Source organism: Ranitomeya variabilis, chromosome 5 (genome assembly GCF_051348905.1).
Source record: "Ranitomeya variabilis isolate aRanVar5 chromosome 5, aRanVar5.hap1, whole genome shotgun sequence".
In the NCBI taxonomy this organism is placed as follows: domain Eukaryota; kingdom Metazoa; phylum Chordata; class Amphibia; order Anura; family Dendrobatidae; genus Ranitomeya; species Ranitomeya variabilis.
In genome coordinates, this window is record NC_135236.1 from 286,068,288 (window position 1) to 286,212,466 (window position 144,179).

Here is a 144,179-nt window from a genome sequence, read left to right on the forward strand (position 1 = left end):
TGTCATCTCCTCCTGTATATAGTATATACCTGTGTGTCATCTCCTCCTGTATATATGTAGCGCCCCCACTACCGCAGGGCCGAGGGGTACCCGGTACCGGGCCTCTGAGTCTCTGCTCTGAGGTTGTCACGGTGGCTAGACCTGGTCCGTGACCCTGCTGAGGGGCATACAGCGGTAGATATGATGGATGATGGTGGTGGTGAGGCTGTAGTAGTGCGGTGCAGTAAATAACGAGGACACCAGGTTGCAGTCTCTTTACCTCTTTACTGAAGATCTCTGGGTGCTCAGTCCGGAATCCAGATAACCAGGCTGCGCAAGTCCGACTGGTCCAATGGCACCTCCAGAGTTCTCTTTACAGGTGGAAATCTGTGCCTTCCCCCTAGCGCTAGGTGTTGCGGTCCTTCCCTGCTGTGCTTACTGAAAGTCCCCACAACTGTTGTGTCCGTTTCTTAAGTTCCCTCACAACTCGATTAGATGATGTTCTGCTAATCCTCCGTCCCTCCCTGATGTTACGGTTAGGACGGCACCCGTTTGACGGGTAGGCTCGGAGCTCTTCCGGGACCCTAGAGTCGCCCCTCTCCACAAGTTGCCCCCCAAGACTGCATAGGTGATTTAGGTGAGACAGCCCGCCTTAGACTGACTGTCCTGCCGCTGTTTAGAGTATTGCTTGAAGCTGAATATTGTAATACTCCCTCGGCGTTCCGGCCGCCGGTTGTGCGCCTCAGTAGGATGTTGCCTCGGTCTTACAGCACGACCCCTACTGGTATTCTCCTTGTTGCTTTGATCTCGTTTCTCACTCAGCACAATCTATCTCGCTTCCAATCCCTTCTTGGGCACCGCCGCTATACTGAGCAGGCACGGTCCCGTTATGTTCGCTCAAGTTGCCAAGCCTCTGTCAGGATCCCACCCCTGACAGAGACCCTACTGAATCTTCTCCCACAACACCCTCTGCCACAAGGTGTTGCCTGGCTCCAACCCAGTCAGCTTTCTCTCTAACTTCCTGCCTGACCAGGACTCTGGGGCGCTGCACTCCCCCCTGGTTAAATCCAGTACTCCGGGACTGGGAAGAAAACAACAATACAAGTTAGCAAAAAGACATACAATTTTGTTGAGTGCAATAACAGTAAGTATACTTGAACAGAGCTTCCCTTTATGGGAGGTGAGGACACTTGAACGTTACAAACATGGTTAAATATCATAGCAACATGCTATAAATAACTTTTCTTACCCAACCGGGTATTCTACTTAGTACAAATTCTTGAACAATAATTTAACATTGCCTTTAAGGACGTACACTCTGAATCCGCTAAAGACCTTCTTATAATCACATTATAAGGCAATTTAACTTTTACATTCTCCTTCTTTAAATCTGCAGGATTGCCTGTCCTAACGGCACCAGACCTACTGCCTCTCCTTTCTTACAGGACCGCTCCTTTCAGCCCGAGCCTTCTGTCTTTTCAACTACTATACCTAGTATAGAACATAACATTACTTTCAGTTTAAGATCAATGAGCCATTTCTTCAAGGCTCCTAAGAGGACTCACTAACTAACCCCATACGGGTTCACTCTCTGTCCTCATTTTTCTATCAACATTATCAAACATTTTTCACAATTAACTTGTTAAATACACATAACTTTCTCATGCAAACATTATCATCACTTTCTTTCCGTCAAGACATTATTGCTATCTTTCAGTCTTAAAGCAATACTATCCTTTAAGTGCAACAAGTGAACATCCCCTTTAAGAGGGGACCAAGTCTCTATGAGGTAGCATATCTTCTCAAGCTACCAGTCCATACTCAGCAAAGGCTCCGGTGCGGTAACTTCACAAAGAGTCCTTCTTTAAGTAAAACCAGTAGGGAGCACCTTTAATAAGGTGCAAACTATTTACAAAAAGTTCGTATCATGCACTGTTCATGATTGCGGCAGTTCTGGAAACTTGTGCAAAACTTAGAAAAAAAAACAAACAAAACAATAGGGACCCCGGGTCAACAAAGGGGTCCCTTTAAGGATTAACCCAGGACGGGTTTGGCAAAACAGCAGAGAAACAGTTAACTATTTACATTCTCGTGGTATCGAGGTTTATCCTCATAGTAAATCACAAGACATCAGCCGAAAGTGGGCACCTTCCGACTGTGCAGGCTTTGATCCTAGGTCAGCAGCTGATACCGCACCAGCATCACTGGTGGATTTCCCTGGTGCAGTCAGGCCACCTGATGTCTGGACCCGAAGGCGGACTCTAGCCGCCAGCTCAGTCGCTGCAATGAGACGTACGGCGGCAATATTGGTAAGATCTGTCACATCTGGTTCCATCATGGTTGAAGTAGCAGATGACGCTCTCCCAAGCTCACAGCGGCGTACGTTCCGGGCATACCACCCGTATGCATTCCGATGACGGGTGTAAGTCACCTGATCCCCCCTTTGCAATGGATCACCACTTCGGCCACAGCAGGGAGTCTTCACGTTGCAACTGGCAACGAAGACGTCAGTTAGTAGCCCCGGTTCCTGTATGGAGCCCCATCCCCTCTTCGGGTGGAAGGCCAATACAGTGCCCTGCTTTACCATGTCCCTGTCATCACATGCAAGAGGCGGTTGTTGCACCCTCGGTGGGTCAGTCAGCTCTGCCTCTTTTTGCCTTTTCCAATGTAGGATCAAACATTGTTTGTATTGTTCCCAGGTAAGCACAGCAAGGGTGAATCCTTCCTCCCGAACTCCATCTGGCCCAACCCGGGGGGTGTCCCACTGGAGGATCACCCCATCTGGGCCCACGTCTATGGGTTCTCCCATCCTAGTCGGCAGCGGTGGTACCAGCTTCCCCATTGCATCGGGGGGTAACACCACTAGCTCTGCCGAGAGGAGACGGCTTTTACTGGGGTGAGGGCCGGTCGCGGGATCGAGCGGGGGAGCAGGGGCGTCTTCCGTACCTGCGCCTGATGTGATTCCACCGATGTCGATCCGGTCCATTAACGAGGGCGCTGGAGTCGGCTGCAGCCCGGACCGCGGCTCCTCCAATGTGGTCCCCTGATGCAGCTCCACCCACCATGGTTCCTCCTCCGCTGGCTCCGAGGACGGGATGGGTAGGCTCAGTTCCGCGGCCGGTTCCAAGGAATTCAGATCCTTCCGCTGCGGTAGACGTAGGTCCGCCTCTGGTGGATGAGGGCAAGCCGGGGTCGCTCCTTCCTTGTTCAGGCACTTGCTGTTCATCATCGCTGCCTGATAGTCGGTGGCAGTGCATGCACCTGGCTCCGCCATTCCTCCGAGGTCGAGCTTCTCCGTCACCCGCTTCCCACCGTTGCAAATCAAGGGGTCGTCCTCTGCTTTGAGGCAGGTCTTCGCTTTGCAGCAGGAGGTGCAGGGGGCGGTCGCCGCTTCTGGCGCCACTTTGGTAGTCTCCTCCCATGGCACGCCCCCCTTCTTCGGTGTAGCAATGGCGGCGGTTTTTGGCGGGAACTTTTGGCGGCAAACGGCACAGCACAGTCCTTGCAATAAAGTACAGTCCAAGCACAACAAATCACAGTTCCAAGGCACACATGACCTGATTCTTCAGGCTTAAGTAGATCCTGTTCGTGACGCCAAGTTGTAGCGCCCCCACTACCGCAGGGCCGAGGGGTACCCGGTACCGGGCCTCTGAGTCTCTGCTCTGAGGTTGTCACGGTGGCTAGACCCGGTCCGTGACCCTGCTGAGGGGCGTACAGCGGTAGATATGATGGATGATGGTGGTGGTGAGGCTGTAGTAGTGCGGTGCAGTAAATAACGAGGACACCAGGTTGCAGTCTCTTTACCTCTTTACTGAAGATCTCTGGGTCCTCAGTCCGGAATCCAGATAACCAGGCTGCGCAAGTCCGACCGGTCCAATGGCACCTCCAGAGTTCTCTTTACAGGTGGAAATCTGTGCCTTCCCCCTAACGCTAGGTGTTGCGGTCCTTCCCTGCTGTGCTTACGGAAAGTCCCCACAACTGTTGTGTCCGTTTCTTAAGTTCCCTCACAACTCAATTAGATGATGTTCTGCTAATCCTCCGTCCCTCCCTGATGTTACGGTTAGGACGGCACCCGTATGACGGGTAGGCTCGGAGCTCTTCCGGGACCCTAGAGTCGCCCCTCTCCACAAGTTGCCCCCCAAGACTGCATAGGTGATTTAGGTGAGACAGCCCGCCTTAGACTGACTGTCCTGCCGCTGTTTAGAGTATTGCTTGAAGCTGAATATTGTAATACTCCCTCGGCGTTCCGGCCGCCGGTTGTGCGCCTCAGTAGGATGTTGCCTCGGTCTTACAGCACGACCCCTACTGGTATTCTCCTTGTTGCTTTGATCTTGTTTCTCACTCAGCACAATCTATCTCTCTTCCAATCCCTTCTTGGGCACCGCCGCTATACTGAGCAGGCACGGTCCCGTTACGTTCGCTCAAGTTGCCAAGCCTCTGTCAGGATCCCACCCCTGACAGAGACCCTACTGAATCTTCTCCCACAACACCCTCTGCCACAAGGTGTTGCCTGGCTTCAACCCAGTCAGCTTTCTCTCTAACTTCCTGCCTGACCCCCAGTTTTACCAGTGTGTGAGGAGTGGCCTAATGAATAGAACCCTTAGCTCCCCCTGGAGGCCCGGCGGTGAAATGTATTGGTGTCTGTGATACCTGATCAGATGAACTCCTTCAGTGCCATCAGACGTACCATAGCTCCCCTTAGTGGCGGAGCCACAGTACTGCAACGACCAGGACTCTGGGGCACTGCATATAGTATATACCTGTGTGTCATCTCCTCCTGTATATAGGATATACCTGTGTGTCATCTCCTCCTGTATATAGGATATACCTGTGTGTCATCTCCCCTGTATATAGTATATACCTGTGTGTCATCTTCTCCTGTATATAGTATATACCTGTGTGTCATCTCCTCTTGTATATAGTATATATCTGTATGTCATCTCCTCCTGTATTAGACTGCGTTCACACGTTATTTGCTCAGTATTTTTACCTCAGTATTTGTAAGCTAAATTGGCAGCCGGATAAATCCCCAGCCAACAGGAAGCCCTCCCCCTGGCAGTATATATTAGCTCACACATACACATAATAGACAGGTCATGTGACTGACAGCTGCCGTATTTCCTATATGGTACAGTTGTTGCTCTTGTAGTTTGTCTGCTTATTAATCAGATTTTTATTTTTCAAGGATAATACCAGACTTGTGTGTGTTTTAGGGCGAGTTTCATGTGTCAAGTTGTGTGTGTTGAGTTGCGTGTGGCGACATGCATGTAGCGACTTTTGTGAGATGAGTTTTGTGTGGCGACATGCGTGTAGCAACTTTTTGTGTGTCGAGTTGCATGTGACAGGTTAGTGTAGCAAGTTTTGCGCATGGCGAGTTATGCACATGGCGAGTTTTATGTGTGGTGCGTATTGAGTATGTGCAAGTTTTGTGTGAGGCAACTTTTGCATGTGTTGCAACTTTTGTGCATGTGGCAATTTTTCCGCGTGTGCAAGTTTTGCATGTGGCAAGTTTTCCATGAGGTGAGTTTTGCACATGTGGCGAGTTTTGCGTGAGCCTAGTTTTGCATGTGGCGAGTTTTGCGCGTGGCGAGTTTTGAGAGGTGACTTTTGTGTTTCGACTTTTATGTGGCGAGGTTGGTGTATGTGTGGTGAAATGTGTGCTGAGGGTGGTATATGTGTTCAAGCACGTGGTAGTGTGTGGCGCATTTTGTGTGTGTGTTCATATCCCCGTGTGTGGCGAGTATCCCATATCGGGGCCCCACCTTAGCAACTGTACGGTATATAGTCTTTGGCGCCATCGCTCTCACTCTTTAAGTCCCCCTTGTTCACATCTGGTAACTGTCAATTCGCCTCCAACACTTTTCCTTTCACTTTTTCCCCCATTATGTATATAGGGGCAAAATTGTTTGGTGAATTGGAACGCGCGGGGTTAAAATTTCACCTCACAACATAGCCTATGACGCTCTCGGGGTCCAAACGTGTGACTGTGCAAAATGTTGTTGCTGTAGCTGCGACGGTGCAGATGCCAATCCCAGACATACACACACACATTCAGCTTTATATATTAGATTGGCAAATAATTACAAGTTTTGAATTTTTGTAATTTGGCTTTCAGTAAAAAGAGAGCATCAGTACTCCAGCATCCGAGAGAAGAAAAAAAACAAAAAACTATAAGCCTCATTCAAAAGTATCCCTAGAAAAATGCTACTGCTGCGACTGTTACAGTCTAAAGTTACAGCTATTTTTTTTACTTTTATGACATATCTTTTCAGAATTCCACATTTTAGCCGGTCACTTTTGGTCCAGTGGGTCAACTGCCATTGGCAGATCCTCTCTTCTTTTGGTGTCAAAGACCTTGCCCTATCTTGGATCTCCTCATACCTTACCAACCACACATTTAGCGTTATCTACTCCCACACTACCTCTTCACCTCGCCCCCTCTCTGTCCTAGCACCCATACTCTTCTCAATCTATACACGAGGCCTGGGACAACTCAAATGCAAGAAGAGGAGCTGCGGAGACACCATCACGTGTTTCTCAACGCAAGCAGTGAATAGCCAGGCCTTTCCCCGGGAAGGAACAACCAAGGGAAGGGCAGCATCCAATAAAGGAAAACATCTAATAAAGGAAACCACCTATGCCAAGCATGGTATGCATCCACAGACAGCTGTTTCGGGGTTTTTGCCCCTCATCAGTGTGGAGTAGGAAACTGGCTATCAGGAGCAACTCAAAGTCCTATGGCTTCCACTACCATCTATATGCTCATGACACTTAGATCTACCTCTCTGGCCCAGATGTCACCTCTCTGCTCTCCAGAATCCCAGAGTGTCTATCAGCCATATCCTCCTTCTCCTCTCGCTTCCTCAATCTCAATGTGGACAAATCTGAACTAATTATCTTTCCTCCATGTCGCATATCTTCCCTACCTGATCTATCAAAATAAATGAAATCACACTTTCCCTGTCCCTGAAATCCGCTGCCTCGGAGTAACCCTTTACTCTGCCCTGTCCTTTAAACCACACATCCAAGCTCTCGCCACCTCCTGTCACCTCCAGCTCAAAAATATTTCCAGAATCGGTCCTTTCCTCAAACCTCAATCTAACAAATTGCTTGTGTATGCCCTAATCATCTCACGCCTCGACTACTGCAACATCCTCCTCTGTGGCCTACCTTCTAACACTCTCGCACCCTTCCAGTCCGTCCTTAACTCTGCTGCCCGACTAAATAATCTCTCTCCTCGCTACACTCCTGCTTCCCTCTTTTGCAAATCCCTTCACTGGTTCCCAATTTCCCAGCATATCCAGTTTAAACTACTAACACTAACCTACAAAGCCATCCATAACCTTTCTCCACCGTATATTTCCAAACTAATCTCTATCTTCTCTCACGTAATCTCCGGTCCTCCCAAGACTTCCTTCTCTCCTCCACGCTTATTCGCTCCTCACCCAATCGCCTCGAAGACTTCTCCCGAATATCCCCCATCCTCTGGAATTCTGTGCCCCAACACGTCCAGTTATCCACCACATTTGGATCCTTCAAAAGAAACCTGAAAACCCACCTCTTCAAGAAAGCTTACAACCTGTAATGACCACACGACCACCTCAACACCATCGGAGCTACTGAAACCCCCGACCTACTGTCTCCTTCCTCATAATCCTGTAGACTGTAAGCCCGCAAGGGCAGGGTCCTCTTCCTTCTGTATCAGTCTGTCATTGTTAGTTTGTTTACTGTAAGTGATATTTGTATTTTGATATAACCCCTTCTTATGTACAGCACCATGGAATTAATGGTGCTATATAAATAAATAATACAATAATAATAATTGGCCCCTGAAAAATTGAACAATTATATGATACATGACTAGAACATCTTAAGTGAAAAATAAAAACCTGAATTTTTGAAAGAAAACCAGTATGTAGTTAAACAACATGCAAACACACTCCTCTGACATAACATGACTGAAAAAAGGAAACTTATGGTTCCTTCTATTGGGCTCCTAGTCAAACATATTTCAATTTAATACCTTTAATTTCTTCTGTCCACACAGTCCATTTTGGAAGCCAATCATAGTGAAATAGCCTCCCTTCTCACATGTAGAGACCTCTCCCAAAGAGTTATTCCCAATATAGCTTTGTAAATTGCATGGGTTCTGATCGCTAGGACCACTATTAATTCAGGGAATAGGGCTCCGAAATACCCTGTTACCTTTGGATAGGCGATAAAGATTAATTTGTTATTTCCTACATTAAAATTAATCTCATGGCAATTGCTGGGATAGGAACACTAAACAATTTACTTATATTCTACACTAGTGCTTCTCAAGCTGTGAGATGCCCCTCGCCTCCTGGTGAGGAGCCGCAGGGAAGGCAGTTTTGACCATGATTACAAGGTACCAAAGGCTTTTTCTTGGCTGCACCCATCTCTATCTTACATAACTGACCTTTTCTATGGCTATATTAATGTAATAACATTAGAGCTGACACCTTGCTTTCTCAGATAAAGCATTTTGCTAGAGTTTGTTACATTGAGGCTGTGTACACACGTTCCGGATTTTTCGCGTTTTTTCGCTATAAAAACGCGATAAAACCGCGAAAAAAAATGCTCACATTAAGCATCCTATTAAAAGAATGCAATTCTTATTTTGTATGCACATGCTGCGTGTTTTTCCTGAGCGGAAACGCATTCCGGAAAAAAATGCAGCACGTTCATTAATTTGCGGAATTGCGGGGATTCCGCACACATAGGAATACATTGATCCGCTTATTTCCCGCATGTGGCTATGCCCACCATGCGGGAAGTAAGCGGATCATGTGCGGATGGTACCCAGGGTGGAGAAGAGGAGACTCTCCTCCAGGCCCTGGGAACCATATAATTGTTAAAAAAAAGAGATTTAAAATAAAAAATCATGATATACTCACCTTCTGATGGCCTCCGGAGTCCTGCCTCTCAGCGGTGCATGCGGCGGCTTCCGTTCCCAGGGATGCTGTGTGCGAAGGACCTGGGATGACGTCGCGGTCACGTGATTGACGTCATCCCAGGTCCTTCGCACACAGCATCCCTGGGAACGGAAGCCGCCGCGTGCACCGCTGAGGAGATTGGGGGCCGTCGGAAGGTGAGAATAACTATTTTTTGTCTTTTTTCAACTATATTAACTAAGTAATTCAGCCAATGTCTGGTAATCTCAGCTGTTCAGCCACGATAACCAGACACGCTACAAACTTTTAGATGGAAAGACCACTTTGATGCATCTGCCATAACAAATATATTTTTTTAAGTTTCTCATACTTTTAGACATAAAGTTGTGTTCAAATCAACATAAAATTTATCAAACAGGAGAAAAAAAAATAGACAGACTATATATTTCTGTCATGTTAAAGAACAAGACTACTACTGCAATCACAGGAACTTGATATCAGAAGAAGTGGGTCACTAAGCTTGTTTACATACAGTGGGGAAAATAAGTATTTGATATACCGCCAATTTTACACGTTTCTCACCTACAAAGAATGGAGAGGTCTGTAGATTTTATCGTAGGTGCACTTCAACTGTAAGAGACAGAATCTAAGAATAAAACACAGAAAATCACCTTGTATGATTTTTAAATATTTCATGCAATGCAATTTAATTATTTTATCACCTACCATCCAGCAGGAATTCTGGCTCTCATGGACCTGTTAGTTTTCCTTTAAGAAGCCCTCCTAATCTGCACCCATTACCTGTATTAATTGCACCTGTCTGAACTTGTTAACTGTATAAGGGTATGTGCACACGATGCAGATTTGCTGCGGATCCGCAGCGGATTTTTCCGCACAGAAACACTGAAGAGCCGCACTGTGATGTACAGTACAGTGTTATTCAATGTTGGAAAAAAAAAGCTGTGCAGATGGTGGGGAAAAATCAGTGCGGAATTGCTGCGGATTTCAATGAAGTGCATGTCACTTTTGTGCGAATCTGAAGCGTTTCTGCACCCCTCCATGTTAAAATTCCGCAGTGGCAAAAACTGCAGAAAATCCGCACAAAATCCGCAGCAATTCCGCATAAAAACCGCGGCAAATCCGCGGCTGCGGATTCTGCCAGGAGATGCGGATTTTGTGCAGAAAATTCTGCACCTCTTTTCTTACGTGTGTGCACATAGCCTAAAAGACACCTGTCCACACACTTTATCACGCTCCAACCTCTCCACCATGACCAAAACCAAAAAGCTAAGGACACCAGGGACAAAATTGTAGACCTGCACAAGGCTGGGATGGGCTACGGGACAATAGGCAAGCAGCTTGGTGAGAAGACAACTGTTGGCACAATTATTAGAAAATGGAAGAAATACAAGATGGCTGTCAATCTTCCTCGGTCATCCTGCAAGGCACGCAAGGTTCGCCTGCTCACGCCAGCACATGTCCAAGCCAGTTTGAAGATTGCCAATGACCATCTAGATCAGCGTTTCCCAAACTCCAGTCCTCATGGACCCCACGGGTCATGTTTTCAGGATTTCCATAGTGTTGCACAGGTGAGACAATTCCTGATGCCTTGATGATACTTCCACTACTTGCACAATACTAAGGAAATCCTGAAAACATGACCTGTGGGGTCCGTGAGGACTGGAGTTTGGGAAACACTTATCTAGATGATCCACAGGAGGCATGGGAGAAGGTCATGTGCTCAGATGAGACCAAAATAGAACTACTTTGGCATCATCTACACTCGCCGTATTTGGTGGAAGAAGAAAGAGGAGTACAACCCCCAAAACACTGTCCCAACCATGAAGTATGGTGAGGGAAACACCATACTTTGGGGGGTGCTTTTTAGTAGAAGGGACAGGATGACTGCACCTCATTGAAGGGAGGATGGATGGTGTCATATTTTACAAGATTTTGGCCAACAACCTCCTTCGCTAAGAGCATTGAAGATGGGTCGTGACAGGGTCTTCGAGCATGACAATGACCAAAAATACACAACCAAGGCAACTAAGGAGTTTCTCCATAAGAAGCATTTCAAGGTCCTGGAGTGGCTTAGCCAGTCTCCAGACCTGAACCAAACAGAAAATCTTTGGAGGAAGCTGAAACTCCATGTTGCCCAGCGACAGCCCCGAAACCTGAATGATCTGGAGAAGATCTGTATAGAGGATTGGGCCAAAATCCCTGCTGCAGTGTGTGCAAACTTAGTTAAGAACTACAAGAAACGTCTGACCTCTGTAATTGCAAACAAATATTTATCTACCAAACATTAAGTTCTGTTTTCTATTGTATAAAATACTTATTTTAATGCAATAAAATGCAAATTAGTTATATAAAAATTATACAATGTTATTTTCTGGATTATTATTATTTTTTTTAAGATTCTGTCTCTCACAGTTGGTGTCCCAAATATAGAAATTTACATACCTCTCCATTCTTTGTTGGTGGGAAATCTTGTAAAATTGACAGTGTATCAAATATTTATTTTCCCCACTGTATGTAAACATGCTTGACCACCCAGTCCTTCTGATATCAAGTTCCGTGTTTGCAGTAGTTGTCAAGTGGGCCCATGTCTGGTTCATTATTTTGATGCAGCAGAATGTCTTTCCTGTTGACTTTGACAATTGTTTTTTTAATATAAAAAAAGTTTTGTCTTGTTCTTTAACAGGACAGAAATATATAGTCTGCCTAATTTTTTTCTGTTGATCTCGTTTGATAAATCTTCTGACATATCGAGATGTCTAGGACAGCAAAACAAAAATTCGACCAGAAACATTTTCGTCTTTGTTAGACACTTTACAGGATTATTTCTCCCTTACACTCACACAACTAGAGAGAATATGGTTTTGAAATAAAATGTAATCCAATATGCTGCAAGCAGCATAGGAGCTAATCAGATAGTGAATGAAACAGTTTATAATTATTTTGTTTCACTTTAGCCAGAATCGACCGCTAGCTTGTTCCACATGCAGGTCAGCAAAATATCATTAACAACCCCAAGAACAAGATAAAAAGCCATAAAAAATGCCTGGTAATTTGCACTATTCTTTGGTCTTCCTTCTTGTTTTTTCACTACAGTGATATAGGATATCCAATTAATTTCAGAGTAAAGTATGTCTAATGAAATACTTGTTATGCAATTTTAGTCCACACATGCACACTTCCATCACTTCAACTTTCCATTATGTGCAAACTACATGCTAAAACACTTCAGTTCAACACTGGATATCATAAAAATTATTTTGTCTTTGCACATCCATGGCACGGTAGTGAACTCCTCATCTCAATTCAGACTCCAGAACAGATAACTTGACACTTTGTGCCTCTTCTTCATAGCCCTTCTGTTGCCATTGGTGCCTTACTCTACTATAACCAGTGTGCGATAATCCTCCAGCCTTCATCTTGCAATGGCTGCAGCAAACTGACATTTTCGGGTTCATTAGCCACATTTCACACCATCTGTCACAGCCTTAAGCTAATTGTATCTTCAGAGAGGAAGAGGACTAGCACTCTAGTGGTAGTAACAATCCTAAAAGTCAATATCAACCCTCGAACGAGACTTGTCACATGACTTTGCATTAATGCCCAAACCAAAATCTCAATTTGTAGACACTGTATTTCGGGGTACTGCCCCTCATCAGTGCAAAGTGTGAAATCTGGTTTGGCTGGGTGAAAAGTGTCTAACCAAGATCCAAAGGGTAAGGTTCCTCCTTGCAGAGACCAACATGTCAAGCCCGATATGCCAAAGTGAGGAGACTTAAGCCTTAGGCTAGGCATACGCTAAATCATTGTACATATATCCTGTAGACCATCAGTATATTTTCCCAACATATGCTATAATGGTGTCATAGATAACACAATTTTGGCCTCAATCTGGCAGGCATACATCTGCATATCATTTAACTGTATAAGGAAGTGCAGCAGACAAAAAATAGTTACATTGTCTTATTCAAGTGTTCCCTTTAAGTCAATCACATTTCTGTGAACTCAACCTGTCCCGTTATAAAGCAACACAGATTGTTAATTTCTCCTGTTGTTGTGCAAATAGAACAGACGACAGGTAGAAATGATAGGCAATTAGCAAGACAACCCCTGTAAAGGAGTGGTTCTGCAGGTGGTGACCACAGACCATTTCTCTGTACTCATCCTTTTTGGTCACTTTTGCATTTTGTCATTGCTCTCACCCCTAGAGTTACAGTTTCATGAGGCAGAAGTTGCTCAGGTAGTGCATCTCATCCAGGATGGCACATCAATATAAGCTGTGGCAAGAAAGGTAGTGGTGTCTGTGAGCACCGTGACCAGAACATGGGACAGATACCAGTAAACAGGCCAGTACACCAAGAGACATGGAAGAAGCACAGGAGGGCGACAACCCAGCAGGACCACTACCTCCTTCTTTGTGTAAGGAGGAACAGGAGGAGCAGTGCCCAACATCCACAAGAGGGATTTTTGTTTACAGTCAAACACCATGCAGCGCAATTGGCATCAGCCAGAGAACACCAAGATGGACAGATTCGACATTGGCAGCCTGTGCTCTTCATGGACAAGAGTAGGTTCACACTGAGCACATGTGACAGGCATGACAGAGTCTGGAGGCGTTGTGGAGAACATTCTGTTGCCTCCAACATTCTCCAGCATGACCCGTTTGGCAGTGGGTCAGTGATGGTGTGGGGAGGTATTTCTTTGGGCCGCACAGCCCTCCATGTGATCGCCAGAGGTACCCTTACTGCCATTAAGTACCGAGAGGAGTTCCTCAGACTCACTGTGAGACCATATGCAGGTGCACTGGGCTCCTTCTGATGCATGACAATGCTAGGCTTTATGTGGCTTAAGTGTGGCAGCAGTTCCTGCATGATGAAGGAATTGATGCTATGGACTGGCCCGCCCGTTCCCCAGACCCAAATCCAATCGAGCACATCTGGGACATCATATCTTGTTCCATCCACCAATGCCACATTGCACCACAGACTGTCCAGGAGTTGACAGATTCTTTAATCCAGGTCTGGGAGGAGATCACTCAGGAGAACATCCACCGCCTTATCAGCACCTTGTCCACGTACTGTAGGGAGGTCATACAGACAACGTGAAGACCACACACACTACTAAGCATTATTTCCTTGTCTTGAGGCATTTCCACTGAAGTTGGATAAACCTGTAAGGTGATTTAGCACTTTGATTTTAAGTATCATTTCAAATCCAGACCTTCATGAGATATTAATTTTGATTTTCATTGATTATTTTTGTTTTATTGTTCTCAACGCATTCCACCATATAATGAATAAAGATTTGGAATGCCACTATTGGACACAAATGTAATGTGTACCTCTGCTAAGTTATATAATGAATTGTACCTCTGATATAGATTAATGTACCTTCATAGACTAAAACGGGTAAGTTAATGGTCTATTTAGGACTATACTTTAATGCCAAAAGGAAAAAAAGTAGTAATTGCTGGGTCCTCGAAATAAAAATATCCTTGTTTTTATTTGAAAATCTTTTATATAAAAAAATATATAAAAAAAATCACATCAGGGTAGTCAGTAACTGGTTAACACATTTCAGCAAGAGCCTTAGCCATAAGGCTCTTGCTGAAACACGTCAACCAGTTACTGACTACCCTGATGTGATTTTTTTTTTAAATGATTTTCAAATAAAAACATGGATATTTGTCATCTCAAGGATACAGCATTACCTGTTTTTTTTTTTTTCTTTTTGGACTTATCCATACACCCAGCCAACGGGTGGCTGTGTTCCTCATCCACATGGATCTGTCAGGGCAAAGGATTTTCTGGTGACCAACATACCCTCTACTAACTTATACTTTAATGCCTCTTCACCTTCCCAGACGTAGCTTGACAATAATTTTTCGATTATTCCAATATACGCAGGTGTATTATAAGGTATACTGTCACACGTACTCTGCAGGGATTTAGCTAGTTCCATTATCCCTCTAATCTGCATTTACATATGGTTATGCTGTGCTCTGCCATGTATTTTTTTTTTTTTTTTAAACATGCTATTTATTTACTATCCTTTTCAAATCCTGTCTGCATTATTGGCTGTGTGCATGTAGTTCCATTATATGCAGATGCACTCTATTAGGGTGCCTTCACATTGCCACCCATTAGTTGGTCCCGTTGGGGCTTATGTCTGAACCTCACCCCCAGACGCTAGCCTTGATGGGACCAAGGAACGGGTGGGAAAACACAATGTAAAACCACCCGTAGTCTTATACCAAATTTTCACAAAGCCATGTCCAAAACACTGGTGTTTATCATTTTGGTGAACGTTGATCTCTACATCACACCCATGCTATTTTCAGAGAAATCATGTGCTGTCCCCTCTGACAAGGGTCACAGCATACTGAGCGCCCGACTCAAAAATGCTGCTATTGGATTGAAGCATCTAAAGTAATCTCCATCACAGACAACAAGACTCCGTCTCTTCCCAATAGTGGGGTCTTTCGTGTTGTTCATTGTATGATATTTGAACAATAAATGTAGGCCCTCTGCTCAGTGCATTTGCGCATGTTCCTTGTTTTTTTTAATTGTATGCCCAACTCTTGCCTTACATTTTTTTAAGCCTATGTATGGGTGTCTGCCTTTTTTTGTTCACCATTGTGGGCTGTGTTTTCACTCAATTCATTAATTGTGACTTTTTGATAAGACAAGTTTTGCCGCAAATGTACTTTCTTACCCTCCTCCTCAGCAGTGATTTTATGTACACCAACTCTGTGCAAATTTCAAGCCATTTAGTGACGTGTACAATTTTTGTGCATTTCTATATTACATGCTACTATTAATTATATAGTAAGGAAATATACAAATGTTATGATGGAACAGACCCATTCTTCTGTAGTTAATGGTGGAGCGCGATATGGCATTGTGACCCACCTCCACGGAAGCTGTGCACAAAATAGTACTCAAATACTGCTATATACACCAACGAGCCATTAAAATGAAACCAGCTAACTTTGTGTACTAGATGGCTATACAAGCAAGAATTTACTTTTCTAGAAATGTGTTACAGTAGTTTTTATTGAACCAGAACAGTGTCTCATGTGCATCAGTGAGTCTTGGGTGCCCATGACCTTGTCATCAATTACCTGTTTCCTCCATATATCTCTGAACTAATCTCCTGATATCTTCCCTCACAATCTCCTGTCCTCCCAAGACCTCCTTCTCTCAACACCAAGCCTTCTCCCGAATATCCCCCAACACATCCGACTATCAACCACATTCAAATCCTTCAGACGAAGCCTGAAAACCCACCATTTCAAGAAAGCCTAAAGCCTGTAATGACCCCACTGCCTCCTCACCACTACCAGAGCTACCGCCTCACCAACACCGGAGCTGCCGCAACCCCTCAACCTATTGTCTCCTTCCCCACCATTCTGTAGAATATGAGCCTGCAAGGGCAGGGTCCTCTCCCCTATCACTCTGTTATTGTTAGTCAGTTTACTATAAATTGTATGTAACCCCCTTCTCATGTACAGTACCATGGAATCAATGGTGCTATATAAATAATAATAATCCTTCCATGATCTGTTTTTGGTAGGATTAAACCACCACACACCAGGAACACCGCATGAGACCTGCCACTTGGGAAATGCAAATGCTCAGAGCCACTTTAGCCATCACAATTTAGACTTTGTCAATGTCACTCAGATCCTTACACTTTCCCATTTCTCTTACTTTCAAGACAACAATTTCACAAACTGACTAATCACTTGCCATCTAATATCTCCTATTCCTTCACAGATGCCATTATCACAAGATAATTAATACTATTCACTTCACCTGTCAGCGATGTCAAATGCCAATTGGTGAAGAATACAAAGAACTTTGAATTAAAGATCAAAGTCAATGTGTTAAGAGGGACGGTTATTTTTAGCAGAAATTTTGCACCAAAATCTTCACAGCATTCTGGTTACAACTGATATGAATGAAGGTATTTCATACCCAATCTAATTCCCATGAGAAGTTCCCATGCTACAGCTTCAAATGCACTGTTTCTTACACCACTAATCGTGTGTTATAGATTTATTCCACAGCAATGAGCTGATTTTTGTAAAGTAGTAAATACTACACAAAAAGACTCCACAACCAATTTGCACACTATATGGTATCTCCAAGTGGCGAAGACAATTCGTGTGGCCTAGAATAACCCCTTAACGAGCAGGGGCATTTCAGTTTTTCGTTTGTTTTTTTTTTTCTCCCCAGAGTCAACTTTTTTTTTGCCCGGCCATATGGTCATGTGAGGACTTTTTTTTTTTTTTTTGCAACACAGGTTTTACTTTTGAACGATACCATTGCTTTTTACCATGTGTACTGAAAAACAAAATTGCAAGTGCAGAGAAATTATAATAAAGTGTTTGTAAAAAAATAAATATAAAATAAACAAAAAAAACCAAAACAAAACGGCATTTTCCAAGCTCTCTATTTTTTGCAATGTTGGACTGGATGAGGGCTTGTTTGCACGCAGAGCTGTTTTTAGGCCGGGATCACACATACGCGAGATACGGCCGAGTCTCGCAGGTGAAATCCCTCCTCTGGCGCCGGCATTTGGGAGCGGAGCGTGCAGCTCCATGTAATTCTGTGCGGCTGCACGCTCCGTTCCGCAGTGCCGGCGCCAGAGGAGGGATTTCACCTGCGAGACTCGGCCATATCTCGCGTATGTGTGATCCCGGCCTTATGGATACCATTCCGAGATAGATGTGATGTTTTCATTGCCCATTACTGCACTATATTGCAATGTTGCAGCAACAAAAAAAACAACAAAAACAGAATTCTGGAATCTTGATTTTTCTTGTTACGCTGTTTACCGAGCGGATTCTTTTTATATCTTGATAGGTCAGGCGTTTCTGAACAAATTTATCATACCAAATGTGTATTTTTTTTGTTTGTTTGTCCGTTTTATTTTGAATGGAGCAAACAGGGGGTGATTTGCGCCATTTAATTTTTTTTTTTTTTACTTTTCACTTTAATACTCTCCATGTTAGGGCAGAGACAGACCGCCGAATTTCTCGTGCGAGAAATGCATTGTAATCCTCGTACTGGCTGTCGGCTCTCCTGACTTAAGCTTGACAGCTGCATAGAAATACATCATACTGTCTTGCTCAGGTCAGGAGAGGAGCCAGTCCAGTCCACGCAGTGCGATGCGATTCTCGCACGAGGAGAGCGGCAGTCCGTCTTTGCCTTTAGCCTAGAAGCTGTAAGCATCTGATCGCTTGGGACACACATCCTGCTATGTGTAACAAAAATACTCCTCTGCCATGAGCACCGACCACAGGGCGGTTTTCATAGCAGTTCGGCAATGACAACCACAGCGGTCTCCCGTAGACCATGGATTGTTATGCCAACCCATCAGCGCCCCGCGATAATGTAACAGAGGTGTTGATGGGCAGAGCTAATATGAGTATCCAATTTGCACAAGTTAAATGCCGCTGGAGCCACATCTGCAGGTATGGGTCAATAAGCAGGTTGATAGCACTCCAAAGCCATGCAGCGGCAACACAAAAGACCAGGTGCCGGGCTCCCGGCAGCCTCCAAGTTTAATTTGTAGAGGAATGGCTTCAGTCACTGCCCTCTACATATTAAGCGGCAGCTTTAACCCTTTCACAACATATGACAAGGTAAACTTGTGCCATATCCCTGCCTTTGATGCGGACTTGCAGGTTAAGCCTGCATCTTTCCCGGCACATGATGGTCGATTTAATCAGACATCACATGCCTTTTACAGCCGCAGGTGGAGTAGAGCAGAGCCTGCAATTTGACAGCAGCATTTAACAGGCGACAGCAGGGAAGCATGTCATTCCCCACTCCCATCAGCGTGCCCATGTGATCACAGGGCACCAGTAGGTTATCTTGACAGGCAGACCTCCAGCTGTCATTACAGTCCTCCTGTGAAAGACAGTATACCACAAGCGATCAGACGAAGTACTATTAAATACAGTAAAAAGTGACAAAAAAAAGTGAAAAAATATGAAAAAAGCTCAAGTCATCCCTTTTGCTTCATTAAAATCACCACAATTTATTAAAAAGAAAAAAAAACAAACACACATTTGGTATCACCTAATCGTTCTTAAAAAAAAATTATACAAGATAAATTATTCTGATCGGTAAACCGCGTATCAAGGCAAAATTTTTCCAGTACAATATGTGGTAGAATAAATGGTGTCATTTAAAAAAAAAACTCCTGCAAAAAAACCCCCCCCCCCAAAAAAACCAAGCCATCCTACAGCTATATTGATGGGAAAAAAAGTTATGAATCTTGGAAGGGGAGGAAAAAACAAACACAATGGAAAATTGCCATGTGATGAAGGGGTTAACCACGCCCTGCCACTGGCTGACAAGAAGACAATGTAGCCTGTATATCTGCAGTCATCAGCACATACAGTTGCCAGAGGGGACAAATCTGGCAAGTTGCAACTCCCTGTTAACAGTCAAAGGTAGAAATATATATAAAAAAGGGGGTTATTTTTTGCATTATGAAAAGGAATTGAAAGATTTTTCCATATAACTTCTACTTCAGTTTTTCAACGTCTCCATTTGTTGTCATTCAATAAGAATCTTCATTGTTTACTTCCAGGTGATGTAAATTGGACCATGGTTATCGGATATCTATACAGATTTGATACATATACTGTGACTAAATCTTTCACAATGTTTAGAAGACATTACAAGGAGGTGCTCGGAGAAGTAATCCAAGCTGGTCATCATCTTTATGACGGGTTGAAGCCTGAAGAAAAAAAAAAAAAAATCAAGACATCTTAGCTACTGTATAGTAAAAGCAAGTATGTCAGACCGAGGAGCAACATCGTGAATGAGCTTAAGTTATCTGCTCACTCACTGGGACACAGACCATAAGGGAAAAACAGCTCAGCCGGCAGAGCAAAGTCTCTGCTGAAAACGGCCAACATGACAGTACACTGCAGAGCGACTGTTTACCTCCAGGCACTGTAGTAAACAGGTCAGTGAGTAGATAAGTAAAGTTCGTTCATGCCGACAAAGTGACAGGGCATGGTCTGCATCTTCAGTGCATGTGGGACAACAATGGCAACTTTCCTTCAGAGCTTTCTATTTTAAAGGGAGGACTCAACCACAATACTGTACATAAGGGTCCAAGAGTGCTGTGACGCTTCCATTTCTCACAACAGGCCCAACTTTGTTTAATATTCCCAGTGAGAGCAAAAAGATCAGACAACTCTAATGTTGCCAGTGTCTGTCTAGTATGAGGAGGGGAGGAAAATGCAAAATTGCAAGGAGAAATTTTACTGTAATTAGAAAAAAAAAATGTCATGTATTTAGAAACCTTGGCATATATGTCTTTATTGTGGGCTTAACTGAACGGTAAACCTTGAAAGAATACTAAACTGCAGAGGAATTCCTACTTAACAAGTCGATTTTGATTGGTTGGTAGTGTAAAGATGCTGTGGCCACACCAGTACAAACGAGAGCTGAAAAACCGTGAATATGACACATATTTGAAGTTGTCTCTATATTTGAAAGTAAATTAAGTCATACAATTCACCACCCTCTTTCTCTAAAAGGGAAACAATAGCAATGGGTCACACCACCACTGGTTTTGCACACCCCCAAACCCATCTCCAAATGAATCAAATCCTTCAAGATGGAGCAAGTCACCATATTAACAAATTAAACCTTGTCGCATTCTCAGCCCTCCTGGCTTTAAAAGAAGGGTGGTAAATAAACTTTAAAAAAGGAAAAAAAAAAAAATACGAATTAAAAACGGACAGGCATGTATGAAACCCATTCAAGGGGGGGGGGGGGGGGGGTCATTTTAAGTTTTTTTGCTTTCTTTGAAACTAAATCTTAATCAAGAAAAAAAAAATGGGGAAGGACAAGGGCAACACCAACCGGTGCCCCCCAAAAGCACACATTCCATGGAAGTTTGTATTCCCAAGGTTTTTTTTTTTCTTTGTGCACAAATTGCCTCAATGTACACCGTATGGTTTTACAGAATGTACTATTCCAGCAGAGTCCGAGGCATGATCCACTTGGCAGGGCGTTGATTAAAAGGACAAAACTACTTGAAAACTACGTATCACAGCAGTCAGAATTGTTATTTGCTTGCTATATTTGTGGTCTTTTTCCTCAGTTCAAGTAGCATACAACGTTGGACTGCTGAACTCATGCACACAGCTACCAAAATGGAATGTGGGGAAAGGGGCACACGCTATGCACATTGGGTTGCAAAATGATCAGGAAAATCAAGACCTAAAGGGTGATGATATATCAATGCTATTATTCATAAAAACCTTGTTTAGTAATAAAAAAAATTGCTTTGTTTAAATATGAATATTATAGTCTGCTTCTCAGGGTTAGGAAATAAGTCTTTGTATTTGTTTTTCGCTTCCGAAAAGCAGATTGTATCTACTACAACTCCATGTCCTGGGCTTCATCTTCCGAGAAGTCAGACATTGAGCTTTCAGATGAGCTATCGCCTGTGCGCTCTTCTTGTTCTTTAAGCGCCTCCTCTGTTGCATATTTCTGGATGTACTCTAGACATTAAGAGAAGAAACGCAAAGCATTAACTCTGGAGCACGCTTTCATGGTCAGTACATTAAAGAGAAAACTTACTTTAATAACTTGTGATTTCAATAAAAAAACAGGAACAGTCCTCAAAAACTTTGTTTTCATCCCCAAGTTTTCTAATACAGGTTCTTCTCAAAAAGTGAAATGCATATTGAGTAATTACAATGTGATCTATTTCAAGTGTTTATTTCTGTTAATGTTGATTATGGCTTTATTCTTTATAACATCGGCTTGAAAAAGGATTATAAAATCCTAAATACTTGGCCAGCGCTCCATTTGCATCAATTACTGCATCAATGCAGAGTGGCATGAAGGCAATCAGTCTGTGGCAATGCTGAGGTGTTATGGAAGCCCAGGTTGCTTTGATAGCAGCCTTCAGCTTGTCTGCATTGTTGGGTCTGGTGTCTCATCTTCCTCTTGACAAACACCACATAGATTCTCTGTGGGGTTAATATCAGGTGAGTTTGCTGACCAATCAAGCACAGTGATACTGTGGTTTTTAAACCAGGTATTGGTACTTTTGGCAGTGTGAACAGGTGCCAAGTCCTTCTAGAGAATAACATTTCCATCTCCAAAAAGCTGGTCGGCAGAGGGAAGCATGAAGTGCTCTAAAATTTCCTGGTAGACAGCTGCTCTGACTTTGGTCTTGATAAAACACAGTGGACCTACACCAGCAGATGACATGGCTCCCCAAACCATCACTGATTGTGGAAATTTCACACTAGACCTCCAGCAGCTTGGATTGTGTGCCTCTCCATTCCTGCCTCAGATTCTGGGACCTTTATTTCCAAATGAAATGCAAAACTTACTTTGATCTGAAAACAACACCTTGGACCACTGAGCAACAGTCCAGTTCTTTTTCTCCTTGGCCCAGGTAAGACGCTTCTGGTGTTGTCTATTGGTCATGAGTGGCTTGACACAAGGAATCCAACACTTTTATTCCATGTCCTGGATATGTCTGTGTGTGGTGGCTCTGGAAGCAATTACTCCAGCAGCAGTCCACACCTTGTGATCCTCCCCAAATATTTGAATGGCCTTTTCTTAATCCTTTCAAGGCTCTGGTTATCCCGGTTGCTTGTGCACCTTTTCTACCACCCTTTTTCCTTCCACTCAATTTTCCATTAATATGTTTGGATACAGCACTCTGTGAACAGACAGCTTCTTTAGCAATGACCTTTTGTGGCTTACCCTCCTTGTGGAGTGTGTCAATGGCTGCCTTCTGGAAATTTGTCAAGTCAGCCGTCTTCCCCATGATTGTGGACCCTGCTGAAACAGACTAAGGGCCCTTTTTACATGCTTAGGAAGTCTTTGCAGGTGTTTATTGATTATTCTAATATACTGAGATAATGACTTTTGGGTTTTCATTGGCTGTAAGCCATAATCATCAACATTAACAGAATTAAAAACTTGAAATAGATCACTTTGTTTGTACTGACTAAACAGGGGAGGGGGGGGAGGGAGGCAAAACCAAAACAAACGACCATAAAGTCCATGGGTATAAAAATATGAAAAATCTTTATTAAACAGTACATAGAGCAGGTGAGGAAAGTGCACCAAAAAAGTAAAAACCACTATACAGATGCACGACTACTACGAGAGCACACGGAGCCAGGGAACCGCAGTGCATACTGTGACAACCTTGCCTCTGTCTACAGCTACATTATGATAATTTGCAGATATGTTCGCATGCTATAACTGGTTTCTACCTTGATTAGTCCCTACTATGGGAGTGGAAATCCTTGCTATAATTTTAATTTTAATGTGATAAGCATGGTTCCCTGGCTCCGTGTACTCTTGTAGTTGTGCATCTGTATAGTGGTTTGTACTTTTTTGGTGCACTTTTTCTCACCTGCTCTAAGTACTCTGTTTAATAAAGATTTTTCAGATTTTTATACCCATGGACTTTATGGTCGTTTGTTTTAGTTTTGCCCTCCCCCCTGTTCCTTGACTAGTTAGTTACTAGTTATTCTTTGTCCACCATTTTGATCAGCAGATAGGTATCTCTATTCAGTAAATCTCTTGGGCACTTGTCATGCTGATATATTTTATGAGCTTATTTATTGTAATGACTATATAATATACGGGTTTCACAAGAGTGCTTTATAAACACAAGAGGTTTTCCCATTATAAACTGGTTAAGAACCTTAAAAGGGGCCATTCAGTGACCAAGTTTTGCCCAAAATAGTTGATAATGTGCTGATCAGTGGGTGTCCCACCACTGAGATCCACATCAAATGGCAGAATGTGGAATTTCTGTCCCTGACCAGGTTAAAAGTACTATAAATCATCAAGTATCCTGTTTATAGGCGATAAAGGCTTTTTCTGGCTAAAAAGAGTTTAGCACATTAAATGCAGTGTGTAGATCCATGCACATGATTTTTTTTTTGTGTGTTTTGTGTTTGCAACACATTTGTTAATACATCATACGAGTAAGTACTCATTAATACAGACTTACTTACAGCTCTGCATGAGTTCAAGTTGTGCGAGGCTAATTCCATCCGAGTCAGTCAGTAAAAACCAGTTGTGGCTCCTCCTTGGCAGGTTGTGTTAAGGAGATCTTCCAGGCCAGATGTCAAAATCAATTCATAAGCCACATCAAGTCTCCTACAGTTACCAATGCTCCATGGTGCTGCACCGAGTCCTGATGCCACCCAGTGGTAAAGTTACTGTAGTAACTAGGGGCCATGCAGTCTTCCCTACTGGAAACTACTGTCTTCAAAGGGAGATTTGTAGTTAAAATTCTGCACTGCCGCCAAGATGAATTTCAGGAGAGTATAGTTGATTCACGGTGGTTTTATTCAATGCGTTTCAGGGGTCTCATGCCCCCCTTCATCAGGAAATACCACACATGTGAAGGGGGCATGAGACCCCTGAAACGCGTTGAATAAAACCACTGTGAATCAACTATACTCTCCTGAAATTCATCTTGGCGGCAGCGCAGAATTTTAACTACAAATCTCCCTTTGAAGACATTAATTTCTCTGGTCGGTGAAGACCTGTGGATCTGCAGCAGCCGCTATCTACATGCTCTAATCTCATCCTAACCAGGTGAGCAAATTTGGTGTATATTCTCCTCTGTGTAACGTGGATAAGACCCTATTGCGCTCTTTGTCTCCCCATTGTTTTGCAATAGTTACCTACTGGAAACTACGGTATACAGTCATTAAGGTAACTTGCCTGACTGACCTGGTGCAGGTGGTAACTGCGTCAGTGTTTACCCTTTTGCATTATAAGGTTTTGTTTTTTTTTAGGAAGGGAGTTGTGCCAATTGCTGTTGAAACTGTGGGCTTTTTTAGGTTAAGTTTACACACATTTTATAAAAGTTACACTATCCTTCTATTTCTTAGAATTACACATTTACCTTTAATTTTCTGTTTGTACTCCTCTGGTCGATGCAGATACATTGCTGCAGCATCTCCATTAAGTGGATCTATTGGATTGGGGTAGGCCAGCAGCTGGGGCAAAAAGGACTCAAATATATTGGTAAGATCTGCAATATTTATATTTAAAAAAAAAAAAAGTTAGACATCCTGATTACACTTTTCCAGAGTTCAATTTAGTTAAAAGATTATCGGCCTGTCTCAAAAATATCAAAATTGCTTTGCCTGAATCACCAAGTGGCACACTGAGTTTGGGCACACTTCAAAGACGGGTCAGAAGGGATTCAACTGTTGGAGGAATAGTACATTATAAATACATAGTGGTGTATATTTACACTATACTACAGGGCCTGCATGAGACTATTCAGTGCTTTGGCATCACACATTTTGTGACCTTGTACTCCATTTGTATGGGGGTAGGTGCTCATTCCAATGCTATTTTACAATATGTGACCAATTTACCAAGTAAATGTATTTCTAATGGTGCTACTGATATGAAATCATCAACAGACGTCGGTAACAACCAACCCATCCAATCTACACAGGGAAAAGTCAAACCATAGAGGTACATAAAGTTGTGTGTAATTATGAGAATTGACATGGAAAAAGTATTCAACGCATTTACTGAAATTTATTTAGCACTTTGTACAAAAGCCTTGGTTGGTGATGACAGATTCAAGATGCCTCCTGCATGGAAAAACTAGTCACATGCATGCATTGCAGGTGTAATTTTGGCCCATTGTTCCACACAAACACCTTTCAAATCCTGATGGTGCAGTTGGCTCCTTCTATGAAAGCTTGAATTTGAGTGTTTTCCATAAGTTTTCTATTGGATTCAGGTCAGGTGATTTGCTGGGCCAATCAAGCAGCTTTATTTTCTCTGAAACCAATTGAGAGTTTCCTTGGCTGTGTGTTTGGGATCATTTGTTTTGCTGAAACGTCCACCCTAGTTTCATCTTCATCATCCTGGTAGATGGTTGCAGATTTTTATCAAGAAAGTCTAGGTACATCTGTCTATTCATCCTTCCTTTAATTATATAAAGTTTGCCAGTTACTTATGCTGAAAAAACAGCCCCACACCATCATGTTCCTACCTCCAAACTTCTCTGTTGGTATGGTGTTTTCGAGATAATGAGCAGTACCTTTCGGGCTCAATACATGGTGTGTATTATGGCATCCAAAGAGTTCAATTTTGATCTCATCTGACCAGTCTATATTTCACAGGCTTGTCTAAATGTTAAGCAAACTTTAAACGTGCTTCAACATGCTTTTTGTTCAGCAATAGATTCCTGCATGCCGAGTGTGCATACAGGCCATGGAGGTTGAGTGCATTACTTCTATTTTTCTTGGAAAAAGTTGTACCTACCGATTCCAAGTCTTTCTGTAGCTTTCCCAAGGTGGTTCTTTGTTATTGGATAACTCTTCTGAAAATTCTTTTCACTCCTGTCTGAAATCTTACGGGGAGCACCTGGTTGTGGACGGTTTATAGTTAAATGATGTTTTTTCCACTCAGGATTATGATCCCAACATTTCTCACTGGAATCTTCAGTAGTTTAGAAATTCTTCTGTAACCAATGCCATCAGTAAGTTTTGGAACAATAAGGTTGAAAAGGTCTTGAGACAGCTCACTGCTTTTACCCATCATGAGATGTTTCTTGTGTAGCACCACAAGAAGAGGCCACCAGTTGAACCACCTAATATTTTTCACTAAATGGCAGGATTGCTTTCCATTTACTGATGGCTTTCAGCTGGTGTCATGTTTTACCATGGATTTCTGCACTTCTCTTTCTTCAAGTGTTCAATACTTTTTCCCAGTGTCCTTTCTCATTATTACAAAACTTAATTTATGGACATCTATGGTTTGATTTCTTTGCTTGTGTGGATTGGCTGTACAGACATCTGGTGGTGAGAATTTCATATCAATATCACCTTCACAAGTATATTTGAAAATTGGTAATGTGTTCAATACTTATTTCACCCCCTGTATTTAGTAATAAATGGTTCACAATTGGGTCAGTGTAATAAGTCTACTTCAACACAGTCAAGAGGCAGAAAGAACGTGTAAAGCAGATGACAAACCCTACAGCAGTTGCAAGACTATCTATAAAAGAAAAAGCCATTCAGACACTGGAAACAAGGCTAGAAGTGAAAGATGCTCATTAGCCATCTAAAAATGCAGTTACAAGAACTGGATGGAAGCTTTGGACATTTTCAATGTATAAATTAATGTAGCTCAATTAATCTGTTGGTGAAATTCACCCACCACATGAAAATCTGTACAAACACAGAGCTAGGGTGGGATAGACAACTTAAAGAAAAGGTTTTGATTTTAGCTGCATCTGACACAGTGGAGCAATAGCATCAGTTGGCTAAATTATGCTTTTTTTGCCTGTTTCTTTTTAACACTTCTCAACCTACCCCATCAAACTATACGAAATCAAGAAAGAAGCAAAATCAGGCTGCTCTTAATAAAACTGTAATTAAAAGAATTTGAGAATATTGCAAACATAAGACAATAAAAACTGAGAATAGTCAGTGTATGATTAACTGACATGAGTAGTGGTCTTAAAGAATCCCTTTCCCATCACTACTCCAGTGTTAAGAGCTATTGCTTTTTTGCTCATATGCCTAGAAGTTTTTGCAGTAGGGACAACCAACTATTTTACAACAGATAAGTCTTTGCTTTACAAATCAGATTTTTCAGAGCTGCCCCTACCCCAAATTACCTTTTTTATAAACACCATCACGTATATCAAACTACCTATCACTCATTCAGCAACCTATCAAAAAGTTGCACTCTATTGCTGAATCAAAAAGAAAAGGGGCATTTATAATGCAAGAGTATTGTGAACACACAGTGTTAAAAACGTTTGTTTCACAATTATCTTGTTGTGTAAACAGGTTGCCAACCTGATGAATAAGCAGAATGCTTGCTTGTTAGCTGGGCGAACTTATCTATTGAGCAGAGTTAGGGTATGTGCACACGTTCAGGTTTTTTCGCGATAAAAACGCTATAAAAACTCATCAAAAACGCATGCATTATGCATTCTATCATTTAGAATGCATTCTGCATGTTTTGTGCACATTTTAAAATGCGCGCGTCTCCTGCCTCCCGTGACGTCACGGCTTGTGATTGGTCGCGTCGCCCATGTGACCGCGACGCGACCAATCACAACGCCGGAACGTAATTTTAAAATACTGAAGGACCTAAAATTAAGTCACGGCTTGCTGTGATTGGTTGCGTCGCGGCCACATGGGCGGCACGCGACCAATCAGAAGCCGTGACGTCACGGAAGGAAGGAAAAGCGCGAATTTTAAGCAAACAACGCTGCCGGTTCCCTCGGTAAGGTCCAGGCTGCGTCGGAGAGGTGAGTATAGCAATATTTTTTATTTTAATTCTTTATTTTACACAGTAATATGGATCCCAGGGCCTGAAGGGCAGTTTCCTCTCCTTCAGACCCTGGGAACCATCAGGGATACCGTCCGATACATGAGTCCCATTGACTTGTATTGGTATCGGGTATCGGTATCGGATTAGATCCGATACTTTGCCGGTATCGGCCGATACTTTCAAGTATCGGACGGTATCGCTCAACACTATTGACGACTCATCCTTAGCAAAGGTTATTAAGGTCGGCGGCTGGAAGTACTCTATTGCGGAGCTGCTCAGTCTTCTGATAATGGCCGTGGCAGAATACTACACATCCGCCTCCTATTCAAATCAATAGGGGGCGGCTGTGTAGTACCCTGTCGCAGCCACTATCAGAAGACGGAGCAGCTCCAAAATCGAGTAGTCCTGGCCAGTGGCCGCTGCCAAGAACAGCTGATCGGTGGGGGTGCCAGATGTCGGACAGGTCATCAATGAAAAAAAAGTAGTGGGCAACTTCTTTAAAAGCAGTTTGTCACGTCAGAGACTGCCATTAACCTGCAGATATAGGATTAATCTGTAGGTGGTCACTACTGAAAGTACAGCACCCAGGAGAAAATGAACTTTATTTCTCCAGGGAGCCTCCAGCTTTCATTCATGGAGGTGTGCCAGCGTGGCTACAATAATCGCTAACTATACTGGGAGCGGCAGCACTTTGACTGACAGCCTTGGGTCTGCAGTGCATCAGTGGAGAGCCAGCTGTCAGTTAAAGTGGCGGGGCGTGCTCACAGTATAGTGAGAAATGACTGTAGCCAGGCTAGCACGCCTGCATAACAAAGCCGGAGGGTTGCGCGAGAAATAAAGTTAATTTTCTCCCAGGAGCCACACCTTCAGTACAGTCGCACCTCCACAGTGCTAATAGCCTGCAGATTAGTGTTATTTAACCCAAAAGGTTTACTTTAAAGAGGTTTTCCTCTACATTGCAGAATGCGCTCATCGATTTAGACCTTTTAAATAAGTCTTTTTGTAAATACATACTGCTGCCATATGTGCATCACGTGACCCTGGCTGCAGCCACCGCTGACATCCGCTGAGGTCATGTCAACTTTTGGACATCTCTCGATTCACCCAGGCGTGAGCCAGGAGCACGCACCCCCCACCCCCGATTGACTGGGCTGAGTGGCGTTTCACAGCCCAGTAACCAGTGGGCGCTTGCGGCCAGTGAACGCATAGGAGAGGGGAAAAGAATGAGCTGGATACTGGACTGTGACGTGTAAAGTGGTAGGTGCATTGTACAATGTAGTGGACCACCTCTTTAAATGTTGATTTGTTTCAAACAATTTTTTTTTTTTTTTTTTAAACACCTCACCGTACAGAGCTGTCCAGGTTTGATTGATGACATCTAGACACACTGTACCTGATCTGTGGAGAGGCAAAGCATCAGGACAACAATTATTGCACCAAATAGTCATCAAGAGCTCAGGGAACATTGCTAATAAAAGTACAGTTAGACATTACCAACCTGTTAGCACAGTATTGCCTAATACCAGAGAACACAATAAGCGAACTAGATAATGCTACGCATGTGATCATAAATATTAATGGCTGAGCTACTCTTTAACCAGTGTTCCTCAACTCAAGTTCTCACGACCCCGCCAACAAATTATGTTTTCAGGATTTCTTTAGTAGTGCATGATCTGTTGGTGGTTCTTGAGGCATGTATTCGTTGCGGTGAGTGAAGCTTGCATGGCCCTACTGCTGTGGCAAAAAGCAGCACAACTATAGTCGATTGTATCCTCATGCTTGACATTGTAAAGGCTAAGGGCCAAAATCAAAGCAATTTCACCATACTTCTGGTGTAAATTGCTCGGAGTTTCCACACAAGTTTCTCCCAGTTCTGCCAAAATGGATAGCTCCGTGTTGGGACAAAAGCGCATACACGGGGATGCGTGGTCTGACAAAATGAACAGAGCTAGGTCGGGATAGAAGCAAGGCGAGGGAGTGACACCTCAGCTCATCTAATTCAAGATGAGCTGTGGTGTTCCTTATGGAAGAAATCTTACTACAGCCATTGACTGCAGTAAGATGTAGTGTGGTGCTTGATACTGGTCAGATGCTCCTGAATCATTAAGAGGCGTGACTCCACCAATCTCCCTCAAGACCGGTGTGAATATCGTCAGTCCTTGACGAATTGAGGCCTATATGTTTTTTAGCATCAGATTGCTACATAGTGCCTGGAACGTACACTGTGCCAGCAAAGAATGCTTTAAACTCAGACTTCAGAGCTCTGTCAGGGGCAACTGATCTGACAGGCGCAGCTCACTTAGTTTCATTTCTCTATTTTCAGTGGTTTGTCTGGGAAACCCCCTCCTCCCAGTACCTTCCTAACTTTAAAGGCCGTGTGAAACCTGAGAAGCCTCTTGTGCTGCAGAGCTGCAGGAGATCAGATATCAGTGTTTTGGCTTCTCCGGCTCATTGCTCCTGAATGCGTCACACCTTTGATGGTTAGAATTTGCTGTTTTTATTCATCCCAATTGTTTTTTAGCTTGTTTTATGAATAGCTAGTGCTAAATTTGTGGATTTGTCATAGAAGGTTTTGTTAGAAATAAGAGTGTGCTTCTCAGGCACATTGCGCCCTAACACATTATCTCTCTTGCTTCACCTTTTCTTCTGAAATGGCGAGGAGAATATTTGACTTGTCAAATGCCCTTCATGTTGAGCAAGTGCAAAATATACTGCTTGATGATGAGACAGACCACTTACAGCTAGAAGATTTAGGGGAAGAAAGTGACATTGATTCAGAAGATGATGTGGGAGAATGTCCAGATGTGTCTGATACAGATCAAGACGGAGAGAGTGAGGAGGATGCTCAAGACGTAGAAACATATTACTTTTCTGGTTATTAAACATTTTTTTTTCCCCACCTGATTATGTGTATTCTCATTTATTACATTCCTATTAAGGTAACTGATCACTTTTAGAGCATTGAAATTTTAAAAAAAGGAAAATATAGCCAATTTTCTAGCCTGTGCCGGACAGGCGCAATGCCCCTAAACTCGTTATGAAACATATTGCCCCTGACGGAGGGTTAAAGAAACTCAAGAAATATCTTATTTTTCTTTTAACAATGTATAAATCTGTGTATATGCAATTAAAGTGCAATAAAATACATACCGATTGGCTTCCTCTGCTCACTCAGGTGACGGCTGTTCCAAATCATCGCCTCACACTAGGGTTTAGGTGTGAACCAGTAGTGGCCTTCACAATATAAGTCTGTGGAATTTCTGAATGAGGCTTTACAAGCTTTCATTGTAAAAATGACTTCCATCTCACACCTCAACCCTAGCGTGATCCAACAAGATGGAATGTCATTCAGGTGAGTGAGAAGAGGACCAAAGCTGGAAACTGTGGGAAGGCTTTTGAGGAGTATTTTATTGCCAATATTCCATTTCTTGGGAGTGCTCCTTTAATGTGAATGTAGCTCATGGCTGCACTAAAGGGTGTAAATAACTGGCATGTTCCACAAATAATACATATATTGAAGTCAAATAGGATATGCAGAGAAAGACAGTATGATGTGCTAATACAAAGAATTGAAAAAGAAAAAAAAAGGAAAAGTTTAATTACAAAATAAAGCTCTCCATATACTGCAATAATAATTTTTCTTTAAAAGTTTTGTCATAACATTTAGACTATGGAACTTTCAAGGGCAACTTACGCTTCATCGATGTTGGGGTGAAATATTTTGTTCATAAATCCTAAAAAAAAAAAAGAAAGAAAGGCAAAATATTTAAGAACCCTGGATTTGGCAAAATAAATACCGTACCTCCTTCATATTAAAAATGGCATGCAATATATCAGGACATTGAGCACTTGCTGCAGCTAGAGCAGAGTTTTGTGCATATTCTTCACACAGCTTTAGTTTTTAGTTGTGGTTGAACTTTTAGAATAATATATATAAATGTTTTTATTATCCATCAACAAAATGCTACGCTTTGAAGCAAATCTGCATGAATTTGCCCATGACTTGTTCACAATATGACAAGTATCTTTTAGATAAAAAAAAAAAACTATAGTATTTCCCTGTATGTTATTTTAAAGTTCATTTGTTTAATTATGTCAAAAATGTGAAAATGGTCTTAAGGGTGAGATATATAGAATTCCCATTCTATGCCAGCGCTCACTCTCCCTGGGGCTCTTGTGTGGTTGTTGCGACATGTGACCTTGGCTCCCAATCAGCATTGGTGTCATTGCCCTCGCCATTTGTCGAACTGAAGATGAAGTCAGATCAGCTGCAGCCCAGAATTCCTAGTCATGTTCAAAATGTCCGAAGTGAAGCGAGCACTGATTGGGCGCTGGCGTCATGTGTAACAACAACCGCACTAAAGCAGAACAAGAGGGGAGTATAAGCTTTTATTTTATTGGGGCCAAGCATGGAGTATGAGAAGGAGCTGTTTAACTTCTTCAACCTTAGGATTGGTCATTACCATTTTTATTAATGGGAATATGGTCATGACGTTTCTGCAAGCAATGCAGTCCTGTCATCACTTACGCGCCAACAACTGAGACGCAAGATGATCATCATAAAACAGAGGTCAAGATACAGAACCAGGCACAGTGGTTCATGCAGAAGAACCGGGACCACTGCAGTATGATGATCAATTTAAGTCTCAGATTTTACTCCACGTAAAAAAAGCATTAAAGGCCGATCCTGTGGATAAGACGTAAATGTCACTGCTTTGAGCAAAATCCTTAAATACATTCATGCAGACAGATGAAGCGGTAAAGGAGGCTAGAAAATATGGGACAAATGTAAAAAATATCACAAACACACACACACACAACCCCCCACCTCCAACTTGTCTTTTTGTTGATGACTTTATTTTTTCTTCATCATGCTTCTTCCACTTTCTATGATCCTGTTCTAACTGGGCTTCTGCAGTGCTTCAAAATCCCCTAAAAACAGGATTCAACCAAACCGCAGACAAGGCCATAGAATACAATGAGATGAACTCAGATGAAACAAACAGGCTTTTAGAGAAGAAAAGAAAAAAAAACAAACAAAAAAAAAAATACACAAACTGATTAAACTTGTATTCATTGTATTATATGGCCCCATTGGAGAATCGCACTAAAAAATGGGATTCAGACGGAACACCCGAATGAACTGCAGAAAGCCAGTGTGAACGAGGCTTTAAGACACATTCACACCGGAAATACTTTTATGGAAAGATCTGCAGCTTTTAAATTTTGAGACCACTTCTAGCTCCGACTAAAAATATTGATGCAAAATACAACCGTGCGAACGAAGCCTTATTTTTTTCTTTTCAGAGTGAAGGTAGGTCCTGAAAGCCCAGACCCAAGAGTGGCAAATTATTGTAGTTCTGGTAGAATGTTTCCTGCAGGTACAGAAAACCTTTTAAGGGTATGTGCACACGTTGCGGATTTCTTGCAGAAATTTCCTGAAGAAAACCGGAAATTTTCTGCAAGAAATCCGCATTTTTTTTTTTGCGTTTTTTTTCCGTTTTTGTAGCATTCTGCAAGCGTAATTAGCTTGCAGAATGCTAAAGTTTTCCAAGCGATCTGTAGCATCGCTTGGAAAACTTACTGACAGGTTGGTCACACTTGTCAAACATACTGTTTGACAAGTGTGACCAACTTTTTACTATAGATGCAGCTTATGCAGCATCTATAGTAAAAGATAGAATGTTTAAAAATAATAAAAAAAAGCTTATACTCACCCAGACATCTCATCAGCGGCGCCCGTTCGTCTTCCTATAGCTGGTCTGTGCGCAGAGGACCTTCCGTGACGTCACGGTCACGTGAGCGGTCACATGACCGCTCACGACCAATCACAGGACAGTGACGTCATCGGCAAAGTCCTCCACCGCACATCAGCTACAGGAACCGAACGGCAGCGTGCAGTGGAGGCGGGAACACTGCGCGGGACATCGAGGGTGAGTATATGACTATTTTTTATTTTAATTCTTTTTTTTTTACCAATTATATGGTGCCCAGTCCGTGGAGGAGAGTCTCCTCTCCTCCACACTGGGTACCAACCGCACATTATCTGCTTACTTCCCCCGCATGGTGTGCACAGCCCCGTGCGGGAAGTAAGCAGATCAATGGACCCCTAGGTGTGCGGAATCCCCTGCAATTCCGCATTTTAATGAACATGTTGCTTTTTTTTCCGCGATGCGATTTTTTCGCGGAAAAAAAGGCTACATTTGCACAAAAAATGCGGAATACAGTGAAAATAATGGGAGGCATATGTAAGCGTTTTTTTCGCGTTTTTATCACGTTTTTATAGCGAAAAAACGCGAAAAAAACGCGAAAAATCCTGAACGTGTGCACATGGCCTAAGAAGAGGTTGCTTTGATGAGGCATTTGGAAATAATCCAAATACCTAAACCGTGTATTTAGTAAGATTAGCCCCTTCTTCAACTCATCAGCCAATGGCACCATGCCAAAAGCCTGTTAATTTACATGCTGCCTTTGATGGCATTGACCGTTCCTGCACATAGCAGCATCAATAGGATCAGACTCACAATGGCAGCCCAACAATGTTATGCTAGGAATCTGATACAATCATATTAAGTGCAGTGAATGCAGAAGGGCTGATCCCACATATCTCTGGTTGCTAAGGAATCCATTACGTCAGCAATTATGTCACAGGTATTCCCTGTGTAGAGGGGGTTCAGAGACATGCAGGGGACAATCTGACTGTACAAATAACTGTTACCTAATGACCAAGTGCCATTAGATCAGTGGACCTGTATATGGGCACAACAGAAAAGATGGCACAGATCTAACCTAACCCAGTAAAGTAAATTAAAAAAACAAAAAAACATCCTTTCGTCACACAAAAACCGAACATAAGACTGTGATGAACACATTTTGCTCAGGTGCACAAAATGTCAAAGGGGTTGTCTACTACTAGGACAAACCATTCTTGATCAAAAAATTTGGCCCCGATAAAATAAAGCCTATACACTCCTTCCGTTGCCAGTGCCATTACCGTGGTGTCAGCACTCGCGAGGTGTTTGACACGACGCCGAGGCCAATCAGGCACCGGCATCGCTGTCTCCGTCTTCAGACAAATCAAAGATAAAGAGGAAGTCCGGGCTACAGCTGATCTCTGACTTCCTCTTCCTGCTCAATTCACCAGGAGGTGGAGACAGTGACGGCAGTGCAGATTGCGTCACAACACCACACGGTAGCCCCAGGGAGAGCCAGTGCCGACACCGAGGGAAAGACGCCAGCACAGGAGGCAAGTATTTTTATTTTATTTTATTATGAACAAGCATGGGGTATGATAAGATGTTGTCCAAGTAGTGGACAACTTTAAAGAATAATCAGTTTTTATTTCATAAATGCATAGTACATGTGAAGATTGTAATATATCCTAAGTTGTCTATCCAAGAAAATCAGCTTCTTTCTCTTTTTGGGTCACTCTATTCTTGGGTAAAAATCTATTCAGTGAACACAATTTCCCATGACAAAAGAGCACAGTATGTGCTTGCAAGATTCTATGGAGGGAGAAGCTAGACGCAGACATTCTGCTGCAAATTGTTTGTCGATTACAGTTTTCCATAGAACTTTGAGCACCGTCATCTCTCTGTAATGGGAAAGTCTGTATTCACTGAAGACCAATTTTACCCATGAACTGAGATTGGTAGCCCAGGTTGGGAAAAAAGCAATTTCTCTAATATTACAAACTTTGTGGGGGAAAAAAAAAAAATAAAGGCGACGGATACTTTTCAAACATTATCCCAACAGCAGGGAAAACCAACTACTGGTCTTAGTGGTCTTCCACTTTACAGTCAGACAACACCGCTAAGGCCAGTCCTTATGATCACTGTACAGATTGATGGTGAGCACATAAATGGTGGAGATACATTTTACCGTTTAGGTGTTTTGCATTTTTTTTTTTTTTTTTGGGGGGGGGGGGGGGGGGGGAGAGGGATTTTTAACCCCTTAGTGACAGAGCCAATTTGGTACTTAATGACCAGGCCAATTTTTACAATTTTGACCACTGTCACTTTATGAGGTTATAACTCTGGAACGCTTTGGAGTACTGTGTCCAGTTTTGGGCACCGGTGCTCAGGAAGGATATAATGGAACTAGAGAGAGTACAAAGGAGGGCAACAAAGTTAATAAAGGGGATGGGAGAACTACAATACCCAGATAGATTAGCGAAATTAGGATTATTTAGTCTAGAAAAAAGACGACTGAGGGGCGATCTAATAACCATGTATAAGTATATAAGGGGACAATACAAATATCTCGCTGAGGATCTGTTTATACCAAGGAAGGTGACGGGCACAAGGGGGCATTCTTTGCGTCTGGAGGAGAGAAGGTTTTTCCACCAACATAGAAGAGGATTCTTCACTGTTAGGGCAGTGAGAATCTGGAATTGCTTGCCTGAGGAGGTGGTGATGGCGAACTCAGTCGAGGGGTTCAAGAGAGGCCTGGATGTCTTCCTGGAGCAGAACAATATTGTATCATACAATTATTAGGTTCTGTAGAAGGATGTAGATCTGGGGATTTATTATGATGGAATATAGGAATATAGGCTGAACTGGATGGACAAATGTCTTTTTTCGGCCTTACTAACTATGTTACTATGTTACTATGTTCAATGGATCCTGCTGATTCTGAGACTGTTTTTTCGTGACATATTGTACTTCATGTTAGTGGTAACATTTCTTCGATATTACTTGCGATTATTTATGAAAAAAACAGAAATATGGCAAAAAAATTTAAAATTTTGCAATTTTCAAACTTTGTATTTTTATGCCCTTAAATCAGAGAGATATGCCACAAAAAATAGTTAAGAAATAACATTTCCCACATGTCTACTTTACATCAGCACAATTTTGGAGTCAAAATTTTTTTTTTGTTAGGGAGTTATAAGGGTTAAAAGTTGACCAGCAATTTCTCATTTTTACAACACCATTTTGTTTTAGGGACCACATCTCATTTGAAGTCATTTTGAGGGGTCTATATGATAGAAAATAACCAAGTGTGACACCATTCTAAAAACTGCACCCCTCAAGGTGCTCTAAACCACATTCAAGAAGTTTATTAACCCTTTACTTGCTTCACAGGAACTGAAACAATGTGGAAGGCAAAAATGAACATTTAACTTTTTTTTGCAAACATTTTACTTCAGAATTATTTTTTTTTTTATTTTCACAAGTGTAAAAACAGAAATTTAACCATAAATAATGTTGTGCAATTTCTCCTGAATACGCCGATACCCCATATGTGGGGGTAAACCACTGTTTGGGCGCACCGCAATGCTTGGAAGAGAAGGAGTGCCGTTTGACTTTTTCAATGCAGAATTGGCTGGAATTGAGATCGGATGCCATGTCACGTTTAGAGAGCCCCTGATGTGCCTAAACGGTGGAAACCCCCCACAAGTGACCCCATTTTGAAAACTAGACCCCTTAAGGAACTTAACTAGATGTGTGATGAGCACTTTAGACCCCCAGGTGCTTCTCAGAAGTTTATAACGTAGAGCCGTGAAAATAAATTTAAAAAAAAAAAAAAAAAATATCGCATTTTTTCTACAAAAATGATCTTTTTGCCCCCAAATTTTTATTTTGACAAGGGTAACAGGAGAAATTAGAACACAAAAGTTGTTGTGCAATTTCTCCTGAGTACCCTCATACCCCATATGTGGGGGTAAACCACTGTTTGGGCGCACTGCAGAGCTTGGAAGAGAAGGAGTGCCGTTTTACTTTTTCAATGTAGAATTGGCTGGAATTGAGATCGGACACCATGTCGCGTTTGGAGAGCCCCTGATGTGCCTAAACAGTATAAACCCCCCACAAGTGACCCCATTTTGGAAACTAGACCCCCCAAAGAGCTTATCTAGATGTGTGATGAGCACTATGAACCCCCAACTGCTTCACAGAAGTTTATAATGTACAGCCATGAAAATAAAAAAAATATTTTTTCCACAAAAATGATTTTTCACACCCAAATTTTTGCTTTCACAAGGGTAACAGGAGAAATTGGACCACAAAATTTATTGTGCAATTTATGCTGAGTAGGCTGATACCCCATATGTTGGGGTAAACCACTGTTTGGGCGCATGGCAGAGCTCGGAAGGGAAGGAGCGCCGTTTAGGAATGCAGACTTTGATAGAATGGTCTGCGGGCGTTATGTTGCGTTTGCAGAGCCCCCGATGTACCTAAACAGTAGAAACCCCCCACAAGTGACCCCATTTTGGAAACTAGACCCCCCAAGGAACTTATCTAGATGTGTGGTGAGAACTTTGAATGCCCAAGTGCTTCACAGAAGTTTATAATGCAGAGTTGTAAAAAAAAAAAAAAAAAAATTTTCCCACAAAAGATTTTTTTAGCCCCCAAGTTTTTATTTTGACAAGGGTAACGAGAAATTGGACCCCAAAAGTTGTTGTCCAATTTATCCCGAGTACGCTGATGCCCCATATGTGGGGGTAAACCACTGTTTGGGTGCACGGCAGAGCTCGGGAGGGAGCACCATTTGACTTTTTGAGCGCAAAATTGACTGTGGCGTTTAGAGACCCCCTGATGTACCTAAACAGTGGAAACCCCCCAAATCTAACTGCAACCCTAACCCCAACACACCCCTAACCCTAATGCCAACCCGATCCATAATCCTAATCACAACCCTAAGGATAATCGCAACCCTAACCCCAAAACAACCATAACCCTAATCAGAACCCTAAATCCAACACACCCCTAATCCTAATTTCAACCCTAACCTCAAACCTAACCCTAATCCCAATACACCCCTAATCCCAACCCTAACCTTAACTCTAATCCCAAACGTAACCCTAATGCCAACCCTAATCCAAACCCTAATCCCAACTCTAACCCTAACTTTAGCCGCAACCCTAGCCCTAACTTTAGCCCCAACCCTAGCCCTAACTTTAGCCCCAACCCTAACCCTAACTTTAGCCAACCCTAACTTTAGCCCCAACCCTAACCCTAGCCCTAAATTTAGCCCCAACTCCTCTAGCTGCTGGCCGGCAGATCATGCGCAGTGCGCCCGCCATTTTCTTACAGAAGGAAGAAGCCGGCGGCCAGAAGAGGACACAGGAGGACACAGGGACACCGGTAAGTATGATAGGGTCCCTGTTATGACCTGGTGGTTACGGAGCGGTACTGAGATGACCTGGTGGGTAAAACCAATCATGGACAAGCTCAGAGGAGGTGGCAGCTCCACAGACAGAAATCACTAATATGACCTAGTGATTACGAAGCAGCACTGAAATGACCTGGTGGGTAAAACAAAAAATGTACAAGCTCTGAGGAGGTGGTAGCTTTACTGACCGCAATCCCTACTCCTAACACCAACACTAGAAATAGCCGTGGAGCGTTCCTATCTCTGCCTAGACGCCTCTTCACAGCCTAAGAACTAGCTACCCCTGAAGATGGAAACAGAAAACTATCTCGCCTCAGAGAAAACCCCCAAAGGAAGATAGCCCCCCACAAATATTGACGGTGAGTGGAGAGGGAAATGACAAACTCAGAAATGAAACTAGATTTTAGCAAAGGAGGCCAATACTATCTAAATAGACAGAGATAGAAAAGGCTACTGTGCGGTCAGTATAAAAACTAAATGTCCACGCAGAGTTTACAAAAATAACCTCCACACCGACTCACGGTGTGGAGGGGCAAATCTGCGACCCCAGAGCTTCCAACTAGCCAGAATATTTCATAATGACAAGCTGGACAAAAGAGACATAACTTAAACTGAACAGAAGGTCATAAGCAGGGAAACACCCAAAAACTAGCAGAACTTATCTTAAGCTGAAATGAACTGGCCAACAGAGAACTTTCAGGAAAGAACTGAATCCACAGGAAAAACATTGACAGCTGGCATCAACTACAGCCAAAAGCCCAGTTAAATAACAAGGCCAGGGAACCGATTAGTGAAAGCAGCTGCTAAGTTCCACTCAAAACCACCAGAGGGAGCCCAAGAGCAGAACTCCCAAAAATACCATTCGTAACCACAGGATGGAGCCCAAGAACGGAATTCACAACAGGTCCCCGAATCCCCCTATTTCTCTGTCCTCTGATCACATCAGAGGACAGAGAATTGCACATCGCTTTTTTTTTTTTTGCGGTCGCCGGTAAACAGTTAATTACCGGCGATTGCAAAACAGGGGTCGGTAAAAACCGACCCCGATCATGTTCTTTGGGGTCTCGGCTACCCCCGGCAGCCGAGACCCCAAAGATCTCCCGGGTGCCGGCCGGCGGGCGCACTGCGCATGCCATTTTTTTGCCGGAAGATGGCAGCGCCCATCAGGAGCCACGAGGAGCACCGGGGGAGACAGGTGAGTATCGGGGGGCTATCGGGGGCGATCGGGGATCCCATTTCTCTGTCCTCTGATGTGCGATCACATCGGAGGACAGAGAAATTAAATGGGAAATCGCATTTTTTTTTTTTTGCGACCGCCGGTAAAACGGTTAATTACCGGCGATCGCAACTCGGGGGCGGTAAAAAAACCCCGAATCATGTTCTCTGGGGTCTCGGCTAACCCCGGTAATCAAGACCCCAGAGAAAATCCGACTCTGGGGGGCGCTATTCACTTTTTGTGGTTTAAGTACCCTTAGCGGCCGCCGTTAAAAGGCGTATCGGCGGTCGTTAAGGGGTTAAAGCATTTCCTGATTTTAGAATAGTTTTAATCCTGGCACACCCTTTCAATACTTTCTCATCAGTTAGAATGGAGGTGCATACTACACAGGCAATTACACCAAGCTGTCCTGTTATACCTGTACAGAGGCAACTTTAAAAAAAAAAAAAAAAAAAAAATTAAAAAAAAGGAGGAATGTAAAACCAAGGAGTAGTCATTCATGGCACAACAAAAAAAACATGTTACAATGTACACATTAGGCACGGATAGCATGGGGGGGAATCAGAAATCATTTCAGTTCATTAAACCTTAAAGCAAAATGGGGGGAAAAAAATCCTCTTTCCTTCAAATAAGAGCTTGTAAATAATATCAGATTGTAAATGAGAAAAACTCATGTATGCCACAAACAGAAGAAAAAAAAATGCGTAAAACTAAGAAGTTAGAATAATTTGACATTCAAGAGCAGCTTTCCATGTTCTGGACAAAACATAATGAAACAGTTAAAAAATTTAAGCAATACCTACCTATAGAAGGAGACTTGAAAGGATATTTATCAGGGAGATCAACCCTAACTTTCCACACTCCACCTTCATATGGTGCTGCCATAAAGAAGAAAAGACCAAGTATGACTAAAGCTTTCCAAACACAAGGAAATGATGTGGGGCATAAACAATCTGTTCATGATGTCAAACAAAGAACATTTCTGAATTCATACACTGAGGATGCTGGAGAATCTCAGTTTTTGAGAAGAAAAGTGTACATATCTGACCACCAGCCATTAAAGGCTTGCTCTAATCCATCTTCCAGCATGCACCAGTTTCCTGCCTCCTCAGAGGCGGTACTCTCCTTGAGTTTGGAATTTCGATCCAGTGTCATGAGCTCTCCAATGCTGCTAGTAGGGGCAGCAATTTAATTAGTAATATCAGAAGATACTTCATGCCTCAAGCAATAGCATGCCTCATGTGTTCTAGTTTATATGTAAAAAGCATTTTTCTATTTGATCTGTTACAATTTTACCATTTTCAGTTCCTAATGGAGAGAGACAACCCATATTAGATAAAAGCAGTTTGCTAGCTCATGGAAAGGGTCCCAAGCTAGCCATGAAGTCTATGGTCTATAAACATCCGAACAATATTTGTCAGTACGGGAAAGTATTCTTTTCATATGGTGATCCCAGATGGACGCCAGTGATGGGCTCACACCATTTGGTGAAACACTGCCAAGTATAATCTATATTTGTGCTCAAAAGTTTACACACCCCAGCAGAATTGTTGCTTTCTTGGCATTTTTTCAGAGAATATGAATGATAACACCACAACTTTTTCTCCACTCATGGTTAGTGGTTGGGTGAAGCCATTTATTGTCAAACTAATGTGTTTTCTCTTTTTAAATCATAATGACAACTAAAACATCCAACTCTGTTTACCAGGGCCACTGTGGCATACAGCACCAAGCTTGTATTCAGATTCTAACACCATCGTTCCTCTTCTCCAAAATGTTTACTGTACTAGTGATCATTTTGGAAACCACAGACGTACCCGGTCTATTTGAAACATACTGTAACTGATGAAGGTCTGAAGCAAGACCGGAACGTTTTACTACAGTGAATCACATTAAAATCACTTAAGATGAGTGCTGGGTTTACTTAATATATGCTAATTGTGTGGGAACCTACCCAGGCATCCTTATATAGTTGTGCGCACGGTACTTTTTACTAATTCCTGATTGTCAGCACACACCCTCAGAGGATCTGTCACCAAATGGCACAATACAAACTGCATATATTAAACAAATCTCATAAGCCTAAAATTTGTCAGAAATTAGGGCTGTATAATACGGATTTTAAAGGGGTTTACTAGGAACACAGCTTATTAAAGCCCATCAGAAATGTAGAGCTATTCTTTGGTCTTCAGCGTGTGGCGATGGGACCTGCAGCGGCACACTTCCTGTTATCTGTTCAAAGCCAAAGAGATTTCCTGTCTGTGCTTTGAACTGCTCAGCCAACAAGTATGCTCTGAATGGTGATGTCAAGGGGGCTTGCCCAGTGAGCTAAGGCAGTGTTGAGTGACTGGATAGAGAGATTGAAAAAATAATTTATATATATATATATATATATATATATATATATATATATATATACACACACACGTACACATACATGCATACATACACACTTCAGGTGAGTAGTAATACAGCATAGTGAGCTGTAATGTATTCTCGCACTCTGAATTGCCCTGCACCGTCTCTGTGTCCAGCAGATAGGATTGCTGCTCTCCATGAAGCCTGCAGTGCCTCTGCTCTCTCTATATTAAGTGTTTGATACACTGCCGATTTTACAAGTTTTCCCACCTACAAAGAATGGAGAGGTCTGTAATTTTTATCATAGGTACACTTCAACTTTGAGAAACAATCTTAAAAAAAAACAAAACAAAAAAAAACAACAACTAGATTTTTACATAATTAAATAAGTATTTGATCGCCTACCAGCCAAAAAGAATTCTGGCTACCACAGACCTGTTAGTTTTTCTTCAAGAAGCCCTTCTACTCTGCACTCATTACCTGTATTAATTGCACCTGGTTGAACTTGTTATCTGTATAAAAGACACCTGTCCACACAACCACTCCATCATGACCAAAGCCAAAGAGCTGTCTAAGGACACCAGGGACAAAGTTGTAGACCTGCACAAAGCTGGGATGGGCTACAGGACAATAGGCAAGTAGCTTGGTAAGACGACAACTGTTTTCACAATTAATAGAAAATGGAAGAAACACATGATGGCTGTTAATCATCCTTGGTCTGGGGCTCCATGCAAGATCTTGCCTCCTGGGGTAAGGATAATTCTGAGAAAGGTCAGAAATCAGCTCAGAACTACACAGGGGGACCTGGTCAATGACCTGAAGAGAGCTGGGACCAAGTCTCAAACAATACCTTTAGTAACACACTACATCGTCATGGATTAAAATCCTGCAGGGTATGCAAGGTCTCCCTGCTCACGGCAGCACATGTCCAGGACCATTTGAAGTTCACATGACCTTCTCCCATGCCTGCTCTGGATCAGCCAGATGGTCATGTGCAGTCAGGGGAGACCAAAATAGAACTTCGGTATCAACTACACTCTCTGTATTTGGAGAAAGATGGATGAGTACAATCCCATGAAAACCGTCCAAACCGTGAAGAATGGTGGGGAAACCTTATACTTTGGGTCCGCTTTTCTGCAAAAGACAGGACGACTGCACCGTATTGAAGGGTGGATGGATGGGGTCATTCTAGCCACAAACCCCCTTCCCTCAGTAAGAGTATTGAAGATGGGTCGTGGCTGAGTCTTCCAGTATTATAAAGACCCGAAACACAGCTAGGGCAAGTAGTGGCTCTGTAAGAGGCATTTCAAGGTCCTGGAGTGGCCTATCCAGTCTCCAGACCTGAACCCAATAGAAAAATCTATGAAGGGAGCTGAAACTCCATGATGCCCAGCAACAGCCCAAAACCTGAAAGTGCTGCAGAAGTGGGCCAAAATCCCTGTTGCAGAGTATGCAAACTTGGTCAAGAACTACAGGAAACATCTGACTTCTGTAATTACAAACAAAAGGCTTTTGTTCAAATTATTAAAAGTTCTGTTTTTCTATTGTATCAAATACTTCATTTCATGCAATAAAATGCAAATCAATTATTTAAAAATCAATGTGATTTCCTGGATTTTTTTTTTTCTTTTAAACATTCTGTTTCTCACAGTTGAAGTGTACCTACGATAAAAATTACAGACCTCTCCATTCTTTGTAGGTGGGAAAACTTGCAAAATCGGCACAGTATCAAATACTTATTTTCCCCACTGTATATGTATGTAGGGAAGGAGGACAGAAGCCACAGAGGCACTGCAGGCTTCATGGAGAGCAGCAATCTTAACTGCTGGACACAGGGTGGAGCAGGGCAATTTAGCGTGCGAGATTACACTATAGCTCACTATGCTACAGGTCTGCCACTTGGGAAATGTGTAGAGGCAAACAGTTGGTGAGCTGGCAGAAAGTTCAGGAAGGGAACACTACACCCACAAGGATGGCTGTAAAAGTTAAAAAATAAAAGTGCAAGTGTGCGTGTCCTTCAAGAGGAGCATTTTATGAACTGTTCACAGACAAACAGCCCTTGAGTTCAAGTGTATTCAGCCTTCATCCATGCACCCAGATTGACAGCTGCAGCTTGTAAAGAGCAGCACCAGATCTTGGTAACCGGAGGGGCACTGAGGAGCTGTCAGTCAGGCTAGTTGGATGGGGTACAAAATAAAGAGAATCTGTCAGCAGGTCTTTACTATGGAATGTGAGCATCATGAAGAAGGGGCAGAGTGCCTGATTTCGGCGGTGTCACTTACTGAACTCCTTGGCCCAGTTTTGATAGGATCCCTGTTTATTCTGCTGCTGGTGTAGCAGTGGTATGCTGTAGCATAGCTGCAGGTACCGTATGCTGAGCTGTATATAACCCTACCATCACCGATTGGCAGCTTCCTGACAATGCACAGTATACACAAGAAGCTGCCAATCAGTGACTGGCCTGCACATGACACATAGTCCAACTGTGAATCTCCTGCTGATAACATACTAATTGTATTGGAACTATGCCAGACAGCCTAGTAAGTGACATCACTGGAATGGGGCTCTCTTGCTCTATATTATGCGGCTCTCAGATTAAATAAAAACCTGTTGACAGATTCCCTTTAAAAGGATTATTCTCAACATCGATCTTCAGGAGGGCATGTCTACGCCTCCCTTATGTAATTTTTCTTGTTAGTGGCAATTTGCGTTTGACTGTTTGCCAGTTTGGACGAATTGATTTATCGCATTGCTGGCCCAAATGGTGCGTTCTCTGATGCTGCAGGTAGAAACCGCTTTGCCTCTGCAGAATTGGAGGAGCGAGGTGGCACTCAAGATAGTTTCAGAGCAGTGATTAAAAGCCTTATAGGAAAAAACATTTGTAAGTACTTTGATCCTTGCCTAGTAGGGTAATCTCAGTTGATAAGCGTTCACAAGTGGCCGATAAGTGCAATGTACAGCTTTACCCATTTATGGTGGAGACAAACCCTTAAGGCTATGTGCACACGTTCAGGGAAGTTTGCAAAATTTTCCTGAGCAAATCCGGACTACTTTTGCAGGAAATCCACTCGCTTTTTTTCCGCTTTTTTTGCAGATTTTTCCGGAGGTTCCCAACGCAATAATATAGCGGCAAATTCGCAAAAAATCTGCAATATTAATGAACATGCTGTGCTTTTTTCTGCAATGCGTTTTATTTGCGGAAAAAAAATGCAACACGGGCACAAAAATTGTGCAATTCATTAAAATTGATGGGATGCTTAATGTAAGCGTTTTCTAAGTGTATTTGCAGCGGAAAACCGCCGAAAAAACGCTATCAATCCAGAACGTGTGCACATATCCTTACACCTTCATAAATTCAGCCATTCTGACAAGAATTTACAAGAGAATTACATCAGTCTCATCAGGTCTCATACCTATTTAAATTAGGGCTGTGGAGTCTGTAAGCCAAACCTCTGACTCAATTTCCATGACACAGACTCCACCATAATGGGCTCCGACTACTCCACAGCCCTGATTTAATGGAAATCTGAATTGAAGCTCAAAGCCCCAAAAACTGCTTAGCTTGTTGAAAGAGCAGCCAATTTGCACATTTATAAAATTGGTCACTCCATAACCCAAAAATTCCACATTATTGGTATGCAAATTAAGCTTTGGGCATGATCAGACATTTCCAGAGCCACTGCCTCCCTGACTATTCCCTGCCCAGCGCCACCTCCTTATGCTCAATTCACCGCTCATAGGCTGTGTAGTCCAGCAAGTGAGCCATCAATTTAAATTAAAAAGTTTGCACTAAGCGGCGAATAGAGCAGTGGAAACAAAAGGTTCGTGAAGCACCCTGATCACACCCAGAGCACTAAAGTTTAATTGCATATGGATTAAAGCGTGGATTTTGTTGGTCATGCAGCAGTGGATTTTTATAAATGTACGAATTGGCTTATCTGTCAATGACTAACGTGACAACATAAGTATTTGGGGGGGGGGGGGGGGATTATAATGCCCAACTTCTTTTAGTAACATATGCAATTTGTATTGTGAAATATGAGGACCAATTAATTTTAAACATGGGCAAAAATACTGACCTTGGTAACGCTGTCTAAGACAATAGAACATATCCTGAGTAGAACAATTTTCATGTTTATTGGCAGATGAAAACAGAAATATTTGGAGCAATGGCATTTATGACACTTTCACATTACAAGCAGTTAAAAGCCAACAAATCTTCAAAAGTCTTAACTCCCCAATGATTAAGGCTGGAATCAGATTTTGTATTTTTCTTGATGCAGTTTTCTGAGGCAAAAACCAAAATATGAAGCTGACAACAAGACTAACGGAAAGGGGGATATATCTCTGTTGCATTCGATTGGCTTTAAGAAACTGCATTCATAACTCCTATAAGCTATAAAAAAATAATAGGATTTACATTCAGTGTACTAGAATAATATGACAACACTAGCCTAAATCAAAAGCCCATTTCATTTTTTGTGATTGTCATCTCAAATAGTCTCTATATTATGGATTCAAGTGCGACAAATTACAATTCAGAAGTGACAAACAATACGGCTGAAGTTGCTTTAGTAACATTTAACTAATGATTAGTGTTACACCATTTTGTTTGGAATCACACTTTAAATCCTAGGTGCAGTGCTGGCATGACAAACGCAGACCTTAGGGTACCGTCACACAGTCACACTTTGATCGCTACGACGGTACGATTCGTGACGTTCCAGCGATATCCATACGATATCGCAGTGTCTGACACGCAGCAGCGATCAGGGATCCTGCTGAGAATCGTACGTCGTAGCAGATCGTATGGAACTTTCTTTCGTCGCTTGATCACCCGCTGACATCGCTGGATCGTTGTGTGTGACAGCGATCCAGCGATGTGTTCGCTTGTAACCAGGGTAAACATCGGGTAACTAAGCGCAGGGCCGCGCTTAGTAACCCGATGTTTACCGTGGTTACCAGCGTAAACGTAAAAAAAAAACAAACAGTACATACTCACATTCCGGTGTCTGTCCCCGGCGTCTCAGCTTCTCTGCACTGTGAGCGCCGGCCAGCCAGAAAGCGAGCACAGCGGTGACGTCACCGCTGTGCTTTCCGGCTATGGTGCTTACACAGTGCAGAGAAGCTGAGACGCCGGGGGACAGACACCGGAATGTAAGTATGTACTGTTTGTTTTTTTTACGTTTACGCTGGTAACCAGGGTAAACATCGGGTTACTAAGCGCGGCCCTGCGCTTAGTAACCCGATGTTTACCCTGGTTACCCGGGGACTTCGGCATCGCTCCAGCGCCGTGATTGCAACGTGTGACCGCAGTCTACGACGCTGGAGCGATAATCATACGATCGCTGCGACGTCACGGATCGTGCCGTCGTAGCGATCAAAATGGCACTGTGTGAAGGTACCCTTAGGTGCTCTGCTAATAAAGGTGTAAAACAAAAAGGAATACGCACTGAACACAAACTTGATAAACGTTCAGGAAAAGCCAAAGTGTCAATTTTTTTTTTTTTTTTTTAAACCATCAACAAAAACTTGTAGTTATTTCCAAGTTTAGGTTGCAGTGACCCTGTCCTATTGACACTGCAGAAATTAGGAAACTGACCAGTATAGACTATTGTATGTTTTGACCCTAGAAAACTTTTTAGACTTTGGAATCCAGATTACACAAAGTTTCTGTTTTCTACTTTTAACAGATAGTAAATGTTTTCATTCATATAACTGCAAAGTCGCTATTCAAGAGGACCGGTCACTTGTGAATAGATAAAAAAAAAATAATCCATAATATCCTATATTGAAAGAAAAAAAGGGCACACCTTATTACCGACCAGCACTCTTTCCCTAGATCATTTTACAGTCTGGACAGGCAAAAGAAAGGTATCTAAACATAACATTAGTACGCATCATTGACTTCATTTTTGGCCAGCACTTAAAAGCCTTTCTAAAGAGTCAATTTTATTTTTCCAATAGATTTTTTTTAATGGCAGTGTCCCATGATGTGGCACTCTTGTGCATGTACTATCGATCCTCAACACTTCCAATTACATCACATTAAGATGCCCATGATTCTTAGCAGCTTCCGAATATGTCAGCAATGACGTCTGATGCAAGGCCTAGGCTCCCCTTTCCCCAAACGAGCATGCATAAAGAGCCCTGCTCATACTGCAGACGTCACTGCCGACATTGCATTCCTAGATGCCAGAAGTGGGTTCACAGAAAAATTGAAAAGCAAGACTTAGAGCGCTAGTAATACTCTGTATTGAATAGTATCTGTGTCATTGGAATTGGCATACACTGAGAGAACCAAAGAAGCCATGTTTTTCTCCCTGCCCTGCCACTTATCTTCTTTGAGATGCATGCAGAGCAATGTCATCAGGCTCCCTGAGTAGTTGTGTAGGAGACAAGTCTGGTCTGCACAGTGAAGACTTAATACTAATGTATAGAGATCATTAACATTTCAGAGGATTTACATAGAAGAAATTTGTTTAAAGGTTTAAAAACCATCTGGCTGACAGGTTCCTTTTAATTGAGGAATAATTTTCTGTGGCAACCAGCACATATAGCTTTAACAGCAAAAAGGGAACCTGGTGGCATAATTTCTTGACAGATTCAGGAGTGGGATTCAGATTATCCAAGTCACTGAACAGCATTACCTCGACGGCAGAGCCAAGTTTATACCTGGAAGAAGGGTTTGATGAACGTGATCGTAATACTTACTTCCTTGTGGTCCATAAAACTTCACTATAAATTCATTTAGACCTCCTAGGATTGTGACTTCATGTTTGCTTTCAATACTAAAAGCAGTATGTTAAGGAGAACAACACAAAGATGGATTATACATAAAATACCAAGACGAGCACTGTTGATGTGTGCTTTTCAATACAGTACTTTAAGAGGAATACATCACCTATTTTTTTTTTTTTTTTTAAAGTGACTATCAGCACAGAATGACTGTTCAAAACCAGTACAGGCGCTCGGTGCTCTATGGCAGGGTCAATCACATATTCCTTCAATCTGCTTGGTTTCCAGCCATCGCCACCCTTTATGGCCTTATGAAGCCTGAGCTGTCAAAGAGCAGCGGGGATGGAGAAAGAGGGAAAACAAGCAGATGGGAAGGTGTATATAAATGATTGGCTCCGCCAAGAAGCACCGAGCGGCAGTACTTAGTTTGAACAGTCATTCTGTACTGAGTCTCTTATCCAATTAAATCCAGATATTTTATTTAGTTTTCATTTCCAAATTGTATGCATCTTTGTATTCTATTTGCTGTACATGATTATGGGGCAGCCATCTTGTCATAGCTAGATGAGAACTTTGAGATGCTTTATGGTAACCACATAGCCAACAGGAAACAGCAGATTGGAGATGTTCATTGACTTCTATGAGAGTCTCCTAGGCATACTCTGGTCCTATTTGCCCAAGTAAAGGGTAAAAAAAATAAGAAAAAAAGAAAGAGGCAAGGGTCTTCCAGATGTAGGTACTAATGCTAGAGATCTGAGTGAGCAACTAAGCTGAAAATTGTTTTAAGACCTCAATGAGCAGGGATAAAAATACTTAGGAGTACAGGAACAATTATACATTGCACTGCGTAACTAAAGCATGCGCCCTGGCTGTTACCCAGGCTGATGTACAGTGGTGGGGACAGAACGGTCAATAATAGGATTGTTCTGTACCCATACAGCATCCTGTTATTTCCAGCGTATGTCCTGTTTCTCAGCAGCGCAACAAGTCCGTATAATTTTTTTTTGCCAGCATAACTGATACAAGCGTTTTGACCTTTTATCAGGTGATTGCTGGTAGGTTTAGATGGGGAGAGGGCAGACACTTGGGAATGAGATTTCTTACAATGGCTCATTCACACAATCTACTCAGATGTCACCCAAGCTATGTACCACTGAAAACTCCTTAGTAACTACCAATGAGCCATGTCTATAATAGCGAATTTTAAAGAATTATGGCAACTGAAAATAAGTTGCTAAAAAGCGTATGCCTTTAAGTTTCAGTAAAGACCATTTATAAATAGTTGTCGTAATTACTTTGAAGACGTATGTGGGATGTCCTGTAGAATATTCTGTGTAGAGATTGCTTCTTCTAATATTACAAATAGGCACACTTTGTTTGAGATGCTCACAGTGACAAGTCTCAACATTCAACCTTCCGTAGCTTGTATTTCTAATCCTAGCGATAAGACTAAATTGTTCCTACCATGCAGGACTCGAGGCAAGCACCCAACCGGTCTTCTCACACATCAAGGCCACCATACAGGAATCACAGAGCCAGGCACATTATGTCCTCTTACAGATATCCACCATGCAGAAATCAAAGCCAGGCACACAATGTTCACTTACACACATAGAAGTCTTGTCACAAGTGAAAAATCTATTCCAGGAATCTGCACTGCCGTCATTACATGACAGATTGTGTTTTCTGCTAGAGACATACAACATCAGCTAAAAATACAAAAGTAAACATGACGGAGTACTAGCCTCTAACACTACAGCCAAATGCCCTGGTGTCCACACTAGAGCATGAAAGACCATATCACATACAGGTGTGTCTCACAAAATTAGAATATCATCAAAAAGTTACATTTCAGTTCCTCAATACAAAAAGTGAAACTCATCACAGTCATTACAAGCAGAGTGATCTATTTCAAGCATTTATTTCTGTTTAAGTTGATTATTATGGCTTACAGCCAATGAAAACCCAAAAGTCATTAACTCCGTAAATTAGAATTAAAAATAAAAAAAACCTGGAAAGGCTTCCTAAGCGTTTAAAAGGGTCCCTTAGTCTGTTTCAGTAGGCTCCACAATCATGGAGAAGACTGCTGACTTAGATGCCCAGAAGGCAGTCAGTGACATACTCCACAGGAGGGAAGCCACAAAAGGTCATTGCTAAAGAAGCTGGCTGTTCACAGAGTGCTGTATCCAAGCATACAAATGGAAAGTTGAATGGAAGGAAAAAGTGTGGGAGAAAAAGGTGCACAAGAAACTGTGATAACTGCAACCTTGAAAGGATTGTTAAGAAAAGGCAGAAAATGGAAGTGTGCAGGCACCGAGTGGTATAGGTATGTAGGGGACTTGGCTCCGACTAAAGTCATACCTATAGTATAGCTTTTAGTTGACTATAATTTATAACACAGTCAAGGCCGAAAGTGTTGGCACCCTTGAAGTTGTTCCAGAAAATTATTGCAATTACACATGTTTCCTATACATGCTTATTTCCTTTGTGTGTACTGCAAAAAAAAAAAAAACAATAAAGCCAAATTGGACAATTTCATGCAAAACCCGACAAAATGGCCCAAAGTTGTTGGCACCTTCAACTTAATATTTGCTTGCACACCTCTTGTAATAAATAACCGCAATCTCTTCCTATAACCACCAACACCTCTCAACTGGACTTTTGGACCACTTTTGCAAACTGCTCCAGGTCCCTCATATTCAAAGTGTGCCTTCTTCCATCGGCAATTTTAAGAGCTCCCCAGTGTTCAATAGGCTGTAGATCCAATCTCACTACTGGCTACTTCTGAACTCTCCAGAGCTTAGTTTACATTCTTTTATGGGTGCTTCTTGAAGTATATTTGGGGTTATTTGTGCTGCTGGAAGATCCACCTAGGACACAAACCCAGCTTTCAGACATTGAGCACTACATCGAAACCAAAAATCCTTTGGTAATATTTAAGGTTTCATGATGCTTGCACTCACTCAAGGCGCCCAGTACCAGAGGCAGCAAAACATCTTTGAAACTCCACCATATTTTACTGTAGGTACTGTGTTCTTTTCTTTGTAGGCCTCATTAAGTTTTCAGTAAACTTTAAATTATGTACTTTACCAAAAAGCTCTATATTGGTCTCATAGGTCCACAAGACTCTTTCAGAAGCATTCTGGCTTACTCAGATACATTTTGTCAAACTGTAATCTAGCTTTTTATGTCTGTTAGCAGTGGGGTCCTCCTGGGTCTCCCTGCCAGAGAGTTTAATTTCATTCAAATGCCAAAGGATAGTTTGTGCTGACACTGATGCACCCAAAGCCTGCAGGACACCAGGTCATGTAGGAAGAGGTGCGCAGCTCGACACAGGTTAGGCACATCCCTGCTGTGTGCTTAGAGGTCAAATAGAGTCCCTCCACCTCCATACTAAGGAGCCACAGGGATTATGGACATTAGTGCCATAAAACAGCATTCAATAGTGCAAGCACGTACTTTTCCTCATATAGAAAATATATGAAATCTGAGGTACACTATGGCAGAATGCACCTGCAGTAATCACAGATCAACCAAACCACTGCACGACCAGCTCTACCCTCACCTACTGTATCCTCACCCATCCCTTGTAGATTGTGAGCCCTCACGGGCAGGGTCCTCTCTCCTCCTGTACCAGTTGTGACTTGTATTGTTCAAGATTATTGTACCTGTTTTTATTATGTATACCCCTCCTCACATGTAAAGCGCCATGAAATAAATGGCGCTATAATAATAAATAATAATAATAGTAGTAATAATAATAATAAATAATAATGCGAAAGGCTCCAAGAGTGAGTTAAGATGCTTTTCCCGGGGGAATCTGCAACAATATTGAGCCAATTGAGGCTGTTAATGTATGTGATTGCGTGACTAGGACAGTCGTTATCCCTTTAAGAGTTTTAAAAAAAACAAAAAAAAAAAAAAAACTTTCCAGCTGCTGTTTGCAGACATTGACAAATTTTACGGTAAGGCCAAATGTATTGAAAAATAAGAATTGTTAGAGAAGATATATTGAATAATATGATTAGCGCTTTATATGAGTGTTTCCTATAAATGCCTGACAGGTGCACGTGTTACCTCTGGGACTAATCAGAAAAGAAATCTGGTGACCCTATTGGCCCACTCCCAGCTGCCACAATTGCCAGGCAGTGCAATGTCCACAGTCGCATGTTTAGTGTCCTAGTAATCACTGTTCTTGATGTTATTGGTGTGTATAGAGATCTGACAGCTGCCATTGCGCAGGCGGTGCCATCTTGGGGGAAACTTAACTTCTCCAGCAAGATGGCGCCGCTGGCACAATGGCAGTTGTCTGATTTATATATATATATATATATATATATATACACATACATACATACATATATATACATATATATATATATATATATATATATATATATATATATATATATATATATATATATATATATATATATATATATATATATATATATATACATATACATATACACACACTCACCGGCCACTTTATTAGGTACACCATGCTAGTAACGGGTTGGACCCCCTTTTGCCTTCAGAACTGCCTCAATTCTTCGTGGCATAGATTCAACAAGGTGCTGGAAGCATTCCTCAGAGATTTTGGTCCATATTGACATGATGGCATCACACAGTTGCCGCAGATTTGTCGGCTGCACATCCCAAAGATGCTCCATACAAGGCAGGATGGATCCATGCTTTCATGTTGTTTACGCCAAATTCTGACCCTACCATCCGAATGTCGCAGCAGAAATCGAGACTCATCAGACCAAGCAACGTTTTTCCAATCTTCTACTGTCCAATTTCCATGAGCTTGTACAAATTGTAGCCTCAGTTTCCTGTTCTTAGCTGAAAGGAGTGGTACCCGGTGTGGTCTTCTGCTGCTGTAGCCCATCTGCCTCAAAGTTCGACGCACTGTGCGTTCAGAAATGCTCTTAAGCCTACCTTGGTTGTAACGGGTGGCGATTTGAGTCACTGTTGCCTTTCTATCAGCTCGAACCAGTCTGCCCATTCTCCTCTGACCTCTGGCATCAACAAGGCATTTCCGCCCACAGAACTGCCGCTCACTGGATTTTTTTTCTTTTTCGGACCATTCTCTGTAAACCCTAGAGATGGTTGTGCGTGAAAATCCCAGTAGATCAGCAGTTTCTGAAATACTCAGACCAGCCCTTCTGGCACAAACAACCATGCCACGTTCAAAGGCACTCAAATCACCTTTCTTCCCCATACTGATGCTCGGTTTGAACTGCAGGAGATTGTCTTGACCATGTCTACATGCCTAAATGCACTGAGTTGCCGCCATGTGATTGGCTGATTAGAAATTAAGTGTTAACAAGAAGTTGGACAGGTGTACCTAATAAAGTGGCCGGTGAGTGTGTATATACATACACACACACACACACACACACACACACACACACACACACCACAACACATGCAACCGGGTATACACTTCCAGGCTTCAAATGTGCAGTGTCAACATGTTAGGGCATGTTAGGTTAGGCTATGGGTTGGGCTATGGGTTGAACTAGATGGACTTAAAGTCTTCCTTCAACCTTAATAAGAACTATGTTACTATGTATATGACGAACTTCAGAAGTACGGCAGTCTTTTGAACTTCCGGTTATGTGCACTACGCTTCTGTGTGTACATTGTCTATAGACAGTGAGCTGTTTATCACAGGAGGGGATGGAGTCTGGCAAGAGCCACTCCCCCCAACCCGCAGTCACAGCGATGATAATCACCATGTGATAAAGTGTTCAGTGTAAGTAAACCACACAGCTTGACATGTGACACAATGGAAGTCTGTTTTAACCCCTACCTCATGCAGTCCTCAGATTACATAGCAAAAACCAGATGCCAGATTACCTTTAAGCTTTTTTTTTTAAATCTGTTCTGAGAGGTAGGTGTGTGTGTAGGTAGGTGTGTGTGTAGGTAGGTGTGTGTAGGTAGGTGTGTGTGTGTAGGTAGGTGTGTGTGTGTAGGTAGGTGTGTGTGTGTAGGTAGGTGTGTGTGTGTGTAGGTAGGTGTGTGTGTGTGTAGGTAGGTGTGTGTGTGTAGGTAGGTGTGTGTGTGTAGGTAGGTGTGTGTGTGTGTGTGTAGGTAGGTGTGTGTGTGTAGGTAGGTGTGTGTGTGTAGGTAGGTGTGTGTGTGTAGGTAGGTGTGTGTGTGTAGGTAGGTGTGTGTGTGTAGGTAGGTGTGTGTGTGTAGAGGTGTGTGTGTGTGTAGGTAGGTGTGTGTGTGTGTAGGTAGGTGTGTGTGTGTGTAGGTAGGTGTGTGTGTAGGTAGGTGTGTGTGTGTAGGTAGGTGTGTGTGTGTAGGTAGGTGTGTGTGTGTAGGTAGGTGTGTGTGTGTAGGTAGGTGTGTGTGTGTGTGTGTGTGTAGGTAGGTGTGTGTGTGTGTGTGTGTGTGTGTGTAGGTAGGTGTGTGTGTGTGTAGGTAGGTGTGTGTGTGTGTAGGTAGGTGTGTGTGTGTAGGTAGGTGTGTGTGTGTAGGTAGGTGTGTGTGTGTAGGTGTGTGTGTGTAGGTGTGTGTGTGTAGGTGTGTGTGTGTAGGTGTGTGTGTGTAGGTGTGTGTGTGTAGGTGTGTGTGTAGGTGTGTGTGTGTAAGTGTGTGTGTGTAGGTGTGTGTGTGTTTTTGCTCCCATCTTTTATAGGCTGAACTAAGATCTAAGACTTTTTCCTATGTACACAAAGCCTTTTTCTCTCAACTATTCACAAATTTGTCTAAATATGTGTTAGTGAAATGTTTGTCCACTCCTCAATGGCTGTGCGAAGTTCTTGCATGGCCAGCATACTCACCAGACGTCACCCATTGAGCATGTTTGAGATGCTCTGGGTCGGCGTATTCGACAGCGTGTTCAAGCTCCTGCAAATGTTCAGAAACTTTGCACAGCCATTGAAGAGGAGTGGATCAACATTGCACAGGCCACAATCAAAAATCTGATCGACTATGTGAAGGAGATGTGTTGCACTGCGTGAGGCAAAATGATGGCATTTTGAGTTGCATTTTATTGTGGCCAGTTTAAAAATCATGCTGCCTAATTAGGCCTTGTGTACATTGAAGAAAGTGTTAGATCTTTGAGTTCAGTTCATGGAAAATGGGAGCAAAAGCAAGTGTTTCGTTTATACTTTTGTTATTTTACACACACATGGGAAAATAATTATTTGATACACTGAAGATTTTGCAAGTTTGTCCACCTACAAAGAATGGAGAGGTCTGTAATGGTTATCGTAGGCACACTTCAACTGAGACAGAATATAAAAAAAAAAAAAAAAAAAAATCCAGAAAATATTGCATGATATTTAAATAACCAATTTGTATTTTACTGCATGAAATAAGTATTTGATACAATGGAAAAATAGAACTATTACAGAGGTCAGACTTTCCTGTAGTTCTTGACTAACTTTGCACACACACTGCAGCAGGAATTTTGGCCCACTCCTCCATACACATCTTCTCCCGATCTTTCAGGTTTTGGGCCTGTCGCTGAGCAACATGGAGTTTCAGCTCCATCCAAAGATTTTCTGTTGTGTTCAGGTCTGGAGACTGGCTAGGCCACTCGGGGATCCCAAAATGCTTCTTACGGAGCAACTCCTTACTTGCCTTGGCTGTGTGTTTCAAGTCATTGTCATGCTGGTAGACCCTGTCATGGCCCATCTTCAATGCTCTTACTGAGAGAAGATTGTTGACCAAAATCTCACAACACATGACCCCATCCATCCTCCCTTTAATAAGGTGCAATCATCCTGTCCCCTTTACAGAAAAGCACCCTTCAAAGTATGAGGTTTCCCCAACCATGCTTCATGTTTGGGACTGTGCTCTTGGGGTTGTACTCCTCTCCTTCCTTCAAACACAGAGAGTGGAGTGGATACCAAAAAGTTCTATTTTAGCCTCATCTGACTACATGGCCTTCTCCAATGCCTCCTCTGAATCATCCAGATGGTCATTGGTAAACTTCAAATGGGCCTGGACATGTGCTGGCAGGAGGACATTGCATGCCCTACTGGATTTTAATCCATGACTGTGTAGTGTGTTACTATGTGTTTACTAACGGTACTGTTTGAAACGGTGGTCCCAGCTCTCTTTAGGTCATTGACCAGGTCCTCCCGTGTAGTCCTCAGCAGATTCCTGACCTTTCTCAAAATCATCATTATCCCACAAGGTGAGATCTTGCATGGTGCCCCAGACCAAGGAAGATTAAGTCATCTTAAGTTTCTTCCATTTTCTAATAATTGTGCCAACAGTTCTTGCCTTCTCGTCAAGCTGCTTGCCTATTGTCCTGTAGACCATCCCAGCCTTGTGCATGTCTACAATTTTGTTGCTGGTGTCCTTAGACAGCTCTTTGGTCTTGGCCATAGTGGAGAGGTTGGAGGAGTGTGATAAAGTTTGTGGACAGGTGTCTTTGATACAGGTAAAAAGTTTAAATAGGTGCAATTGATACAGGTTATGAGTGCAGAGTATGAGGGCGTCTTAAAGAAAAACTAACAGGTCTGTGAGAGCCAGAATTCTTCCTGGTTGGTAGGTGATCAAAAACTTATTACATGCAATAAAATGCAATTTAGTTATGTGAAAATCATACAATGTAATTTTCTGTTCTTTATTTTTACTTGCAAAAATGGCAGTGTATCAAATACTTAATTTTCCCCACTGCATACATACCTACGAGTATTAAAGGGGGAAAAAAAAAAAATAGCCTTACCACCTTTTAACCCCTTCCCGACATGTGACGGTATAGTACGTCACATGTCGGGACCCCCGCTTTGATGTGCGCTCCGGCGGTGAGCGCACATCAAAGTCGCGACATGTCAGCTGTTTTTTACAGCTGACATGTGCGCGCAATAGCGGCGGGTGAAATCGCGATCACCCGCCGCTATTAACTAGTTAAATGCCGCTGTCAAGCGCAGACAGCGGCATTTAACTACCGCATCCGGCCGTGCGGCCGGATATGAGCGCATCGCCGACCCCCGTCACATGATCGGGGGTCGGCGATGCTCCTCCATTGTAACCATAGAGGTCCTTGAGACCTCTATGGTTACTGATTGCCGGTGGCTGTGAGCGCCCCCCTGTGGTCGGCGCTCACAGCACACCTGCATTTTAGCTACATAACAGCGATCTGATGATCGCTGTTATGTAGCAGAGCCGATCGGGCTGTGCCTGCTTCTAGCCTCCCATGGAGGCTATAGAAGCATGGCAAAAGTAAAAAAAAAAAGTTTTTAAAAATGTGAAAAAAATAAAAAAAACATAAAAGTTTAAATCACCCCCCTTTCGCCCCAATCAAAATAAATCAATAAAAAAAACCAAAAACCTACACATATTTGGTATCGCCGCGTTCAGAATCGCCCGATCTATCAATTAAAAAAAAGCATTAACCTGATCGCTAAATGGCGTAATGAGAAAAAAATTCGAAACGCCAGATTTACGTTTTTTTGGTCGCCACGACATTGCATTAAAATGCAATAACGGGCGATCAAAAGAACGTATCTACACCAAAATGCTATCATTAAAAATGCCAGCTCGGCACGCAAAAAATAAGCCCTCACCTGACCCCAGATCACGAAAAATGGAGACGCTACGAGTATCGGAAAATGGCGCAATTTTGTTTTGTTTTGTTTTTTGCAAAGTTTGGAATTTTTTTTCACCACTTAGGTGAAAAATAACCTAGTCATGTTAGGTGTCTATGAACTCGTAGTGACCTGGAGAATCATAATGGCAGGTCAGTTTTAGCATTTAGTGAACCTAGCAAAATAGGCAAGCAAAAAACAAGTGTGGGATTGCACTTTTTTTGCAATTTCACTGCACTTGGAATTTTTTTCCCGTTTTCTAGTACACGACATGCTAAAACCAATGATGTCGTTCAAAAGTACAACTCGTCCCGCAAAAAATAAGCCCTCACATGGCCAAATTGACGGAAAAATAAAAAAGTTATGGCTCTGGGAAGGAGGGGAGCGAAAAACGAAAACGGAAAAAGCTCCGGGGGTGAAGGGGTTAAAAAAACAAGTTAAAGATCCTCCCTATGCTTGTACGGAGATCCATGCACTTGCCACATTAATCTACTGCAGCAGTATACAGCTCATTTCCAGGCATGGCTATCTTAAAGGGATGCATTCCTGTCATGACATTTTATAGGATGACTGAACCCTGCCAGCTATAAATATAGCTATCTGTATACAAATGAGAGGTTGCAGGTAATGTGATCCTGGGAGACTGGAAAAGTAGAACTAGGAGCACAGGCAGTTACTATTTCAATGCACAATGCTAAACGGATCCAAGCTCCAGAAATTACTGGCATACATACAAAACATTTTCCATGCCAAATTTTGCAGAATTAGAAAACAAAAAAAGAAAATAAAAATACTAAAATGTTATTAAGTCAAGGACTGGGCCTTTAGCCAAGAGGATGTTAGATAAAATTGCATTATATAGAATGCTACCTATATATAGAAATTAAAGGCGTCAGGGACAATGGTAAAATGCCACTTAAACACATCTCACATACCTACTGCACAAAACATGAAAAATGAAAGCAGTTACAGGACAATTTTACAACAGAAGTGAGTTGGCCACATGTATGCAATGTATAATGGTCAGCAAAACCAACAATGAACTGCTACATTAAGCATAAGGGTCTTTTGTAGGCCAGTGCTGACAAACAAATCCAAGAGCCTGAAAGCTTAAAACACATCAGTAGGGAAGTTGTACTTTTAATTTATTCTTTGAGTTTTTTAAAACTACAGAACAGCAATGGAAACAATAAACCGGTATCTGCCTACGGTAAATAGACACTAATCAGGATCTAAAATAAGCAGATTTGTATTCAATTTGCCAAGATTCAAAATACAGTGGCCAGATGGAGACATTGAGCAAATAGGAAAATTACATCCTATCCACATCATGGGTCATAGTGATCGAGCTAAGTGGGCCACAATTCTGGCACAATTTAAGGAAAAAGAAAAAATGCCAAAAAAAAAAAAAAAAAAACACAAAAACAAAACAAACACCGATTTGCACCATATTAATGTGTTTTAGACAATTGTAAGACCCGCCTGATTAGGGGGCGTGGCTTTGTGAAAAGGGTGTGGCTTAATTTGCAATTCAAGGTGCACATTTAGGGTATGTGCACACAATGCGGATTTTGCTGCGGATCCCCAGCGTTTCCGCAGCAGCAGGTCCGCAGCAGTTTCCCATGCGTTTACAGTTCCCACGGGGGGTGGTTGTGACATCACGCATGGAATGCTCCCGAGGGGGGGGGATTTGTGACATCACACATAGAATGCTCCCACGGGGGGTGGTTGTGACTTCACGCATAGAATGCTCCCACGGGGGGGTTTTGTGACATCACGCATAGAATATTCCCATGGGGGGGATTTGTGACATCACGCATAGAATATTCCCATGGGGGGGGGGGGGTTTGTGACATCACGCATAGAATATTCCCATGGGGGGGGATTTGTGACATCACGGATAGAATATTCCCATGGGGGGGATATGTGACATCACGCATAGAATATTTCCATGGGGGGGGATTTGTGACATCACGCATAGAATATTCCTATGGGGGGGGATTTGTGACATCACACAGAATATAATAGATGCCTGAAAAAGACCTTTGATGGTTGAAACGTCGCATTTGGCACAAAAAAGGAAGTTTTCTCACCTGGATTGGATGCGGTCCTTAACTTTGCTTTGGAATGTACACCTCCACTTTGGTCCAGTGGAATTAAGACGGGCATCCCTTTGCCAGTTGTGCTGTCAGCTACCTTCTATTATATCACGCATAGAATTTTCTCACCAGGGGGGGGGGGGGGCTTGGGGGTTGTGACATCACGCATAGAATGTTCCCACGGGGAAGGGGGGGGGGGGGATTTGTGACATCACGCATAGAATATTCCCATGGGGGGGGGGTTGTGACATCACGCATAGAATGTTCCCATGGGGGGGGGTTGTGACATCACGCATAGAATGCTCCCACGGGGGGTGGTTGTGACATCACGCATGGAATGCTCCCACGGGGGGTGGTTGCGACATCACGCATAGAATGCTCCCACGGGGAAGGGGGGGGGGGGATTTGTGACATCACGCATAGAATGCTCCCACGGGGGGTGATTGTGACATCACGCATAGAATGTTCCCACCGGGGGGTGGTTGTGACATCACGCATAGAATGTTCCCACCGGGGGGATTTATGACAACACGCACAGAATGTTCCCACGGGGGGGATGTTTGTGACATCACACATAGAATGCTCCCACGGGGGGGGGGGGGAGATTTGTGACATCACGCATAGAATGCTCCCATGGGGGGGGGATTTATGACATCACGCATTGAGAATGTTCCCACGGGGGGGATGTTTGTGACATCACGCATAGAATGCTCCCACGGGGGGGGGGGATTTATGACATCACGCATTGAGAATGTTCCCACGGGGGGGATGTTTGTGACATCACACATAGAATGCTCCCACGGGGGGGGGGGGGCTTGTGACATCACGCGCAGAATGTTCCCACGGGGGGGATTTGTGACATCAAGGAGGACTTGTGACCGAGCATAGAATGTTCCCACGGGGGGGGGGGGGGGATTTATGACATCACGCATAGAATGTCCCCGTGGGGGGATTTATGACAACACACAGAGAATGTTCCCATTGTGACATCACGCATAGAAAGTTTCCACAGGGGGGGAGATTTATAACATCACGCACAGAATGCTCCCACGGGGGGGGGGGGGATTTGTGACATCAAGTAGGATTTGTGACATCAAGCATAGAATGTTCCCACGGGGGGGGGGGATTTTTTACATCACTCGTAGAATGTTCCCACAGGCGGTATTTGTGACATCACGCATAGAATGTTCTCACGGGGGGGGGGGGATTTGTGACATCAAGCATAGAATATTCCCACGGGGGGGGGGGGGATTTTTTACATCACTCGTAGAATGTTTCCAGAGGCGGTATTTGTGACATCACGCATAGAATGTTCCCATGGGGGGGATTTTTGACATCACACATAGAATGCTCCCACGGGGGGGGGGGGTTTACTTCAGGCATAGATGTTCCCACGAGGGGATTTGTGACATCACGCATAGAATGCTCCCACTGGGGGGGGGGGGGATTTGTGACATCACGCATAGAATGTTCCCATGGGGGGGATGTTGTGACATCACACAGAATGCTCCCACGGCCACAGGGGGGATTTGTGACATCACGCATAGAATGCTCCCAAGGGGGGGGGGGGGGAGATTTTTGACATCACGCATAGAATGTTCCCACGGGGGGGATGTTTGTGACATCACACAGAATGCTCCCACGGGGGGGGTTGGGACATCACGCATAGAATGTTCCCACGGGGGGGGGGGGGGGATTTGTGACATCACACAGAACGCTCCCACGGGGGGGGGGGGGGGATTTATGACATCACGCATAGATGTTCCCACGAGGGGATTTGTGACATCACGCATAAAAAGCTCCCACGGGGGTGGGGGATTTATGACATCACGCATAGAATGTTCCCACGGGGGAGATTTGTGACATCACGCATAGAATGTTCCCACGGGGGGATTTGTGACATCACGTCAGGTACGGACTGGGGCTAAGGGTATGTGCACACGTTGCGGATTTGCTGCGGATCCGCAGCGTTTTTTGAGGTGCAGAAACGCTGCAGATCCGCAATTGATTTACAGTACAATGTAAATCAATGAGAAAAAAAAAATGCTGTGCACACTTTGCGGAAAATCTGCTGCGGAAACGCTGCAGTTTAAAAGAAGTAGCATGTCACTTCTTTTTTGTGAATCTGCAGCGTTTTTGTACCCACTCCATTATAGAAAGCCGCAGGGGTAAAAACCGCAGCAAATACGCACAAAAAACGCTGCGGAACTGCACAAAAAAGGTGCAGGAGAGGCAGAATCCGCACCAGAAACTCCTAAGCCTAATCCGCAACGTGTGCACATAGCCTAAAATTTAGACCTGGCATTTGAGATGACGTAGGCCCATGCTATCCCCATCCCCAAGCACCAGATGGGATATATTACTTACTAATATACTGCATGGAAGAATTCAAGATTTACTACAAGATCAATATTTTTAATGATATCTCCGTCACAACTCTTAACAGTATGGGTGTCTTGAGAACACAGATTCTGTTAACGTAGCAGACAAGGTGGCCCACGACCAGACAGGCCCTTCGGGCATTTGCCAGAATTGCCAGATGGTCAGTCCAGCTCTGCACTTGATGTATACGCTATTGAAATAGCCTCTGGATCCAGTTAGCTAAAGTACTTCTTAACACCCTTCTGGCCCCCTGGAAGGACACGAATAAGGAATTATCCTTCTACCATGGATCAGTAGCAGATAACTACTCTAACAGGCACCTCCTAACATCTAGAGTACAGCTTCATCTTTTTCTGGTTTGAAGGAAGGGAGAACTAGTTCCTGTGACCTACGGAATTTTGAGGCTACTTTGGGTAAGTAAGAAGGATCCGGCCTAAGTACCACCCTATCCTCCAAAAACTGGGTATATGGAGGGAGTCTAGAACAAGGCCCCAAGGTTTGAAACTTGGACCTAAAAGGTACTTGTGGAAAGACCCATCTCCAGTCCTTTTTGAAGGAACTCCAGAACCTGAAGTATTGGGACCCCCTCCCTGACTAAAATCTGAGATAGCTAGAAACTTCTTCCAGGTTCTGGCATAGATCTTGGTCGTGACTACCTTCCTACTCTTTAGGAGAGTGGCTATCAGATTGTGGGAAAATCCTTTATCCCTCGCTAACAGCCTCAAATTCCACGCTGTCAGGTGAAGCCCTGCCACTCGTGGATGGAAGACCGGTCCCTGGGAAAGGAGGTCCGGGAGTTCCAGTAGCACCCACCGTTTGTAAACTGACATGGTCCTTAGCCACGAAAACCACACCCTTCTGGGCAAAAAAAATGGAACAATCACGATAATTCTTGACCTGTCCTCCCTGATCTTCCTCACCACTAGAGGTAAAAGAGCTAAGGGGGGGGGGGAAGAGACATGACTCAGGTTGAAGTCCCACCTGATCAAGAAGGCATCTACCACTAGCAGTTTTTCTCTGGGATTGAGAGAACAGAACTGCCTTACTTTTCGGTTCTTCCTGGTGGCGAAGAGGTCTATGTCTGGATGACCCCACACCCGCACAATCTGGTCGAAGATGAAACTTTTCAGTGACTATTCTCCCTTCCCGAGTAGGTTGCGGCTTAAAAAGTCTGCCCTGATGTTGTCCTTTGCTCTTATGTGCAGAGCCGTCAGACACAGAAAATGTTCCTCTGCTACTTGGAATAGCCGCTCTGCCACTTCCACATTCCATGTCGGTCTGCTGTTTCACTTTAGAGCAGTGTTTCTCAACTCCAGTCCTCAAAACCCACCAACAGGTCATGTTTTCAGGATTTCCTTAGTATTGCGCAGGTGATAATTTCATTACCTGCTCAAGCATTAATTCCATCACCTGGGCAATACTAAGGAAATCCTGAAAATATGACCTGTTGGTGGGTCTTGAGGACTGGAGTTGAGAAACACTGCTTTAGAGTGTGTCTCTTGCAAAGAAGTTATTGTAGTTGCACGTTTTTTGAGGTATTTATTATCACTTCCATTAGGTGTCTGGACAAAGTTCCCACTTGATGGTTGATGTAGGCCACTGCAACCCGATTGTCGGATAGGATCCTGACAGGATGACCCTGGAGGGATATAAGGAGCCTTTTCACAGCCAGCTCCACTGCCATCAGCTCCTTCAGGTTAGAAGAGCTGTTCTTCCCATAATCCCTGGACTACGACCTCCCCCTTATGCGCCGCCCCATCCTGTAGGGCTAGCGTTCATGGTGACCACCAGAGTTAAACGATTTTCCCAAGAAACCCCACCTGGACAGATTAGACCGGTCCAACCGCCACCTCAGAGACTGTATAGAAGAAGGGGACAAGGTCACCAGTCTCTGCATGTTCCCCCCCCCCCCCCAAGTTCTGTGTCATTAAACAAAATGTCCCACTTCAAGGCTCTTATATGAAACTGCACCCACCAGACCGCTGGGATGCAGTAGCTTAGTGACACCAACAGGGACATAGCCTTCCTAAGGAACATAGTGGAATTGTTTGATGCTCTCATTACTTGGTGCCAAAGGTTAATCAATTCATCATGTGGCAGACGACACTCCTGCCTCTATAAGTCCAGAATGAGCCCCAGGAACTGCTGCACCCTTAAGGGCTGTAGCCGAAATATTTTAATGTTCAGTAGCCACCCCAAGTGCTCGAGAGTGGCTATTATCCCCTCTACTTGAGCTGGGCAATGATTCGCTGACCTGCATACAATAAGAAAATCGTCCAGGTAGAGAATCAAGACATTGGTTTCATGCAGGTGGGCCAGGACCACTGCTACCACCTTAGTAAAAACTCAAGGGGCCACAGCAAGACCAAAGGGGAGACTTCTACATTGGAAATGCCTAACCGAGCCCCCTATGACTACCGCCACCCTGAGGAATCGCTGATTATCAGCGTGAATAGGCATGTGACAGTATGCATCTTTTAGATCATAAAACTGTCATTAAAGGGAACCTGTCACCCCCAAAATCGATGGTGAGGTAAGCTCACCATCATCAGGGGCTTATCTACAGCATTCTGTAATGCTGTAGATAAGCCCCCGATGTTACCTGAAAGGAGAAAAAGACGTTAGATTATACACACCCAGGGGCGGTCCGATCCGATGGGTGTCTCAGGTCCGGTACAGCGCCTCCCATCTTCATTCCATGAGGTCCTCTTCTGGTCTTCACGCTGTGGCGCAGGCGTACTTTGTCTGCCCTGTTGAGGGCAGAGCAAAGTACTGCAGTGCACAGGCGCCGGAAAGGTCAGAGAGGTCCGGCGCCTGCGCACTGCAGTACTTTGCTCTGCCCTCAACAGGGCAGACAAAGTACTCCTGCGCCGGAGCGTGAAGACCAGAAGAGGACGTCACGGAATGAAGATAGGAGGCGCCGGAGCGGACCTGAGACACCCATCGGACTGGACCGCAGCGGGACCGCCCCTGGGTGAGTATAACCTAACCTCTTTTTCTCCTCTTTCAGGTAACATCGGGGGCTTATCTACAGCATTACAGAATGCTGTAGATAAGCCCCTGATGACGGTGAGCTTACCTCATCATCGATTTTGGGGGTGACAGGTTCCCTTTAAAGATTATTGGATCAGCAATAAAACTAGATTCCATCTTGAAGGGGCGTACTACCAAGAACCCATTTAGTGCTCTAAGGTTAATGATAGTCCTGAATGAGCCATCTGGCTTCCGAATCAGAAAGAGGGGGTAGTAAAACACCCTTCCCCTTTCTGGCCCAGGAACCTCCACCAGAACTGCTTTACTCCATAGTTCCAGGACCACAGCCTCCAGGGCTCCCTGTTCTGAAGGGAGTGACTGGGAAGGAGTTATCATGAACCTGTCCGGTGGGATACAAGAAAACTAATTTCAGCCCTGATGATATCCGGCTACGAACCCAGTCACTATTAGTAATGTTTGACCAGGCCAGGTAGAAGGCAGATAGCCTACCACCCCCTACCGGGGCCAGCAGTCATTGGGATGGTTTCTTACGCTCTTGAGAGGAGCCCCAAACATGAACCAAGTACCTTTCCTTTTCCGCTCATCTCACTTGGCTCGGTCCCTGGAAGGCTTCTTACGACTGAACCTCCTCCTACTGAAGGGACACATGTAGGAAGGAGCTGACAGACTGGGAAACTTTTTATCATCCCCTGCCTGCTCGAGAAGCTCATCCAGGATTGGTCCAAAGAGGTATTCCCACTCACATAGAACAGAACATAGTCTGGCCTGAATATCCCCGGGCCAGCACTTCAGCCATAATACTCTCCGAGCCATGTTTTAGAGGCCCGCTGCTTTAGCCGCCATCCTGACCAAGTCTGCATAGGCATCTGACAGAACGCCACAGCACCCTGAATCACTGTTAAGGTCTTTCTTTAGAATAGATTCCCACGAGGCTTCCTCTTAATTGAGTCTCTAGCTGATCTAGCCAAATCATAATTGACCTGGCCGTACATGTAGATGCCACTGATGGTCTTGGGGCTCCTGCTGACATTTACCATGTCCCCTTAAGAAATGTGCCGGCCTTTTTATCCAGAGGGTCCCCAGGTCCCCAAAGGGCAAAGAGGATTTTTTTTACGCTTTCGCCACAGACGCAAGTTTTGGGGCCTTATGCCAAGTGCTTGCTACAGAGTCCTAAAAGGGGGTATCTCCTCTTAAACGCTGGGGGAGGGGTGCCCCTCTTCTCCGGCCTCTTCCATTCCCTGCGCACCAGAGAGTGGATCTTTTCGTTTAAGGGGAAGGACCTGCGCTTCCTTTGGTCTAGCCCCCCCAAACAGGACGTCCTGAACGGAACACTCAGGATTAGACTCTACTATCCCCATAATGCTTCTGACCACCTTTCACAAACTTGTCCACTCGGTCTATGGGGAAATAGAAGCAGCCAGAGTCATCTTCCGAATAAGAGGATGATGAAGGAGATTAACTGAAGAGTCCTCATCCCCAATAAAGTTAATAGAGGAGTCTGAGTCCGGGAGCTGAGTCCTCCATCCCTTCCCCTTCAAACATTCTCCCTGGGATAGGCACATCATGGACTCCCTCAATTCCGCCCTAATTTCTTTTAGGCTTGTGTCGAAGTTAGGCGTCTCCTCAGCTACTGTCTGCTGGACACAGGACTGGCACAATCTTTCCAGACAGAAGTCCGGCAAGAGGGACCTGCAAAGGGCACATTCCCTGTGCACTTCTTTCCCTGCCAGGATTAGAAGAAATAAGGGGAAGACTACATCACAGAGTGAACTTTAACGAAGATCACTTACCAGTGTGGCATACGAATAGGTACCGGATTACAGGGGGGCGCGCGCATCTTGGCCGACGCGGCTGAATCGACCACTCCTACAGCTGGACCTTTCTGCCATCCGACTTTCGCTTGCCTGGCAACCTCTTGTATCCTCACAGGTCTTTCACCAGGCTGCATGGGGCTTCTAAATGAGCTGCTGATGTTGCTGCTGTGCAGGGTGTACCTGCTCCTGCTGCTTGCCTGACTCCATTCCTCTTTAAATCAGGATTGGGCCCAGAAGCACTGAATTGTTCATGTGCTTTTTTAAACCTCTGGGCACACTCCCCCCCCCGGATATCCAGGTCAGCAGGTACTGGTCCCGGCGCCTTTTCCTCCCCCAGATCACCGCCATGCCCCCGGACATGATGCGACTGCCCAAGCTCACAGGCCCATGAAAACACACCTGCCACCAGCCCCGGGTGCCCCAACCCCGCGATCGCGGCGCACCCGAGGCATCATCTGACCGTGGCAAGTTCCTGGGACGTGCCCCCAGGGCACCAGCCACGTCATCGGGCCCGCCCAGGACGTTTCACCAGCCGAGCCACCGGCCCACCCCGGTCGCGTCAAGTGGCACACCCCCAGACGCGTCACCGTAGCCCCAGGAGACACCCCCACCCCGAATGCTTCCGGCAGCACCTCTCCGGGGACCACACAGCTACTGCAGGGGAATATTCTCCTTTCGGTGCGGACCTTCCGGAACTAGTAAATCTCCCCAGACACCACTCCACCTGTTCCGCTCACTGTTGTGCAGTCCACCCTGGACCCACCGTGGTACTTTCAGGGACTACGCACCGGCTGAGGCAGGGGACCCCACTGCCTGAACCAAACAGCCGGGCCTGGGATCTGTTGATTTGCACAGGTATGTCTAAAGGACCAAGGTTCCCTGTCAGGGATAGGAAACCAACTGATGCGCGAGAGGTGCCGCCCTTTTATGTCCATAGGTTTCCTGCCCTTGAAGGGCAGATCCCTTCTCTCGTGGTTCTGTCATGGTTGACCGAATAAATATCAACAATTTCAAGGTTACAAAGTCCACCTCCAGTTACCTTGATGTTCCTTTGTCCATGATGCGCAACATAATCAAGAAGTTTACAACCCATTGCACTGTAGCTAATCTCACTATACAGCAAAGAAAAATTGATTTAAAGATGCATGCAACACAGGATAGTCCAGATGATAAATAAGCAGACCTAATCAAGTTCCAAAGAAATTTAGGATGACCTGCAGGTTCAAGGTGCATCGGTGTCAACGTGAACTGTTAGTCGAGATTTGAATGAAACAAAATGGCAGGAGACCCAGGAGGACCACACTGCGGACACAGGCATAAAAAGCTAGACTGCAGTTTGCCAATATGTTTGCAAGTCAAAAGCCCTCTGGAAAAGCATCTTGTGGACAGATGAGACCAAGATAGAGCTTTTTGGTAAAGCACATCATTTACAGTTTACTGAAAACGGAATGAGGCCTGCTAAGAAAATAACACTACACACAGTCAAATATGGTGGAGGTTCAAATATGTTTTGCGGTAGTTTTGTAGCCTCTGCCACTGGGTACAAGGCATCAAGAAATATGAAGAATACCAAAGGATTTTTTGTCGCAATCAGTGCCCAGCTGGGTTTACATAGTCTTTCAAAAAGCATCCAGAAAGGACAAAGCGCTGGAGAGTTAGTAAGTGGACAACAATGAGTCCAGATTTAAATCCCATTGAACACCTGTGGAGCGATCTTAATATTGCTGTTGGCACAAGGCACCCTTCAAATATGAGAGAACTAGACCAGTTTGCAAGAGAATAGTGGTACAAAATTCCAGTTGAGAAGTGTAAGAATCTTGTTGATAGTTATAGGAAGTGATTGATTGCAGTTACTTATTCCAAAGGGTGTGAAACCAAATATTAAAATGAGGGTGCCAACAATTTTGTCTGGCCCATTTTTGGTTTGTCTGAATTTGTCCAATTTTTCTTTTCTATATTTTTGTGTTGTTCCAATACACACAAAGGAAATAAACATTTGTATAACAAAACATGCGTAATTGCAATAATTTTCTGGGAGAAATACTTCATTTTCTAGAACTATTTTAAGCCATTTTCATCCACGACTGTTTATTATCAGTTCACTCCTGTAACAATATAGAACTACTGTGGCAGGGCCTTACTATAGGAGCATTACTCCTGGGACCGCTATCCTTACAATGGTGATGGTACAGAGAAAAAGCAGCAAGGAATAGAGTTTCTACCGACAAACTAGTGCTTGTGGTATATCTGTAAGGCCCACTGAAAAGCGAGATTCAGGTTGCAGACATTGACCATCAGATTCTTATTCAGAAGCCCTTAAAAAGTGATAAAAGGGGTAAACATCCATAGAAGATACAGTGCCCTCTACTAGAATTCGGATTCCGTGTAGCACTGGAGTTTTGAGAAAATAATTTTGACAGCACACTTCATTTTAGCTCATCCAGGGAATACATATGCCCGTTTCAATACACTGGTACAGTAGCACAAACCAAAGCCCCTTCCATCCCAACATTTTAAACACATGCATTACCAAGATTACTCCAAGCAGACTACGTATCAAGTTTATTCAATTTCAATGTCCCTTTAAATTTACAATTCGAAGACTGCATTCAGATTTATGCAGTAAGCTTATTGAAAAGGTTTTTCTCATCCATCAATACATTGCATGATATAAAGTATTTGATATCACTGCAACACTGTCTGCTACAAACTTCTCAAAAGACTAAATTCAAGCAGCCAAGGAATCCTCCAAATAAAGCTAGATTTTAAAATATAACATTTTGGATTTACACAATGGAGACAATAGATGATTTGGGAATGTTTAGCTTGCAAAAGAGAAGACAGAGGAGACTCAATAGCTGTCTACAAATATCTCAAGGGCTGTCACATTGTAGAAGGATCAGCTTTCTCATTTGCACAAGGAAAGACTAGAAGCAATGGGATGAAACTAAATAGGAGAGACAGATTAGAAAAAAAAAAAATTGACAGTGAGGGTGTTCAATGAGTGGAACAGGCTGCCACCAGAGGTGGTGAGTTCTCCTTCAATGGAAGTCTTCAGACAGAGGCTGGACAGACATCTGTCCGAGAGGATTTGGTGAATTCTGCATTTAGCAGGGGGTTGGACACGATGACCCACGAGGTCCTTTCCAACTCTACCATTCTATGATTCTATGACTTCCCTTTCCAATAACTAATAACTGGTAATTTGGTAATATTCACCTTTTGTGTTATCCTTCAAACATTAAATGGATTGTCTCAGGAAGACAACCTTAGCCTGTTAGACCTAGCAGGAAAATACATACACAACAGAGGGGATCCCCCACTTATGATCCCTTCTACTGAGGGATTCCCTCCAGAACAGAGAGCAGCACTGTAAGGCCTCATTCAGACATCTCTCATTCATGTACATGTTTGGGGTAAAACACAATTTTTTTTTCACTTTTTTTTAGCAGGGTCACGGAACACAATTATTCGTACAAGTCTATGGGTCAGTGAAAATCATGTAAATCCATTTTGCTGACTGGATCCAGTAAGCTAAAAAAAACAAATCTGTTTCAATTGAAAGAAACCGATGACTAATTATAACGATTACATTTTCCATAGACTTCAATGTAAAAAAAAAAACAAAAAAAAAAAAAACACAACAGTCAGTCAGTTACTTAAAAACAGACTAAAAAGATGTGTCTCCACAACTTTTTTGTGCGTGTAGAGTAGATGTATTAATACATTCACCAACTGCAGTCTTCTCCGGTGTCCAGCGCTGCTCCAGTCCTTGAGTGGCGTTACCAACGTTTCAACCTTCTGGCTCACACAGGGATCTTTGTAGAAGTGACTTGTGACACACAATGCAGGCCTACACAGCCTCGGCCTCAGAAGAGGACCAGAGCTGTACACCAGAGAAAATGGTGATCAGCAAGTATGTTAATTCACCTACACTACATATACCTTCACATAGGTTTTGCCCATATAAACTAAACTAAATGCTTCTTTAAATAAGGTAAAAATATTTAGTAGTTAACTTCTTTTCTACCACAAAACTAATGAAAATCAAGAGTTGTAAGCACTACAAAATGGTACTACTAAAGCCTATAACTTATGCAAAAAGGTGGCCCACATACAGCTTCAGTCCAAGAATTGTATAGCTTATGGCTCTCTGAATATGGCGACAAATTCAAATTAGAATAAGCCAGAAAAGTCAAAGCACAAATTAAACCAGAGGTGTCAAACTGCATTCCTCGAGGGCCGCAAATAGGTCATGTTTTCAGGATTTCCTTGCATTGCACAGGTGATCATTTAATCACCTGCACAGAATGATTCCAGCACCTTGTGCAATGAGAAGGAAATCTTGAAAACACGCATGGTTTGAGGCCCTCGAGGAATGCAGTTTGACACCCCTGAATTAAACCATTTATTATCGCTATACCTATAACCCTGCTGATGCACAGAATAGTTATCACCTTTGTGCAGCACGTGAGTAGCATAAACTTTAAAATGTCAAAATGACAACTGGAAAACTTTTTAAAGGCACTTCAGGGCTAGCACTAATATAGATGGCACACGCCACCGAGCTTGGGAATTGGCTGCAGTGGTGACGCGAGTTGCCAACATGACGTTGCCACTGCAGCCAAAACACCCAAACCAAAGCAGTGACTTAGAACCTGGTGAGGGCCAGTGCCTATTTGTTAGGGTATGTATAGAAAAGCATACAAAGTCCACTTTTCTTAGATTTAATCCATCTATGTATTACAAGGTGGGAAATTCAGCTTACAGAAACACTCCCATGAAAATGTTCATCTTTTATTCTCAACCTTTGCTTACACAATGCATCTCTTAACAGAAGGCAGCAACTGGTAATTATATTATCAGCAGCGTTCAGGTCCTCTTCGGATCCATGTGACCACAATTCACAGTATATACCGTGTGGGAATAAACATACTAGAAATAGGAGGAAACCAATATGGCTAAATAGAGCTGTAAGAGGTGCAATAAGTGACAAAAAGAAAGCATTTAGAGAATTAAAGGAAGTAGGTAGTGATGAGGCACTAAAATACAGAAAATTAAATACATTCTGTAAAAAGCAAATCAAGGCAGCAAAAATTTAGACAGAGAGACTCATTGCCAGAGAGAGTAAAAATAATCCCAAAATATTCTTTAACTACATAAATAGTAAGAAACTAAAAAATGATAGTGTTGGCCCCCTTAAAAATAGTCTGGGGGAAATGGTGGATGAGGATGAGGAAAATGCCAATATGCTAAATGACTTTTTCATCAGTATTTACACAAGAAAATCCCATGGCAGACAATATGATCAGTGATAACAAAAATTCCCCATTAAGTGTCACCTGCTTATCCCAACAGGAAGTATGGCGGCATCTAAAAATCACTAAAATTGACAAATCTCCAGGCCTAGATGGGATACACCCCCGAGTACTGCAGGAATTAAGTACAGTCATTGATAGACCATTATTTTTAATCTTTAAAGAGTCCATAATAACAGGGTCTGTACCACAGGACTGGCGTATAGCAAATGTGGTGCCAATATTCAAAAAGGGGACAAAAACTGAACTCTGAAATTATAGGCCAGTAAGCTTAACCTCTACTGTGGGTAAAATCCTGGAGGGCATTCTAAGGGATGCTATGCTGGAGTATCTGAAGAGGAATAACCTCATGACCCAGTATCAGCATGGGTTTACTAGGAACCGTTCATGTCAGACTAATTTGATCAGCTTCTATGAAGAGGTAAGTTCCGGACTGGACCAAGGGAGCCCAGTGGACGTAGTGTACATGGACTTTTCAAAAGCTTTTGATACAGTGACACACAAAAGGTTGATACATAAAATGAGAATAATGGGGATAGGGGAAAATATGTGTAAGTGGGTTGAGAGCTGGCTCAGGGATAGGAAACAAAGGGTGGTTATTAATGGAGCACACTCGGACTGGGTCGCGGTTAGCAGTGGGGTGCCACAGGGGTCAGTATTGGGCCCTCTTCTTTTTAACATATTTATTAATGACCTTGTAGGGGGCATTCAGAGTAGAATTTCAATATTTGCAGATGACACTAAACTCTGCAGGGTAATCAATACAGGGGAGGACAATTTTATATTTCAGGATGATTTATGTAAACTAGAAGCTTGGGCTGATAAATGGCAAATGAGCTTTAATGGGGATAAATGTAAGGTCATGCACTTGGGTAGAAGTAATAAGATGTATAACTATGTGCTTAATTCTAAAACTCTGGGCAAAACCGTCAATGAAAAAGACCTGGGTGTATGGGTGGATGACAAACTCATATTCAGTGGCCAGTGTCAGGCAGCTGCTACAAAGGCAAATAAAATAATGGGATGTATTAAAAGAGGCATAGATGCTCGTGAGGAGAACATGATTTTACCTCTATACAAGTCACTAGTTCGACCACACTTAGAATACTGTGCACAGTTCTGGTCTCCGGTGTATAAGAAAGACATAGCTGAACTAGAGAGGGTGCAGAGAAGAGCGACCAAGGTTATTAGAGGACTGGGGGGTCTGCAATACCAAGATAGGTTATTACACTTGGGGCTGTTTAATTTGGAAAACGAAGACTAAGGGGTGATCTTATTTTAATGTATAAATATATGAGGGGACAGTACAAAGACCTTTCTGATGATCTTTTTAATCATAGACCTGAGACAGGGACAAGGGGGCATCCTCTACGTCTGGAGGAAAGAAGGTTTAAGCATAATAACAGACGCAGATTCTTTACTGTAAGAGCAGTGAGACTATGGAACTCTCTGCCGTATGATGTTGTAACGAGTGACTCATTACTTAAATTTAAGAGGGGACTGGATGCCTTTCTTGAAAAGTATAATGTTACAGGGTATATACACTAGATTCCTTGATAGGGCGTTGATCCAGGGAACTAGTCTGATTGCCGTAGGTGGAGTCGGGAAGGAATTTTTTTCCCCAATGTGGAGCTTACTCTTTGCCACATGGTTTTTTTTTGCCTTCCTCTGGATCAACATGTTAGGGCATGTTAGGTTAGGCTATGGGTTGAACTAGATGGACTTAAAGTCTTCCTTCAACCTTAATAACTATGTAACAATTCAGGCTATCTACTGCACATACCAAGGGAGAAAGCATTTTAGATTTACATTACTAGCTACAACCATGATATGGTGTAGTTTGGAGACCATCAATCAAGTCCCTCCCGAAGTGACTACAGCACATGTAGCTGGACTGGTTCTAGTATGAAGCACCACCCTGATGACTGGAGCAATTATTGGAATCACAATCACATTATAACTTGTTTTTGCACTTAACGCTTTAATTGTTAAGGACAACACAAGGACTATATTAATGCAGGTAAAGGGCATAATAATGGAAAGCTGAAGATTTAGAAGGAAACATCGTTGACATATCCCCATTATAGAAAAGTTGATTTATAGGTATCATTCTGAGATCTGTATGCTTTACAGTTCTCCATTAATGGAGCTGTATTAGGCTCATTTTTTTTTCATGACATTATCTACCGTAGTTTTCAGGGGTACTAGTTTCATCAGGTCCATACAATATTTTGGTTACTTTTTATTAGTTTTGGAGGTAGAGCATACAAAAAAAAAACCACAACAGCAATTCTGGATTTTGTTTTGCTTTTCAAAGGACTGTTCACTATTCCATTTACCGTATATACTCGAGTATAAGCCGACCCGAGTATAAGCCGACCCCCCTAATTTTGCCACAAAAAACTGGGAAAACTTATTGACTCTAGTATAAGCCTAGGGTGGAAAATGCAGCAGCTACCGGTGAATTTCAAAAATAAAAATAGATGCTCCATACCGTTAATTATGGCCCCATAGCTGTGCCATATAGTGCTCTGCACCGTTCATTATTGCCCCATAGCTGTACCATAGAGTGCTCTGCACCGTTCATTATTGCCCCATAGCTGTACCATAGAAAGCTGTGCCATATAGTGCTCTGCACCGTTCATTATTGCCCCATAGCTGTGCCATACAGTGCTCTGCACCGTTCATTATTGCCCCATAGCTGTGCCATATAGTGCTCTGCACCGTTCATTATTGCCCCATAGCTGTGCCATATAGTGCTCTGCACCGTTCATTATTGCCCCATAGCTGTACCATAGAAAGCTGTGCCATATAGTGCTCTGCACCGTTCATTATTGCCCCATAGCTGTGCTATATAGTGCTCTGCACCGTTCATTATTGCCCCATAGCTGTGCCATGTAGTGCTCTGCACCATTCATTATTGCCCCATAGCTGTGCCATATAGTGCTCTGCACCGTTCATTATTGCCCCATAGCTGTACCATAGAAAGCTGTGCCATATAGTGCTCTGCACCGTTCATTATTGCCCCATAGCTGTACCATAGAAAGCTGTGCCATATAGTGCTCTGCACCGTTCATTATTGCCCCATAGCTGTGCCATATAGTGCTCTGCACCGTTCATTATTGCCTCATAGCTGTGCCATATAGTGCTCTGCACCGTTCATTATTGCCCCATAGCTGTGCCATATAGTGCTCTGCACCGTTCATTATTGCCCCATAGCTGTGCCATATAGTGCTCTGCACCGTTCATTATTGCCCCATAGCTGTACCATAGAAAGCTGTGCCATATAGTGCTCTGCACCGTTCATTATTGCCCCATAGCTGTGCCATATAGTGCTCTGCACCGTTCATTATTGCCCCATAGCTGTGCCATATAGTGCTCTGCACCGTTCATTATTGCCCCATAGCTGTACCATAGAAAGCTGTGCCATATAGTGCTCTGCACCGTTCATTATTGCCCCATAGCTGTGCCATATAGTGCTCTGCACCGTTCATTATTGCCCCATAGCTGTGCCATATAGTGCTCTGCACCGTTCATTATTGCCCCATAGCTCTCTGCACTGACTGATTAGGCAGAGGGCGGCGCGCACACTATATGCGTCATCGCGCCCTCTGACCTGCACAGTCAGTGCGGAGAGACGCCGGGAAGATGGAGCGGCGCCCGGTGTGTGGAACGCGGACAGGTGAATATGTAATACTTTCCTGCTCCCGGCGTCCCGCTCCTTCCCCCGGACAGCTGGTCTTCGGTGCCGCAGCCTCTTCCTCTATCAGCGGTCACCGTTACCGCTCTTTAGAGAAATGAATATGCGGCTCCACCCCTATGGGAGTGGAGTCCATATTCATTTCTCTAATGAGCGGTCCCACGTGACCGCTGAACTGGGGAAGAGCTGCGGCACCTGGAGACCGTGGGACTGCAGGGACAGCGCCAGGAGCCCCGGGACTAGGTGAGTATGCCTCAGCGCCCTCTCCCCCTCACCCGCCGACCGTGACTCGAGTATAAGCCGAGAGGGGCACTTTCAGCCCAAAAATTTGGGCTGAAAATCTCGGCTTATACTCGAGTATATACAGTAATTCACATGTTAACCTATTTACCGGTATATAAAGTTTTTGTAATTATTGTACCAATCTACAGAAGTTATTTTTATGCTGTAGTAACTAAAGTGAAAAACAATTTAAATTTAAGAAATTATACACTTATTTTTGAGGATGGGTGGGAGGAAAAGGGTGAAGCCATATTCTATGACCCATAAATGTTTTATTCTTCCACATGCAACTTGCCTCTTCAGAGAGAAAAAGGACTTGAACTCTATAGCGCCACCTGATGGAAGTAGCGATCCTACAAGTCACAATTAGCCCTTTAACGAGTCTTGCAATAGGACTTTGAGTAAAAGCCAAATCAGAATCTCAATTTGCAGATAAGATGTTTCGGGTTATTGCCCTTGTCAGTGTAAAGTAGGAGATCCGATTTGGCTAGGTGAGAGGCTCTGGACTGAGCTCTAAGGCTTCTCCTTGTGAAGAGACATACCAGCTCTGGCTTGTCAAGGTAAGGAGGCTTAGTTGCCATGCAATGCTCCTCTGGGACATGTAATATGCAAATTGCCTCTTCAGAGAGAAAGAGGACTTGAACTCTATATAGCGCCACCTGTTGGAAGTAGCGATCCTACAAGTGATTCTTCCACAGACAGTTGTATGAGGGCTTTTTTTTCCTTCATAAGTGCCACTTTTTACTACTTATTAACAATAAAATAAGACAATCTTTCTCTAGTCACCTTCCACGACGGCATATGGAGGTTGTCTCTGTGCCCTAATGGGGAACAGGAAACACAGAGAGGTTAAAAGGACCTCCCGCCTCCCAGTGTCTTTCCTGTTCCCCATGGGACACGGAGAGGTGTCCATGTGCTGTAGTGGCCGGCGACTGCAGTACCTTGTTCAGGCTTTGCCTGTTAAAGCCGGGCAGCTGGCGGTCGCTTTCAGCTTCCCCCGATGCTGCTCCCGTCGTCCTGCGTGCAGGTGCCTTGGGACCCCCTCCCGGCCTTCCCGCGCCCCCACGAGGGCAAAGCAGGCCTGGGATCCCCGACCAGGGTTCCTCCTGGAGCTGCCCGGCGTTTCTCCCCCTCCATGCGGTCGGCTCAGCGTTCCGGAAGGGACGTCAGCGGCTCTCGCGCGTCACTTCCGGGTTCTTCACATCTCCCTGAAGCCGGTACTTCCGGGTTCGCCGGCCGGCGTGTCGGGCCTGAGAGCTCCCTCACATGGATCCTGGAGGGGGATGCCTAATTGCTGGAGGCAGGTGCTAAGGACGGCATCCATAAAATCCTGCTGAACCACCACTGAGGTAAGGCTATTTCCCCAGTATGGATGGTTCCTTGTGCCCTGCGTCTGCGGAGCCCAGCGCTACCCCTGCTACTGTGAGTGTTTGCAGGGGTGGGATCCGGGAGGAGTATTGTAAGGGGGTTAGTCGTCCTCACCCCTCTCTCCCTTTGTATATTTCAGGGAGAAAAGTCTGCCCCTAAAGCCGCCTATAGAAAGAAGTGCCCAGTCTGTTCTGTTAAATTCCCTCCTAACTGGGATAAAAAAACTCTGCCAGCCATGCACTGACAGGGTATAAAAGCTGAGCAACCATCTCTGCTGGATGAAATTCGCTCACTGGTAAAACAGGAGGTACAATCTTCCTTGGCAGCTTTTACTCCTCCACCTCCGCCGCTGAAACCCCATTCCCCGGCTAAGAGGAAAATTCAGGTAGTTGAATCTGATTCTGATTCGGACCTCTCTCATGCCTCATCTATTGGCTGGGAAGATCCAGTATCACCCAAGGCTGAGGTCAGGAAATACCTTTTTTCCTCAGATTACATTGAGGATCTAGTCTCTGCTGTCCGTAACACTATGAGACTAGAAGAGGAACCTGAACCGCAGTCCATACAGGATCAGATGTTTGGTGGGCTTAGATCGGAGAAGAGAGTGGGTTTCCCAGTTCACGCTAACATTGTTAGTATGATTGATCAGGAATGGGAACTGCCTGAGAAACGACTCAGTACCCCTTCAGAAATGAAACATAGATTTCCTCTAGAGGGTGAACTTATTAAATTGGACATTCCTAAGGTTGATGTGCAGGTGGCTAGAGTTTCCAAAAGAACTGCACTCCCCTTTGAGGATTCTTCACAATTGAAGGATCCTATGGATAGGAAGATTGAAAGTCTCCTGAGAAAATCATGGGAAACTTCTACATCTGTCCTTAAGGCTAACGTCGCCTCTACTTGTGTGGCTAGGGCCCTCTCCTGCTGGCTGGAAAAATTGGAGACTCACATATCTCAAGGTACCTCAAGAGGCGAGATATTGGATTCACTCCCTATTCTGCATAAGGCTACTGGGTTTCTAGCGGACGCTTCTCTGGAATCTGTTAGAGTTGCCGCCAGATCCCTTGTACTTTCCAACTCTGCCAGAAGAGCTCTCTGGCTTAAATTATGGAGCGGTGATATCACCTCTAAAGCAAAGGTGTGTGCCATACCCTTTAAAGGAGATTATGTTTTCGGTCCAGCCTTAGATGACATTCTTGACAAGGCTACCGACAAGAAAAAAGCGCTCCCGGAGCAAAAACAACCTAGGAAACGTTTTTTTCGTGGCCCACAATCTCAGCCCTCTCAAGCGAGAGGTAAAGGCAAAACCGGCAGATGGAGCTACGCAAAGGGTAGGGGAAAAAATATTTTTGTCCCACAACAGCAGCAGCAGCAGTCCCAACAGGACAAACAATGACTCCGACCCGGTTGGGGGGGGTGGGGGGTGGGGGGGGGGGGGGGGGGAGACTCAAAATATGTGGGTCAGTGGGAAAATATCACCAGTTCCCACTGGGTTCTCAACGTTATCAGGATGGCCTATTAATAGAGTTAATTTCTCCCCCCCCCCTTCAGGGTCTAAAAATTACTACCCTTTCGACATCAAGAGATCGCAGTTTGTTGTCATTGGGTCTCAGAGATCTTGTGAGGTCAAACGTCATCTCCCCAGTTCCATAATCGGAATGGGGAAAAGGACATTATTCCAGTCTTTTCCTGGTTACCAAACCTTCAGGGGACGTCCGTATTATTATAAACTTGAAGGGTCTAAATCAACATGTGAAATATCGCAAGTTCAAGATGGAGTCTGTAAAATCTGCAATCCCTCCGATAGGACATCACTCCTTTATGGCAACCATCGACCTAAAGGATGCGTATTTCCACATTCCTATTCACCCGAGACACAAGAAGTATCTCAGGTTTGCGATACAGGGGAGTCATCAGGTGGAGCACTATCAGTTTGGAGTCCTTCCCTTCGGCACTTCCTCGGCACCAAGGGTGTTCTCCAAGGTAATGGCAGAAGTAGTGTCATTTATCCGGAAACAAGGTGTCTGCATAGTGCCCTATCTGGACGATCTCCTGATAGTAGCTCCCACCGAGATAACCCTGATATCCCATGTCTCGACCACCCTAGAGATATTGAGGTCCCTAGGTTGGATTCCAAATATAAAAAAATCCCAGCTTCAACCCTCAAAAACCAGGAGATTTCTGGGAGTGATTCTGGACTCGGCAAAACAGATGTCCTTTCTTCCAGACGATCACAGGCTTCCTTTAGTAGCAAAAATCAGGAAGTTCAGAGAGATGAGATCTCCTACTCTGCGAGAGGGAATGTCACTCTTGGGCTCCATGACAGCCTGCATACATTCGGTGGCTTGGGCTCAAGCTCACTCAAGAATCCTCCAAGCCCACATTCTAGGCAATTGGGATGGTCGACCTGGCACTCTTACCAAGAGGATCCACACACCGGGCCGAGTGAATGCATCCTTGACATGGTGGATGAATTCCAGAAACCTCCTGAAAGGCGTGTGCTGGATTCAGTTTCCTCTAACCACGATCAAATCAGATGCCAGCAAGAGGGGCTGGGGAGCCATAATAAACCATGTTCCTTATCAAGGTCTTTGGAACCAGTCGATCAGCGAGAAATCGTCAAATTTCAGAGAGCTCAAAGCTGTGGAAGAGGCCCTATTAGCGGCAAGTCGTCAGATTTCTGGACAACATGACCACGGTGGCTCTCATCAGGCACCAGGGCAGTACAAGGATCCTCAGTTTAAAAAAGATCTCCGCTCGAATCTTTTGTTGGACCGAAAAACACTTACTGTCCCTGACGGCAATTCACCTGAAGGGTGCTACAAATATTCAGGCGGATTACCTGAGTCACCAGGATCTTCAAACGTTCAATATGTTAGTACACAAATGGGGTCTTCCAGATGTCGACCTCTTTGCCTCTCACCAGAACGCAAAAGTCGAAACCTTTTTTTCCTTGAACCCAAGAGGCAATCCCAGAGGGATAGATGCCTTGATCCAAGACTGGCATTTTCACCTAGCTTACGCATTTCCGCAAATCCCAATTCTTGCCAAGGTTCTACGGAAGATACGAATAGAAAAGACTCCGACTATTCTGATAGCTCCATTGTGGCCCAAAAGAAGTTGGTTCAACTTGATCATCCAACTACAAGTGGATGGGCCGGTAATGTTACCAATAAAACACAATCTCCTCTCTCAGGGTCCCATTCTCCACTCAGACCCTCAGAAATGGAACTTGGCGGTGTGGTTGCTGAAGCCCAGGTATTAAAAGCAAAAGGATTATCGATCCCTGTCATAGCTACTCTCCAAAAATCGAGAAAGCCAGTAACCAACGCCATCTACAATAAGATCTGGAAAAAGTTTTCATCGTTCTGTCTGCCTAAACTTCCAGACCCTCTCAAGCCAAATATACCTATCATATTAGATTTTTACAAAAAGGCTTGGAAATAGGTCTTAGGCCCAGTACACTCAAGGTCCAGGTCTTTGCACTTAGCTCTGTTTTTGATCAAGATCTAGCTGGTCATCGCTGGATTAAAAGGTTTATGACATCAGCAACCAGAATGAATCCTAGAAAACAAATCACCGTTCCCCCATGGGATCTCAATGTGGTGCTCCAAGGTCTGACAGGTCCACCTTTTGAACCATTGTCTTCCTGTTCTCCACAAAATCTGGCCTATAAAACGGTTTTTGGTAGCCATAACTTCGGCTAGAAGGGTTGAATTACAGGCCTTGTCTATACGAGAACCTTATCTTCTAGTAAGAGATGATTCAATTGTGCTGTGTCTTGATCCTTCTTTTCTTCCAAAGGTTATCTCTGACTTTCATCGTTCCCAAGAGATTGTTCTACCGACCTTTTGCCATAAACCTGCAAACTTGGAAGAAAGAAAATTTAGCACTCTAGATGTCCGGCGTATTCTATTACAATACTTACATCAGACCCGTGCTCTCAGAATCGATCATAACCTCTTTGTCCATCTCTCAGGACTAGGGTTGAGCGACTTGTTTTTTTAGGATCGAGTCGGGTTTCGTGAAACCCGACTTTCTCGAAAGTCGGATCGTGTCAAATCGGCCAATTATTGTGAAAAGTCGGGGGGCCGACCGAAACACAAACCCCCCGAAACACGAAACCCAATGCCAGCCAATGGGTATTTTCTCTCTCTCTCCCCTCGGACAGAGTGTAAATCAGTACATTCCTCGGACTGTGTAAATCGCTACATCCAAACCGGTAAGATGGCGTTTATACCCCCACCCCCTGTGACGCCGCAGAAAGCAAGACAAGACCTATGTCATCACGCTGCCCACACTCCTTCATTGGCTGAAAAAATGGGGTTAAAGAGTCATACGAAACTCGACTTTGGCGCGAAGATCGCCGACCGCACGGCCGATCCCACGCTGGGATCGGTTCGGATTTCACGAAACCCGACTTTGCCGAAAGTTGGCGACTTATGAAATTGACCGATCCGTTTCGCTCAACCCTACTCAGGACAAAATAAAGGGAAGAAAGTAGCCAAAAGTACCATTGCTACGTGGATCAAGAAAGCTATAACGGAAGCCTACCTCGCTCAAAACAAAAAGCCTCCAGTAGGGATCAAGGCCCACTCAACCAGATCTACATCAGTTTCCTGGGCAGAAAGAGCAGGCGCATCTCCGGAGCAGATCTGCAGGGCAGCAACGTGGTCTTCACTCCATAACTTCTCTAAGCATTATAGATTAGATGTATTGTCCAATAAGGACTTAGCCTTCGGCCGTAAAGTTCTCCAGGCCGTTGTCCCTCCCTAGTGCCAAATTAGTTGGTATTCCTCCATATGCCGTCGTGGAAGGCGACTAGAGAAAATAGAATTATTCTTACCGTTAATTCGGTTTCTAGGAACCTTCCACGACCGCACTAATTTCCCACCCGATACATATTCCTGGACTAGTTCTGGGATTCTGAAGGTAAACCGGTGCTATGGTCTCAGTTGTAAGTCACTGGCAAGTGGGAGGTGCTTTTAACCTGTGTTTCCTGTTCCCCATTAGGGCAAAGAGACAACCTCCATATGCCGTCGTGGAAGGTTCCTAGAAACCGAATTAACGGTAAGAATAATTCTATTTTTTTTTGTGTAGTAGTCATTTGTTGATATAATTTGTGGATTTGTACATTTGTACAACTTTTTGATCATTTTTTTAATTTAGTCTTTGTAAGGCAGAATGACCAAAAATGGCAGTTCTAGCATTTTTCTTTTTTTAAATGTTGTGGTGCTCACCCTACAGGTTAAATACTGATATAGTGTTATAGACATACTGTTAGGGAATTTAGATTGTGAGCCCCATCAGGGACAGGGATGATAATGTGTGCAAACTGTAAAGCGCTGCAGAATATGTTGGAACTATATAAATATAAAAGATTATTATTATTTATAGTACATCTAAAGAAAGTCCAGCCTGGGATAAAATTTTCCAAGCCTTCGTAAAAATATAATACATATATTGGCAGTTTCATACCATGTGTGCTAAAATCCAACAGGTTTCAAGATAAATACAGCTCTTGCGACCAGGAATTCAATTTAATTTTTTTTTAAAGATAGAACAAAGCTTTGAAAAAGTTTGCCCCAGAAGCGGGACTCTCTTGCCATGTGTAGTCATATAATGGCTCAAATTTCAAGCACTGGGTAATATACAACAAAGTCTTTCTGTAACTTCAAGCATGACAAGCACATACACTTCTCTGGAAGTATAGTACATGTAGTTATGGATTAAAAAATCCCAAAATGTGTGCCTTTTAAAACCATTTTATTGGGAAAACTGGACTTTTGGGATGGAGTTTACATTTTTTAACCCCTTTCCGACGTTGGGCGTACATTTACACTGATTTCAGTCTCCCTCCTTTTGATGTGGACTCCGGCGCTGAGCCCACGTCTTTCCCGCCACCTGTCAGCTGTTTTAAACAGCTGACATGTGGCCGGAACAGCCGCGAGTAGAATCGCGATCCACCAGCGGCTATTAACCCCTTAAATGCCGCTGTCAACCGCCGACAGGGCATTTAACAAACGCTTCCGGCCATCAGGCTGGAAATCCGCCAACCGGTGACCCCATCACGTGATCACGAGTCACCGGTTCGCTGGCATGACAACCAGGGGTCTCTATGGTTGTCACAGCCAGCTTGCTGTGAGCGCCACCCAGTGGTCGGCACTCATAGCAAGTGAGAAATTCTACTACATAGAGATCTGATCATCGCCTCTATGTAGTAGAGCCAATTGGGTTGTGGCAGCTTCTAGCTTCCATGAAGGCTATTGAAGCATGCCAAAAGTTCAACAAAAAAAAATAAATTTAAAAATATTTAAAAAAAATAGAAACGTTCAAATCACCCCCCTTCACCCCATTCAAAATAAAACAAACAAACAAAAAAAAAATAAAAAAAATAATCAAACCTACACATATTTGGTATCGCCGCGTTCAGAATCGCCCGATCTATCAATACAAAAAAAGGATAAACCTGATTGCTAAACGGCGTAGCGAGAAAAAAAAAAAAGTCAAACTGCCAGAATTACCTTTTTTGGTCGCCACGACATTGAATTAATATGCAATAATGGGATATCAAAAGAACGTATCTGCACCAAAACGGTATCATTAAAAACATCAGCTCAGCACGCAAAAAATAAGCCCTCACCTGACCATGAAAAATGGAGACGCTATGGGTATCGGAAAATGGAGCAATTTTTTTTTGTTTAACAAAGCTTGGAATTTTTTTTATCACCACTTCGATAAAAAAAGAACCTAGACGTGTTTGGTGTCTATGAACTCGTAATTGCATGTAGGATAGCTGCGGAGACACCATCACGTGTTTCTCGACGCAAGCAGTGAATAGCCAGACCTTTTCCCGGGAGGGAACAACCACGGGAAGGGCAGCATCCAATACAGGAAAACCACCTATGCCAAGCATGGTATCCATCCACAGACAGCTGTTTCGGGGTGTTTGCCCCTCATCAGTGTGGAGTAGGAATCTGGCTATTAGGAGCAGTGCCTAGTAAAAGGCTGTGAAGGAACAGATGATTGGCCTCGGGGAGACCAAAACATCCAACACCGCGGAGACACCATCACGTGTTTCTCAACGCAGTGATCCAGAACACTGCCCCCATCCCTTATGGGAAATATGCATATAGGTCTGGCTATTCACTGCTTGCGTCGAGAAACACGTGATGGTGTCTCCGCAGCTATCCTACATGCATTTGCATATTTCCCATAAGGGATGGGGGCAGTGTTCTGGATCACTGCGTTGAGAAACACGTGATGGTGTCTCCGCGGTGTTGGATGTTTTGGTCTCCCCGAGGCCAATCATCTGTTCCTTCACAGCCTTTTACTAGGCACTGCTCCTAATAGCCAGATTCCTACTCCACACTGATGAGGGGGCAAACACCCCGAAACAGCTGTCTGTGGATGGATACCATGCTTGGCATAGGTGGTTTTCCTGTATTGGATGCTGCCCTTCCCGTGGTTGTTCCCTCCCGGGGAAAGGTCTGGCTATTCACTGCTTGCGTCGAGAAACACGTGATGGTGTGTTCGCAGCTATCCTACATGCATTTGCATATTTCCCATAAGGGATGGGGGCAGTGTTCTGGATCACTGCGTTGAGAAACACGTGATGGTGTCTCCGCGGTGTTGGATGTTTTGGTCTCCCCGAGGCCAATCATCTGTTCCTTCATATGAACTCGTAATGACATGGAGAATGGCAGGTCAGTTTCAGCATTTAGTGAACCTAGTAAAAAAGCCAAACAAAAAAACAAGGGTGGGATTACATTTTTTTGCAATTTCACCGCACTTCGAATTTTTATCCCGTTTTCTAGTACACAACATGGTGAAACAAATGGTGTTGTTCAAAAGTACAACTCGTCCCACAAAAACAAGCCCTCACATGGCCATATTGACTAAAAAATAAAAAGTTATAGCTCTGGGAAGAAGGGCAACAAAAAATAAAAATGCAAAACCAAAAATACCTCTGGTCGTTAAGGGGATAAATACTGATTTATTTTTTAGCAATGTATTATTACCTCTAAACGGTCAATATGGATAGCAGCATATGAGGCATTAAACTACTAGGATCAGCAAGAATGTCGATCCTAGCAGCTACAGCAGGAGCCCAGCTGTGCAACAGCCTGTAAATCCCTCCTGGTATATCCATAAGTCAATGATTGCCATTTATTTGCTAATTAACCATCAGCACTCCTTGATTGCGTCATGGAAATAGGATGGGTAGGGCAGGGTGGTGGGAGCAATGGGGTAAGAGGTAGTCATTTGCTTCTCACAACCATACGAATGCAGCTGTCACTATTGACCATGGCATCTAGAGTGTTAAACACCCTGGATAGGTGCTGACAGCAACCCTTAGGCCGGCGTCACACTGGCATATTGCATCCGATGCGAGAGCATCGGATGAGATATGCTAATGACACTCGCCTCCTGCAGCGATTGTCTCGGACCGAAGAAAACGGCCGACAAAAAGTCGGCTGCTGGGAGATGCCCCATATGTTAACATTGGTCCGAGTGCAATGCGATTGTTTATCGCATTGCACTCGGCCGTTTTAAATGCCATTGTGTCGCCGGCCTTAGTGCTGATGTAGGAGCTTGGCTATCACTTAAGTAGAGCTTCTGGCGCTGATCAAGCAGGCTCATGCACCTGTACCCACAAATCATGGGTACATCAAATGTTAAGAAGGTGTTAAAGTGTGTTTTCTTGGCATATAGTATTGATTGCCTATCCTCAAGCCAGGTAATCAATATAAGATTGGTGAAGGTCTGCCAGGGAGCACCTCTGCTGATCAGCTGTTTATAGCTCAGGCTGGATGCAAACACTAGAGGGAGCAACACTGGACATGGCCAGTCAATGTAGCAACCGCTAACAGGCACTGCAAACAAATTGAACTATACTATCCATAAGTGCCAGCAACACATTGCACAGGTGATAGGTCAACATATTATATATGGAGAATATCTTGTTTTACGTCTTGTTTATGGAAGATAAAGTTTTCCCTTGCAAATTTTTGAGCAACAGAAAAAATATGCAGAAATCTAAATTTCATGCTAATTGCCTGTATAGTTTCTAAATGTAACCCTCCTTGTTTCAACAGGTGTCACACAGCTGACTACACCATGTGGTTATGGCCTAAAACCCATCAGCTTTCCCAGCATGTTGGAGGTGGCAATAAACAAACTTTCTCTCTGACGTGCATAGAGTCATGGAGGGGGTGCAATGCCACGTGGCTGCAAAATAACAAAGGCCCCCATAAACATTCGATAAAACCTGCCTTTGTCAGCCAACCATCTAATATGTATGGGGGCCTCCCAACTCCCTCCTGACAGATTATGTAGGGGGTGTATAAAGATCAGGCGAATGGAATTCAATCAAGCAATTCTTTTGCTCTGCTGTGAGGGGAGATAGGACCTAATTCTAGCAGTGGCTCCTCAGCAGAGCATTCCTCTGTATGGGGAAGTTGGGAGATATAACGGTCAGCCAAGTTATTGATTCATTGACACCTATCTAATGTATATGGCAAGCATAAAAACTTGCCATTATACTCAGAGGGCATATAAACATCATGCCATGTGAGGTCTCTGCCCTTGTGACAATTGGTCACAAATTAATACCACACCGTAAAGCTACCTATAAATCTAAAAACAAGCTCAGCAGACCCCGCAATGTTTATAAGGGCAACGCAACTGTCTCCAAAGAGATATCAGAATAAACTAGACGGGAGCAAAATGGATTTTAGCATTCACAAGCCAATTATGGGTGGGGAAAAAAAAAAAATAAATAAATAGTGTGGTGTGAATTTGACCAGACTAATAACGGAAAGTTACAAAAACACTCGAAATGCAATACAAACCCACTAACAAGTAACAACATGCGATCCTCATATCACAGCTAAACGGTCTTCACAATGTGCAAACTACAACGGCAAACAGAAAAATAAAGTTAAGCTAAGGTGAATACTTGGGAAGTCATTTGGCACTGCCAGCTCTGCACAGATCCTGCATGGCTAGTCAGCCCCTATACACAGAACAGCTTCCTTTGTCACCGATCAGCTGTTTGCTTGGCCCTCCTCTCTCCCTGCTTCCGGGTAGTAACAGAGCAGCCAATAATATGACAGCAAGCTGACAAAACAAGCAGCTCAGCCGCCAGCTCTGCTCTAGTAATATGCAACAGTTTAACAAGGAAGTCACGGAAGGGGGTAGGCGCTACATATTTACAGCAGACACTGGCAAGGCCCTTTAAACCTTAGCTGTGACCTCTTCCCTACATAGGTGCTGAACTTGGAGAAACTGCTCGCCCTAACAAGATGCATCTTTTCTGCTCCATGAAATCAAACAAGGAAGCCCAAAAAAACAAACAAACAAACTTCGTAAACACAAGGAGAAACCTAAGCCAAGAATAATGTCATCAGTAATAGGCATAAAAATAGGGCCAGCTGCAGGGAGGGGGAATGAAACATCAGTGACTCACAACTTCTGGTGGTTGCTTGTCATTACCAAGCCCTAAACATTTCCACCTCAGTATTAAACCAGATCCTAAAAAGGTAACCATTCATTAACCCCCCTCTTACCAGGTTGGACACATTATATATATCTATCTATCTTATTTCCTAAAATATAACTCCTAGATCAGTACTACAGCTGAATTGAGGCCTGGGTGCTAAACGTAGGCTCGAGAGGACTGAAGGGTCACATTCCTCCTTCGCTTTAAACATCTTCGACAAAAACTCCCTTTCACAGCAAAAAAACCCACCACCTTAATTTCTCGGGAGCAAAACAAACCTATAGTGTCCTCTCCCACTTTATACACTGGGGCAAATGGACTTCCAGCAAAACAGAAGGGTGGAGAGGAATAACATTCATACAAAACAGCTTCTGAGCCAACCCCCCCTTTAGCACAGCCCCCTTAAAGCCATTGGTGCCAGACAGACCCCTAGGCAGCATACAAGGTCTGCAATCTTAGATACCAAAGTTAACTTTGCACACCCCAGGGAGGGAAGGAAGGAGGGGGTGTCAATTGTGCGAAATCTACTTATTGCAGGCCCAGATCCGCCTTAAACACAGAGATACAGCATAAGAGAATAGTGGACATGTAATCTCCATTACTAATGTTTAGAGAAGACCGGTGACCATTTCTTTACCAGAGATCCTGCATTGCAGACCTGAAAAGTCCAATAGGATTCAGTGTGTTCATTTAATGTAATGACACTTTCAGAAATCATTGTGTCTGAAGCTAGAAACGAACAAAGAGCGTGAACGCACCAATGTACCCTGTGGTTAGTGATCTAATTTAAGCTCTGGAGTGAGGAACCTGCACATTAGTAAGAAACCTGTCTTATTAATCTACAATAGAGACCCAGAGAAAGGATCAGCAACGGGGGTCTGATCCGGTTCTCAAGAGACAACAGCCTATTGTGTGCTGCCTTACAACAAAAAAACACCAGGACAGACAAGGCGACTGCATCCAGCCCCGATGACACATACCTGACACAACAGATTATTAATATAGGACGTGTCACACAAGGCAGGCGACGGCTCACACCAACAAGTAGCTTCTGACAGCTCTTAAAGGGACAAAGCAAAGTGCTGGAAGTACAAAGACCAGCTTATGGCAACGGGCACACTAAAGACCAGCTTAGGGCAACGGGCACACTAAAGACCAGCTTATGGCAACGGTCACACTAAAGACCAGCTTAGGGCAACGGGCACACTAAAGACAAGCTTAGGGCAATGGGCACACTAAAGACCAGCTTAGGGCAATGGGCACACTAAAGACCAGCTTAGGGCAATGGGCACACTAAAGACCAGCTTAGGGCAATGGGCACACTAAAGACCAGCTTAGGGCAATGGGCACACTAAAGACCAGCTTATGGCAATGGGCACACTAAAGACCAGCTTATGGCAATGGGCACACTAAAGACCAGCTTATGGCAATGGGCACACTAAAGACCAGCTTATGGCAATGGGCACACTAAAGACCAGCTTAGTGCAATGGGCACACTAAAGACCAGCTTATGGCAACGGTCACACTAAAGACCAGCTTATGGCAACGGGCACACTAAAGACCAAGCGATGGCAACGGGCACACTAAAGACCAGCTTATGGCAACGGGCACACTAAAGACCAGCTTAGTGCAACGGGCACACTAAAGACAAGCTTAGGGCAATGGGCACACTAAAGACCAGCTTAGTGCAATGGGCACAATAAAGCAGCTCAACACAAACCAGGCAAATCTCCAGATCGGTGCCCCCCACCAGTATAAATAATGGGCCTAGGAGCCATGGCAGCCCCGGCTCAGCAGCCAGCTCCTAGAGGACAGGGAGGCACAATACGTACACACAGGGAGGCACAATACGTACACACAGGGAGGCACAATACGTACACACAGTGAGGCAGCACACAGGACACGTACACTACAGGACTACACTCCTCCACTGCTGTCCAGCAGCCATGACAAGGTAAGATGGCAGCCACAATGAAGGCTCCCAGCCGCAGTCCTCACACCGCCCCCACATACCCCAGCACCCCGAGAAGGATACAGTTTGACCACATCCGTGTCCATCCGCCTCTTGCCCGGGCTGGGAGATGACATGGCTTCAGCTCCCCCCCGGGGTCTCCCACTCGGCTGGCCGCAGTGCTGAGGGCTGGAAAATAGGCTTGTCGTTGACACAGAAAGCAGGACTTATTTTTCTCTCCCCCGGACTCGGCTAACCGGAGCTTTCGTCTCAGTCGGTGTTTATATATGTGACGGAGGGGTCGGGCCTCACTGTCGCTTCCCCCTGGACCCCGCTGTCGGGTGCTGTCACCGCCGCCGACGTTTTCGCTCTCCGGGGGACTCCCCTTCAAACACGTAAATAATACAACCGACTACGAGAACCGCTGTCACGTGACCTCGACAAATAATGACGCGCCGGTCGCGGAGGAAGACTTAAAAACAGAGAAGGGAGAGGAGGAGTCAGACTAGATGGGCGGAGTGATCTATATTGCTTTCCAAGCCTCGCTCTGGTAAAAAAAAAAGGGACTACCTGTTCTCTTCAGTCAGTTTGACGTCGGTTATCGAAGATGGCGTTATAGGGAGCCGCTATGCCTTATGGGAGTTGTAGTCAGGCTGTATGTGGCTGCAGGATAACCGGGATTGTTTGTTTCTCAAGTGAGCAGGGTGGGAGCTCGCACAGTCAGCACTCCTCCCCAATGGTGCACGCAATGAATTTCCGTCTAGGCTATCAGTTTTTAGTTTAACAGTGGTGAACTGCATGAGGCTGGTTACATAGGAGGCTATGAATTTCCATGAAAAAATGTGTAGAGCAGTGAAGGCCATAGAATTGGTGCAGGCACCCAGGGACCCACGAGGTAAGGGGGCCCATTTCCCCCCAAATCAGGTAGAAGAGTGCATCATAATGAGCTATTGGACTGCAAAGGGCCAGTGTACAGGGGCCCACTCCTGACTGTGCCCATCGGTAGTCATTCATACTAGTATGGCTCTGCAGATGGCATGGAAAAATCGCTGCATCTGTCACCAGGTTTTTGCCATCTAATCAGAGCAGCATAATGTAGAAACATACCCTATTCCAGCAATGTGTCACTGGGCTGCTTGCTGTAGTTTTGATAAAATCACTGATTTATCAGCAGGACATTATCATTAGAGGACTAGTAAACCTGCTGCCAGGTAGTCCAGCATATTCATAAGCTCTGTATAACCCCACCCCCGCCACGGAGTGCCAGCTTTCTGCCCATGTTCTATCAGTGGAGTGGGAGGGTTATACAGGGCTCAGCATTTAGAACTGGTAGATCTGCAGCAGATAAAACAGTGATTTATTCAAAATGACATTAAGCAACCCAGTATGTGATATACTACGGAATCAGAGTCTCTGCCCCTACATTTTGATGCTCTTTTATGGGGTAGCAAAGACCTGGTGACAAACTCCTTTTAATTCCGAAGGTGGAACTGCAGAGGTTTTCTTGGACTAAGCGCCTTCAGGAAAAAGCTGTCAGTCTTTTTTCTTGAAGTTGCTTCGCTGGCGGCTCTGCTGTCAGTTATCGTTTTTTTCCTTGAACTTTCAAGGAGTTGGGGGCTTCCAACCGAAGACACCTAAACAATAAGCATGCTTTTAACTGCGTCATGGTTTGTGATTTGGCTAAAAGAAGTAACAATGAACTAAACTTTTTCAGCAATGTCATTTTTACAGTGCTGTGCACCATGTTAATTTATAGTAGTGATATTATAAAAATACCCTGAATAAAGTCCTGTATTTGAAATAATTACCCAGACTCCTTTAATGAATTTACATTTACAAAAAACATATACTCACCTCAATGCACATTTCACTGAAGCCAACGTCTCCTGTAAAAGAATTAAAATAATAACTGTAGACATTCCTCACCTGTCTGAAGTGAAGAGATAATCCATAATGTCTCACGACGATCCTGATGACTTTGAGAGCAGTCACTGAATTTGAATCGTTACTGGACCGTATGGATAATGGCGGATAGGTGAGGGATATGGTGGTTTATTATTTTTTCTCTTTCCAGGTGACATGGGCATCGAGGATTAGGCGTTAAGGTGAGTATATTTTTTATGGGAGACAAGGGCTTCAGGCATTAGGTGTAGGTGAGTATACTGTGTTTTATTTTTATTTCAACATTTATTTATTTTAACGTATTTATTTTCTTTACTTGAGCACAGGCGCCGGGTGAGAGCTACACCAATCAGCTGCCGCCTGCTCTGTTATCAGCGACTGCAGGCGTAGCTGATCTGAGTAGTAGTCTCATCAGCCGATGACTGTGACCGGCAGTAAGCTTTTTACCGCAGGTCAGTCACAGCTGCGGGGTCATGCTGACATCTGACAGCGTGACCCTGCAGGGCTCTCTGACAGGCATTAACGATCTTACTGCCGATCAGAGCCGCCGGTCTTTCTCATTCCGTCACACAGATGACACCGTGGGAAATACCAAAAGAAGAATATCAAAAGCAAAAACTTAGCAAATCCGCAAACATTTTTATACCTGTGTTTTTGCTTCAGATTTCACTGACTCAGTTGAAGTCAGTGGGTGACAAGCTCAAAGCGAGTGCAGAAGGCTTGGCTGCCGTTGAGGTGTGCACTGGCGTGTGCAACCGGTTTGGCTGCCATTGAGGTGAGTACTGGTGGGTAATTGCATTAAGGAGAGCGGGGGGCACCACTAAATGTACGACTATTGGGGCTCACCATGGACTGAGAAACTGGCTAGTAATCAAAAAGAACAAAAGATCATGTCCATATATGTGGGAGCACCACAAATAAATATCAAGAAAGATATATCTGCATATGTACCAAAAATTTAGTTTTTATTAAATAACATAGAAAACACATTTCATACAGAAACCAAAACTAAAAACATTAAAAGTGCAAAACACAGCACAACGTTGCAAAACAGTCATTTCCTAATATGGGGAAAATGACAAAACCACAACCCCTACCCTTGCCAAAAAGGGAAACTAGATGCATATAAGGTACAATTGCCTATAATAGAATAATGTAACTAAAAACACCTAGTGGATGTTATATCAAAATAGACAATAAATATATACCCCTATACAATTGATGGTAAGAATACTACATGCAATCATATATACATGCAAACATATACCAAAAGTGCCTGAATATCATAGTACCACATGGCCTAGGGAGATGCACAAAAAAAGGAAAAAATTCATATGAGCATGTAATGAATAAATTCTATATGGCCTCTAGTATATATTGTGGAACCCACCAGGAATATACTGTAACAAAAAACCTGAATGAGCATATACCTACGCCCTGTGGAGCCCAAGGGAGCAATGAAAGTGCCAGGCAAATGCAGGCTGATGGGAAAAATGAATCAGGCACATGAACGGGGGGAAGGGGATGTGGGGTGCAAACCCACGCGTATCGCCGCTGCTAAGGCGGCTTCCTCAGGGAAAATTGGCATACTGTGTGAAATGCTGAGCAAAACTATATGCAGTTTCGTGATTTGACAAACAACATTCACCTGTTTGGAGCAGCAACGGAGGAGCACGAGGAGTAGACTGGCCGCGGCCATGTTGTTAAGCACCGATCTCAGCAACTAGCTAATAAAGTTGCATTGATAGCCGAAACTGCGCATGCGCACATGCGCGGTGGTCACAAACACACTACAGAGGGACCGCTGCAGAGCGGACAAACAGGACCGAAATTACCTCCAAATACGCCTGCGCACCACAATCGCAGACCAGCGCAGAGCTGTTGTTAGACGTCGATAACAGCATATTATAAATAAAATTAACTTGATAGTCGGAGCTGCGCGCGCGGTGGGCACAGGGATATTGGAGAAGAATTACTGCAGATCGGTCAAATAGAGATCGTATCAAAACGCGCCTGCGCACCACAATCACACAGCACAATGCAGTCAATCCATCGGCCAGTCAAAACCAATATGTTTACTGCACGTATCACCCAAAATGCAAAACTTGACAAGCCCAGCAGAGTGATATAATATATAAATAAAAAATGAGAAATATATATATAAGATATGTAGAATACAATGTAAAGTTGTCCCTATATACATGTTTGAGAACGGGACTGCAAAATGTGCACACAATACTATGTATACTTATGACCTTGAAAAATGAAACATACCAGGGAATACATATCGATGTGTGCATGCAAAAGAATGATACAAAGACCTGATAAATGATGAATAATATGTACTCTTATTGGCAAAAAATGTACAGAAGATACATAATCTATACATACAGGCGCCACAGCATTGCTAGAGTGTTAAAGCAAGAAATATAAACATGTATCTCTATGTACTCGCCACATAATATTGCATTGCAGTTCCCATATATATAAATGTGCAGAGGAAACAAAAACACACATGAAAAATGAAAAAAACATGAAAAACCAGTTAATAAAACGAACGGTGTGTGCAGACCAAATATACTCTGTCAAGAAACCGTAGATGATGACTCAGTAGCAGAGAGCCCAAACAGGGGTCAAGATCGGGATACTATGTAGATGAGAGGCATAGAATAGGAAGAATTATGTGCCCAGGAAGGGTGGGCATCGAGCTATGTAGCAAAAAAACCAAACCATATCATATCCTAACCAAAATGAAGACAAAAAATTGTACGAACTTAAATAAAAAGCTAATGCATCCAAAAAGAATCCAAAAAGAATCCGCCATTTGGTACTATGATGTAATTGTGTGCAGAAAGCTTAGTAAAAAACATATTGATATGTTATGTGAACCACATATATACATATATTCCCATCCAGAAGACTGCCCGATAGCAGGATCACAGAATCACAGTTCACCCTGGACAAACCAGGAACGGCAGATCAGGCTTTCTGCACACAATTACATCATAGTACCAAATGGCGGATTCTTTTTGGATTCTTTCTATTCTATGCCTCTCATCTACATAGTATCCCGATCTTGACCCCTGTTTGGGCTCTCTGCTACTGAGTCATCATCTACGGTTTCTTGACAGAGTATATTTGGTCTGCACACACCGTTCGTTTTATTAACTGGTTTTTCATGTTTTTTTCATTTTTCATGTGTGTTTTTGTTTCCTCTGCACATTTATATATATGGGAACTGCAATGCAATATTATGTGGCGAGTACATAGAGATACATGTTTATATTTCTTGCTTTAACACTCTAGCAATGCTGTGGCGCCTGTATGTATAGATTATGTATCTTCTGTACATTTTTTGCCAATAAGAGTACATATTATTCATCATTTATCAGGTCTTTGTATCATTCTTTTGCATGCACACATCGATATGTATTCCCTGGTATGTTTCATTTTTCAAGGTCATAAGTATACATAGTATTGTGTGCACATTTTGCAGTCCCGTTCTCAAACATGTATATAGGGACAACTTTACATTGTATTCTACATATCTTATATATATATTTCTCATTTTTTATTTATATATTATATCACTCTGCTGGGCTTGTCAAGTTTTGCATTTTGGGTGATACGTGCAGTAAACATATTGGTTTTGACTGGCCGATGGATTGACTGCATTGTGCTGTGTGATTGTGGTGCGCAGGCGCGTTTTGATACGATCTCTATTTGACCGATCTGCAGTAATTCTTCTCCAATATCCCTGTGCCCACCGCGCGCGCAGCTCCGACTATCAAGTTAATTTTATTTATAATATGCTGTTATCGACGTCTAACAACAGCTCTGCGCTGGTCTGCGATTGTGGTGCGCAGGCGTATTTGGAGGTAATTTCGGTCCTGTTTGTCCGCTCTGCAGCGGTCCCTCTGTAGTGTGTTTGTGACCACCGCGCATGTGCGCATGCGCAGTTTCGGCTATCAATGCAACTTTATTAGCTAGTTGCTGAGATCGGTGCTTAACAACATGGCCGCGGCCAGTCTACTCCTCGTGCTCCTCCGTTGCTGCTCCAAACAGGTGAATGTTGTTTGTCAAATCACGAAACTGCATATAGTTTTGCTCAGCATTTCACACAGTATGCCAATTTTCCCTGAGGAAGCCGCCTTAGCAGCGGCGATACGCGTGGGTTTGCACCCCACATCCCCTTCCCCCCGTTCATGTGCCTGATTCATTTTTCCCATCAGCCTGCATTTGCCTGGCACTTTCATTGCTCCCTTGGGCTCCACAGGGCGTAGGTATATGCTCATTCAGGTTTTTTGTTACAGTATATTCCTGGTGGGTTCCACAATATATACTAGAGGCCATATAGAATTTATTCATTACATGCTCATATGAATTTTTTCCTTTTTTTGTGCATCTCCCTAGGCCATGTGGTACTATGATATTCAGGCACTTTTGGTATATGTTTGCATGTATATATGATTGCATGTAGTATTCTTACCATCAATTGTATAGGGGTATATATTTATTGTCTATTTTGATATAACATCCACTAGGTGTTTTTAGTTACATTATTCTATTATAGGCAATTGTACCTTATATGCATCTAGTTTCCCTTTTTGGCAAGGGTAGGGGTTGTGGTTTTGTCATTTTCCCCATATTAGGAAATGACTGTTTTGCAACGTTGTGCTGTGTTTTGCACTTTTAATGTTTTTAGTTTTGGTTTCTGTATGAAATGTGTTTTCTATGTTATTTAATAAAAACTAAATTTTTGGTACATATGCAGATATATCTTTCTTGATATTTATTTGTGGTGCTCCCACATATATGGACATGATCTTTTGTTCTTTTTGAGTACTGGTGGGTGCAACCGGTTTGGCTGCCGTTGAGGTGAGCACTGACGGGTGCAGCAGGCTCAGTTGCCGTTGAGGTGAGCATTGGCGATTGCAACCGATTCGGCTGCCATTGAGGTGAGCACTGGCGGGTGCAACCGGTTCAGCTGCCATTGAGGTGAGCACTGGTGGGTGCAGCTGGTTCAGCTGCCATTGAGGTGAGCACTGGTGGGTGCAGCAGGCTCAGCTGCCATTGAAGTGAGCACTGGCGGGTGCAACTGGTTCAGCTGCCGTTAAAGTGAGCACTGGTGTGAGCAGCAGACTAAATGCAAACATGGGGACTTGAGGGCTAACAAGAACCAAGCTTACTATGGAGATATGGGAGCAGAAACAAGCTTACTGCCTACATAGCTACTGCAACAGAAGCAAACTGCATAGACACAAGAATGGAACCAAGATTGCTACTGAGATAAGGGAACTGAAAGGATCTTACTACACACCTGTGAGAGCAGAACCAAGCTTTCTACAGAGATAAGGGAGCAGAACCAAGCTTTCTACAAAGATAAGGGAGCAGAACCGAGCTTACTACAGAGATAAGGGAGCAGAACAGAGCGTACTACAGAGAAATGGGAGCAGAACAGAGCTTACTACAGAAATAAGGGAGCAGAACCAGCATACTACAGAGATATGGGAGCCAAACAGAGCTTACTAGAGAGATATGGGAGCAGGACTGAGCTTACTGCAGAGATAAGGGAGCAGAACTGAGCTTACTACAGAAATATGGAAGCAGAACCAAGCTTACTACAGAGATATGGGAGCAGAACCAAGCTTACTGCCTACAGAGATATGGGAGCAGAAGCAAACTGACTACATAGACATGAGAACGGAACCAAGATTGCTATTGAGATAAGGGAACTGAAAGAAGCTTACTATAGAGCTGTGGGAGCAGAACCGAGCTTACTACAGAGATGAGGGAGCAGAACCGAGCTTTCTATAGAGATAAGGAAGCAGAACAGAGCTTACTACAGAGAAATGGGAGCAGAACAGAGCTTACTACAGAAATAAGGGAGCAGAACTGAGCTTACTACAGAGATATAGGAGTCAAACTGAGCTTACTTCAGAGATATGGTAGCATGTTATGGACCTGGTGGTTAGGTGCACCTGGAATGACCTGATGGTTAAACTAAAAGACAGGACAAGCTCTGGGAAGTGGGAACTCTGCTGACCGCAATCCTAATCCTATAACACACACACTAGAAATAGCTGTGGAGCGTACCTAACTCTCCCTAGACGCCTCTTCACAGCCTAAGAGCTAACTACCCCTAAAGATAGGAAAATAAGCCTTTCCTTGCCTCAGAGAAATTCCCCAAAGGTAAAGGCAGCCCCCCACATATATTAACTGTGAGTTAAGAGGAAAGTCACAAACACAGGGATGAAACAGGTTTCAGCAAAGGAGGCCAGACTTACTAAATAGACTGAGGATAGGAAAGGGATCTATGCGGTCAGCACAAAAATCTACAAAAAGCCACGCAGTGTGCAAAAAGACCCCCGCACCGACTCACGGTGCAGAGGTGCCACTCTGCAACCCAGAGCTTCCAGCTAGCAAGGCAATATCATGTTTAGCAAGCTGGACTAGAACTTAGCAAGTACTAAGAAATATATTCAGTACACAATGAACAACAAATGAACTAGCAGGGACTTAGCTTCTGCTGGAGTAGACAGGTCATCAGAAAGATCCGAGAGAGATCTGAACCAGTACAGATACTGTTGTGAATTTGGATTCTGGGCTCCCCCGGTGGCCGCTTGTGGAATTGGACTTGTCATCCTCTTTCCTGTTTCACCTGGTTCCATCAGTAGTGGGTGTCGCTATTTAAGCTCATTTCTCTGGTGGTTTCTTGCCGGTCAACAATGTTATCTGATGCCTCTCAGTGCTTGTTCCTGCTTCTAGACAACTACTAGATAAGTTGGACTTTTGTCCATGTTTTGTTTTGCCTATTTGTTCCAGTTCACAGCTGAAGTTTTGTTACTGTGTCTGGAAAGCTCTCGTTGATCAGGGATTGCTACTCTGGCGTTATGAGTTAATGCCAGAGTTTAAGGTAATCTCTGGATGGTGTTTTGTTAGTGTTTTTCTGCTGACCATGAAAGTATACTATCTGTCTTCTGCTATCTAGGAAGCGGACCTCAAATTTGCTAAGACTATTTTCCTGCTGCGTTTGTTGTTTCATCTGAACTCACCGTCATTATATGTGGGGGGCTACTGTCTTCTTTGGAATATTTCTCTAGAGGTGAGCCAGGTCTTATATTTCCCTCTGCTAGCTATTTAGGTCTTAGGCCAGAGCTGGGCATCTAGCGATAAATAGGAAATGCTACCTGGCTATTTCTAGTTGCGCGGCAGGCTTAGTTCATGGTCAGTATAGTTCCATCTTCCGAGAGCTTGTCCCTCTATAGGCTTGCTATGATCTCTGCCTGCAGAGATCATGACAGTTTGACCGGCCAATAAAGTGTTAAAGACCCAGGTTGAGAAAGGAGAGTTATAAGAAGTCTGCTGGAATTTTTTTTTTTTTTTTTTCCTCCAGTCTGCCTTGCTGCAGTCTTTTTTCTCTCTCTCCTCCTAATCTCTGTATGCTCTGTGTGCACCTGACAATAATGGATCTCCAGAGTGTAACTGCGGGTTTGAATAATCTCATCACGAAAGTACAAAATTTACAAGATTTTGTGGTACATGCTCCGGTATCTGAACCGAGAATTCCTTTGCCGGAGTTCTTCACAGGGAATAGAGCTAGCTTCCAGAATTTCCGAAATAATTGTAAGCTTTATTTGTCCCTGAAGTCTCGTTCAGCTGGAGACCCTGCTCAGCAGGTTAGGATTGTGATTTCCTTGCTCAGGGGTGACCCTCAAGATTGGGCCTTCTCATTGCCAGCAGGGGATCCTGCGTTACGCGATGTGGATGCGTTTTTTCTGGCCTTGGGCTTGCTTTATGAGGAACCTCATTTGGAACTTCAGGCAGAAAAAACTTTGATGGCACTATCTCAGGGGCAAGACGAAGCTGAAGTTTTCTGCCAAAAATTCCGTAAATGGTCTGTGCTTACTCAGTGGAATGAGTGCGCCTTGGCGGCAACTTTCAGAGAGGGTCTCTCTGATGCCGTTAAGGATGTTATGGTGGGGTTCCCTTTGCCTGCAGGTCTGAATGAGTCCATGACAATGGCTATTCAGATTGATAGGCGTCTGCGGGAGCGCAAACCGGTGCACCATCTGGCGGTGTCTATGGAAAAGACGCCAGAAAGTATGCAGTGTGATAGAATTCTGTCCAGGAGCGAGCGACAGAATTTTAGACGGAAGAATGGATTGTGTTTCTATTGTGGGGATTCTACTCATGTTATATCAGCATGCTCTAGGCGTACAAAGAAGCTTGATAAGTCTGTTTCCATTGGCACCATTCAGTCTAAGTTTATTTTGTCTGTAACCCTGATTTGCTCTTTGTCATCCATTGCCACGGACGCCTATGTTGACTCTGGCGCCGCTCTGAGTCTTATGGATTGGTCCTTTGCCAATCGTTGTGGTTTTGATTTAGAGCCTTTGGAGACTCTTATTCCTCTGAAGGGGATTGACTCCACCCCATTGGCTAATAATAAACCACAATACTGGACACAAGTAACCATGCGTATCAATCCGGATCACCAGGAGATTATTCGTTTCCTGGTGCTGTATAATTTACATGACGATTTGGTACTGGGATTGCCATGGTTGCAGTCTCACAACCCAGTCTTGGACTGGAGAGCAATGTCTGTGTTGAGCTGGGGATGTAAGGGTATTCATGGGGACGTACCTTTGGTTTCTATTTCGTCGTCCATTCCCTCTGAAGTCCCTGAGTTCCTCTCTGATTATCAAGACGTCTTTGACGAACCCAAGCTTGGGTCGTTACCTCCGCACCGTGAGTGCGATTGTGCCATAGATTTGATACCGGGTTGTAAATATCCAAAGGGTCGTTTGTTTAATTTGTCTGTGCCGGAACATGCTGCTATGCGGGAATATATAAAGGAGTCTTTGGAAAAGGGACATATTCGTCCATCTTCTTCTCCCTTGGGAGCTGGGTTTTTCTTTGTCTCAAAAAAAGACGGCTCTTTGAGACCATGTATTGATTATCGGCTTCTGAATAAGATCACTGTTAAGTATCAATACCCATTGCCATTGCTTACTGATTTGTTTGCTCGTATAGAGGGTGCTAAGTGGTTCTCTAAAATTGATCTTCGTGGGGCGTATAATTTGGTGCGGATCAGGCAGGGGGATGAGTGGAAGACCGCATTTAATACGCCCGAGGGCCACTTTGAGTATTTGGTCATGCCTTTTGGTCTTTCTAATGCCCCTTCAGTTTTCCAGTCTTTTATGCATGATATTTTCCGCGATTTTCTGGATAAATTTATGATAATATATCTGGATGATATTCTGATTTTTTCTGATGACTGGGACTCTCATGTCCAGCAGGTCAGGAGAGTTTTTCAGGTTCTGCGGTCTAATTCTTTATGTGTGAAGGGGTCTAAGTGCGTTTTTGGGGTCCAGAAAATTTCCTTTTTGGGGTATATTTTTTCTCCCTCTTCCATTGAGATGGATCCCGTCAAGGTGCAAGCTATTTGTGACTGGACTCAGCCCTCCTCTCTTAAGGGTCTTCAGAGATTTTTGGGCTTTGCCAACTTTTACCGCCGATTTATTGCTGGTTTTTCGGATGTCGTTAAACCACTGACTGATTTGACCAGACAAGGCGCTGATGTTGCTAATTGGTCCCCTCATGCTGTAGAGGCCTTTCAGGAGCTTAAGCGCCGTTTTGCCTCTGCCCCTGTGTTGCGTCAGCCTGATGTGAATCTGCCTTTTCAGGTTGAGGTTGACGCTTCGGAGATCGGAGCTGGGGCAGTGTTGTCGCAGAAAGGTTCCGACTGCTCCGTCATTAGGCCTTGTGCCTTCTTTTCTCGCAAATTTTCGCCCGCAGAGCGGAATTATGATGTTGGGAATCGGGAGCTTTTGGCCATGAAGTGGGCGTTTGAGGAGTGGCGCCATTGGCTCGAGGGGGCTAGGCATCAGGTGGTGGTATTGACTGACCACAAAAATTTGATTTATCTTGAGACTGCCAGACGCCTGAATCCTAGACAGGCGCGCTGGTCTTTATTTTTTTCTCGCTTTAATTTTGTGGTGTCATACCTACCGGGTTCTAAGAATGTTAAGGCAGATGCCCTTTCTAGGAGTTTTGACCCGGACTCTCCTGGTAATTCTGAACCCACAGGTATCCTTAGGGAGGGAGTAATTTTGTCGGCCGTTTCTCCTGATCTGCGGCGGTCCTTGCAAGAGTTTCAGGCGGATAGACCGGATCGTTGTCCGCCTGATAGACTGTTTGTTCCGGATGATTGGACCAGCAGAGTCATCTCTGAGGTACATTCTTCTGCATTGGCAGGTCATCCCGGAATTTTTGGTACCAGGGATTTGGTGGCAAGATCCTTCTGGTGGCCTTCCCTGTCACGAGATGTGCGAGTCTTTGTGCAGTCATGTGACGTTTGTGCTCGGGCCAAGTCTTGTAGTTCTCGGGCTAGCGGACTGCTGTTGCCCTTGCCTATTCCTAAGAGGCCTTGGACACACATCTCGATGGATTTTATTTCAGATCTGCCTGTTTCCCAGAAGATGTCTGTCATCTGGGTGGTCTGTGACCGTTTCTCTAAAATGGTCCATTTGGTTCCTCTGCCCAAGTTGCCTTCTTCTTCTGAGTTGGTTCCTCTGTTTTTTCAGAATGTTGTCCGATTGCACGGTATTCCTGAGAATATTGTTTCTGACAGAGGTACCCAATTTGTGTCTAGATTTTGGCGGGCATTCTGTGCTAGGATGGGCATAGATTTGTCTTTTTCATCTGCTTTTCACCCTCAGACTAATGGCCAGACCGAGCGGACTAATCAGACCCTTGAGACATATCTGAGGTGTTTTGTCTCTGCTGACCAGGATGATTGGGTTGCTTTTTTGCCATTGGCAGAGTTCGCCCTCAATAATCGGGCCAGCTCTTCCACCTTGGTGTCCCCGTTTTTCTGTAATTCGGGGTTTCACCCTCGATTTTCCTCCGGTCAGGTGGAATCCTCGGATTGTCCTGGAGTGGATGCGGTGGTGGAGAGATTGCATCACATCTGGGGGCAGGTTATGGACAATTTGAAGTTGTCCCAGGAGAAGACTCAGCGTTTTGCCAACCGTCATCGTCGTGTTGGTTCTCGGCTTTGTGTTGGAGATTTAGTGTGGTTGTCTTCTCGTTTTGTCCATATGAGGGTCTCTTCTCCTAAGTTTAAACCTCGGTTCATCGGCCCTTATAGAATATTGGAGATTCTTAATCCTGTTTCTTTCCGTTTGGACCTCCCTGCGTCCTTTTCCATTCATAACGTTTTTCATCGGTCGTTATTGCGCAGGTATGAGGTACCTGTTGTACCTTCAGTTGAGCCTCCTGCTCCGGTGTTGGTTGAGGGTGAGTTGGAGTACGTTGTGGAGAAAATTTTGGACTCTCGTGTTTCCAGACGGAAACTCCAGTATCTGGTCAACTGGAAGGGTTACGGCCAGGAGGATAATTCTTGGGTCAATGCATCTGATGTTCATGCTTCTGATCTTGTTCGTGCCTTCCATAGGGCTCATCCTGGTCGCCCTGGTGGATCTGGTGAGGGTTCGGTGCCCCCTCCTTGAGGGGGGGGTACTGTTGTGAATTTGGATTCTGGGCTCCCCCGGTGGCCGCTTGTGGAATTGGACTTGTCATCCTCTTTCCTGTTTCACCTGGTTCCATCAGTAGTGGGTGTCGCTATTTAAGCTCATTTCTCTGGTGGTTTCTTGCCGGTCAACAATGTTATCTGATGCCTCTCAGTGCTTGTTCCTGCTTCTAGACAACTACTAGATAAGTTGGACTTTTGTCCATGTTTTGTTTTGCCTATTTGTTCCAGTTCACAGCTGAAGTTTTGTTACTGTGTCTGGAAAGCTCTCGTTGATCAGGGATTGCTACTCTGGCGTTATGAGTTAATGCCAGAGTTTAAGGTAATCTCTGGATGGTGTTTTGTTAGTGTTTTTCTGCTGACCATGAAAGTATACTATCTGTCTTCTGCTATCTAGGAAGCGGACCTCAAATTTGCTAAGACTATTTTCCTGCTGCGTTTGTTGTTTCATCTGAACTCACCGTCATTATATGTGGGGGGCTACTGTCTTCTTTGGAATATTTCTCTAGAGGTGAGCCAGGTCTTATATTTCCCTCTGCTAGCTATTTAGGTCTTAGGCCAGAGCTGGGCATCTAGCGATAAATAGGAAATGCTACCTGGCTATTTCTAGTTGCGCGGCAGGCTTAGTTCATGGTCAGTATAGTTCCATCTTCCGAGAGCTTGTCCCTCTATAGGCTTGCTATGATCTCTGCCTGCAGAGATCATGACAAGATACATTGACAGCTGGCATGGAGTAACGATCTGAATGGAGTTAAATAGAGAAACCAGCCTAGCCGCAAACGAGGGCAGCTGAGGAAGCAACCTCAGAACCAGCAGTTCCACTCACAGCCACCAGAGGGAGTCCACGGACAGAACTCGCCGAGCTACCATTCATGACCACAGGAGGGAGTTCGAGAACGGAATTCACAACAGTACCCCCCCTTGAGGAGGGGTCCCCGAACCCTCACCAGAGCCCCCGGGCCGATCAGGACGAGCCAAATGAAAGGCACGAACCAACTCGGCCGCATGGACATCGGAGGCAAAAACCCAGGAATTATCCTCCTGACCATAGCCCTTCCATTTGACCAGGTACTGAAGTTTCCGTCTCGAAATACGAGAATCCAAAATCTCCACCACATACTCCAACTCCCCCTCGACCAACATCGGAGCAGGAGGGTCAACGGAGGGAACCATAGGCGCCACATGTCTCCGCAACAACGACCTATGGAACACATTATGGATGGCAAAAGAAGCTGGAAGGGCCAAACGAAACAACACAGGATTGAGAATTTCAGAAATCTTATAAGGACCAATGAAACGAGGCTTAAACTCAGGAGAAGAAACCATCATAGGGACATGACGAGACGACAACCAAACCAAATCCCCAACACGAAGTCGGGGACCAACACAGCGACGGCGGTTGGCGAAACGTTGAGCCTTCTCCTGGGACAATGTCAAATTGTCCACCACATGAGTCCAAATTTGCTGCAACCTGTCCACCACAGAATCCACACCAGGACAGTCCGAAGGCTCAACCTGCCCTGAAGAAAAACGAGGATGAAAACCAGAATTACAAAAAAAAGGCGAAACCAAAGTAGCCGAACTGGCCCGATTATTAAGGGCGAACTCAGCCAATGGCAAGAGGGTCAGCCAATCATCCTGATCAGCAGAAACAAAGCATCTCAGATAGGTCTCCAAAGTCTGATTAGTTCGTTCGGTTTGGCCATTTGTCTGAGGATGGAAAGCCGAAGAGAAAGACAAATCAATGCCCATCTTAGCACAAAAGGACCGCCAAAACCTTGAAACAAACTGGGAACCTCTGTCCGACACGATGTTCTCCGGAATGCCATGCAAACGAACCACATGCTGGAAAAATAGTGGAACCAAATCAGAGGAGGAAGGTAATTTAGGCAAGGGTACCAAATGGACCATCTTAGAGAAGCGATCACAAACCACCCAGATGACCGACATCCTTTGAGAGACAGGGAGATCTGAAATAAAATCCATGGAAACATGCGTCCAAGGCCTTTTCGGGATTGGCAAGGGCAAAAGTAACCCACTGGCACGAGAACAGCAGGGCTTGGCCCGAGCACAAGTCCCACAGGACTGCACAAAAGAACGCACATCCCGCGACAAGGAAGGCCACCAAAAGGACATAGCCACCAAATCTCTGGTACCAAAAATCCCAGGATGACCAGCCAACATCGAACAATGAACCTCAGAGATAACTCTACTAGTCCATCTATCAGGGACAAACAGTTTCTCTGCTGGACAACGGTCAGGTCTATCAGCCTGAAACTCCTGCAGCACCCGCCGCAAATCAGGTGAGATGGCAGACAGAATTACCCCCTCTTTGAGAATACCAGCCGGCTCAGGAACTCCCGGGGAGTCAGGCACAAAACTCCTTGAAAGGGCATCGGCCTTCACATTCTTAGAACCCGGAAGGTATGAAACCACAAAATTGAAACGGGAGAAAAACAGCGACCATCGACCCTGTCTAGGATTCAACCGCTTAGCAGACTCGAGATAAGTCAGATTCTTGTGATCCGATAAGACCACCACGCAATGCTTGGCTCCCTCAAGCCAATGTCGCCACTCCTCGAACGCCCACTTCATAGCCAACAACTCCCGATTGCCAACATCATAATTACGCTCAGCAGGCGAAAACTTTCTAGAAAAGAAAGCACATGGCTTCATCACAGAGCCATCAAAACATCTTTGAGACAAAACAGCCCCTGCTCCAATCTCAGAAGCATCAACCTCGACCTGAAAAGGGAGCGAAACATCTGGCTGACACAACACAGGGGCCGAAGAGAAACGACGTTTCAACTCCCGAAAAGCCTCAACGGCCGCAGAGGACCAATTCACCACATCAGCACCTTTCTTGGTCAAATCAGTCAACGGCTTAACAACACTAGAAAAATTAGCGATGAAGCGACGGTAAAAATTAGCAAAGCCCAGGAATTTCTGAAGGCTCTTCAAAGATGTAGGCTGAGTCCAATCATAAATGGCCTGAACTTTAACAGGATCCATCTCGATAGTAGAAGGGGAAAAAACGAAGCCCAAAAAGGAAACCTTCTGAACTCCGAAGAGACATTTAGACCCCTTCACAAACAAAGAATTAGCACGAAGGACCTGGAACACCATTCTGACCTGCTTCACATGAGACTCCCAATCATCCGAAAAGACCAAAACATCCAAATATACAATAATGAATCTATCCAAATACTTTCGGAAGATGTCATGCATAAAGGACTGAAACACAGATGGAGCATTAGAAAGCCCGAATGGCATCACCAGGTACTCAAAATGGCCCTCGGGCGTATTAAATGCTGTTTTCCATTCATCGCCCTGTTTAATACGCACAAGATTATACGCCCCTCGAAGATCTATCTTGGTGAACCAACTAGCCCCCTTAATCCAAGCAAACAAATCAGACAGTAGAGGCAAAGGGTACTGAAATTTGACCGTGATTTTATTGAGAAGGCGGTAATCTATACAAGGTCTCAGAGAACCATCCTTCTTGGCCACAAAAAAGAACCCTGCTCCCAACGGTGACGACGACGGGCGAATATGCCCTTTCTCCAAGGACTCCTTTATATAACTCCGCATAGCGGCGTGTTCCGGCACAGATAAATTGAAAAGCCGTCCCTTAGGAAATTTACTACCAGGAATCAAATTAATAGCACAATCACAATCCCTATGAGGAGGTAGGGCGCTGGATTTGGGCTCATCAAATACATCTCGGTAATCCGACAAAAACTCAGGGACTTCAGAAGGAGTAGAAGGAGAAATTGACAATAACGGAATGTCACCATGTACCCCTTGACAACCCCAACTGGACACAGACATCGATTTCCAATCCAATACTGGATTATGGACCTGTAGCCATGGCAAACCCAACACGACCACATCATGCAAATTATGCAACACCAAAAAGCGAATATCTTCCTGATGTGCAGGAGCCATGCACATGGTCAACTGAGTCCAGTACTGAGGTTTATTCTTGGCCAAAGGCGTAGCATCAATTCCCCTTAATGGAATAGGATACTGCAAGGGCTCCAAGAAAAAACCACAGCGCCTGGCAAACTCCAAGTCCATCAAATTCAGGGCAGCGCCTGAGTCCACAAATGCCATAACAGAGTAGGATGACAAAGAGCAAATCAGAGTAACGGACAAAAGAAATTTAGGCTGTACAGTACCAATGGTGACAGACCTAGCGAACCGCTTAGTGCGCTTAGGACAATCAGAGATAGCATGAGTGGAGTCACCACAGTAAAAACACAGCCCATTCTGACGTCTGTGTTCTTGCCGTTCAGCTCTGGTCAAAGTCCTATCACATTGCATAGGCTCAGGCCTCTGCTTAGAGGATACCGCCAAATGGCGCACAACCTTGCGTTCACGCAAGCGCCGATCGATCTGAATGGCCAAAGACATTGATTCATTCAGACCAGCAGGCGTGGGAAACCCCACCATAACATCCTTAAGGGCTTCAGAAAGACCTTTTCTGAAAATTGCTGCAAGGGCACACTCATTCCATTGAGTAAGCACAGACCACTTTCTAAACTTCTGGCAATATACCTCCGCTTCATCCTGACCCTGACACAAAGCCAGCAAGATTTTCTCTGCCTGATCCACAGAGTTAGGTTCGTCATAAAGCAATCCAAGCGCCAGAAAAAACGCATCTACATTAAGCAATGCAGGATCTCCTGGCGCAAGGGAGAATGCCCAGTCTTGAGGGTCGCCACGTAACAAAGAAATAATGATTTTTACTTGCTGAATGGGGTCACCAGAGGAGCGGGGTTTCAAAGCAAGAAACAGTCTACAATTATTTTTGAAATTCAGAAATTTAGATCTATCCCCAGAAAACAAATCAGGAATTGGAATTCTAGGCTCTAACATAGGATTCTGAACTACATAATCTTGAATGTTTTGTACCCTTGCAGTGAGTTGATCAGCACAAGAGGACATACCTTGAATGTCCATATCTACACCTGAGTCCTGAACCACCCAGAGGTTAAGGGGAAAAGAAAGACAAAACACACTGCAGAGAAAAAAAAATGGTCTCAGAACTTCTCTTATCCCTCTATTGAGATGCATTAACACTTTGTGGGCCAGCTGTACTGTTATGAACCTGGTGGTTAGGTGCACCTGGAATGACCTGATGGTTAAACTAAAAGACAGGACAAGCTCTGGGAAGTGGGAACTCTGCCGACCGCAATCCTAATCCTATAACACACACACTAGAAATAGCTGTGGAGCGTACCTAACTCTCCCTAGACGCCTCTTCACAGCCTAAGAGCTAACTACCCCTAAAGATAGGAAAATAAGCCTTTCCTTGCCTCAGATAAATTCCCCAAAGGTAAAGGCAGCCCCCCACATATATTAACTGTGAGTTAAGAGGAAAGTCACAAACACAGGGATGAAACAGGTTTCAGCAAAGGAGGCCAGACTTACTAAATAGACTGAGGATAGGAAAGGGATCTATGCGGTCAGCACAAAAATCTACAAAAAGCCACGCAGAGTGTGCAAAAAGACCCCCGCACCGACTCACGGTGCGGAGGTGCCACTCTGCAACCCAGAGCTTCCAGCTAGCAAGGCAATATCATGTTTAGCAAGCTGGACTAGAACTTAGCAAGTACTAAGAAATATATTCAGTACACAATGAACAACAAATGAACTAGCAGGGACTTAGCTTCTGCTGGAGTAGACAGGTCATCAGAAAGATCCGAGAGAGATCTGAACCAGTACAGATACATTGACAGCTGGCATGGAGTAACGATCTGAGTGGAGTTAAATAGAGAAACCAGCCTAGCCGCAAACGAGGGCAGCTGAGGAAGCAACCTCAGAACCAGCAGTTCCACTCACAGCCACCAGAGGGAGTCCACGGACAGAACTCGCCGAAGTACCATTCATGACCACAGGAAGGAAGTCGAGAACGGAATTCACAACAGTAGCAGGACCGAGATTACTACAGACATATGGGAGCAAAACAGAGTTGACTACAGAGATTCCTCCTATATATAGTATGAAGGTCCTCACTGCCCCAAATATATAGTATGATGGCCCCCACTGCCCCGTTGTAACAACTCTGCTGGCATCACGGCATGGCCTCTCATCTCTCACACTACCTTACCTACTGCTCCATGTCATGGTGTGGTTTCTGTTTCTTGCCAGCTCCATATTCTGTGCCTCTGCTCTCTGCATGCTTCCTTGCTGTGTGCATAGGGGGGCGGCACCTGAACTCTCTGGTTCTTATAGGACTCAGGTGCACCTGTCTAATCTGTTCCTGACCAATTACCAAGAGGCCTCCAGTATTTAGTGCAGCTCCACCCAGTGGACTGGGCCTGTGCAATGTGTTAACTCAGTGTTTTGCTTCTGAGCTGCCAGGCCTTACTTTGTGTTTCTCCTTCTCTGGAGGCTCTACTCTTAGCTTTGCCTTGTATCTTGTTGGTCTGCCCTTCAGGAGGCTGTATATCCTGGTCTCAGTGTCTGGGTCCTTGCTTTGCCTTGTTTTGGTCTGTCCGCCCTCCAGTAGGCAGAATATCCTGGTCCCTGTGTCTTTGTTCTTCTACCTTGTCTTGTTCCATTACCTTGTCTGAACAAGTGGAACACAATTGTGAAGTTGAACGAAATGTATTGGTTATTTTAAATTTTTGTGGAAATTCAAAAACTGAAAAGTGGGGCGTGCAATATTATTCGGCCCCTTTACTTTCAGTGCAGCAAACTCACTCCAGTAGTTCATTGTGGATCTCTGAACGATCCAATGTTGTCCTAAATGCCTAATGATGATAAATATAATCCACCTGTGTGCAATCAAGTCTCCGTATAAATGCACCTGCTCTGTGATAGTCTCAGGGTTCTGTTTGAAGCACAGAGAGCATCATGAAGACCAAGGAACACAACAGGCAGGTCCGTGATACTGTTGTGGAGAAGTTTAAAGTCGGATTTGGATACAAAATGATTTCCAAAACATTAAATATCCCAAGGAGCAGTGTGCAAGCGATTATATTGAAATGGAAGGAGTATCATACCACTGAAAATTTACCAAGACCCGGCCGTCCCTCTAAACTTTAATCTCAAACAAGGAGAAGACTGATCAGAGATGCAGCCAAGAGGCCCATGATCACTCTGGATGAACTGCAGAGATCTACAGCTGAGGTGGGTCACTCTGTCCATAGGACTGGCCTTTATGGAAGAGTGGCAAGAAGAAAGCCATTTCTCAAAGATATCCCTAAAAAGTGTTGTTTAAAGTTTGCAACAAGCCACCTGGGAGATACACCAAACATGTGGAAGAAGGTGCTCTGGTCAGATGAAACCAAAATCGAACTTTTTTGCAACAAGGCCAAACGATTTGTTTGGCATAAAGGCAACACAGCTCATCACCCTCACACCATCCCTACTGTCAAACATGGTGGTGGCAGCATCATGGTTTGGGCCTGCTTTTCTTCTGCAGGGACAGGGACGATGGTTAAAATTGATGGGAAGATGGATGGATTCAAATACAGGACCATTCTTGAAGAAAACCTGTTGGAGTGTGCAAAAGACCTGAGACTGGGACGGAGATTTGTCTTCCAACAAGACAATAATCCCAAACATAAAGCAAAATTTACAATGGAATAGTTCACAAATAAATGTATCCAGGTGTTAGAATGGCCAAGTCAAAGTCCAGACCTCAATCCAATAGAGAATCTGTGGAAAGAGCTGAAAACTGCTGTTCACAAACGATCTCCATCAAACCTCACTGAACTCGAGCTGTTTGCCAAGGAAGAATGGGCAAGAATTTCAGTCTCTCTATGTACAAAACTGATAGAGACATACCCCAAGCGACTTGCAACTGTAATCGCAGTAAAATGTGGTGCAACAAAGTATTACGTTAAAGGGGCCGAATAATATTGCACGCCCCACTTTTCAGTTTTTGAATTTCCACAAAAATGTAAAATAACCAATAAATTTCGTTCAACTTCACAATTGTGTTCCACTTGTTGATTCTTCACCAAAAATTTACATTTGGTATCTTTATGTTTGAAGCATATGTGGGAAAAGGTTGAAAAGTTCCAGGGGGCCGAATACCTCCGCAAGGCACTGTATATAGTATGAAGGTCCCCACTGCTCCCCAAATACTGGCGTTTCACACAAAATTGGAATATCATCTAAAAGTTAACTTATTTTGGGTGCTCGTTGCTCGGGTCAAGCAATTTGTAATACTCGGGTACTCAGCCAGAACAACGAGCCCAATGTAAGTCTATGGGAAACCTGAGCATTTTTACCACGATACCCCCTGGGGTCCTTTTAAGGTCTAAAAACTAAAGTCACAAAGCCTATTTTTATAGTGGCATCAGGCGGCATTAATATTCTTAAAGGGCCATTATTATACAGTGGGTCTCCTATACTGTTATTGCCTAGGCAGTGAGTGGCTGGACTGACAAAAATTAGGACGCACCCTAATACCTCTTTCCCAAGACGTACAGGAGGGCCTCTTGAAAAAATGTTCCTATTATAAGATAGTGGGTCTCCCATAGTGTTTGCCTATGCATTGAATGCAAGGCCTGCTCTGCACCAAAGTTACACGCACACCAACAACCCATTGAACAAACATCCTGGATGGCCACATGAAACCAAAGTTCCCATTAATATGAATTTGGTACTGCCATACTGTTAGCGTATGCATTGAATGCAAGGCCTGCCCTGCACCAAAGTAACACGCATCCCAATAAGCCTTTGAACCCACGTTCTGGATGGCCACATGAAACCAAAGTTCCCATTTTTTTCATTCGGTACTGCCATACTGTTAGCCTATGCATTGCATGCAAGCCCTGCCCTGCACCAAAGTAACACGCACCACAATAAGCCATGCAAGAGACGTAGACAGGGCCGGTTTTAGGCAAAGTGGGGCCCTAGGCAAAAGTTTAAAATGGGGCCCCAAATGCTAACATATTGCACCAACAGAAACATTTTGGTTGTAGCTACATGCGCTGATTTCAGGCCACTAAACGAGCGTGATCAACAATATTGAAGTCATTCGCCACTTGTTTCCAGCCTCTTTACACTGGCTGAGGAACAATGATGGGGAGAGAATGATCACTAGTAAATCAATCTGTCCCCATACAGTATCATCTTAGCAGAATATCTGCAGTTTTAACTGGGCGATGTGCTGATGAGAACAATGATTTTTGTTCCGGCATATACTGTACATACATACACCGTACATACACACAGATACACATACCGTACATACACAGACATACACCTTACATGCATACACACATACAGTTATATACAGATAGTATACACATACCGTACATACATATACCATACATACACACAAATACACATACATACACCGTACGTAGACACACAGATACACATACAAATACAGTATATGCAAACACATACATATACCATACATACACACAGATACACATACATATACCATCATACATACACATACCGTACATGCACACATGCATATACCGTACATTCACAAATGCCGTACACATATACCGTACATACACACAGATACACACACATATACCGTACATACACAGATACAGTTATATACATATAGTACACACATACCGTACATACATATAAAATACACCCAAATGCACATACCGTACATACATACATATACCGTACATGCATACACACACATATACCGAACATACAGATACACATACATGTACCGTACATGCATACCTCCCAACCGTCCCGATTTCAGCGTGACAGTCCCGCTTTGGCACCGGGGTCCCGCTGTCCCGCTTCGGGCATTTAAAATCCCGAATTTGCGGCCGCCGGTGAAGCCCCGCCCACTTCCGGGACGTAGAGAGAGCCCGATTAGGTTTGTGGCTGTTTTTTTTTTCTTATACATGCTGGGTCTCCTCCCGACCGATCCCTCCCCCGCCCCCGCCCCCGCCCCCTGTGTGTGCGGCGCTGCCACGCTGAGGAAGAGAGCCAGCAGCGATCAAGATGAGAGGTCAGCGACTCACTACCTGAGGTGTGTGCACAGAGCTCTGGCGTCTCCTGCTCTTAGCTGCTATCCCGGCAGAGAAGGAGAGACGGGGGAGGTGCCGGGACAGTGCAGAGCTGTGAGCAGCCGGAGAAACTGAAGAGCTGCAGTGCACATGGACAGATCAGCCGCCCCTGCACCACAGAGGAGATTGTGTGTGTGTGTGTGTGTGATGTGTGTGTGTGTGTGTGTGAGATGTGTGATGCTGCATTTGTGTGTGTGTCATGTGTGTATGAGGTATCTGGTGTGTGTGATGGCTGGGTGTGTGTGATGGCTGGGTGTGTGTGTGTGATGGCTGGGTGTGTGTGTGTGATGGCTGGGTGTGTGTGTGTGATGGCTGAGTGTGTGTGTGTGATGGCTGGGTGTGTGTGTGTGTGTGATGGCTGGGTGTGTGTGTGTGTGATGGCTGGGTGTGTGTGATGGCTGGGTGTGTGTGATGGCTGCATGTGTGTGATGGCTGCGTGTGTGTGTGTGTGTGTGATGGCTGGGTGTGTGTGTGTGTGATGGCTGGGTGTGTGTGATGGCTGTGTGTGTGTGATGGTTGCATGTGTGTGATGGCTGCGTGTGTGTGTGTGTGATGGCTGCGTGTGTGTGTGTGTGTGATGGCTGCGTGTGTGTGTGATGGCTGCGTGTGTGTGTGTGATGGCTGCGTGTGTGTGATGGCTGCGTGTGTGTGATGACTGCGTGTGTGTGTGATGACTGCGTGTGTGTGTGATGGCTGCGTGTGTGTGTGTGATGGCTGCGTGTGTGTGTGATGACTGCGTGTGTGTGTGATGGCTGTGTGTGTGTGTGATGGCTGCATGTGTGATGCATTTGTGTCAAAGCTGCATGTGTTTGTGAGCTGCGTTTGTGATGCTGCGTGTGTATGTGTGATACTGTGTGTGTGTGATGCTGCATGTGTGTGAGCTGCGTGCCTGTATGTCATTATACAGTATGGAGAACTGTGGCCATAATACAGTATGGAGCATCATGTGGGGTCATTATACAGTATGGAGCATCATGTGCAGTCATTATACAGTATGGAGCATCATGTGCGGTCATTATACAATATGGAGCATCATGTGCAGCCAGTATACAGTATGGAGCATCATGTGTGGTCATTATACAATATGGAGCATCATGTGCAGTCATTATACAGTAAGGAGCATCATGTGCAGCCAGTATACAGTATGGAGCATCATGTGCGGTCATTATACAATATGGAGCATCATGTGTGGTCATTATACAGTATGGAGCATCATGTGCGGTCATTATACAGTATGGAGCATCATGTGCGGCCATTATACAGTATGGAGCATCATGTGCAGTCATTATACAGTATGGAGCATCATGTGCAGCCAGTATACAGTATGGAGCATCATGTGCGGTCATTATACAGTATGGAGCATCATGTGCGGTCATTATACAGTATGGAGCATCATGTGCGGCCAGTATACAGTATGGAGCATCATGTGCGGTCATTATACAGTATGGAGCATCATGTGCGGTCATTATACAATATGGAGCATCATGTGTGGCCATTATACAGTATGGAGCATCATGTGTGTTCATTATACAGTATGGAGCATCATATGCAGCCAGTATACAGTATGGAGCATCATGTGCGGTCATTATACAATATGGAGCATCATGTGCAGCCAGTATACAGTATGGAGCATCATGTGCGGTCATTATACAATATGGGGCATCATGTGCGGTCATTATACAGTATGGAGCATCATGTGCGGTCATTATACAGTATGGAGCATCATGTGCGTTCATTATACAGTATGGAGCATCATGTGCGGCCATTATACAGTATGCATGCGGTCATTATACAGTATGGAGCATCATGTGCGGCCATTATACAGTATGGAGCATCATGTGCGGTCATTATACAGTATGGAGCATCATGTGCGGTCATTATACAGTATGGAGCATCATGTGCGGCCATTATACAGTATGCATGCGGTCATTATACAGTATGGAGCGTCATGTGTGTTCATTATACAGTATGGAGCGTCATGTGTGGCCATTATACAGTATGGGGCATCATGTGTGGTCATTATACAGTATGGAGCACTGTGTGGCCATATTTTTTTGTTTATAACTATTGTATATGAAACAGTGTGATCAGCAGTGCTAAATGGGTGTGCTTGGGACGTGGATATGGGTGTGACTAATTATGAATGGGTGTGGTCAGAGGCGTGGCCTAAAATTTGCCGCGGCGCACTTCGCGCGCCGCAAACTTTGTCCCTCTTTCCCATCTTCAAAAGTTGGGAGGTATGTACATATACACATACAGTATATACACATACCGTACACACATATACATACACATATACTGTATGTACATGCACATAAACATACATATATACCATATATCCATACAAATTTATTTCACATACACAGATACACACATACTGTACATGCATACACACACAGCCATACAACTATACCATACATACACACATATACCGTACATACACAGATACACACACACACACACACATAGATACACACAGATGTACACATACATATACATACATACATACATACATACATAATACTAATCTTGTATAGGTGATCAGATGAGCCCTGCAGGTCAGTTCAGCTGGAGAAGGCTGCAGACCCCACTGTGGGGGATGGGGCACAGAGCAGACAGCACCTGATGATAAATTCCCAGTAAGGGAGGAAAAGACTCAAATTCAAAAAGTTCCATGACTAAAATTATAAAGAGATAAGTTATAAAGAGCACTATAACTGCACATTACTTTTCAGGTCACTTCACAGCATACATTTTGCTGCCGTGCTGCCCCTGCAGTGAGCTCCTCCCCCATCTCTTCTCTGTGAGGAGACGCTGCAGCCTGCTCTGAACAGAACAGTGGAGGGAGCAGAAGACCCCCTGTAAGTCCTGCTCTTCCTCCACTGCTGTCTCTATTTGCTGTGCAGCCGGGGCCCCTGACTGTAGGTGAGCACTCACGATTGGGACGCTCCATGCAGGGGGACAGACGGCAGCCAGTGAGCGCTCTCCTCAGTCTGGTCACTGTGAGGTAAGGAAAGCGTTCATTGGCCAGCGTCTCTCCCTGCATGACACGCCCCCTTTTTGATCTCCTGCACTTCGCGCCCCGCTCTCTCCCCGACACTCGGTGTTCCATGATTACAGGAGGGAGTGAGAGGGGCCCGACCCTGCATGATACCGGGCCTGCCTGCAGGGGCCCCCCTCCACCTCTGGGCCCTGGAGCAGTGCCATCAACAGTATGTCTGCCCCTGGCTGGGGGCCCCTAGGGCAGCGGGGGCCCCAGGCAGCTGCCTAGTCTGCCTGCCCCTAACGCCGGCCCTGGACGTAGAGGTGGGCCTCCTGAAAACAATGTTCCCATTATTAGGAAGTGGGTCTCCCATAGTGTTTGCCAATGCAGTAAATGCAAGGCCTGCAAAAAATTAGGAGACACTCCAATGCTCCGTGAAAGAGATGTGGAGGAGGGCCTAATAAAAAAATGTTCCTATTATAAACGAGCGGGTCTCCTGTACTTGTAATGCCCATACACTAAGTGTAAGGGCTGACAAACATTTCCACCTTGGGGTACCCTTTTTTTATTATTTAGTTACGGGCATCATAAACACCTTTATCAAAAATTAGAGTGACTGTTACATCACGAAATACGTTCACCCTCGTGTTCTAGTCGTGGTGTCTGAAGAGACGTGGAGGATGTCCTCCTAAGAATCTATTCCAAATTTAAAGGAGCGGGTCTCCTATCCTTGTAATGCCCGAAGTGTAAGGGCTGACAATCATTTCCCCCTGGGGGGTACACTTTTTTTTTTTTTATTATTATTATTATTATTATTATTATTATTATTTACGGACATCATAAACACCCTTGCCAAAAATTAGAGTGACTGTTGCATCACAGAATACATTCACCCTCGTGTTCTAGTGGTGATGTCTGAAGAGACGTGGAATATGTCCTCTTAAAAATCTATTCCCAATTTAAAGGAGCGGGTATCCTATATTTGAAATGTTCATACACTAAGTGTATGGGCTGACAAACATTTCCCCCCGGGGGAGTACACTTCTTTTTTTTTTTTTCATTATTTACGTGCATCATATACACCATTGCAAAAAAATAGAGTGGCTTTAGCATCACAGAACACGTTGACCTTGGTCTTCTAATGGTGGTGGATGAGGAGGATGAGAATAACACCAAATAGCCAAAATCATGAAGCGTATACCCTGTGTGAGTGTGAAGACGTGCATGGGAATACACCTCCCTAAAAAAGACACTGTATGGGAGGTTATGATTTGCTGTTTTCATTTGGTGGTATACAGAAGTCTTTCCCAATCCAGCCCTTGTTCATTTTTATAAGAGTCAGCCTGTCAGCATTTTCAGTTGACAGGCGGATGCGCTTATCAGTTATAATTCCACCAGCGGCACTAAAAACCCGCTCTGACAAAACACTAGCGGCAGGGCAGGCCAGGACCTCCAAGGCATAGAGAGACAGTTAATGCCACGTGTCCAGCTTGGATACCCAATAATTAAAAGGCACAGAGGAATCACGGAGGATGTTGGTACGGTCAGCAAAGTACTACCTCAGCATCTTCCAAAACATTGCACTCCTTATGACAGTACCCCTTGCCTCTGTGCCAGGGCGATGGGAGGGTCTGAGAAAACTTTGCCAGTGTTCCCCTGCCTCTGCTGGATACTAATTGTCTCTCTCGCCTGTACTCCTTGGTTGTCCAACAAACTATGACGTCTGCCGCCAGCGTTCTCAGATGGAAATTTTTTTATTAATTCCACAAGGGCCCTCTGGTATTGCACCATGTTAGTAGACCTGTCTGCCTCTGGAAGAAGAGATTGAAAGTTTTCTTTGTAGCATGGGTCTAGAAGAGTCCCCAACCAGTAATGAGTGTCACCGAAAATTTTCAAAATGCGAGGGTCACGGGAAAGGCAGTACGACAAAGTCAGCCATGCGTGCCAGACTGCTAACAGGCAATACTTCTGTGTCTTCACCAACAGGATGACTGACCATGCTGTCCTCCTCCCTGTCCTCAAGCCATCCACGCAGAACAGACAGTATGACAGTTGTGCTTGTAGTACCGTCTATAGCACATGAAAGTAGCTCCTGTTCATCCTCCTCCTCCTCTTCCTCATTGTCTACCAATCCACATTGGGACAACATGCGGCTGGGCTGTGTGTAATCACCCTGTATGGTTCCTTGCTCCATGTCCTCGTGCTCTGCCTGCAATGCATCCTTTTTCATTGTGAGTAGAGCTTTTCAGAATGCAGAGAAGTGGGATGGTGACACTAATGGCGTCATCGATGTTCACCATCTTGGTGGAGTCCTCAAAGTTTTGTAGGATGGTACATATGTCTGACATCCATGTCTACTCCTGAGGTCTTATTTGTGGAGTCTGAAATGAATAACGATGGCCTTGTTGATGTTGGTAGTCAACAACTGCCCTCTTCTGCTCACAAATCCTTTCCAACATGTGCAGTGTAGAGTTCCAACGCGTCGGGACATCACACACTAGTCGGTGAGCTGGAAGCTGCAAACGCTGCTGAAGCACGGCAAGGGCGCCTGAAGCTGTAGCTGACTTTCTAAAATTGGCACACAGGCAGCGTACTTTCACAAGCAGATCCGATAGCTCCGGGTAGCTTTTGAGAAACCGTTGAACTACGAGGTTAAGCACATGGGCCAGGCATGGTACGTGTGTGAGCTCACCTTGCCTCAGAGCCGCCACCAGATTCCAGCCATTGTCACACACGACCATGCCTGGCTGTAGGTTCAGTTGTGTCAGCCACAAATCTGACTGCTCTTTCACAGCTGTTCACAACTCTTCAGCATTGTGTTGTTTGTCACCTAAGCAGATTAGCTTCAGCACAGCTTGTTGCCGCTTGGCTGAGGCAGTGCTGCAGTGCTTCCAGCTTGTGACTGATGTGCTCATTTCAGAGATGGCGGCTGAAGACGAGGAGGTGCAGGAGCTGTAGACTGTGGGTGCAACCCTGATTGACGTAGGGTCCTCAATCCTCGGCGTCGGGAGGACGTGTTCCATCCCAAGGTCCGACTGGGTCCCGGCTTCCACTATGTTAACCCAGTGTGCCATCAGTGAGATGTACCGTCCCTGCCCACAAGCCCTTGTCCACCTGTCCATGGTTAGTTGGACTTTCCCAGTAACAGCATTGTTGAGGGCATGGGTAATGTTGTGGGACATGTGCTGGTGTAATGCCGGTACGGCACATTGGGAGAAATAGTGGCGGCTGGGGACCGAATATCTTGGGGTGGCCGCCGCCTGCAGGTTGCGGAAAGCTTCCATCTCCACAAGCCTAAAAGGCAACATTTTGAGCGCAAGCAGACAAAAAATGTGTGAATTTAGTACTGTGGCCTGTGGGGCGTTGGCTGCGTATTTCCGCTTGCGTTCCAATGACTGGGGTATGGACAACTGAAAGCTGGTTGGGACAAGGGCGTGGACGTACTTGATGATGGTGCTAGTTGACTGTGGGCAACGACAGGTGCAGGGCACGAGGCATCTTCGCATGCACTGTGGACAGGGGATTGACTTGCATGCAAAACAGTGGAAGAAGCAGTGGTGTCACCTGCAGACATGGTTCCTGGAGCCTGGGGATCGGCCCACAAAGTCAGGTGCTTTGCTTGCATGTGCCTGATCAGTCTGGTGGTGGTCAGGCTGGTTGTTTTGCTACCCCTGCTGATGCGAGAAGATGTGGGTCTTTGTTGTTGCCCACTTTCACCTTGGCCACCGCCTCGTCCTCTGCATGCACCATCATCATCACGTCCACTTCTCCATCCCTTGCCGCTTGCCTTGCCAATTTTAAATGGACTACTGCACTATTTCAAATGCTCAACAAAATATATTTATTAGTAGCGAAATAATATCTGATCAGTATGCCTGCAAATCTATTATTTTTCTAACCCAAACACCAGGCAGGCCTCAGCCTGACCTAACAGACTGTATTCAATTTTTTGTGGGCTTTTTGGTGAAGTAAATGTATGCTAAATAGTGCCGTACAGAATTAGAGTATTAGACAGCAAAAAAAAGAGGTACACCGGCCTACAATGCACAAACTTGCAGCACACAGATATATGATGGCTGTCACGGAAATACCACACTGGCAAATATGTGGCCTTTTTTTTTTTTTTTTAAAGATGCAAAATGCTGCTGTATAGAATTAGAGTATGAAACAGCAAAAAAAGAGGTATACCGGCCTACAATGCACAAGCTTGGAGCACACAGATATATGAGGCCTTTTACGGTTTATTTAAAACACACACAAAAAAAAAAGTGGCACAAGGCTAGCACACACAACTATGCTACGTATGCCTGACAAACTAGAATTTTTCAACAGGCCTCAGTCTTACAGAACAGACTGTATATTTTTGTTTTTTTGGGGTGAATTTTTTTTTTTTAAAAAGGATATATTAAAGAAGCTGCAGCAGCAGCAGACAGTTATGGAGCTTTGGGAGGGATACAGTGGGGGAAATGGACGCACATACAGTGCCTTCAGGCCTTGCACTGATGTGCATATGCTGTGCCCTGCCTACCTAGTGCTGCAATATCGGGACCCACGAATTAGCCCTAAAAAGGACTGTTGGTTTCTCAGGCGTTGTGGATGTAAGAGTTGCAGATCTACACTACCTCTAAAAACCACGATTCTGACTCTATCTCGGCACCATCTCTCCCTACTCTCGCTGAAACAGAAACAGAGTGCGGCAAGCAAAGCGGCGCCAGGTCTCTTATACTCGGGATGATGCTGTACAGCCAAGCCAATCACTGCACAACCACAACAAAGATGGCTGCGGCATTTCATGGCCTGGCAGACAATCCCTGCACCGTGATTGGGTCTCTAAAGTCCACCAAAAACGCTGGGTGGAGACACCAGTTACCGCCGAAAAATCCCAGAAATGCTTACTGCTCGCTGAGTACACCGAGCATAGTGATACTCGGGCGAGTAACGAGTAGTGGCGAGCACGTTCGCTCATCACTATTCCTTACTCCTCCTATTTTTGGGATTGGGACAGAAGGAAGGGGGGGATATCTCCTGAGACTGGGAAACCGAGACACCACTTTTGGAAGGTAGGCCGGGTCAGTTTTAAGAACAACTCTATCCTCTAACATCTGAGTGAAAGGCGGGTATGCCGACAGTGCCTGGATATCGCTGACTCTACGGGCTGACGCTAGCACTATGAGAAGAGAAGTCTTAAGTGATAAAACTTTCAGCAAGGCTTCTGATAGAAGTTCAAAGGGGGCATTAGTTAGAGCTGAGAGGATCAAATTCAGGTCCCAGGGAGGGATATCACGAGAGAGGATAGGTCTAGATCTGCTTGCAGCCTTGCTAAATCTAGCTATCCATTGATTCCCCGCCAGGTCAAAATTATATAGGGCCCCTAGCGCCGCAACCTGAACTTTCAAAGTACATGTGGCCAGCCCTTGTTCCAGACCTTTTTGTAGAAACTCTAATATGGCCGTGAGTGGAACCTCCCCGCCCAAGCTGGCGCCTGAAACTAACAAAAAATTCCAGATTCTCCCATATGATCTGGTAGTTACTGGTTATCTACTTTATAAAAGAGTGGCGACTAAATTTGGTGAGAACCCTCTATTGCTCAAAAGTGACCTTTCAAGTTCCATGCTGTCAAGGGTAAGTTTTTTACTTGCGGATGCACCACCGGCCTTTGGGAAACAAGGTCCGGGAGATCCTGAAGAACCCATGGGTCGGAAATGGACAACATCCTCAGCCAAGAAAACCATGTTCTTCTCGGCCAGAAGGGGGCTATCAAAATTACCCTTGCCCTGTTCTCCCGAACTTTCCTCAGAACTGCCGGAATCAGGGCCATTGGCTGGAAGGCATATGCTAGATGGTAATTCCAAGGGATCATGAGAGCAACTGGGTTCCCCAGGGGATCTATTGAGCAGAAGGTATTTACTTTCCGGTTTTGATTGTTTGCTAACAGGTCTATGGCTGGGCATCCCTTTTTTTTGCTATTTAATCGAATACCATCTGCTTCAACTCCCACTCGCCCTGTCTCAGCTGGGTTCGACTTAGAAAATCTGCTGTCCGATTCTCTGCCCCCTTTATGTGGAGTGCTGACAAAGAGCTCAAGTGGTCCTCGGTGAGCTGAAAAATTGAGCCTGCCACGTCCATTAGAAGGTGGGATCTGGTGCCCCCCTGATGATTTATATAAGCTACAACTACCCGGTTGTCCGAGAACACTCTCACGTGGTGAGACTGAAGAATGTTCAGAAAATGTATAAGGGCGAACCTCACAGCTAATTCTTCTTTCATGTTCGAGGATGCTGATCTCAACTCCTCTGTTAAAACGCCCTTGGCTAACTGCTCGTTCAGGTGATCCCCCCAGCCTCTGGGGCTTGCTTCTGTAGTCAAGACCTGTGAGATTGGTAAAAGCCAGGGAACGCCATGAACTAAATTGCGTTTGTCCACCATTGCAGCAAAAGAATTGTCTTTGATGAGATGGTTAACCGCCCCTCTAAATTTCCTTCTAGAGAAATTTCCGCTGCTAAAATTTCCCACTGTAGTTTTCTGGTATTGGCCTGAGCCCACCGAACCAAAAATGTCAATGCCCACAGCGTCCTATAGGACGCCAGGTCCACAGGTAAGATGGTTGGATCAATCGACTCTCAAGGGTAACTATCGCTGTGGGCATTGCCATTTTTGCACATATCATGTTACTGGACGGGTTATGAATATAGTTCCTGTGAAGCATATGGTCCAACAGTTTATTTCATGTAAAACTGACTATGTTGTCTATGTGATCTTTTGCCCCTGTAAGAGGTTCTATGTGGGTAAGACTATACGTCAATTATACGTGCGCTTTAGGGAACAAGTTAGATACATTCGGACAGGTAAAGGTGTCCCTAGACTTGTTAATCATGTCAGGGATTTCCATGAAGGTAAATCTGAAGTTCTTACCTTTGCGGGAATAGAGAGGGTAGTGTTACCTGCACGAGGAGATCTACATAAATTATTATTAAGGCAAGAAGCAAGGTGGATTATACGCACGCGGGCTATGGGTCCTGCCGGTTTTAATGACCGGATTGACATGTCCGTTTTTTTATGATTTCTGGGCGTGTCCAAAGTATTGTTCTCCTCCTCTTTCCCGAGATATATATTTTTCACTTGTGACTGGAATCTATACCGTTTCTACCTATATGACTCAGTTTGGTGGGTTTACAACTTCTTTCTTTTTTTTATGTCATTTGCGTACATTTTTATAGATGTTGATAATATTGTGATTTTTGAGTGGTTCTAGGCTTTTGGCTTTTGTACTTAATCTGAATTATATTCCGGCATGCTCTGTTTTTAATTCATTGTTTGCATGTTTTGTATAAATTGTATTTTGTATTGAGGCACATGGGATATGGGCGTGTGATGGGAGTGGTCAGTCATGACTCACCTATTTCTGTCAGCGTCATCCCCTAGTGCTTCAGACCTGTGGAAGCGCTGTGATAGCGTGAAACGATCGTCGTCACCCCTGCTCACCTCCTTTCCATTGCACTCCCCCGAGCCGTGAAGACGCTGTTTTAAACATGTTTCAATAAAGGACTGGACCACACATCTTGGTGAGTGCTGCCGCATTTTTTCTGTTTTCTTATGCCAAATAAATAAATATGATGTGGGTTCCCCTGTATTTTTTTTATCAGCATGGCAAAACTGACAGCTGCGAGCTGCAACCCTCAGCTGTCAGCTTTAGCAAGGCTAGTTATCAAGAATAGAGGGGTCCCCAAGCCATTTTTTAAATTATTTAAATATTTAAAAAAAAAAAAAACAGCTTGAGGTCACCCCTATTTTTGACAACCAGCCCAGCTAAAGCAGACAGCTGGGGAGTAGTATTCTCAGGCTGGTAAGGGGTCAAGGCTATTGCCTCCCCAGCCTAAAAATAGCAGCTGTAGCCATCCCAGAAAAGGCGCAGATGCGCCAATTCTTTCACTTTGCCTGGCTCTTCTCACTTGACCTGTGGCAAGTGGGGTTCATATTTTTGGGGTTGATGTCACCTTTGTATTATCCAGTGACATCAAGCCCATGGCTTTGTAATGGAGATGCGTCTATAAGATGTTTTCCTAGATCAACGTTGTAAAATTCTATGAAGCACCTGAGAGTTCAAGGTGCTCACCACACATCTAGATAAATTCCTTGAGAGGTCTAGTTTCGAAAATGGGATCACTTGTGGGGGTTTTACACTGTTTAGGCACACTAGGGGCTCTCCAAACACAACATAACAACCGCACACAATTCTATCAAAGTCTGTATTCCAAAATGTCACTCCTTCCTTTCAGTAGTTTTCCCCTACATATAGGGTATAGGGGTACCTAGGAGAAATTGCACAACAATTTTGTATGGTGCAATTCCTCCTGTTACCCTTGAAAATAAAAAAAATAGGGCTAAAATAACTATTTTGTGGGAAAAATTTGATTTTTTTTTTCTTTTCACAGCTAAACATTATAAAATTCTGTGAATCACCTGGGGGTTCCGATAATGATTCTAGCCAATTTTGTTTTTAAAAAGTCAAATGCTGCTCCTTTCCTTTCAAGCCCTGCTGTGTGCCGAAACAGTACTTTTCCCCTACATAATGGATATCTGCATACTCAGGATAAATTGCACAACAATTTTCTACTGTTACCTTGTGAGAATAAAAAATTTGGGGCTAAAAGAACATTTTTGTGGAAAAAATGTATGTGGAAAAAATGTATACATTTCTGTGAAGCACCTGAGGTTTCATGGTGCTCACCACACATCTAGTTATGTTCCTTGAGGGGTTTAATTTCCAAAATGGGGTCACTTGTGAGGGGCTTCCACTGTTTAGGCATGCCAGGGGCTCTGCAAACGGGACATGGCGTCAATTTTCGATTCCAGACAATTTTGCGTTCAAAAAGAAAAAGTAAAATGGTGCTCCTTCCCTTCAGAGCTTTGCCGCGCACCCAAACAGTACTTTTCCCTCACATATAGGGTATTAGCGTGGTCAGGAGAAATTGAACAACAAATTTTGGGATCTATTTTCTCCTGTTTCCCTTGTGAAAATAAAGAAATTTGGGTCTAACGTAATTTTTGGGTGAAAAAAAGTTAAACGTTAATTTTTTCCTTCTACATTGCAAAAATTCTTGTGAAGCACTTGAAAGGATAATAAACCTCTTAAAGGGAACCTGTCACCCCCAAAATCAAAGGTGCGCTAAAAGCCCACCGGCATTAGGGGCTTATCTACAGCATTCTGTAGTGCTGTAGATAAGCCCCGATGTATCCTGAAAGATGAGAAAAATAGGTTCGATTATACTCACCCTGGGGCGGTCCTGGTTCTGTTCTGGTCCAATAGGCGTCGCGGTCCAGTCCGGGGCCTCCCATCTTCTTACGATGATGTCCTCTTCTGGTATTCACTCTGCGGATCCGGCGCAGGCGTACTTTGTCTGCCCTGTTGAGGGCAGAGCAAAGTACTGCAGTGCGCAGGCGCCGGGCCTCTCTGACCTTTCCCGGCCCCTACGTACTGCAGTACTTTGCACTGCCCTCAACAGGGCAGACAAAGTACGCCTGCGCCGGAGCTGCAGCATGAAGACAAGAAGAGAACGTCATCGTAAGAAGATGGGAGGCGCTGGAGCGGACCGCGACGTCCATCGGACCAGAACAGAACCGGGACCACCCCTGGGTGAGTATAATCTAACCTCTTTTTCTCATCTTTCAGGATACATCGGGGGCTTATCTACAGCATTACAGAATGCTGTAGATAAGCCCCTGATGGAGGTGAGCTTAGCTCACCTTCGATTTTGGTTGTGACAGGTTCACTTTACATGTGGTTTTGAACACCTTGAGGGGTGCAGTTTTTAGAAAGGTGTCATTTGTGTGTACTTCAAATGTGATGTGGTCCCTAAAAAATGTTTTGTAAATTTTTTGGGAAAAATGAGAAAATGCTGGTCAACTTTTAACCCTTCTAACTTCCTAACAAAAAAAAAAATGTTTCAAAAATTTTGCTAATGTAAAATTGACATTTGGGAAATGTTATTTATTAACTATTTTGTGTGACATAACTCTCTGATTTAACGGCATAAAAATTTAATTTTTTTAAATTGCAAAATTTGTAGGTTTCCTGTCCTTGTGGGCAGATCTTCCCACTCTCATATGTTGCTGTTGTGGATTGCAGAAAATAAAATTACCGTTAAGTAATTATCATTTTTATAGTGTTAACATATTTCACTGACTTTACAGTTGAGGTAAAAGCACAAGTAAAATAAAATGTAACAGAAACACAAAAACAATGTGACAAAAAAAGAGAACATTTAGTATTTGGTCAGTATCTTAAATCATTATTTGTAAGCGGAATTATTATTTGAAAGAGGAAAAGTATAAAATAAATATGTGCACCATTTCTATAATTATGGAGGCTACAAAAAATATTCTTAATGCCAAAATACCAAAAGGCCTCATCATCCAAGCATTGGAATAAAAAAAAAAATCTCAGCAAACAAGAAAACCTCAAGCATGAACAATATAGCGGTTGGCCTGTGAAAAGACTTTACACTATGTTCCAAATTATTATGCAAATTACATTTTTATCGGATTTTCCTAAATGGTTGGTGCAAATGACAGTCAGTCTAATAAAAGTAATCACCCGTTAGAGGACACATCGAATTTTATTGAAGAAACCTCCCAATGATAACAGTATAATCTCCAAAATGACTAAAAACTTAAAATGCACTGTTCCAAATTATTAGGCACAGTAGAATTTCTAAACATTTGATATGTTTTAGCCCCTTAGTGACGGAGCCAAATTTTTTAAATCTGACCAGTGTCACTTTATGTGCTAATAACTCTGCAACGCTTCAACAAATCCCAGTGATTTTGAGATTGTTTTTTCGTGACACATTATACTTTATGATAATAGTAAATTTAGGTCAATATGTTTTGTGTTTATTTATAAAAAATATCAAAAATTTGAGAAAAATGTTAAAAAATTAGCAATTTTCAAAATTTGAATGATTATCCCTTTAATCCAGATGGCCATATCACAGCAAACCATTAATAAATAACATTTCCCACATGTCGGCTTTACATCATCTCCATTTGTAAAATGTTATTTTATTTTGGTAGCATTTTAGGAGGATTAAAAATGTAGCAGCAATTTTTCATTTTTTCAAGAAAATTTACAAAATTTATTTTTTTTAGGGACCTATCCATGTTTGAAGTGACTTTAGGGGTCTCATATATTGGGAAACCCCCAAACGTGATACCATTTTTAAATCAGCACCCCCTGACATATTGAAAACTGCAGTCAGGTAGTTTATTAACTCTTCTAGTGCGTTACAGGAATTAATGCAAAGTGGCATGACAGAAATGAAAATGTGTATTTTTATCACCTAAATGCCTCTAACTTCTGAACAGATTACTACAGCCGTTAGATTCTTAGGCCACTATTTGGTCATGAATTGCCATGGCAAACATCAGGACCACAAAATCATGATCTGAGGGCACCAATTTGGATAAAGAGGAAGCCCTCACACTCTGTTAACCATTTATAATGATGTAGTCACAATGGATAGCAGCATCTAAGGGGTTAAACAGATATGGACAGTGCAAACACTGATGATAGCTGATGCAGCAAGTTGTCAGCTATAGTGGACAGCCGACAGCTGCTGGATTGTCACCTGTATGGGGAGGCTATGCTCTTATATCTCAGGTCAGTTAAAAGACGTATTGGCTGTCACTAAGGGGTTAAAGAACTGAAAATGCTCATTTGTGGAATTTACAGCATTAGGAGGTCACATTCACTGAACAAAAAAGCTATTTAACTCCAAAACATCCTAACAGGCCAAGTTACATGTTAACATAGGACCCCTTCTTTGATATCACTTTCACAATTCTTGCATCCATTGAACTTGTGAGTTTTTGGAGAGTTTCTGCTTGTATTTCTTTGCTTGAAGTCGGAATACCCTCCCAGAGCTGCTGTTTTGATGTGAACTCCCACCCTCATAGATCTTTTGCTTGATGATACTCCAAAGGTTCTCTATAGGGTTGTGGTCAGGGGAAGATGGTGGCCACTCCATGAGTTTATCTCCTTTAATGCCCATAGCAGCCAATGAGGTATTCTTTGCAGCATGAGATGGTGCATTGTCATGCATAAAGATGATTTTGCTCCTGAAGGCACATTTCTGCTTTTTATACTATGGAGGAAAGTTGTCAGTCAAAAACTCTATATACTTTGCATAGGTCATTTTCACACCTTCAGGAACCTTAAAGGGCCCTACCAGCTGTTTCTCCATGATTCCGGCCCAAAACATGACTGCTCCACCTCCTTGCTGATGTTGCAGCCTTGTTGGGACATGGTGGCCATCAACCAACCATCCACCTCTCCATCCATTTGGTCCATCCAGGGTTGCTCAACACTTATCAGTAAACAAGGCTGTTTTCAAATTAGTCTTCATGTATGTGTGGGCCCAATACAACCATTTCTGCTTGTGAACACTGTTTAAGGGTGGCCGAATAGTAGGTTTATGCACCACAGCAAGCCTTTGAAGGTGCCTACACCTTGAGGTTCGAGGGACTCCAGAGGCACCAGCAGCTTCAAATATCTGTTTGCTGCTTTGTAATGGCTTTTTAGCAGCTGCTCTCTTAATCCGATGAACTTGCCTGGCAGAAATCTTCTTCATTATGCCTTTATCAGCACAAACACATCTGTGCTCAGATACAGCCACAAATCTCTTAACAGTACGATGATCACGCTTAAGTTTTCGGGAAATGTCTAATGTTTTCATCCCTTCACCAAGGCATTGCACTATTTGATGCTTTTCTGCAGCAGAGAGATCCTTTTTCTTTCCCATGTTACTTGAAAACTGTGACCTGCTTAATAATGTGGAACATCATTTTTAAGTAGTTTTCCTTTAATTAGAATCACCTGGAAAACCAATTATCACATGTGTTTAAGATTGATTTCAGTGATCCATTGAGCCCTGAGACACAATACCATCCACGAGTTTATTTGAAAAACAAAACAATTAAATCTGTATGACACTTAAATCCTATTTGCATAATAATTTGGAACACAGTGTAGTTCTTCACAAGATAGTTCTGTATTTTTCACCTACTACTCGTTTTGGCTTACAAATACTGATGTAAAATACTGACTAAATACTGAACGTGTGAGCATGGCATTATGGTCAGTCTGGGGGACATCCTTTACAAATGTGAAATCTGATCCAAGAAATCAGAGCTGCGTGCAAGAGCTTGAATTGCTTATAATATGTCCATTTTCCAACAAATGGAATTTAATGTTTAGTACAATATTAGATAAAAGATTCAGGGAAATCTAGACTTGACATACAGTTGTGTGAACAAGACCTTGATCTGTTGACCTTTTAGAGTTTATTCATTTGTTGTGATGTTTTTAAGCAAATTTTTAAAAATTTCAACTGCACCTGTTACCAAACGCATTTACATACAAGCAGTTGATTTCAGCTGACATATGTTTAGCATCCAGCAGAGGTGTGAAACCAAATAACTATTCATCTGTCAGATGGCCAGCTGGAATCACTTGTTCTGAGCAACTTATTATGTGAAACTCCTACAACAGCTGACAGCATGAAACCAATGACATGGCTATCTATATCAGCAAGACTCCTTGTTTTCTGCAAATTTCTTTGTATTTATAAATCTTATGGCATAAACCCAGCAAAGCATATATGGCTATAATAGTTTCATATACCGTATTTTCCGGCATATAAGACGACTGGGCATATAAGACGACCCCCCAACTTTTCCAGTTAAAATATAAAATCTTCTTAAAAGTCGGGGGTCTTCTTATACGCCGTATGTCGTCTTATAGGGCCCGTGACTAATGTGCCTTTTGGGGGGGAGTGGTCCTGATGACGAAGAGAGGGCATCTCACAGGAAAGTGTGAGTGGAGTATCCCCCATTACCTCATTGTAGCTGCAGTGTGGGGTGCTGGGGAGCGGCGGCGGCCACCGCCCCACAGCACAGCACCCATGCGGCACAAAGAGGAGCAGCAGCTGCCGCCTCTCCCCAGCACAGAGACCCCATGCTGCAGCTACAATGAGGTAATGGGGGATACTCCACTCACACTTTCCTATGAGACGCCCCCTCTTCGTCATCGGGACCACTCCCCCCACCCACCATATACACATTGGTGTCTGCACTCGGCGTACAAGACGGCACCCGGCGTATAAGACGACCCCCGACTTTTAAGAAGATTTTCAGGGGTTAAAAAGTAGTCTTATACGCCAGAAAATACAGTATATATATCTATTATAATATGGTTTTTTTCTGGCGTGACAATGAACCAAAGTTATAGAATTTAAACTCGCTAGCACTAAATCTTATCTAATTTACCAAACCTACTTAGATTCTCTGAAGAAACAATATTGGCCCATCCTCAGGATTGCTACGGGGGAACTCTCTGCACCCTTTGATAAGTTGTTTGTAGGCCCACGAATTTTGTGCAAACACTGAAGCCTTTACTATGTTTACATTGCTCTGTCTACCTGCACACCATCTACTTAGTAGCGACTGTATTCAGCTGAATGGGACACAATGCTCCATTGCCTCATTCACTTTAATGCAACAGAGCTACAGTACCCAGCACAGCTGCTACAAAGTGGATGGTATGTATTAGGTGGGGCAATGTAACCATTTAAGGGCCTGCAAATCCCCCCTTGGCTGAGGTGTTGAGAGTCAGACGTCCAACGATTTGCTGTTTATGCCCTAAATATGGGCCAGGAATATTGTGACATCTGAAAACCGCTGTAACATTCGGTCATTTCTAGATGGACATTACCTCAGTCAGACGAGAGGGTGACTTGAAATCCTTGTCTGTTAACCGCATCTTCCAAGATGTTGGTGTAAAGGGGGTTATTATCAAACCTAACCCAACCTTTCAGCACAATATAATTTCGTGGTGTCATAAATTCCAAAAAAATGTCAGAAAAGATAAGTGATTTTATTGTCTAGATGACAGAAGATGCAAACATTAATTTAAGCTACTAGGAGCCATTAACCTCATATCTGCAGGTTAATCATGTTTTTTTCTGGTGACAGGTTCCCGTTAATTTTTTTTTTTCTAGGTTGAGTGGGAAAGGCCACTATGCAATTCCATTTGTGGAAAGAGGTAACAGTTCTGAAAGAGTCACACTGTCTCTCTTCTCTCCCTGATAGCAGGATCAGTACGTTAGCTCTACAAGCCCTACAGCTCCACAGGTGTTTGGTCCATTCCCTAGATTAGATTCCTACCTGCCCATCTTCCAGAGCAAGACACAAAGCAGTGGGATTCTTTTAACTCTGCTGCTCCGAATAATCAGGACAGTTACACAATTGAGTGATGAGTGTTGGTCGTTGTCTCGGGTCTTTCTACTACTAGGCCAGTTATTGGGGAACTAACACTGAGCGTATGGAATATACACCTCCGATTCCAACGCATGGAATATACAGTTCAGACCAAAAATTTGGACACACCTTCTCATTTAAAGATTTTTCTGTATTTTCATGACTATGAAAATTGTACAATAGAAAAAAGAAGGAGCAGCATCCATTCCAGGTGATAGGTATCAAAAAAAGTCTTTATTCTGCCATCACAAAAGTACAACGTTTCGGCCAGATGGCCTTTGTCAAGTATACAATTAATCACATATGGCCACCTTAAATAGTGTGGATGTGGAGCCTATACATGCTCCAATCACCACCAAGGGGCGGCCTTTATTAAACATGTTTAAAAACAACAAAATACGTGCCCAAAACCACCAAACATATATACAAAGAATACAGTGACCTATAGTCACACATATATCACATAGATAGTATATTAAAAACATGAGAAAGGAACATATAACATTAAAGCCACTCTGATGACCCAATCTGGGTCTTGCTATTCCGTTGTCATGGTAACTTTACCTCCAATCCCTGCTTCCTAAAAATGTACACAAAGCCGTTCTCCAATAACAGGCTGCTTGTAAAAAATCGCCTGGACTCGCCATAGCCAATCCCCACAGCCCTGTGAAGCAGTGTCCATGAGGAGGTGAACGCCGGCGCCTGCGCACAAACACTCACCCCATACAGCCGATCAGCTGACCATCGCTAATGAGGCGGTGAACTCCGGCGCCTGCGCACAAACACTCACCCCACGCAGCCGATCAGCCGACTTGAATCTGAGGCATACCCTTTTTAAGTATCCCCCAGTGTTTATTCAAAATATTAGCGATGTTATTACTGGCGGGACAATAGGTAGAAACTAATGGTATACGTTTTTGTTTGACCTTCGCTTTGCATGTTTGTAGATCTCCATTGGTTAAACGCAATATTTTATCCTTCCGACACATCACTTTCGCCTTTTTTTATTATGTGCTAATGTAAATTATTATTTTTTTCTAATTTTTGTCCTTTTTTTTCTCTTCTTTTCCTTTCAGTGCATTGGGGATTTGACACATAGGGACATGTGAAGGATGTGGAAGATCTTTTCAAAGCCTTATTTTACCGTTCCCCCTGTGGATCCTTGTCTGCCAAATCGCCATGCACTTTATATTGTATTAAGGACTGTGGGCAATCGGTTGCCATGGAGATGCCTGGAGGATCCATGGGGTTCTGTCACGGGGAGACTAGGTGGGTGAGAGCTAATAACCCAGGCCCCTGCAATTTCCCTCAGACTAGGGAAATGCTGACTGACCCTCTACCTGAAGTTTACACTGATGGTGTGCATGTCCAGGCCTCGAACCTCACCCTGCCTCCTGTTACAACCCTAAGCTGAAAACCTCCGCCCTCCACCCAGTGAATGTAATACACCAATACCCACAGTTAGCACAGACAAGGATAAAGGAAAATATACACCACGCCGCAGTCACTCAGGAATCTAATATATAAAGCTGAATGTGTGTGTGTGTGTATGTATGTATGTATGTATGTATGTCCGGGATTGGCATCTGAACCGTAGCAGCTACAGCCACAAAATTTTGCACAGTCACACGTCTGGACCCCGAGAGCGTCATAGGCTATGTTGTGAGGTGAAATTTTAACCCCGCGCTTTCCAATTCACCAAACAATTTTGCCCCTATCTACATAATGGGGAAAAAGTGAAAGGAAAAGTGTTGGAGGCGTCGCAGCTACAGGCACAAAATTTTGCACAGTCACACGTCTGGACCCTGAGAGCGTCAAAGCTATATTGTGAGGTGAAATTTTAACCCCGCGCTTTCCAAGTCACCAAACAATTTTGCCCCTATCTACATAATGGGGAAAAAATGAAAGGAAAAGTGTTGGAGGCAAATTAACAGCTGCCAGATGTGAACAAGGGGGACTTAAAGAATGACAGCGATGGCACCAAAGAGTATATACTGTACAGTTGCTAAGGTGGGGCCCCAACATGGGATAATCACACCACCACGGGGATATGAACACACACACAAAATGCGCCACACACTACCACGTGCTCGAACACATATACCACCCTCAGTGCACATTTCACCACACATACACCAACCTCGCCACATAAAAGTAGAAACACAAAAGTCGCCGCTCAAAACTCGCCACGCGCAAAACTCTCCACATGCAAAACTCGCCACACGTGCAAAACTCGCCACACGCAAAACTTGCACACGCAGAAAAATTGCCACACGCAGAAAAATTGCCACATGCACAAAAGTTGCAACACATGCAAAAGTTGCCTCACACAAAACTTGCACATACTCAAAAGGCACCACACATAAAACTCGCCACGCGCAAAACTCGCCATGCGCAAAACTTGCTGCACACAACTTGCTACACTAACCTGTCACATGCAACTCGACACACAAAAAGTTGCTACACGCATGTCGCCACACAAAACTCATCTCACAAAAGTCCCTACATGCATGTCGCCACACGCAACTCAACACACACAACTTGACACACGAAACTCGCCCTAAAACACACACAAGTCTGGTATCCTTCAAAAATAAAAATCTGATTAATAAGCAGACAAACTACAAGAGCAACAAATGTACCATATAGGAATCCGGCAGCTGTCAGTCACATGACCAGTCTATTATGTGTATGTGTGAGCTAATATATACTGCCAGGGGGGAGGGCTTACTGTTGGCTGGGGATTTATCAGGCTGCCATTTTAGCTTACAAATACTGAGGTAAAAATACTGACCAAATAACGTGTGAACGAGGGCTAATACAGGAGGAGATGGCATACAGCTATATACTATATACAGGAGATGACACACAGGTATATACTATTTACAGGGGAGATGACACACAGGTATATACTATATACAGGAGGAGATGACACACAGATATATACTATATACAGGAGAGATGACACACAGGTATATACTATATAGAGGAGGAGATGACATACAGGTACATACTACATACAGGAGGAGATGACATACAGGTATATACTATATACAGGAGGAGATGACACACAGGTATATACTATATACAGGAGCAGATTACCTACAGGTATATAGTATATACAGGAGGAGATGACACAGGTATATGCTATGTATAGGAGGAGATGACATACAGGTATATACTATATACAGGAGATGACACACAGATATATACTATATATAGGTGAGATGACACACAGGTATATACTATATACAGGAGATTACATACAGGTATATCTAATATATAAAGCTGAATGTGTGTATGTATGTATGTGTGTATGTCCGGGATTGGCATCTGTACCGTCGCAGCTACAGCCACAAAATTTTGCACAGTCACACGTCTGGACCCCGAGAGCGTCATAGGCTATGTTGTGAGGTGAAATTTTAACCCCGCGCGTTCCAATTCACCAAACAATTTTGCTCCTATCTACATAATGGGGAAAAAGTGAAGGGAAAAGTGTTGGAGGAAAATTGACAGCTGCCAGATGTGAACAATGAGGACTTAAAGAATGAGAGCGATGGCGACAAAGAGTATATACCGTACAGTTGCTAAGGTGGGGCCCCGACATGGGATACTCACCACACACGGGGATATGAACACAAACACAAAATGCGCCACACACTACCACGTGCTTGAACACATATACCACCCTCAGCACACATTTCACCACACACACACACCAACCTCGCCACATAAAAGTCGAAACACAAAAGTCACCACTCAAAACTCGCTACATGCAAAACTCGCCATATGCAAAACTAGGCTCACGCAAAACTCGCCACACGTGCAAAACTCACCTCATGGAAAACTCACCTCATGCAAAACTTGCACACACAGAAAAATTGCCACATGTACAAAAGTTGCACCACATGCAAAAGTTGCCTCACACAAAACTTGCACATACTCAAAATGCACCACACATAAAACTCGCCACGCGCAAAACTCGCCATGCACAAATCTTGCTGCACACAACTTGCTACACTAACCTGTCACATGCAACTCAACACACAAAATGTTGCTACACGCATGTCGCCACACAAAACTCATCTCACAAAAGTCGCTACATGCATGTCGCCACACGCAACTCAACACACACAACTTGACACATAAAACTCGCCCTAAAACACACACAAGTCTGGTATTGTCCTTCAAAAATAAAAATCTGATTAATAAGCAAACTACAAGAGCAACAAATGTACCATATAGGAAATACGGCAGCTGTCAGTCACATGACCTGTCTATTATGTGTATGTGTGAGCTAATATATACTGCCAGGGGGGAGGGCTTCCTGTTGGCTGGGGATTTATCAGGCTGCCAATAGCAACCAATCACAGCTCAGCTTCTATTTTGCTACAGTTAATTAACCTGAGCTCTGATTGGTTAATATAGGCAACAAAGACATTCTCAGTATAACAAAGCTAATATATGTTGTGAAATGCTTCTATTTGCTTAGTTTTTGCCTTTTAATAATTACATTTCTATCTATTTGTTTTGTGGTTTTTGTGTGCAGAATAAATTTTTGTTAACACATTCTATTTTGCTAACAGCAGTCATTAACCCGGGCGAAGCCGGGTAGTACAGCTAGTACACTATAAATGTGCAGGGCAAAATAAACACAAATATAGGAAGGAGTAAATAAGACAAAGGAAAATACACCACCAGCAACGATTCTCCAACAACCAGCTCTGCACTCCAGACCAAGATAACAACGCAAGACAGAAGCTATAATCGGCGACGCCCAATGATCCGGAGAACTATTTAAAGGCCCTGGGCATGGCCCAGCTTCCAATCCGAGGATCAGGTAAATTAACCCTGGAACAGCTGGCCAAAACCTAGCCGACGCCAATGAGCAAATAGTGGTCAAAAGCGGAATTACCGCTGTCTGTCGAACGACCTGGTCTGAACAGCGTCCGACATGACAGTACCCCACCTTCTACGAGAGACCCAAGGGCCCTCACGGCTTATAGGACCCGGCTTGTCTCGATGGCGACGATGAAAAAACCTGACCAGCCGATCCACATGAATATCCGAGGCTGGTACCCAGGACCTCTCCTCAGGCCCATAACCACGCCAGTGTACCAAGTACTGTAAAGTATGACGCACTACACGAGAGTCAACCATCTTGGAGACTTCAAACTCCAAATTACCATCCACCAAGACTGGAGGTGGCATAGGCACCGCGTCCACAGAACCCACCACCTTCTTTAGAAGAAACCTGTGGAACACGTTGTGTATCTTATACACTGTAGGGAGCTCTGTTATGACCTGGTGGTTACGGAGTGGTACTGAGATGACCTCGTGGGTAAAACCAAACATGGACAAGCTCAGAGGTGGCAGCTCTACAGACAGTAATCAGCTATATGACCTAGTGATTACGGGGCAGCACTGAGATGACCTAGTGGGTAAAACAAATAAAGTACTAGCTCTGAGGAGGTGGTAACTTTACTGACCGCAATCCCTACTCCTAGAAATAGCCGTGGAGCGTTCCTATCTCTGCCTAGACGCCTCTTCACAGCCTAAGAACTAGCTACTAGGGTTGAGCGAAACGGATCGTTCATTTTCATAAGTCGCCGACTTTTGGCAAAGTCGGCGTCTCTGTTATGATCCCAATGGCAGAGGATCGCAGAGATTACAGCAAAGTCTGCAAACATAAATACCAGCTCATAGGGAAGTGGTAACTAGGCTGACCATATACCTGATCCTAGCACAAACAACTAACAGTAGCCGGGGAACGTGCCTACGTTGATCCTAGACGTCTCACGCCAGCCGGATAACTAACTAACCCTGTAAGGGAAAATAAGACCTCTCTTGCCTCCAGAGAAAAGACCCCAAAGTTATAATACAAGCCCCCAACAAATAATAACGGTGAGGTAAGAAGAAAAGACAAACGTAAGAATGAACTAGATTTTAGCAAAGAGAGGCCCACTGACTAATAGCAGAAGATAGTAAGATGACTTATATGGTCAGCAAAAAACCCTGCAAAATATCCACGCTGAGTATCCAAGAACCCCCGAACCGACTAACGGTGAGGGGGGAGAATATCAGCCCCCTAGAGCTTCCAGCGATATCAGGAATCACATTTTGTACAAGCTGGACAAAAATATAAACAATGCAAATTAACAAAAATAAGAAAGCAGGACTTAGCTTATCTTGCAAAGAACCAGGACCTGAAGACAGGAGCAAACAGAAATGAACTGATTACAACGATGCCAGGCACTGGACTGAGAATCCAGGAAGTTTAAATAGCAACACCCCAGGCCTAACGAAGCAGGTGAGAACCAACCTGGGAAAAGACAATCCAAGTGCCAAACCACTAATGACCACAAGAGGGAGCCAAAAAGTATAGTTCACAACAGTACCCCCCCTTTAAGGAGGGGTCACCGAACCCTCACCAAGACCACCAGGGCGATCAGGATGAGCAGCGTGGAAGGCACGAACCAAATCGGCCGCATGAACGTCAGAGGTGACCACCCAGGAATTATCCTCCTGACCATAGCCCTTCCATTTGACCAAATACTGAAGCCTCCGTCTAGAGAGACGAGAATCCAAGATCTTCTCCACCACGTACTCCAACTCGCCCTCAACCAACACCGGAGCAGGAGGCTCAACAGCAGGAACCACAGGCACAACGTACCGCCGCAACAAAGACCTATGGAACACGTTGTGAATGGCAAACGACACCGGAAGATCCAAACGAAAAGAAACCGGGTTAAGAACTTCCAAAATTTTATAAGGACCAATAAAGCGAGGCTTAAACTTAGGAGAGGAAACCTTCAGAGGGACATACCGAGAAGACAACCAAACCAATTCCCCAACACGAAGTCGGGGACCCACACCGCGGCGGCGGTTGGCAAAACGCTTCAGCTTCATCCTGGCCCTGAGAGATAGCCAGTAGAGCTTTTTCTGCCTGAATTTCCAGATTAGGCTCCTCATAAAGCAATCCGAGCGCCAGAAAAAACGCATCAACATTCGCCAATGCCGGATCTCCTGGCGCCAACGAGAAAGCCCAATCCTGAGGGTCGCCACGCAAGAAGGAGATAACAATTTTAACTTGCTGAGCTGAATCTCCAGACGAACGAGGTTTCAAAGATAGAAACAATTTACAATTATTCCTAAAATTCCTAAATTTAAATCGATCTCCAGAGAACAGCTCAGGAATAGGTATCTTAGGCTCTGACATAGGACTGCTAACAACAAAATCCTGAATGCTCTGCACTCGTGCAGCAAGCTGATCCACACTAGTAATCAAGGTCTGAACATTCATGTCTGCAGCAAAGCTTCCAGCCACTCAGAGAAAAAGGGGAAGGAAGAAAGAGAAGGAAAAAAAAAACAAAAAAAACTCAGAACTTCTTTTCTTTTAATCCCACTTCTGCAATGCATTAACTATTCACTTGGCCTGGCATACTGTTATGATCCCAATGGCAGAGGATCGCAGAGATTACAGCAAAGTCTGCAAACATAAATACCAGCTCATAGGGAAGTGGTAACTAGGCTGACCATATACCTGATCCTAGCACAAACAACTAACAGTAGCCGGGGAACGTGCCTACGTTGATCCTAGATGTCTCGCGCCAGCCGGAGAACTAACTAACCCTGTAAGGGAAAATAAGACCTCTCTTGCCTCCAGAGAAAAGACCCCAAAGTTATAATACAAGCCCCCAACAAATAATAACGGTGAGGTAAGAAGAAAAGACAAACGTAAGAATGAACTAGATTTTAGCAAAGAGAGGCCCACTGACTAATAGCAGAAGATAGTAAGATGACTTATATGGTCAGCAAAAAATCCTGCAAAATATCCACGCTGAGTATCCAAGAACCCCCGAACCGACTAACGGTGAGGGGGGAGAATATCAGCCCCCTAGAGCTTCCAGCGATATCAGGAATCACATTTTGTACAAGCTGGACAAAAATATAAACAATGCAAATTAACAAAAATAAGAAAGCAGGACTTAGCTTATCTTGCAAAGAACCAGGACCTGAAGACAGGAGCAAACAGAAATGAACTGATTACAACGATGCCAGGCACTGGACTGAGAATCCAGGAAGTTTAAATAGCAACACCCCAGGCCTAACGAAGCAGGTGAGAACCAACCTGGGAAAAGACAATCCAAGTGCCAAACCACTAATGACCACAAGAGGGAGCCAAAAAGTATAGTTCACAACACGTCTCATGAAACCGAGCCGATCCCTGTGTGGGGTCTGCCATGCGGTACGCGACTTTCGCGCCAAAGTCGTGTTTCAATGACGCTAAAAGCGCCATTTCTCAGCCAATGAAGGTGGACGCAGAGTGTGGGCAGCGTGATGACATAGTTCTCAGTCCCCACCATCTTAGAGAAGGGCATTGCAGTGATTGGCTTGCTTTCTGCGGCGTCACAGGGGCTATAAAGGGGCGTTCCCGCCGACCGCCATCTTACTGCTGCTGATCTGAGCGTAGGGAGAGGTTGCTGCAGCTTCTTCGGAAGCAGGGATAGTGATAGGCAGGGTACATAAAGCTACAAACCGCTTGTGCTGTAGCGATTTCCACTGTCCAACACCACCTTTTGATTGCAGGGACAGTGGAAGCTACATTTTTTTTCCCTCAGCGCTGTAGCTCATTGGGCTTCACTAGAAGCCTCCCTGACCCTGATAGCTGCGTTGCTGTGCCTGTGTGTACGCCGCTGTGCAAACCAACTGCTTTTTTCAAAGCACAAATCCTGTTTTTCCTTCCTTTCTGCACAGCTATCTTGTGTGTTTGTCCACACTTTTGTGTGCAGCAGTCCTTTTTATAGCTGCCTGCCATACTTTTCTGAGATAACTGCAGGGAGATAAATATTGGCAAGTCTGCCTCCGTGCCATTGCTGTGTGTGGTATCTGTCTCTCATTGTGTGCCACCGAAAACACTGTGTAATACTTGGCCATTTTTATTTTTTTGGGGGTACATTCTCCCTTTTCCCAAAAAAAAATTAGTGGGAGATAAATATTGGCAAGTCTGCCTCCGTGCCATTGCTGTGTGTAGTATCTGTCTCTCATTGTGTGCCACCGAAAACACTGTGTAATACTTGGCCCTTTTTTTTTTTTGCTAAATTCTCCCTTTTCCCCAAAAAAAATTAGTGGGAGATAAATATTGGCAAGTCTGCCTCCGTGCCATTGCTGTGTGTGGCATCTGTCTCTCATTGTGTGGCACCGAAAACACTGTGTAATACTTGACCATTTTTTTTTTTTTCGGGTACATTCTCCCTTTTCCAAAAAAAAATTAGTGGGAGATAAATATTGGCAAGTCTGCCTCCATGCCATTGCTGTGTGTGGTATCTGTCTCTCATTGTGTGCCACCGAAAACACGGTGTAATACTTGGCCATTTTTTTTTCTTTTTTTGCTAAATTCTCCCTTTTCCCCAAAAAAAATTAGTGGGAGATAAATATTGGCAAGTCTGCCTCCGTGCCATTGCTGTGTGTGGCATCTGTCTGTCATTGTGTGGCACTGAAAACACTGTGTAATACTTGGCCCTTTTTTTTTTTTTGCTAAATTCTCCCTTTTCCAAAAAAAAAATTAGTGGGAGATAAATATTGGCAAGTCTGCCTCCGTGCCATTGCTGTGTGTGGCATCTGTCTCTCATTGTGTGGCACCGAAAACACTGTGTAATACTTGGCCATTTTTTTTTTTTTTTGGGGTACATTTTCCCTTTTCCCCAAAAAAAATTAGTGGGAGATAAATATTGGCAAGTCTGCCTCCGTGCCATTGCTGTGTGTGGTATCTGTCTCTCATTGTGTGCCACCGAAAACACTGTGTAATACTTGGCCATTTTTTTTTTTCTAAATTCTCCCTTTCCCAAAAAAAAAATTAGTGGGAGATAAATATTGGCAAGTCTGCCTCCGTGCCATTGCTGTGTGTGGCATCTGTCTCTCATTGTGTGGCACCGAAAACACTGTGTAATACTTGGCCATTTTTTATTTTTTTTTTGGGTACATTCTCCCTTTTCCAAAAAAAAAATTAGTGGGAGATAAATATTGGCAAGTCTGCCTCCGTGCCATTGCTGTGTGTGGTATCTGTCTCTCATTGTGTGCCACCGAAAACACTGTGTAATACTTGGCCATTTTTTATTTTTTTTGCTAAATTCTCCCTTTTCCCAAAAAAAAAATTAGTGGGAGATAAATATTGGCAAGTCTGCCTCCGTGCCATTGCTGTGTGTGGCATCTGTCTGTCATTGTGTGGCACCGAAAACACTGTGTAATACTTGGCCCTTTTTTTTTGTGCTAAATTCTCCCTTTTCCAAAAAAAAAATTAGTGGGAGATAAATATTGGCAAGTCTGCCTCCGTGCCATTGCTGTGTGTGGTATCTGTCTCTCATTGTGTGCCACTGAAAACACTGTGTAATACTTGGCCCTTTTTTTTTTTTCTAAATTCTCCATTTTCCACAAAAAAAATTAGTGGGAGATAAATATTGGCAAGTCTGCCTCCGTGCCATTGCTGTGTGTGGCATCTGTCTGTCATTGTGTGGCACCGAAAACACTGTGTAATACTTGGCCATTTTTTATTTTTTGGGGGGTACATTCTCCCTTTTCCCAAAAAAAAATTAGTGGGAGATAAATATTGGCAAGTCTGCCTCCGTGCCATTGCTGTGTGTGGCATCTGTCTCTCATTGTGTGGCACCAAAAACACTGTGTAATACTTGGCCATTTTTTTTTTTGGGGGGGGGGTACATTCTCCCTTTTCCAAAAAAAAAATTAGTGGGAGATAAATATTGGCATGTCTGCCTC

The 144,179-nt window shown here is 44.0% G+C and overlaps 1 protein-coding gene across 1 annotated transcript; it reads right to left on the reverse strand.

Annotated features, from left to right (window-relative positions):
* Positions 1-17,889: 17,889 nt before the first annotated feature.
* On the reverse strand, positions 17,890-92,196 carry UBE2H (ubiquitin conjugating enzyme E2 H). The gene is made up of 7 exons (XM_077264422.1): positions 91,742-92,196; positions 49,662-49,738; positions 41,393-41,467; positions 31,953-31,992; positions 29,604-29,656; positions 24,849-24,977; positions 17,890-21,453 (listed from the first exon to the last, which is right to left on the reverse strand). Exons 1-7 carry the CDS (start codon positions 91,792-91,794, stop codon positions 21,329-21,331), a joined length of 552 nt encoding a protein of 183 aa, XP_077120537.1. The 5' UTR covers positions 91,795-92,196; the 3' UTR covers positions 17,890-21,328.
* Between the last annotated feature and the right edge of the window lie 51,983 nt (positions 92,197-144,179).

What these genes read in the sequence shown, in the direction of transcription:
- UBE2H (XM_077264422.1), bottom strand. Translation starts at nt 91,794, where the DNA reads ATGTCATCTCCCAGCCCGGGCAAGAGGCGGATGGACACGGATGTGGTC. An exon ending in GACACGGATGTGGTCAAACT is followed by an intron (nt 49,739 to 91,741) that starts GTATCCTTCTCG and finishes TACTGCTTTTAG; the next exon opens with TATTGAAAGCAAACATGAAG. An exon ending in CACCCCAACATCGATGAAGC is followed by an intron (nt 29,657 to 31,952) that starts GTAAGTTGCCCT and finishes GCCTCTCCACAG; the next exon opens with ATCAGGTACAGTGTGTCTAG.